This window comes from Triturus cristatus, chromosome 4_1 (assembly GCF_964204655.1).
Source record: "Triturus cristatus chromosome 4_1, aTriCri1.1, whole genome shotgun sequence".
Lineage (NCBI taxonomy): Eukaryota > Metazoa > Chordata > Amphibia > Caudata > Salamandridae > Triturus > Triturus cristatus.
This window is the reverse complement of record NC_140585.1, coordinates 51,469,254-51,613,432: the sequence shown is the minus strand read 5'-3', so window position 1 is coordinate 51,613,432 and position 144,179 is coordinate 51,469,254. Positions and strand designations below refer to the sequence as shown.

The 144,179-nt window shown below is 47.1% G+C and overlaps 1 protein-coding gene across 1 annotated transcript; it reads right to left on the bottom strand.

Annotated features, from left to right (window-relative positions):
• Nucleotides 1–29,708: 29,708 nt before the first annotated feature.
• NDUFV1 (NADH:ubiquinone oxidoreductase core subunit V1) lies at nucleotides 29,709–82,065 on the bottom strand. The gene is made up of 11 exons (XM_085651503.1): nucleotides 81,927–82,065; nucleotides 58,165–58,274; nucleotides 56,498–56,580; nucleotides 55,452–55,622; nucleotides 49,033–49,216; nucleotides 44,734–44,923; nucleotides 39,143–39,355; nucleotides 38,411–38,577; nucleotides 35,329–35,410; nucleotides 33,360–33,505; nucleotides 29,709–30,795 (listed from the first exon to the last, which is right to left on the bottom strand). The coding sequence occupies exons 2-11, from the start codon at nucleotides 58,255–58,257 to the stop codon at nucleotides 30,712–30,714; spliced, it is 1,413 nt and encodes a 470-aa protein (XP_085507629.1). The 5' UTR covers nucleotides 58,258–58,274; nucleotides 81,927–82,065; the 3' UTR covers nucleotides 29,709–30,711.
• Between the last annotated feature and the right edge of the window lie 62,114 nt (nucleotides 82,066–144,179).

The window sequence follows — 144,179 nt, the reverse complement described above, 5'->3', positions numbered from 1 at the left end:
TGTGCAAACTCCTGCCCAATATGTATTCCCAGGTGCATAAAAAGTGCACAGTCACACCAAGTCTGTTTTTCACTTTTAAGCAGGTCCTTGGTAATCCGGACAGACGCAAAGGCCTCCAGTATTTTAAATCTGTCAAATTCCAAAACATAAGTTCCACCCATCACTTGTCTCTCCAAAGTGCTTTTCTATCCCGCAGACAGGTCCCATCCTGCTCCTCATGGGCTCTGTAAACATCAAACAGATACGTTTTCTTGTACTTCTGGGAAAGCTCTCCGTCACCCCCCCTGCAGGACCACATTGCTCCTAGCAGACCCCGCTAGCTCGAGACAGGCTGCTCCTAGTGCCAGCTTCCCACTAATCTGACGGTGCCATGTTTTTTGTGGGGAAGAATAATGATGGTCTGTGCCCTTGCATAGATTATGGCTATTTATAAGGTGCTACATCAGATATCATGATCCTTTACTGCTGGTGAGAGAATTGCTAGTTCAAATACAAGGAGTATCAATCTATATCTCTAAATGGATCATGTAGTTTTTTCCATTACGTGGTTTATTAAGATAATATTGAATAACATCAACAATATGTGAAATTGGTTCTACAGATGTTAAGAGAAAATTAAACCTATTTCAAAACTGAAATGTGCGCTTTTCATATTCAACATGTAGAAAACATTGACACCATTATTTGTCCAAATCCAATGGATCAATTAAGAGTGAAAATGTAGACAGGATGCAACCCAGGAGTGCGAAGAATGCTCAGAATATAATGGCAGTAACGGATCTCCGTGTTGGTAGCTCTGTTGACTGAACGAACATGAAACACATGCTTTTTGCTGGTGGCAGAAATTAGGCAGAAACATTTAAGAGCTTGAAGGGGAATGTTAATGAGCCTGCACTGTAACTTCCAGATCCTTCTATGCTCTTCTTTAGGACACAGGCAGCAAATGTTGACATAGATCTAGTGTTTTCTTGCATTAGAACAGCTTGAGACCGCATGTGAAAGATGTGTGGTGTAACTACAGAGGAAACAACAACTGCAAATACTAAAATACAATTGAATCAAAAAAATACACACCAGCATTCAGCGCTTTTTGTAGATTGTTTAAACCAACAAACAGGTGACATTTTGAAGCACAGAGAAAAGAAAGGAATATGCTACTTACCAGTATGCATCTGTTCTTGGCATGTAGAGCTGCAGAGCTACACACTTAGGATAGATCGCCATCTGGTGTTGGGCTCGGATGGTTGCAGGTTGTTGTTGTCTTCAGAAGAAGTCTTTGGTCACGAGATAGGTGACTCCTCCCTTGGACTACAGTGCGCATGGGCATCCACTCCATCCTCAGATTGTTTTTCGCCATGATGGGAAATGATGGAGTTTGTAAAAATAAAGAAAGGATGTCCATGTGTAATGTAAAAGTAAGACGATGCTGGAACAGATACAGGTCCCGGGGAGGTGGGTGGGCGTGTGTGGCTCTGCAGCTCTACATGCCAAGAACAGATGCATACTGGTAAGTAGCATATTCCGTTCGAGGCATATGAGCTGCAGATCACACACTTAGGATAGACTATATAGCAGTGTCTCCCCTAGCGGTGGTCACCTGTATCAGTTGCAGCAGTTTGGAATAAAGTTTTAAGGACAGCCTGACCCACAGAAGCTTGTTGTTTCGCTTGCACGTCAACACAGTAGTGTTTAGTGAAGGTGTGTGTTGTAGACCATGTGGCTGCCTTACAAATATCTTCTAAGGGAATGTTTCCTAAGAATGCCATGGAAGCCCCTATTTTGCGTGTGGAATGCGCTCTAGGGGGAACTGTTAGAGTGCGTTTAGCCTTGTGGTAACATATTTGGATACATTTAACTATCCACCTGGCTATCCCGGATTTGGAAATGGGGTTGCCTTTATGTGGTGGAGAGCAAGCAACAAACAATTGTTTGGTTTTGCGAAAAGATTTGGTTCTATCAATGTAATAAAGCAGGGCTCTTTCAACGTCTAAGGTATGAAGAGCTCTTTCAGCTACGGAGTCTGGATTTGGGAAGAACACTGGTAGCTCGACTGATTGGTTAAGATGGAACGGAGAAATGGCTTTTGGTAGGAATTTAGGATTTGTTCTAAGAACCACTTTGTTACGGTGTAGCTGTAGGAATGGTTCTTGTATGGTTAAAGCCTGGCTCTCACTTACCCTTCTAAGGGATGTGATAGGAATAAGGAACGCTACTTTCCATGTGAGGAACTGTAGTTCGCATTTATGCAGAGGTTCAAATGGGGGACCCATGAGCCTTGTGAGAACAATATTTAGATTCCACACTGGAGAGGGTGGTAATCTGGGGGGAATAATCCTTTTAAGACCTTCCATGAAGGCTTTGATCGCTGGTACTCTAAATAGTGACAATTGTTGTCGATTTTGTAAGTAGGCTGGTAATGCTGCTAGGTGGAGACGTATGGATGAGTATGCTAAATTACATCTTTGCAAGTGTAGTAAGTAGCAAATTATGTTTTGGATGGATGCATCCAGTGGGCGTATATCATTGTTAGTGCAGTAAATGGCAAATCTTTTCCATTTTGCAGCGTAGCAGGCTCTAGTAGTAGGCCGTCTGGCCTCTTTTATAATATTCATGCAGTCTGGTGGTAGGTTGAGGTAACCAAACTCTAGGACTTCAGGAGCCAGATCGCTAGGTTCAGTTGATGTGGATCTGGGTGTCTGATTTCTCCATGGGTCTGGGTTAATAAGGACGGGGAGAGGCGCAGTTTTTGGTGTGGAACTAGAGTTCCAGCAGTGTTGTGAACCAGGGTTGACATGCCCATGTATGAGCTATTAGTATCAGCTTGAGAGACTGTTGCCTGAGTTTGCGTACCACGAATGGAATGAGTGGGAGAGGTGGAAAAGCGTACGCAAATCTGCCTGACCAGTTCATCCATATTGCATTGCCCTTCAACTGTGGGTGGGAAAACCTGGCGGCGAAGGTTGGGTATTTTGCGTTTTCAGGTGTGGCGGACAGGTCTATGTCTGGTTGGCCCTATTTTTGGAAGAATGGGAGTAAGACTTGTGGGTGTAATTCCCATTCGTGGATCTGTTAAATTTGTCGGCTCAACAGGTCGGCAACCTGATTGTGAACTCCTGGGAGGTGTTCTGCTAGCAGGTATATGTTCTGGGGGATGGCCCATCTCCAAATGTTCTGTGCGAGCTGGGACAGCTGGAGAGAATGTGTGCCTCCTTGTTTTTGTATGTAATACACGGCTATCATGTTGTTCGTCCGGATGAGGACAGTTTTGTTCTGGAGATGTAATTTAAATGATTTTAGTGCTAGGAATACTGCCAGTAGCTCCAGGTAATTGATATGGAGCACTTTCTGTTGAGTGGTCCATGTGCCCGAGTGGTGTGTGTTAGGAGATGGGCTCCCCATCCTGTGAGAGATGCGTCGGTTGTCAGCACTATTTGTGGAAGAGGCTCTAAGAACGGCCGCCCTTTGGACAGGTTTATAGTGTTCCACCATTTTAGAGAGCGATGGGACGGCTGTCCACCAACACCAGATCTGCCAGTTGTCCGTGAGCCTGGTTCCACTGACGTGCTAGACATTCTTGCAAGGGACGTACTTGAAGTCTTGCATAAGGCACAATGAAGATGCATGACGCCATCATGCCTATGAGTTGCATGAACACTCTTGCTGGAAGAGAGTGTTGGGTTTGAAATTTTGCGATCAGAGCTTGTATTTTGGCTATCCTGGCTGGGCTGGGCTGGGCTATGCTAGTGCTTTGGAGGTATTTATGGTGGCTCCCAGATATTGATGTATGTGGGAAGGTTGGAGATGAGATTTGGGATAGTTTATTGTGAATCCCAAGTTGTGTAAGATTTGAATAGTTTGATGAGTGTGTAGGATGCATTTGTTGAATGAATTGACTTTTATGAGCCAATCGTCTAGATATGGGAAGACGTGAATTTGTTGTCTCCTGAGATGCGCTGCTACTACTGCTAGGTATTTGGTGAATACTCTGGGCGCAGTTGTTACCCCAAATGGAAAGACTGTAAACTGATAGTGTTGTCCGTCCACCACAAATCTTAGATACTTCCTGTGAGCAGGATGCATGGGGATGTGAAAATAGGCGTCCTTGAGGTCTAATGTGGCAAGGAAATCGCCTTGTTGTAGTAGGAGGAGTACTTGTTGAAGAGTGATCATATGGAAATGATCTGAGTTTATGTACTGATTTAGGAGTCTGAGGTCCAGGATTGGTCTGAGCTTCTCGTCCTTTTTGGGGATTAGGAAGTACAGTGAGTAGACCCCTGTACCCTGATGTTGTAAGGGAACTGGTTCTATTGCGTGTTTTTGAAGCAATGAGAGAACTTCTTGTTTGAGGAGCGTAAGATGGTCTGGTTACATATAGCGCTGCTTGGATGGAATATGTGGGGGGTTAGTGGTGAGTTCCAGGCAGTAACCATACTGGATAATTTGTCTTACCCATTTGTCTGTTGTGATGGAGTTCCAGACAGGTAAGAACTGTTTGAGTCTTCCCACGACTGGAGTGGAATGGTCTGGCGGGAGTGAAGGATAGTCACTGTTTTGTGGCGGGAGAGGTACGAGTGTTGGTACTGCCTCGACCTCGTCCCTTGGTGTTGTTTCCTCTATATCCTCCTCTAAAATATCCTCTACTGGGGGATGTTTGTGTAGAGGGTTTTAATGTGGAGGAGGTGTCTGCTCCCATGTTTTTGGAGGCTCCTCTGTAGAAGGAGCGTCGAAAGGAGCCGCGTGGTTGTGGAGACTACAATGCTCCCACGCATTTAGCAGTCTCTGTGTCTTTTTTCATTTTTTCAAGTGCAGTGTCTACTGCTGGTCCAAACAGTTGTTCTAGATTAAATGGTTGGCTAAGTATAGTACTTTGTACTTCTGGCTTAAAGCGTGAAATGCGTAGCCATGCATGGCGTCTAAGGAGTACACTTGTGTTTATTGCCCTAGAGGCAGTGTCTGCGGCGTCAAGTGCACATTTAATTGAGGCATTTGAGATAAGTTTTCCCTCTTGTATAAGGTCATTTGCCTGGGCCTTGTATTAGTCTGGTAGGTGTTGTATCAGGTCTTCTAACTGATCATAGTGAGCCCTATCGTAGCGTGCTAATAGGGCTTGGGTGTTGGCAATACGCCAATGATTAGCGGCTTGTGCTGCTACTCTTTTGCCCGATGCCTCAAATAGTTTGGATTCCTTGTCGGGGGCGGTGTATCTCCCGTAGTTTGGGAGTTGGCGTGTTTCCTTGCGTTGGAAACGACCAGAGAATCCAGAGGGAGCGGTCCTTTGATGTAACAAGGATCTTCTGGGGCGGGTCTATATTTTTTCTCAATTCTTGGGTTGAGTACCCTGGCCCGTACGGGGTCTTTAAATACTTCTGTGGCGTGTTTTATGACTTCTTTAATCATGGGTAAAATTTTAACCGACTTTTGAGACTGTTCAAAAGTGTTTAAGAGGAAGTCTTCCTCGGGTGCATCGGAGTGCATGATGACACCATGATAAAGTGCTGCTCTGTGCACTAGTTGTCCAAACCCCAGGTGGTCATCTGGAGGTGATGGTTTGGAGGGATATGGTGTAAGGTCAGGCATATCTGGTAGAGGGTATGCCCAGTCGTCCAATGGTACGGTATCTGGATTTGTGAACGGATCATTAAGATAATCAGGATCACCCGGATTACCCCCTCCCCCTAGGTCATCATCATCCTGTGGGGGTGGTGTATATGATGGAGATGGTAGAGGTAATGGTGGTGTAGGCAGAGGGGGTGGGGTAGGAGGTGGTACAGGCAAGGAAGGAGGAGTTGGTGATGTTGCAGAGTCCTTCTTCTTTATAGGAACTGGGGCAGGTGTTGTGTCCAGTTTTCGTTTCCTACAAGGTACAGCAGTGACATGTCCAGTTTTTGGATTAATATAGATCTTTTTTTGTGTTGGATCTGGGTGGAAAAGTTCTTGGTCTTCAGGAACAGACTTTGGCGCCTATTTTTTCGGTTCCGATCGAGGTTTTGGGTGATCGGCAGAGTCTTTGGCTTTAGGAGGTGTATTATAGTCCTTAGCCGGTGGTATCGGTGCCAATGAAGGTTTCAGTGCCGATGAAGGTTTCGGTGCCGAAGTTAAGTCTTTGAGCTTGGGAGCTTTCGGTGCCGGTTTGTCTATGGGCCTCGATGTCTTCGGTGCCGAAGGCGTCTGAGCCGGTTTCGGTGCCGAGAGGTCTTGTGTCTTCGGTGCCGAAGGCACAATGATATGTCGTTTGCTTGGGCCCGAGCCACCGGACGGCTTGTGTTTCTTCGGAGCCGAGCCTGAAGGCGGGGCTTCTGAAGGGTGTTTTCGGTCTCGACTGGCGCCAGCTGGCGAAGTCTTGACCAATGCCTTTGGTTTTGGAGGGGTTGGGGTAGGGGCAGTGGTACTCACGCGTTGCCCCGGAGTAATGGGGTCGTCTGAGTCGTCTGTTTCTGAGATAATTTGAAGTTCCTCGGAATCTTCTTCCGGGACATCGGGACCCTCATCGAAGATGTTTGCTGGTTCCGTGGCTGGTCTGTGTGCCATGATATGGCGTCGAACTCTTCGATCCCGAATGGTCTTTTTGGATCGAAATGCGGTGCAGGCTGGACAGCTGGACTCGTCGTGTTCCGACAACAGGCACAGGTTAGGATAGGATAGGATAATCACTTATATAGTGCAAAGAATGCTGAAGCGTCTTGGCGCTGGTAAGCAGAGAGAGAAGACACCATCCTCAGCAGCGGTTCTCATCAAAGAGCCATGTTTTTTAACAGTTTTCTGAACGCTTGATGATTATCTGTTGCTTTCAATGAACAAGGAAGCTTGTTCCAGAGACCAGCAGCACGGAAAGAAAAAGCTCTACCGCCCCATCTAGCTTTCCTGATCCGATTTATCTTAAGACTGAGTGGTGGACCTTAGCACCCGACCCGGAGAATAAGGAATGAGAAGCTTCTGAACATCCTTGTCTCCCCCCACAAACACAGCCTTATGTACTAAGCATATAGCCTTAAAATCTATACGCTGCTGAACCGGGAGCCAGTGTAGTGTTTTGATTCCCACAGAGATAAATTGATCTCTGGGGACATCTAGCAGAAGTCTTGCTGCAGCATTCTGAAGAGTCTGCAACCTCTTCATCAAAGTCTTAGTTATCCCTAACAGCAAGGCGTTGCAGTAGTCCAATCTGGACAACACAAGGGCCACTACCACCGTCTTGCGAAGGTCAGGTTCAATAAAAGGAAGGATCTTCCGCAAGGTCCTTATTAAAAAGGAACAGGATGACGCCAGGTTACTCACGTGCGTTGAGAAATTGAGCTGGTTATCAAACAACACGCCCAAATTTCTAACTTTGGGCACGGGACAGGGGCACACCCCACCTCCACCGGCCACCAAGATCCATTCCACAAGGGGCTACCGTGGCCAAACTCTATAATCTCCGTCTTCTCTGTGTTAATTTTCAGGAAGCTATCCCGCTTCCAACTCATAATTTCAGACAGGCAGCTATGGAAATTGAAAGCCATGTCATTCAGTTGTTCAGCAGCCGAAACTATGAGCTGGGAATCATCAGCATAGGAGATTATCGTAAAACCATGTTTCCTAATGAGCTTGGCCAAGGGAGCTACATAGATATTGAATAGCGTCGGTGATAAGGCTGAACCCTGCAGTACACCACATGGCAAATGAAAAATGTTTGATGGCAAACCATCCCATAGCAAGCTCTGCTCCCTACCTTCCAAAAAAGAAGAGAGGAGGGACAGTGCAGTTCCCTGAACACCAATCTCCTGGAGCCTCCGAATCAAAACCGCGTGGTTTACGGTATCGAAGGCAGCTTACAGATCTAACATCACCAAGACTGCCCTACCTCCCCCATCCACTATGCTCCGAATTTTCTCTGCTGCCACCAGAAGTGCTGACTCCGTAGAGTGTTGAGCACGGAAACCGTGCTGAGAGGAGTCAAGCAGATCATGGGAACCAAGATATTCCGTTAAGGATCGGTTTAACTCCCTCTCCAGAATCTTGGCAGCCATAGGCAATGCAGCAATTGGGCGATAGTTCTTTAAAATATGGGGATCCAGAGTGTTTTTTTTAGCAGTGGTCTAATTATTGCCCTCTTCCAACTTGAAGGGTAACTGCCGGATTCAATTACTTGATTAATTAACGGGGACAGCTCCTCTGCAATCAACTCTGCCGCAAGATGCAAAACTGAAGGGGGGCAAGGGTCCAAGGGCGATCCTGATTTTGTTAAAGTAATCGGCCTGCTCGTTTCCTCCTCTAATAGGGGCAAAGTTCCCAAGGCCAATATTGCCCTTGGGGCTAGGTTCCTGCCTCTGGCCGCGACACTCCGAGCTGGAAAGCGATCTCATGAAATCGTTGTGAATTTCATGTACCTTATCCTGGAAGTACACGGCAAGCTTTTGGCATGTTTCTTGGTTAGGCCGATAGGAGTTATCCTGAGGGGGCTTAGAAAGAGCAGATATAGTCTTAAAAAGCTCCTTGGCCGAGTTACCGGCTTCCCTAATCTTAGTCGCAAAAAAGGCACTTTTGGCTACAATTATTGCTTGTCTGTAGGCAGTGAGAGCGCAGTTATAGTGTTCTTTACTGTAGGAGAGTAGGGTCTGCTATCCTATGGTCACCCCAAATTTTTGCTTTTTGCTTCACTGGTTTTTGACATATTGAGGCTGTGGGCCTGCCAATCAGACCCCCAGCCTGCTGTTCTCTCTAACTAAATTGACACTATGCACCCTAGGTGCATAACCAATTGGAAGTGGATCACCCTGTGAGCCCCTGTACCAGTGTACACTAGGTACCCAGGGCATTGGTGTATCTAAGGCCTGCCAAGGGCTGAAGCATGTATTATGCCACCCCAGGCTTGGCCTAACAAATTTGACACAACTGGCTGATCACTCAGCTGGGGTAAGTTGGTGTAACCACCTCTTACTTAGGTGTAGTATACCTATACCTAACCTTAAATGGGACACATGTTAACCTATAAGTCACTCCTATGGCAGGCCTTGACAATCCTGAAGGCAGAGTGCTTGGTTCCATGTGAGATGGTGCTCTGGCAGGAGCTGAGCCTGTCTGCAGTGGTCGGAACAACTTCCTTCTACTGTTTCCAGATATCGTCATACCATATACTCTTAAGTGCATTATGAACCTCGCGGTTAAATGCTATCTTTGGTTTGGCTTTATCAAAACATGTCGAGTAAGGTGTCATACGAATTGGAATACTAACCCCTCGCCAATTCTGGCGACGGGGTTAGCATTCCACCCTTCTAGAGGGACACGACATGTACAGTACCTAAAACCCGGGTAAAATCAGACATAGCCTCAGCTCCACAAAATGGATGCTGCCACCACAGACACAAGTCTGCCCTCCTGCTGCTGGGAGTCCTTCCAGCTTGGGAGGTGTGGACAAAGGGTTTCCTGCCAGGGGAGTTGCGTGCACCACCCCAGACAGGATTTTGTGTATTGGTCAGGTAGGGCTTGAAAGAAACCAGACATGCCTGAGGCTCACAAGGAGCCTCGGTGCATATGCCAGTTCAATCCGGTCCTGGGGCACACCAGCCCCGGACCTGGGGCGAGCTGGACAAAGGATTGGGGGTGTAACCACCCCCCTTCCTGGTCCCACCCTTAGGGAGGGACCTAGCAGGTAGTCCGGCCCCTAGAATCCGCTTAAAGATAGGAGCTGTGTCCTAAGACTTCAGACATCCTGGAATCAACTTAACAAGACGAAGACGGGAACTTCGACGCTCTGCTGCACAGAGGACTGAAGGAAATCTCCCCTATGGTCAGGGAGTGACCATCTTGCTAACGCAAGCACCAACCAGCTATTGAACGTCTGCTTTGCCGCCGCCTCCTGCCGGAGCCCGAGCCCAGAGCCCGACAAGACCTGGACCTCCAGACCTCTCACCGCCCGATCCACAGTCCCTGAGAAGAAGGAACCCGTGGAGGCACCGAGACACGTGGAGCCAGCCATCTTGGAAGACCGACGACAAGCTGCAAGCGCAACGACAGAGGCTCCCTCCAAGTTGTGCTTTGGGTCCTGAGAAGCCCAACCATCGAGCAGCATCTGCACCAAAGGTGAGCCCTCCAGCATCTCCACGATCTGCGTGGGGCCCCTCTGCACTTTGCATCTCGACGCGCCTGCCCGGTCCCTGGCCCGTTGGCTAGTGGTCATTTTGGCGACGAAACCTAAAATCAACGACGCTGGTCTGGTTGCTCCAGACTGGCCCTAGCTGCTCTCCAAAAGAGCAGCCCCTCTGACCTTGCTGGTCAGAACAATCAGCTTTCCTCTCTTTCCACGACTCCTGCCTTTGCCAAGGCTTGTTTGCTTCTTTTGAGTCGCCGACACCGCCGACAGCGAGAGCCTGCGTGGGACAGCTCGTGAACCGACTCCTGGACGTCGTCGACCTTCAGGTACCACGTGGCTGCAGAGACAAGCTACCCTTCACCACCTGTTTGCACCCGACATCGCCTGGTACCTACCTGGTGCCACGCTGGTCACTGGCTAGTGACTGTGAACACTGTCCCCTCTGCTTTCAGGTCTTCTACAACTCCGATCCACTCTTGGATCCACCGCATCTCTTCTGGACCGACCGCCTGCAGCATCTTTGTCATCAGGCTCCATTGAATCGATAGAAGAAACCCGACGCACTTCGAGACCTATGCACCCACTTCCTGTGGGTGAGGTAAAGCTGGCACTTCGGTGCCCAAGTGTAGAGAATCATCTCTAGTATCTGTGTTTCAACTCTTAAGATCGTAGTCCATTCAGAAGACCCTTTCTGCAGTAACTTTGTAACTTTTACGCACCCATTGAAAACCTATGGGAGCCCGTGAGTAACTTTCCTCACTGCACACGCGACCCGTGGACCTCCTGGTCACTAACTGAAGTTAGCTCCTTGTAGGCCCAGCGATTCTAGAGGCCCTAGGCCTTTTCACTTTCCTGTTCGTGGTACTTATACCACTATTTTAGTATATGGTTTGAGTGGCCACCAGGGCCCATCCATATAAAGTGCAACTTCTGTATATTATCGCATTGTCTTGTTTAACTATTTGTGCTCCCGTGCTCATAAAGAGTCTAGGGGATACTTTGAGAAATAAATACAAATATATTTTCAATATATATCTGTGTGGTGTCCTTTCATTGGTATAAAGGAGGGTTGCATTTGGTAAAACAGCCTGCTTAACACGCTTTAACGAGTTTAGCCTCAAAGACTGCTTAGCCTACGCTACCACTAGGGCAGCTAGTCTGAAAAGGTTGACTTACAACCACACCATAAGGGTTGCTTGGCATGGTACAAGGTGGTCACTTTAACTAGTGAACATCATATACCAGGCCAACTTCTCACATTGGTGAGCAGCGGTTGGATTTGAGCTTGCTGTGTTTTACCATTGTAATCTCTTGGTTACCAATTGAAAGATCACATAGGTACCTGTAGGTACATATAAAACAAGATAGATATACTTAAGTTCTACTGAACTTAGTTGTTGTAGAGCAAAGGGAGTAGCACACCCTGACTACAACTACTAGATAGGTTTAGTAGGTAAACCCAAGTGTAGGTAGATTGCAACACATCCACCCACACTTAAGAGCAATGGAGGGGGCAGAGGTACCCATCTCTGTCGAGAGTGACCCCCAGAGGGCACCAACTCTCTTTGCTACCCTAAATCAAAATGAGCTCAGGCAGTTGGCAAATATCAGGGGCCTTAAACAGCCCAAGAACCCTACTTCTGCTGAACTCAGAGAGCTTTTGCAAGCGGATGAAGATCAGAAAGCTCTCAAGAAAGCCTCCCAGTTAGGCCCCTTAGGGACTGGAACAGGAGGCCCCCCTTCTGAAGATGCTACTGAGGAACCCCTTTCCAATAGTCACCCCTTAGATGAGATTCATACTACAGAGGATGAAAGTGAGAAGGGTACTGATACAGAAGGTAGTGAGGATGAAGGGAGAACTAGCCCAGTGCCAAGTGTTATACGTGGCCCAGCTAACCTAAGGCTATTGGGGACTGACAATGGGATCATCCCATTGGATCTCCCCAGTGGACTTAACCAGGGGCTTGGGAGACAAAGGAATCATTCAGGTGAATCTAATGCTTCTCATGCCTCTAGAGGCTCTCAAGGTCACTCCAGGAGAAGGATGACCACCCCTCAGAGGAGGGAACATGAGGCCAGAATGCAGGAAGCTCAGCTGAGAATCAGGAAACAGGAGCTAGAAGTAGCTCTGATGGAAGAGAAACTGAGTAAGGCTAGGCAACCTAAAGAGAGTGGGTCTATACCCACTGGTGGCAGCATTGTCTCTAAGGACAAAGATAGGGTCTTTGATAATAGGAACCTGTCCAAGGTTGTGCCCCCCTACAAAAGTGGGGATGACATCCACAAATGGATGACTGCTCTTGAGAGAGCCTGCAAAGTGCAGCAGGTTCCTGAAGACCAGTGGGCAGCAATCTTATGGCTCTCCTTTGAAGGAAGAGGCAGAGATAGACTCCTCACTGTTAGAGAGGAGGATGTCAGAAACTACAGAGTCCTGAAGAGTGTCCTAGTTGATGGGTTAGGCTTAACCACTGAACAGTACAGGTTAATGTTCAGAGACACCCAGAAGACACAGACTCAGGACTGGTCTGAATACATTAAATGTGCCACTAAGGCTTTGGAGGGTTGGTTGCTGGGAAGTAAGGTATCTGATTATACAGGATTGTACAATTTGATGATGAGAGAACAGATTTTAAATAACTGTCAGAACCAGCAACTGCATCAGCACTTGGTTGACTCAGATCTGACCTCTCCCCAAGAATTGGGAAAGAAGGCAGACAAATGGGTCAGAACCAGGGTTAAGCAAATGAACCAGAACCAGGGCCAAGGGGGTGATCAGAAGAAAACAGACCAAAAGGGTGGAGATCAGAAATCTAAAGACCAGAAGTCTTCAACAGGGCCCCAAACTAGTACTAACGAGGGTGGGTCCCAGCCTAAAGGGAAGAAGAAAGAAGGTCCAAAGAAACCCTGGTGCAAATTTTGCAAGAATACAACTCACTGGACTAGTGATTGTAGGAAGGGTGGAGCCCCCAACACTGTTGCCCCTAAGGCACCTGCTCCCAGTACTACTGTTAGCAGTGTTGGTCCCCAAACAAAGGGTGTAGTGGGAATCACTATGGGAACGGAAGGAGATTCTGACTTAGACAGAACCCTGACACAGGCAGTCTTGATCTGTGATGGGGGCATGGATTTGTCCCCAACTGTGAGCTCCAGTAACCTGGGCAAGTACAGACAGACTCCTTTAATTAATGAAAAAGTGGCTCAAGCCTACAGGGACACATGTGCCAGTGTCACTATGGTGACACCAGGCTTTGTGGATCCTGGACAGTACATACCAGGTGAGAATTACCTGGTGACCAATGCCAGCAATGCCACTACTTCTCCATAGTGTGGCAGTTGTTAACTTCTCATGGGGAGGGGTAACTGGCCTCAAAAGGGTTGTGGTTAGTGCAGACCTCCCAGTAGAATGTTTGTTGGGCAATGACCTAGAGAGTTCTCTATGGTCAGAAGTGGAGTACAGGACACATGCAGAGATGTTAGGTATATCACCACATGTCCTTGCTGTGACCAGGTCACAGGCCAAAAAGTGCCTTACTGAACCACAGGTCTTGGATCCTGGAACAATGGACCAAGCACCTACCAAGGAGAACAGGAAGGTTAAGGCTGTGCCTTCCCCCCTGCCTCAAGGTGATGATCAGCCTTCCCAGGAAGATGATCTAGAGGACCCTGAAGGAACTGTCCCTGAAGAGCTTGAACCTGATCAGGTTGAGTTTCTGGGGACAGGGGGACCTTCCAGGGCTGACTTGGGGCAGGCTCAGTTATCCTGTCCCTCTCTTGAACCCCTCAGACAGCTGGCTGCTGCTGAGGCTGCTGGGAATGCTCAAGGTACCCATAAAGTGTATTGGGATGATGGGCTCCTTTATTCAGAGGCTAGAGACCCAAAACCTGGTGCCACCAGGAGGTTGGTTATACCTCTGCAATTTAGGGGCTTCCTTCTTACCTTGGCCCATGATATTCCTTTAGCAGGACACTTAGGCCAGAATAAGACTTGGGACAGGCTTGTCCCTCAATTTCACTGGCCTCACATGAATGAAGATAACAAGGAGTTTTGTCGCTCCTGTGTGACCTGCCAAGCCAGTGGAAAATCAGGTGGCACAACAAAGGCCCCCCTAATACCACTACCGGTGGTGGGGGTCCCCTTTGAAAGAGTGGGAATAGATATAGTGGGTCCCATGGATCCTCCCACTGCATCTGGGCACAGATTTATACTGGTGGTAGTGGATCATGCCACCAGGTATCCAGAGGCAATTCCCCTTAGGACCACTACAGCTCCTGTTGTGGCCAGGGCCCTGCTGGGAGTATTCTCCGGAGTGGGGTTTCCTAAGGAGGTGGTTTCTGACAGAGGTACTAACTTTATGTCAGGATACTTGACAGCTATGTGGAAGGAATGTGGTGTCAACTACAAGTTCACCACCCCTTATCACCCACAATGCAATGGGCTTGTTGAGAGATTCAACAAGACCCTAAAGGGTATGATCAAAGGATTACCTGAAAAGCTCAGGCGAAGATGGGACATCCTTCTACCCTGCCTTCTGTTTGCTTACAGAGAGGTCCCACAAAAGGGGGTTGGCTACAGCCCCTTTGAATTGTTGTTTGGGCACCCTGTAAGAGGCCCACTGTGTTTAGTGAAGGAAGGATGGGAGTTACCTCTCAAAAAGCCTAAACAAAACATAGTGGACTATGTACTTGGTCTCCGCTCCAGGATGGCTGAGTATATGGAGAAGGCATCCAAAAACCTTGAGGCAAGCCAGGCCTTACAGAAAGCTTGGCATGACCAAAAGGCTGTCTTGGTTGAGTTTCAGCCAGGACAGAAGGTATGGGTGTTGGAGCCAGTGGCCCCAGCAGCACTCCAAGACAAATGGTCTGGACCCCATACAATCCTGGAAAAGAAGGGAGAGGTTACCTACTTGGTGGACCTCGGAACTCCCAGGAGCCCCCACAGGGTACTCCATGTTAACAGGTTAAAAGCATATGTTGACAGGGCAGACATGGGCTTGCTCATGGCTACAGATGAGGGACAGGAGGAAGAGAGTGACCCTCTCCCAGACCTGTTGTCTCAGAACCCTGAGGATGGCTCAGTTGAATGAGTGACCCTTGGAGGCAACCTCACTGATCATCAACAGATTGAATGTAGACAGGTTCTACAATCATTCCAACACATGTTTTCCTTGATACCTAGCCAAACTGACTGGTGTACCCATGTGGTGGACACTGGTGACAGTCTGCCTGTGAAGAACAAGCTTTACAACCTGACCACGTCAGGGATTGTATAAAGGCTGAGGTACACAAAATGCTGGAATTAGGTGTCATTGAATCCTTAGAGAGCCCCTGGGCTAGCCCAGTGGTTCTGGTCCCCAAACCTCACACCAAAGATGGCAAGAGAGAGATGAGGTTCTGTGTGGATTACAGAGGACTCAATGCTGTCACCAGGACAGATGCACATCCTATTCCAAGGGCAGATGAGCTCATAGACAAACTAGCTTCTGCTAAGTTTTTGAGCACATTTGACTTGACAGCTGGCTATTGGCAAATCAGATTAGCTGAGGAGTCTAAGGCCAAAACAGCATTCTCAACCCCAGGTGGGCATTATCAATTTTTGGTGATGCCCTTTGGTCTGAAGAATGCACCTGCCACCTTCCAAAGGTTGGTGAATCAAGTCCTTACTGGGTTGGATGACTTTTGTGCAGCATATCTTGATGACATTGCTGTCTTTAGCTCCACCTGGGAGGATCACCTGGTCCACCTGAAGAAGGTACTTGAGGCTCTGCAAAAGGCAGGCCTCACTATCAAGGCTACTAAGTGCCAGATAGGGCAGAGTAAGGTTGTGTATTAGGGCCACCTTGTAGGTGGAGGCCAAGTTCAACCACTGGAGAGTAAGATACAATCCATCAAGGACTGGTCCCCTCCAACTACCCAGACTCAAATTCGAGCTTTCTTGGGCTTGACTGGGTACTACAGGAAGTTTGTTAAGAACTATGGGTCCATTGTGACTCCTCTTAATGATCTGACATCCAAGAAGATGCCCAAAAAGGTTCAGTGGACAGTAAGCTGTCAAAAGGCATTTGATGACCTGAAGAAGGCCATGTGCTCTGCACCTATCCTGAAAAGTCCTGACTACTCCAAAGAGTTTATTGTCCAAACAGATGCTTCTGAGTTGGGTGTGGGAGCTGTGCTGTCACAACTTAATGTAGATGGTCAAGACCAACTCATTGCTTTTATTAGCAGAAGGTTGACCCCCAGAGAGAAGAATTGGTCAGCTATTGAGAGGGAGGCCTTTGCTGTGGTGTGGGCCCTGAAGAAGCTGAGGCCATACTTGTTTGGCACTCACTTCAAGATTCAGACCGACCATAAGCCCCTCTTGTGGCTAAATCAGATGAAGGGTGAAAACCCCAAACTGCTTAGGTGGTCCATTTCCCTACAGGGTATGGACTTTACAGTGGAGCACCGGCCAGGTACAGACCATGGGAATGCAGATGGTCTCTCCAGGTACTTCCACTTAGGACATGAAGACGAGACTGGTCAAGGCTAGTTTAATGTCCCTGCGTTTTGGGGGGGGGGGTTATGTAGGAGAGTAGGGTCTGCTATCCTATGGTCACCCCAAATTTTTGCTTTTTGCTTCACTGGTTTTTGATATATTGAGGCTGTGGGCCTGCCAATCAGACCCCCAGCCTGCTGTTCTCTCTAACTAAATTGACACTATGCACCCTAGGTGCATGACCAATTGGAAGTGGATCACCCTGTGAGCCCCTGTACCAGTGTACACTAGGTACCCAGGGCATTGGTGTATCTAAGGCCTGCCAAGGGCTGAAGCATGTATTATGCCACCCCAGGCTTGGCCTAACAAATTTGACACAACTGGCTGATCACTCAGCTGGGGTAAGTTGGTGTAACCACCTCTTACTTAGGTGTAGTATACCTATACCTAACCTTAAATGGGACACATGTTAACCTATAAGTCACTCCTATGGCAGGCCTTGACAATCCTGAAGGCAGAGTGTTATGCCCTGCATAGTATTTTCATATCTTGCAGTTTCCCAGTTCTCCTGCTGTTCAGCCGCAGCGTGTGTTTGGAGTAGAATGTTGAGAATGCTGTGATGCGTGGAACGTTGGGAGTCTGACTGGGTGACAGATGACAGTTACAGATGGGCTGAGCAGCAGGCAGGCTGCTCCTGGTGGGGTTAGATACTATCAAGGGGGTTAGATACTACCAAGGGGGTTTGATACTACAAAGCGGTTTGCTGTGGCATAGTACCAAGGACTGACTACTGGGCTAACCTACTTTACCTTATCCTGTTACCTGTACTACCAGTTGGATGTACCTGTAGACCAACTTGCTGTACTACTGGAATAAAGGTACTAAAGAACTTACATGGCTACCAGCGTCTACTTCATGTAAGAGTACAGCATATTTTTGGCGACGAGGATGGGATATATTGCTGTTCAAATGTATGTATCTTACCCGTCCTTTCTTGCTTTAATGGTTCTTGCTCCTGCGATGTTTGATTTAAGTTTGCATCCGTGGGACTTGTACTATTATTCATTTTTCTTCTTGATGCTCCTACGATGTTTGATTTATGTTTGCATCTGTGGGACTTGTACTATTACTGCTCCTGGTGGGGCTGGTACCACACTAGGCTGGCTGGAGTAGAGACAGATGTAACCTGAACTGGAAGATGAATAAAGAAGACTGAAAGTACATACTGGCTCCAGGTGTCTTTCTACAGAGATCATAACATTTATTTTGGCGACGAGGATGGGATCGTCCGGGTTACCAAAAAAAACTAATCTATAAACCTCGAATGGGACCAATACCCATAAACTCACCTTAGAAAAGGCTGCGTGTAACGCACTATGGAAAGGGACTCGTACCCAGACCATGACCATCCCTATAAAATGGGAACTGTGAGTAGAAATCTCACTCACCAACTCGCCTCAATGAACAGGCCGCGTGTACCGCTTAATGTGTAACATGACCACATACCCACCCCAGAGCAGGGGTTCCAATAACTCTAAATGGGAAGGAACTAGAACCAAACCCATACCCATCCCTAAAATAAGGGAACGTGTAAACACAGCCCATTAAAGACACTAAGAGGGCATCCCTTGCGTAAGGGCACTGAACCTGTGGAAATAGAACCACTGAGGACAACACCAACTTTACACTCACTACTAAACCTGGCATACATGTAACTTCAGCCCAATATCAACACTAAATGGGCATCCCTAAACTAAGAGTACTGTAACCATGCAATGAGCGTAAACTGAACACATCCCTGTAAATAGAAATAAACCTGTGATTACCACCCCGACATTACATTAGATGTCCCACACAAATGAAGGGAAACAAAAACTGTGGAATATCACAATCCAAACAATATTACATAAAATTTGCAAATACTTTATATGCACAACATCTTAAAACTGTATGCCACACCGGTGAGCGATCTCTCACCCGAAAACATTTCCACCGTTAGTGTAGTTGAATCACCAGTGCTCCAAATAGTCATACCATAATATTCAGCCCGAATGTTCTGAAGCAGGATCAATCTCTGAATTTTACTCTCTAAATGTCCATGTGAAGCGGGAGCACAAATTCTGCCACCGGATACTTATAGATCTGAAAGAACCAAAAACTTCCACTCACCGCCGGTGTAACAAACGGATCCATCTGTCCACTGATAGATGATCCAAACAGCCCGCTCACAAGAGTTGAAACGACCAACTCGAACATCTTCCTGCTACATAAAACTTTATTGAGGAAACTGGGCTCACAATACGTGGTTGGCGAAATGGCTCGCGTCTCAAATGGCAATTACGTGGTTGGCAGACTAAAAATGTTAAACTCTCAAAATGGCGGCACGTATTTACACGCCGCGTCGAGTGGCTCACGGCACGCTGTGTGTGCCAAGCGTCCAAAAGACTAGAATTTTGAAGGCCACAAAATTCTAGTCGTCGATGGTGACTCATCTATGGTGTTGAGTGACAAGCGCAAAGTCAGGCCTAAGGCACTTTTCACCATAGATGGCAAAGAAATTCACCTAATGGTGGATACAGGCTCAAGGTACACCATTATTCCACATGATCTTTTCCTCCTCAATTGGGGTACTAGGCATCTTTTACCTAAAGACATTTCCCCGGGTGGATATCAGGGCGAGACCATTGATATTTTGGGGTACTTCAATGCATTCATTGTTTTCTCTTACAGGAACATACATGGAAAAGTTTATGTTTCTAGGTCTGGCCCGGCAATTCTGGGTTGGGTTCACCAGTATGACTTGGCAATTATTGTCAACCCCCGTGCTTCACCACAGGTGATGATAATTGAAGATAATGAGTTGGAGAAGATTTTGGGGGATGCTAGTGCTGTATTTAGGGAAAGCTTAGGTCAACTCAGAGGGTATTCTCATCGAATTGTTCTGAGGGAGCATTCCATCCCAGTGCAGCACAAGGTCAGGCGAGTCCCGATCGTTGTTAGACAAGAGGTTAAGAACATGATCGATGAGATGTTAGCTTCTGGAGTGATTGAACCAGTTGAAGCCTCACCCTGGGTTTCTCCCATAGTCGTCACAAAGAAATCGGACGGCAAGCTCCGTTTTTGTGTTGATTTGAGGTCTTTGAATGATTGTGTGGTTGCGGACACCTTTCCCCTTCCCAACATTTCTGAATTGGTCACTACTCTACATGGCGCTAAGGTATTTTCCAAGTTGGATCTCAGAAGTGCTTACCACCAGATTAACTTACATAAGGACTCTAAGCATTTAACTGCCTTCATTACACCTTTTGGCACGTTTCAATTTACCCGCTTGCCTTTTGGGCTCAATTCAGCTGCCAGTGTATTTCAAAGGATGGTCTCCGACCTCCTTGAGGGAGTAGGGAATACTGTCTACTTTCAAGACGACATTTTGATCTATGGGCAATCAGTGGAGCAACATAATGTCACTCTCAAGATAGTGTTAGACAGGCTTTTGGTGGCTGGCTTGACATTGCGCAAAGATAAATGCAAATTTTTGTCTGAGCGTGTAGACTACTTAGGGTACACCATTAGTGCAAGTGGGGTGAGTCCGAAAGAGGATCTGTGTAGAGCGATTCGCTCTGCTCCACAACCTCGGGATAAAGATCAGTTGCGGTCCTTCATGGGGCTTATCGAATATTATGCTAAGTTTGTCAAGAATTTTTCCGACAAGACTTCATGTTTGAGGTCACTGCTGAAGAGAGGTGTTGGCTTTGTGTGGTCTTCTGAGGTACAAGAGTCTTTCGAAGCTATCAAAAGTGAGATTTGTGAGGCAAAGGTTCTTACCCCGTTTGACATTAAGAAGAGTTCCGTGGTGACGGTGGATGCCAGTGCCACCGGTCTTGGGGCTATGCTTTCGCAGATCTCTGGTCAGGATGAGCGTACTGTTGCTTTTGCGTCACGAATTTTAACCGATGCTGAGAAGAATTACTCAGTTATCGAAAGGGAGGCTCTGGCAGCTTCATGGGCAGTCGAACATTTTCGAACTTACCTGTGGGGTTTAAAGTTCGTGCTCAAAACCGACCATAAGCCTCTCATTAAGATTCTCTCTCCGGGTGGGACGGGTAAAGGCTCGGCTAGATTAGCTAGGCTTGCTTCCAAGCTTCAGGAATTCCAATACACTGTCCAATATATTCAGGGATGGAGGAACACTCAGGCTGATTGCCTTTCAAGGTTGTCGCTAGATTGGAAGACTGTAGGAGCTCCGCCCTCATCTGAGGATGATATTGCGGTTGCTTCTATTGAAGATGCTGTGTTTGTCGGGGAAGGCGTTTTTCAAGCTGTTGATTGGGAGCGTGAGATGTCTGCTGATGTTACGTTGCAAGAAGTCATTAAGCTTATCAAGCTTGGTTCTAGGAGGGAGAGTACTGTTTCAGTTTCGGTACGTCCTTTTCTAAAAGTTTTGGAGGATCTTTCTCTTATCACGGATAATTTAATCGTCAAAGGCGAAAGGTTTGTACCTCCCGGTGGTTTGAGAAGGAAATTGTTGGCTCTGGCCCATGAGGGCCATTTGGGCCAAACTCTCACACAACGTCGGTTGAGAGATAATTTCTGGTGGCCGGGTATGGACGCACAGGTGGTGGACTGGGTAGTGAATTGTTCTACTTGTAAGGAGGGCGAAAAGAGACTTAAGGTTGGTCCCAGCTCCTCACAGACTCACATACAAAATCCTGGTTCACCGTGGCACAGTATTTGTTTGGACTTTATTGGTCCAATGGGTGAACTTTATGAGAAGGACAGGTATGCCATTGTGGTGGTTGATGTGTACTCTAAGTGGTTGGTGGTGGAATTCTCTAACAACATTACTACTGAAAGGACTATTGGATTTTTGAGTGGTTTGTTTAGAGATGAGGGTCTGCCGTCGGTGCTCATCACGGACAATGGTACCCAACTCACCTCTTTGGAAATGCAGTCTTTCCTTAAGGGTTGCGGTATTGCTCATCATCGTACCTCCGTGTACAACCCTCAGGGCAATGGGATGTGTGAAAGGGCTAACAGAGTGGTGAAGGGCATTATTCAGATGGCTTCTTCTGAGGGTCTCATTGTTAGGAAGATGGTTGATGAGATGTTGTGGGCCTATCGCACTACATCCTTGGTAGAGGGGCATCAGTCACCTTTCCAACTGATGAGAGGGCGCACGCCTGGTTCCAAACTTGTTCCTGCTTGGATGAAGCGAGTTGTGTCTTTGCAAAAGAACCCCACTTCTGTTGTTTCTTCGTCCACTCGGCGTCCTTTTCGGGTGGGTGATTTAGTTAAGGTCAAGAGTGGTAGAATTGCAAGAGGGTTGTCTAAGTTCAAGGGACCTTTTACTGTGAAGAAGGTCTTGGATCATTGTGTCATCCTGAACAATGGGGAGTGTTGGAACTTTAGACGAGTGGCTCTTTATGAAAGGGGTGTGTCTCTGGCCAGCGGGTGTGAACCTTCTTCGGCGGAAGATAACAGTGGTTATCTTTTGGCGCCCTTGCCACACGAATCTAGCTCGGTGCCTCCTGCTTCCCATGTGGTTGGTGGGTGGGGGGATTCTAGTTCTTCTGCTGTTCACTCTGTTCCAGATTCTATTCCTCTTCCTTTGCCACAGAGTCGAGTTCAAAGGTGAGCGAGAGTTGGAAACGTACTCACTGCCCTGGGAGATGGTATAGTAACAAGAAGAAGAAAGAAGAAGAATTTTCTAACAGCGCAACTAAAGAAGTAACTCAAGATGTCACTAGCAACAGAAGAAAGTCGCACAGCACTCTTCGCTACCCCACCAGTGTCCTGTACATCGGACAGCCCAAGCAACAGAGTGCTGTACAGTGTGGTTGTGTGTACACCCACAAGTTCTGCGCCTAAAAGGAAAGTTAAAGTCTTGGGAAAATTTATCTTCATGTTCTTAGGCGCAGCAAAGATCAAGACAAACATGGACTGTTCTTTAGTGCCTTATTCAGAGGATTTATGCTGTTGGCGCTACTTTGGAGGAGCTTGATGGAGTAGTTACAATTTACAGTGTATTTTGGATCCAGCGCAAGTCAAGTCTGACATCTGGTGGTGTTTTGAAGGCTTTGAAAATACGTTTTTGCCTCATGATTTTACGTCGATTTTAAAAGGATCTGCAGTGTTTTTGATCCATTTATTGGCTGTTTTCCCTCACAACGATGTGATTTAAAAGTTTTGTGGGCCATTCTCAGCGTGGAGAATTCACACCAAGGAAAGTGTGTGAAGTGGAGTTGCAAATTGGGGACGACTACGAGTTACGTGGTGTGGCAGGTGAGACATTTTTGTTTCGTTTTTTTTACATTGATTTTAGTCCGTTTTGAGACCCCTGCTTGCGGTGACTCTCAACCGCCTATTTAAGTTTAAATTTAAACGTTGCACGAGCTGTGCTTGGCACGTGAAAGCCTACCTTCACAAAGACGTTCGCGGCTTCTTGTGTCTTCTATTACGTCAAATGAAGTCTTCATACTGCTGATTGTTAGACGCTGGGCACACAGAGCGTGCCATGAGCCACTCGACGCGGCGTGTAAATACGTGCCGCCATTTTGAGAGGTTAACATTTATTTTTGCCAACCACTTAATTGCCATTGGAGGCGCGTGCCATATCCGCCAACCACGTAATTTTGCCTACCAAGTTTTTTTTTGTTTCTCCACAAGCGCTGTTTCTACGATAAAGTTTCCAGAGGACAGACGGTGTTATTTTATACATCGCCGGTGAGTGGCAGTTTTGATGCTGTTCCTTTCAGTTGCAAAGCATTTCGAGGCAGAGTTTTGATGTCGCTTCATGTGAACTTGGGGAAAGTCAGATTTTCAGAGGTTGTTCTTGATACACGACTTTGGAGCTGTTCATATCTAATTGGAGAGTTGGAGACTGCACAACATGAATGGCGTAAATGTTTTCGGGTGAGAGATCGCTCACCGGTGTGGCATACAGTTTTAAGATGTTTTGCATTTAAAATGTTTGCAAATTTTTATGTAATGTTTTTTTGGAGTGTGATTTTCCACAGTATTTGTTTCCCTTCATATGGGAAGGTCATGTAATGTCGGGGTGGTAATCATAGGTTTATCTCTAATTTCAGGGATGTGTTCAGTTTACGCTCATTGCATAGTTACAGTACCCTTAGTTTAGGGATGCCCTTTTAGTGTTGTTATTGGGCTGAAGCTACATGTATGCCAGGTTTAGTAGTGAGTGTAAAGTTGAGGTGTTGTCCTCAGTGGTTCTAGTTCCACAGGTTTAGTGCCCTTACGCAAGGGATGCTCTAATAGTAGTTGTTAGTGGGCAATATGAGTATGGGTATGGTTTGTCTTATTCCCATTCATAGTCATTGAAACCCCTGCTCTGGGGTGGGTATGTGGTCTTGTTACACATTAAGCGTTACACGCAGCCTTTGAGGCGAGTTGGTGAGTGTGATTTCTACTCACAGTTCCCTTACATGAGGGATGGTCATGGTTTTCTACTCACAGTTCCCTTACATGAGGGATGGTCATGGTTTGGGTACGACCCCTTTTCCATAGTGCGTTACACACAGCCTTTACTAAGGTGAGTTTATGGGTATTGTTCCCATTCAAGGTTTACAGATTAGTTTCTTATGGTAACCCGGACGCGGGTCATGTTTTCTTGGTTTCCACCAGTTAACATAACATTTTACCCTCTCTGGGTTGGTTTAGATTTATGGGTACGGTTCCCCTACACAGGGTGTATCTTTTAGTTATGTGGTCCCATATTCATTGTTATAGTCTTAGACCCTTTCATTAGGGTGGTTTTTAGGGTCATAATCCCGAGTTTTTGTACCTCACAAGAGGAGTGAAGGTTTGCTTTTAGTCGTCTTCACAACGTAGGTGAGTTTCCTTATGCTAGGAACTGTGCTTTTCATTCGTTCTCTTTCTTTAGGGATTGTACTATAGAGTTGGTATGTGTCGGATGGGTCCCTTGCTTTTCAACATCATTCCTACTCAGGATGTGCATGCATGGGAGTTAGACTCAAATACAGTGGCAAGGTGGTTACCTTTTGTCTAACGCAATGACACTTTCTCATTTTTGTTTTTGGGAGAGGATGGGTTGTTGTACTCAATTTTTACAATTGTTGTATTTTATCCGTTCTCTACTTTGAATGGTTCATTATCTCTCGTAATTTTGCTATGTTTGAGACTTGGCGATATGTGCTTTATGCGGGTTTGTTCCCCTTTTGCTATTTGCTACCTATTGTCTCAATCTATTGTATTTATTTAATTACTAGTGTATTTTCTTTTGTGTATGGCTTGCTCATATTGCATGGTTGCATTTCCATAGTACAAATGTCACTTTTGTTTTTCATTTTAAAAGAAGGGGGATATGTTATGCCCTGCATAGTATTTTCATATCTTGCAGTTTCCCAGTTCTCCTGCTGTTCAGCCGCAGCGTGTGTTTGGAGTAGAATGTTGAGAATGCTGTGATGCGTGGAACGTTGGGAGTCTGACTGGGTGAGAGATGACAGTTACAGAGGGGCTGAGCAGCAGGCAGGCTGCTCCTGGTGGGGTTAGATACTATCAAGGGGGTTAGATACTACCAAGGGGGTTTGATACTACAAAGCGGTTTGCTGTGGCATAGTACCAAGGACTGACTACTGGGCTAACCTACTTTACCTTATCCTGTTACCTGTACTACCAGTTGGATGTACCTGTAGACCAACTTGCTGTACTACTGGAATAAAGGTACTAAAGAACTTACATGGCTACCAGCGTCTACTTCATGTAAGAGTACAGCACAGAGTGCTTGGTTCCATGTGAGATGGTGCTCTGGCAGGTGCTGAGCCTGTCTGCAGTGGTCGGAACAACTTCCTTCTACTGTTTCCAGATATCGTCATACCATATACTCTTAAGTGCATTATGAACCTCGCGGTTAAATGCTATCTTTGGTTTGGCTTTATCAAAACATGTCGAGTAAGGTGTCATACGAATTGGAATACTAACCCCTCGCCAATTCTGGCGACGGGGTTAGCATTCCACCCTTCTAGAGGGACACGACATGTTCAGTACCTAAAACCCGGGTAAAATCAGACATAGCCTCAGCTCCACAAAATGGATGCTGCCACCACAGACACAAGTCTGCCCTCCTGCTGCTGGGAGACCTTCCAGCTTGGGAGGTGTGGACAAAGGGTTTCCTGCCAGGGGAGGTGCGTGCACCACCCCAGACAGGATTTTGTGTATTGGTCAGGTAGGGCTTGAAAGAAACCAGACATGCCTGAGGCTCACAAGGAGCCTCGGTGCATATGCCAGTTCAATCCGGTCCTGGGGCACACCAGCCCCGGACCTGGGGCGAGCTGGACAAAGGATTGGGGGTGTAACCACCCCCCTTCCTGGTCCCACCCTTAGGGAGGGACCTAGCAGGTAGTCCGGCCCCTAGAATCCGCTTAAAGGTAGGAGCTGTGTCCTAAGACTTCAGACATCCTGGAATCAACTTAACAACAAGAAGAAGACGGGAACTTCGACGCTCTGCTGCACAGAGGACTGAAGGAAATCTCCCCTATGGTCAGGGAGTGACCATCTTGCTAACGCAAGCACCAACCAGCTATTGAACGTCTGCTTTGCCGCCGCCTCCTGCCGGAGCCCGAGCCCAGAGCCCGACAAGTCCTGGACCTCCAGACCTCTCACCGCCCGATCCACAGTCCCTGAGAAGAAGGAACCCGTGGAGGCACCGAGACACGTGGAGCCAGCCATCTTGGAAGACCGACGACAAGCTGCAAGCGCAACGACAGAGGCTCCCTCCAAGTTGTGCTTTGGGTCCTGAGAAGCCCAACCATCGAGCAGCATCTGCACCAAAGGTGAGCCCTCCAGCATCTCCACGATCTGCGTGGGGCCCCTCTGCACTTTGCATCTCGACGCGCCTGCCCGGTCCCTGGCCCGTTGGCTAGTGGTCATTTTGGCGACGAAACCTAAAATCAACGACGCTGGTCTGGTTGCTCAAGACTGGCCCTAGCTGCTCTCCAAAAGAGCAGCCCCTCTGACCTTGCTGGTCAGAACAATCAGCTTTCCTCTCTTTCCACGACTCCTGCCTTTGCCAAGGCTTGTTTGCTTCTTTTGAGTCGCCGACACCGCCGACAGCGAGAGCCTGCGTGGGACAGCTTGTGAACCGACTCCTGGACGTCGTCGACCTTCAGGGACCACGTGGCTGCGGAGACAAGCTACCCTTCACCACCTGTTTGCACCCGACATCGCCTGGTACCTACCTGGTGCCACGCCGGTCACTGGCTAGTGACTGTGAACACTGTCCCCTCTGCTTTCAGGTCTTCTACAACTCCGATCCACTCTTGGATCCACCGCATCTCTTATGGACCGACCGCCTGCAGCATCTTTGTCATCAGGCTCCATTGAATCGATAGAAGAAACCCGACGCACTTCGAGACCTATGCACCCGCTTCCTGTGGGTGAGGTAAAGCTGGCACTTCGGTGCCCAAGTGTAGAGAATCATCTCTAGTGTCTGTGTTTCAACTCTTAAGATCGTAGTCCATTCAGAAGACCCTTTCTGCAGTAACTTTGTAACTTTTACGCACCTATTGAAAACCTATGGGAGCCCGCGTGTAACTTTCCTCACTGCACACGCGACCCGTGGACCTCCTGGTCACTAACTGAAGTTAGCTCCTTGTAGGCCCAGCGATTCTAGAGGCCCTAGGCCTTTTCACTTTCCTGTTCGTGGTACTTATACCACTATTTTAGTATATGGTTTGAGTGGCCACCAGGGCCCATCCATATAAAGTGCAACTTCTGTATATTATCGCATTGTCTTGTTTAACGATTTGTGCTCCCGTGCTCATAAAGAGTCTAGGGGATACTTTGAGAAATAAATACAAATATATTTTCAATATATATCTGTGTGGTGTCCTTTCATTGGTATAAAGGAGGGTTGCATTTGTTAAAACAGCCTGCTTAACACGCTTGAACGAGTTTAGCCTCAAAGACTGCTTAGCCTACGCTACCACTAGGGCAGCTAGTCCGAAAAGGTTGACTTACAACCACACCATAAGGGTTGCTTGGCATGGTACAAGGTGGTCACTTCAACTAGTGAACATCATATACCAGGCCAACTTCTCACATTTACCCTCAACACTGTAGTCCCTTCTCCACAGACGCTCTGCCCTCCTACAAGTGCCCTTCAGGGCCTTAAGTTTGTTATTGTACCAGGGCGCGGATGGTTTGGTTCTCCTGGAGCCAAGCAGCTTCTCAGGTGCTACCTGATCAGCCGCCGCCGCCAGCCATCCATTAAAGAGCAAAGCCACCTCGGAAATATCTCTGCTGTAGGTGGGACGTGAACCTCCCAGTACAGAGCGAAAATTGTCCGCGGTCACCTGAGACCATGGTCTAATCTTTTGCTTCTCTAACCTGGGACCAGGGGGGAATACTGATACTACAGTCATGATATTAAAATAGACTGCCCTATGATCAGACCAAGGAAGAGTCATAATATTGACAATCTCCAGGTCCATGTTGTTAATAAAAATGCCATCTAAAGTGTGGCCCAGGCTATGAGTAGGGCCCTTAACTACTTGATTAAAACCTAATGCTGCTAAGTTTTCAATCAGCACAGCCACTTCCGGCTGATCCGTGAGTTCATGATGGTAGTTAAAATCGGCCAGAATAATTAAAGGATGGTGATCCATCCGGGATTCTAAAAAATGCATAAGCATGGCAGGAAAAGTGGACTTGGGCCCAGGTGGACGGTGAGCTAATTTATAGGAGTTGCCTACATAGATGGTAAAAGAAAGTACTTCCACGGGAAGATCTAGGTACGTTTCCGCACGAATTCTTAGGTGTGCTAAATGAACAACTGCTATCCCCCCACCTCTTACCTATTCTATCCTGGGAAGTGACAACATACCCACTTGGTAAGGCAATATTCCAATCTGGACCGGATGTATTGTCCGTCCAGGTTTCAGTTAAAAAAATTATATCAGTGGCGCCACTCTCAATCAAATCACAAATTTGATAACTGTTTGTGTAGCGATCGGACATTTACCAAAATACAGCTTAACATTTGGGGCTGTTTAGCTCTAGACGCGGAGTGCGCATTAAGTCCACCCTTATTCGCTACATCTACTATGTGCTTCCTGTCCAACAGATTATTCAGGCCTGCCCCCTCGCGAAGCCCCCTGTTCTGAAGAGCGCATCTAGTGCAGGACCAGAGCTCTGAAACCTCACAGGATAGGTCCCAGTCCTGGGGCCTGCATAGGGTGTTGTCCAGAGCCAGCAACTCACTTCTGCTGTAAAGGTATGTATATGGAGGGGCAGGGGTCCTGGCGCTGGGCGTGGTTCGGGCGCAGACTGGCGCGTGCCCGCTGCGCGGCCGTCCCAGCGCCTCTTTTGAATGCATTAGACCACGCCCCCCCCACTGACGTGTCAGCCCAGGTGCAATGCGGGCCCGCCTACACCGGGTCCGCTTGGGTCGAGCGTCTGGAATACCAGCCGAAAACATAACAGCGAAATACTCCCCCAATATGGCAGCTAAATCACTCGATCAACGATGTGCAAATATGTAATGTGCAAACGATTTAAGCAGCAGGTTTTAAAAGACAAAAGTGCCTGTTTAAAAGTAGCACGATTAGTAATGATTTAAAAAGATGGTGCAATTTGCGTTTAGAATGTCAACATATACAAAATCACGCTTTCAAGTAATGCAAAAGATAGGCTGAGGGAACACCGAAACAGAACAGCGAAGCCCTCTCTGATTGCAGACCTTATGATGGTCATCGTGTGGGAATTTTGCGCCACACTGGGGGCTTTTTTTAAACGGCGTCCTTTCCATGAGCCGTAGGTCCAATCGCCCGGGTAGACGTCCGGAACCGGTCCGATGAATTCGATGTCGAGTGAAGGTGCCTCGATGTAGTTTTGTAAAAGTTTTTCGCTTCGAAAGCTTGTTTTTGAAGTTTTCTACCGGAGTGGAAAAGTTACATCCGAACCCAATGGCGGAAAAAACAATCTGAGGATGGAGTGAATGCCCATGCGCACTGTAGTCCAAGGGAGGAGTCACCTATCTCGTGACCAAAGACTTCTTCCGAAGACAACAACAACCTGCAAGCATCCGAGCCCAACACCAGATGGCGATCTATCCTAAGTGTGTGATCTGCAGCTCATATGCCTCAAACATTTCAATTTGCTAACTTGACAGAATAAAGAAACGCGGAATTGCACTAAAAGTTTAAATTATACTTTTATTATTAAATCCTTATCTACAGCACTCAGAGGCAAGAGTTAGACACTGTACAGTCCCACCACATTTCTGCTTCCCAGTTGGTCACCATCGCTCCGCCAGTTTCTTCTTCCAGAAAGATCTTGTTCCGCAAACACAAAATGACCGTTACAATTTCACTTTTTGGGCATAGTTGAAACAGATTGTCAGATTTCCGTTTTAAAAGTCTTAGAACTTTGATCTTACTTTGTAATAAATGCCCTTAAACACAACCCATTGAAGTCATACTCATCAAGTATTTTTCAAAACTCCTGGAACTCAACACTGACGCTACCTCTGCTGTAGAGTTCACACTACTGGATTGGACAGAGGTCCTAGAAACGTTGCACACTTGGGGCTAAAGATCTCAGGAGTGCCTGGAGGAGGAACTAACCCAAAGAACACGATTAAACAGGTTCTTAGAGCAGTCCCCCCAGCAGGGATTAACCCAAAGAACATAATGAAATAGGATCCCTAAAGAAAGGAAAACTGGGTTTGTGGAGATGGCTTCCTTTTGTCATCCCGCAGTTGTGTGGCACGCATTTAGCTCTCCTGAAAAGTGCCCTCTGTTTTCATCGTTCACAACTCTTAAGCTGCCTTGCTACTGGTGATCAGATGTACATTCATTGTATGTCTGGAGCGATGGATCAGCCACAATACAGTCCCTAAAGAGAGCAGAAAAGCGGAAACCCCAAGAAATGGAAAAGTGCCCATGCACAGCCAGGAAGAGCCAAAAGTCCAACCATGAAATAAATTCACACCTAACTCTGATGCAAGTCAAAAGGCAAACTTGCCCAAGTAGAAAAGGCATATACCTTGAAAAAGATAAATAAAAGAAGCACAACAAATAATTATTTGATGACAATAGCAGCTCTTCGATGATCAACTGAGGATTGGGGGGGGAATCAGAAAGTGGCAAAGTGGGCATTGTCTCAACATCTTCTGCCTCATGTTGGCATCTCTGCCTCATGCCCGAGCTTGCTGGGTCTTCGTCATCTCGTACTGATTCATCCTGTCCTCTAGCACAGGGCGGAAGTGTCGGATCAACCCCTGTGAAAGAAATGAAGCGTTTCGCATTAGAAATGTAAGAGGAAGAAATCTAACTTGCCAGTGATTGCACCACTATAACTTTAAAAAGACAAATGCCAGAGATCGAGCTCTAAAAACGTATGAAATGTTCTGTAAAGTTGAAGTTAAGGCAATAAAGAGTTCCTGCAGCAAATTCTGCACATGCAACACTAACAACAAGAATGAGGTTTCATGGCTAACACAGCCATTGAGGTTTACGGTCCTTACGTAAACTTTTAAGTTCTGCCTTTTGGGGGCGTACCAAACGTATAGTATACTGTTTTAAATTAAACAAATACGCTTTTATTCAAATATCAGTTTTGGTACCAACAGGAAACCTTTCATGTTAGATGTTGCTGTTCGAAATCTGATGTGGCAGACCATAGTGAGACAACTGATAGTGATAATAAACACTGCTTGAGGAAGTTTCACAAGTGCTGCGCAGAGGGTATTGGAATCTTTTTGTAAATGAGTACAGATTACTACAAAGAGTAACCAAGGCAGCATCATGTTGGGTTGAATTGAATTAGTTTAACGCTTTAATAACGCGCTGAAACAACCAAGCGATTCTACAGAGAGAGAGCGCCTGGAGTAGGGTCATTGAGTAGTAAATGCTTGGAGGAACAGGAGGTCTTCAGTGGCTTTCCAAAGGAGCCGACGTTGGGTTCACTGCATGGGTGCCATGGGAGAGAGGTCCAGAAGGATGAGCCTCGGAGGGGTAGAAATCTTCCGCCAAACCTCTTCTTTGTAGACGGGTGCAGGTTGAGGTGGTTTTATGGAGGCCGACCTTGGCACGTGGGGGGCTCTAAGAAGGGACCAATCTGAAGCTGCAGCCCAGGGCTGCACCGTGGAAAGATTGGTGGACCAGGCACAGTGTTTTGAAAACAATCCTTCAATCAATGTGCAGTGGGGGCATGAGATTCAATCATTTTGGGTCACAGATGATCTATGTGCACCTTGTAACTTACTTATTGACTTGCAAGAAGTCCCCCTCATAGCCACCAGTGAAGGAGTTGAAGACACTACTGCCACGGCTGGGCGATTCGAGCTTGAGGTCAAGTAAAGGGAGTATTTCACAGGGGTGACAGAGGAGGAAAAACAAAAGCATTTTCTTGATTATGGAATTAATCTGGAAAAATGATGTATCTGTTGAAGATTTTACACTAATTTAGCAGGGGCTGATGAAGTGCTGAGCAAAGGAAGCCAGATCATGGCCAAGTATCTTTGGTTAACCAGGGCCAATGATCTGAATCGCACATTCATGCAGAGCCAGTTCTCATTCTGTTTTTGGAAGTACTAGAGACAATCGTGCACATGCATTTTTATGCTTCGGTTCTTTCTGGAGTATAATATACATCAGAATTTTGCCATAGTATAAATAACTGGTTAGTGATCATTGCAACGGTTGTCACAAAGGAGTTTAAGGGTCTGCCAAATGGACGATGTTTAAGGCTCACCACAGGTCAAATGATTCTAGATAGGCAAGGTCTGAGCTTTAGCAGATGGCTCAGTTTACTTCGAAGCTGGGGAACAGGGTAGGGAGTCTCAGCTGTGACGCTCAACATCCTGTGATTCTGTGCAAATCAGTTAATCTCCTGTGCCCAAAAAATTAATGTGTCTGTAAAGCAACTGGTGCTCATGTAAAGCACTCTGATACCTTCGGGTTGAGTACGCGCAATATTAAAGTCCACCACACAAAAAAACACCACTGGATTACGACTCATTCAAGCCCAAATGTAGCCTCCAGCTGGCAAAGAAGAAGTTTGTGGCCATCAGAATTCACAGCAGCAAGCAGGTCTAGCGAAATCAAAACGCAGCTTTGAGCACTGTCCTGGCTGAGAAGTTCTGTCATAATGTTTAGGTGTCTCTTAGTGGGGGAAGCACAACTGGAAGTCACAGAGAAGGTTGCTGGCTTCCTAAAAGGAGTTGAGTTGGATAGACAATACTGCTTCGAAGATGTTGGCGACAGGAGAGAGGGCCGGGAAGTTTGTCAGAGTGCTTCAGTCAGCAGTAGATTTCTTGCACGTGGTGTGATGGCAGATTCTTTAAGTTGTGGGCAGCAAGTCCAGCCAGCAGGAAGTGTTGACGAATCTGGCGATGATGGCCCGAGGCATCTTTTCTTTACTCTGAGCTCCTTAGGGAGTGAAACACTACACTCAGCTGCCACCAGGGATCGCCATTCACCACTCAGAACTACCGTCTGCTGCTCACTATAGAAACCTTGGCATTATCTGGTACCAACATGGCAGATACCAAGTCTTGAACCTGTGTAAAATATGCCCCTTCTGGAGGAACTTGAGAATAAGCAATCCACATAGAACTGAAGCAGCAGCGCCACTCTGACTGCACTCAAGCGCCATTCACTCCACTGCGCAAACTTTCCTACACAAACACTCTCCAATCTTCCTACACCCACATCAGCTGCGCTGGCTGTTCACCTATAAAACCCAATGAAGCCCTTGCCCCTGGCATTCCAAGACTATGAGAACTCAATGCCTCATGACCACTGCAAAAATTTGGCAATCAGCTGGAAGGCGCATGATTACCTGTACTGGCCAGGCGGCACCATCTCCCAGCGCACAGATGGTGTGTCCTTCAATCTGTTTGCTGATTTCCCATAGCATGTCTATCTCATCCGTGCGTGCATTGCCCTTGACAAAGCGCCACATGACCTTGTTCATCCAGTCCACACCTGTAAGGAAGAGGATGGTTGCAACCATCAATGAAATAAAGGGTGAATACTAGAGAAAGTGAGGGGAAGAGACAGGGAGAATGAGAAACAACAAAAACAGTCAAATTATATATAGAAAGTAGAAGGGAAGGAAGCAGTGGCATGGCCAGTAGACGTGGTCTTTGTACGTATATATGTATATTCCATTTCTATAGCGTAAAACAAGCCAAAACGCAGCGGAGCGCTGTAGAGGGTCACAGACCAGCAGCAAGTCAGCAAGTGATAGGAGAGGAAGGTGGGTCGTGGACGGTTGCTGCATTGTGAGGCAGTGTAATAATCCATGAACTGTCGAGGTGCAAAAGGAGTTGATTAGATCAGTCTTTTAGGAGGTCTCATTTGACAAACACACATCTAAAGAAGTAAACCATGGAGAAAGGGGAGAGGGGATCACATATTGTGAGTTGGGGTTTTGATGTATGCAGTGGGCACTGTAATCGTCGGAAAGGGAATTGCAGATCAGGAAGGAGTAAAGAACAGAAGCAGGATAAGACTGCATTTGTTATCAGCTCCTAGAGAGTTCGAGAGAAGACGTAAACCTTGTGCATGGCTTAGACTAACACAGAATGAGTTTCATAACTCGGAACAAGGTCTTATTCTTCACTTTTGTATGTACAGTCCTATATATCCCACAGAACCCAATAGCAGCCCTGGGCGGCAATGAAAGCAAGAGAGAGAGAGAGATGGAGACAGGGCAGGATGAGTGGATCATGGTCGATGGGTAGAAGGCAGACAGCAGGAGGAAAAGGTCTGCTGGAACTGAGCAAGACCAAGGGAGTTCAACAGCCCTAGGGTTGGAGTGAGGGGAAGGAGTTGGACGAGTAACCGCAGAGAGGGAATGGGGAGGTCACAGAGGCAGTGGGTTAGATGGTAGCTATCCTCGCAGCACCGAGTGCACTGCCCACAATTCTCATGCTTGTATCTCAAGACCTGCATCAATGCCCCCAGGAGAGACCATCGGTAACCTACCCTCGGGGCACGGAGTGCACTGCCCACAGCTCTCATGCTTGTATCTCAAGACCTGCATCAATGCCCCCAGGAGAGACCATCGGTAACCTACCCTCGCGGCACGGAGTGCACTGCCCACAGCTCTCATGCTTGTATCTCAAGACCTGCATCAATGCCCCCAGGAGAGACCATCGGTAACCTACCCTCGCGGCACGGAGTGCACTGCCCACAGCTCTCATGCTTGTATCTCAAGACCTGCATCAATGCCCCTAGGAGAGACCATCGGTAACCTACCCTCGGGGCACGGAGTGCACTGCCCACAGCTCTCATGCTTGTATCTCAAGACATGCATCAATGCCCCAGGAGAGACCATCGGTAACGTACCCTCGCGGCACGGAGTGCACTTCCCACAGCTCTCATGCTTGTATCTCAAGATATGCATCAATGCCCCCAGGAGAGACCATCGGTATCCTACCCTCGCAGCACGGAGTGCACTGCCCACAGCTCTCATGCTTGCATCTCAAGACATGCATCAATGCCCCCAGGAGAGACCATCGGTAACCTACCCTCGCAGCACGGAGTGCACTGCCCACAGCTCTCATGCTTGTATCCCAAGACATGCATCAATGCCCCCAGGAGAGACCATCGGTAACCTAGCCTCGCGGCACGGAGTGCACTGCCCACAGCTCTCATGCTTGTATCTCAAGATATGCATCAATTCCCCCAGGAGAGACCATCAGTAACCCACCCTCGCGGCACAGAGTGAACTGCCCACAGCTCTCATTCTTGTATCTCAAGATATGCATCAATGCCCCCAGGAGAGACCTTCGGTAACCTACCCTCGCGGCACGGAGTGCACTGCCCACAGCTCTCATGCTTGTAGAACTCGATCAGGCGAGCAATGGCTTTGACAATGTCAGTCTGTGGAAGGAAGGGAGACGGACCCATAAAATAAGGATATTGTACATAAAATACAGCTGATAGCAGGATGTATGAAAACAGAAGTACAATGAAGAAAACGCAAAATGTAAAACATCAGCAACTTCTACAGGTAGTGCTCCAGGCAGGCACAAAGAAAAGTTATTTACCTGTAACAGAAGCTATGCAGCATGAACCCATTTCTGGATTCACACGCTCCGCATATATTCTACCATCTAGGAGTTGGGTCCAGAACTGTGTTTCTCTGTTCTCTCTCTTGTTAGTAAGTACATTCTCTGTGCAATGCAAGATGTGTGTCCTGGAGATTCCAGTGCATGGTCGCCATCTTAAGATTCTTTCTTCTCTCATTGCGTCTGAAAGCAAGATGGAGGAGCTCAGAAGAATTCTAAGAAACCACTGAAAACAGAGGTTTATCCACCTAGAACACGGAGGGCTACAAAAGGTCCAAGAGCAGAGGTGGGGAACCTTCTCAAACCCATGGGTGGAACTGGACGATGAACACCACGGGGTTGGATAAGGCAGAGGAGGGAGGCAGTGAGGGGACATGGAGGACACCCCATTTAAATTCTGCCCCAACTGCCATCACAAGTCGCACAGAGAGATCAGCACAACTGTTGCCTCTCAAAGACCAAGATGACTGAAAGGCCTGCACATAATTTTTCCCAAAGAGTTGAAAGCGAGACTCAAATAGGTCCTACCACACCACGCCACAGCAGATACTCTGTGGACACAGGAGTCCCTGAAGGACCCGGGCTTCTCCAGCAAAGAGGAAGAGGAGAACGCTGAGAAGTCAAGCCAGAAGAAGAAGGAGAGGCGGACATTGAGGCAAGAGTCATTGATGCAGAGAAGTTGAAGGTTGCAAGAAGGGCGGTGAGAGATGCCGAAAAGAAGAAGAAAAAAGTAACTAAGACCACGAAAGGCACGGGACTCCAAGTTCTCAAAGACTGCCTCAACGTCAAAACTCTAAATGGGCGGAGGATAGCACAAACAAAAAGAGCTGCCCGGGTGTGGACCAAAGGACACTAATGAGGGAGGCCTTCTAACCAACCCTCAACGCTGGGAGGTACACGGAAGGTGTGAAGGACAAGGAGCCGAAGGTGAAAGAGCTGCCTACTTTGAAAAGTCAAAATATCGACACTCCCAAAAGGGAAGGAGGAGTTCAGTGACCCTTTAAAAGAGTTTCACATCCCACCAAAACCCTTAGAGCAGAGGGAAACAGAGCGCAATCAACTGGACAGCAAAGTACCCTAATCAACGGAGCCACATGAAGAGGAACAGGAGGTATTCTTCGATCACAATGAAGACGAATCCACTGTACTCTAGTGTCTGGGCCACCATGAAGACATGTGGCAGGATCTCAACGCCGAATGCCCTGAGGAAGATGTCATGAAATACTCAAGGCCCTCACCCCTAGACGGCTGGTCCATGTACAATGGACTTATGAACAGGGCAGCAGCAACAATGGAGTCCAACTCTCTGCACACTTGATATGCTTTGCTAAATATTAAAATATTACAAAAAAGCAAGCAAATTTGCTTTGTATTTCTGTGATTACTCAGGCCTTAGGCGGTGCTTTATAGAGGACAGTGAACACTGAATGACACCGCTTTGCTCTCATAAATACTTCTGTGATCCCACCGAAAACATTAGGGGACCCATAGAAAATATACCATCTTCTTATAATAATCCAGCCGCAGTGTTTACGTGCACAGATAACTTTTCATTTTAGTATTCCCTTTCAGAAGTAGGGGCGACCAATCGCTGTAGGGCCAGGAGAACTGGCATGCGATCTCATCTGCCCAAGGCAGCATTGTGTGCCCTTGTGCAGCAAAGATTATTACCTGTAACATGTTCTCTTATCTGATAATAGTAGGGTGATGATTCACTGAGATACTTGCACTGTTCAAACACATTTACAGATGAAGAGAGAAGAGGGACACACAACAATACAGAGGGATGGGAGGGACCATTTAGCAACACAGGGTGGATGGGAGAGAGAGAGTGTGCAAGTAGCAATAATGAGGGACGGAAGGGTGCAAACAGCAGTATCATCAGAGTAACGAGGAGTGCTACATCTAAAATAAAATAAAAAAGTACCTCCAAAAGCACACAACCAATGGAAGGACACTGGGCGAACACAGGAAGTAGTACTTGGTCCATGCTCCAGGGAAAGGACAAACACGCGAAAAGAAAGTAACTGGTATCCGAGGACTAATGAAAAGCAAGGATTGAGTGATCAATGGTAAGCAATGGGCAGTTTAAAGATCCCTTTAATCTAATACCAAATTTCTCACAAGTGACAGTACATGTGCTGTCTCAGGAGACCTGAAATGGATGTAACCAACTTACCGATCACAATTAATTATTCGCTCCACCAAGTCTTGAGATGAGGGTGAGTGCAGTAAGAGTTGGAACTGATTTCCACTAAAACCCTGAGCAAGCAAAGTCAGTCAGAGTGGAACACTGGTGACTTCTCAGTCGTTCAAGCAGCTCAGCATCAGCAGTGCAAGAATGCCCTATTGGGGGGCGTCCCAATATCCCACAGTCTGCATTCCAAATGCCCAGAGTCAGGGAGCTCACAAGGGGCAATCAAGTGTTGGGTCCCTCACCAGCTCATATCCACCCCAGCGCTGAGCTACAAGCCGCACTAAGTGCTGTCCTCTCGTCTGCCTGATGCTACGGGGCTCCCTTCTGCCGGTATCACCAAACTTCACTGCACCCCTCACCTGGCCCCTCCGCTGCTGCCACGAGAATTGGTGGACGCGTCCCCAAAAGGCTGGGAGATCCTGGTGCTAAGCGGGGTAGCAGAGAGTCTCCTATTAAATATTTGGAGTTAACAGAGCAACAACAACAGGAGTAGCAGCTAGGACCAGTGAGAGGTTGTGCGAGACTGTTACACAAGCACACTTGGCAGATTTTTACTGTGCAACTAGTGTATGAGGAGAGATTAACATTAAACAATATGACTAGTTCAGTCCTTACCGATTTATCCATAACAATGAGAGCTGCTGTTCCGAGGCCTGTCTGAGCCTGTACCAGTGCATCGAAGTCCATCATCACCGTCTCACAAACAGACTTGGGAATAAGAGGTGTGGATGAGCCCCCAGGGATGACTGCTAGAAGGTTATCCCAGCCTCCGGTCACCCCCCCTGGATGGAGAAAGAATCAAAGCCACATTACAAAGGGAATCTTATCAAATCTAGATACGTGCGACTAGTGAAGACAGCAAAAAAGATACGTCAGATAAGGCCGAAGGTGCATGGACATTGAGGGTGTGGGTTCCTCTAGTGAAAGAGCAGAGGTGATGCACACGTCAGATGTGAGGCGTTGTGAGTAAAAGTGAGTGAGTCACAGTACTGGAACTGCGAGGTGCTTTAGGTAAGTATAGCACTGCCTTGGTACAGCGGTGTGGGCACCCTTAGAGGAGAAGATCTCAGCAGTGAGCTTAAGTCACACCAGAGGTTCAGATGTGGGTTTTAGTACAGGAATAGTCAGGATGTGATAGCCAGCACTGAGGTGCAATGACAGAACTTTGTTAAGAGTCTGTACTAGAAAATCAGGGGGGTTCTGCAAATTGGGGACAAGGAGCCATGTATGCGTTTTGGCAAATAGAACAGTTCAGTCTGATGTGTGTCCCAAATGGCGTACACTGCAAGAGCTGCAGGTTCTCCGGTATAGACAGACGTTCAGTCGTGAAGCTGTAAGTGCCCTCACCAGCATGCCTCTCGATCAGCTCCTTCAGTGGGATAGACATCTCTTCTTCCACAGTGCATGGCTTGTTGACATGTCCAGAGATGTTAAATAGTTTGGTGCCAGAGTTCCTTTCCCGACCAAAGCCTGCAAACCATGCCCCGCCACGCCGGCAGATAGTGGGAGCGACGGCAACAGTCTCCACATTGGCCACAGTGGTGGGGCAGCCAAAGACACCTACGCAAAGAGAGAAGGTGAATACATGGGATTTCATGTTGCTTGTAAAACTACTTACAGGAGAATGACAAACAGTTACTTGGAATTGAAAGAACTCATTATTTGAGACGGCAGAAAAACAAACATATAACATCATCAACTGGTCCAACTCAAAATTTAAAATAACTTGACCACGGGTTAGTGGCTCCTGAGCCTCACTTTGGCAGGACACAATGCATGTGCTGCTTAAAATAAAATAAATGCACAAAAGCAAAATAAAAGTACCCTTTTTTTATTTCAAATTAAATGCATAGGCAACTTTGAGAACCTACAACATTGCTTCTTTCTTCCATAACGAAAGAAATAATTACAGGGATGTAGAAGGAGCACTAAACAAGCACTGGCAAGGCCAATAGTGTTGGTTTTTCGCAGCTGCGCTAGAATCGCTCTACTTTGGCCCACAGACACTGTGCACACTGCTCCTGGCATTGTAGGATTAGTGCTCAACCTCAAAGCTCTGCGGGTTCCAAAGTAATGAAGCAATGGTCGAGATCCTACTTCTCATGGGATGCCTTGGCCTGGCGTAATAAATACTTCATTTTCCAAGTTCTTTACTTATGGTTCAGACACACTTTCCCTTCAAAGGGAATCTGCTTCCTCTTAATTTACCAGATGGAGGGAAAATGCACCACATTTGACAATCGCTTGATGTGGTCAGCTGATGTCTGGCAAGGCATGTTTTCTTGCAGAGTGGAAAAAGGTAAAACGTTAAGGAGACGTTGATAAAAGACGTATTATAGTATCTGAACTTGCATGGACAAATGTGGTTGTGCCTACACCCAAAACTGATTTACATCAAACATTAAAATAGATCATGTATTAAAATAGAATTTTTCTCAGGGTGCTAAGTGGGTTTGAAAGGATTAACACTTTTGTATATAGCTGCTGTTTAACGTCATGATTCATTGATTTGTAATCCTGTCAATCACATGTGACTGTGGCTAGATGGAGACTGGCCTTGGCTTTGCGGCTAACCCCTGCTGTGCAAGGCCAAAAATAAGTGCAGCGGGGAGATGGCTGTCCATGGCGGGTTGGAAGCTAGTCTGGTCACAGGCTAAAGGAGGTTGGTTTGGCACACATGTATTATATAAATACACTGAAAAAATAGTTAAAAATACTTACGGTTTTCACATAAATGCGTAAAACCACTAACATTCACAGTTCTGTTTCACGGTGCACCAAACGTGAATCATAAGTAACATCCCACTCGCGTTCAAAAAATAATTTGTCAAAGGCACAGGTAAAAAAGTCGGCTAGCAAAAGTAAACGTGTACTGTGTATACCATGAACTGGTGCACTTCAGTGGCATCACATTGTTTTTAAGCCTGAACCATAACTCCGTTTTAGACTGTGGTTTGTTCAGTGACTATTTAGGACTTTAATACTGTGACTGAAGGGAGAGGCTCTCCTGCAGAAGTAAATGGATTTGAGTTACAAGTAACTCTCCCAGGGGCGTGAAGTAACCGGTCATCTCGCTCTTTACATGAGCCGCTGCTCTTACGGTTACTAGGCAGCCTCAACTGCATGGCGGCCTCTTGGGGAGCAGGAGCTGGGGGAAGGAGTAACCAGCACACACAGATGATGCAGGAAGAGACAGTGGAAAGGTTTAAAGTTGGACAAGTAGAACAGGCGCCTAAAGGGAAAGAGTAAAATATGGGTGAACAGAAGAGGTGAAGGAGGGATGGGTGGCAACAAATGGAATTGAACACGAAGCGAGAGACGAGAAAAACAAGAAAAACTGAAGTGAGAAGAAGAGAGTGTGAGCGAGAAGGGAAGAGAGTGGAATGATGGGAGCAGTAAGTAAGGAGAGAAAAATCGCAAACGGAAAAACAGGATAAAAAGAGCAAGCAGGCGATATAGATTTGTAGAATAACTGTACAGAAAAAAGTCGCAGGGGAGAACACACAGCATCACAATCAGCAGACAGGCAAAGGAGGCCAAATTAGCACTGCTTTTGAGTCATAACATCACCAACAGGCTCCAGTGCAGGTTTTATGTAAACAGAAGGTAGGTGTGAGCACCTGGCACTGGTGAACAGGAGGACAAGCGGACAATGATGGGCAGCGTGAGGAGCTGGCACTAGTGAGCGGGAGGACAAGCTGACAATGATGGGCAGCGTGAGGAGCTGGCACTGGTGAACAGGAGGACAAGCGGACAATGATGGGCAGCGTGAGGAGCTGGCACTAGTGAGCGGGAGGACAAGCTGACAATGATGGGCAGCGTGAGGAGCTGGCACTGGTGAGCGGGAGGACAAGCTGACTATGATGGGCAGCGTGAGGAGCTGGCACTGGAGAGCAGGAGGACAAGCTGACAATGATGGGCAGCGTGAGGAGCTGGCACTGGAGAGCAGGAGGACAAGCTGACAATGATGGGCAGCGTGAGGAGCTGGCACTGGAGAGCAGGAGGACAAGCTGACAATGATGGGCAGCGTGAGGAGCTGGCACTGGTGAACAGGAGGACAAGCGGACAATGATGGGCAGCGTGAGGAGCTGGCACTGGTGAACAGGAGGACAAGCGGACAATGATGGGCAGCGTGAGGAGCTGGCACTGGTGAGCGGGAGGACAAGCTGACAATGATGGGCAGCGTGAGGAGCTGGGACTGGTGGGCAGGACAAGCTGACAATGATGGGCAGCGTGAGGAGCTGGGACTGGTGGGCAGGACAAGCTGACAATGATGGGCAGCGTGAGGAGCTGGCACTGGTGAGCAGAAGGACAAGCTGACAATGATGGGCAGCGTGATGAGCTGGCACAGGCGAGCGGGAGGACAACCTGGCAATGATGGGCAGCGTGAGGAGCTGGGACTGGTGAGCGGGAGGACAAGCTGACAATGATGGGCAGCGTGAGGAGCTGGGACTGGTGGGCAGGACAAGCTGACAATGATGGGCAGCGTGAGGAGCTGGCACTGGTGAGCAGAAGGACAAGCTGACAATGATGGGCAGCGTGAGGAGCTGGGACTGGTGGGCAGGAGGACAAGCTGACAATGATGGGCAGCGTGAGGAGCTGGCACTGGTGAGCGGAAGGACAAGCGGACAATGATGGGCAGCGTGAGGAGCTGGCACTGGTGAGCGGAAGGACAAGCGGACAATGATGGGCAGCGTGATGAGCTGGCACAGGCGAGCGGGAGGACAACCTGGCAATGATGGGCAGCGTGAGGAGCTGCCATTATTGAGCGTGAGGACAAGCTGACAATGATGGGCAGCGTGAGGAGCTGGCACTGGTGGGCGGAAGGACAAGCTGACAATGATGGGCAGTGTGAGGAGCTGGCATTATTGAGCGTGAGGACAAGCTGACAATGATGGGCAGCGTGAGGACAAGCTGACAATGATGGGCAGCGTGAGGAGCTACCACTGGTGAGCGGAAGGACAAGCTGACAATGATGGGCAGCGTGAGGAGCTGCCACTGGTGGGCGGAAGGACAAGCTGACAAAATGATGGGCAGTGTGAGGAGCTGGCATTATTGAGCGTGAGGACAAGCTGACAATGATGGGCAGTGTGAGGAGCTGGCATTATTGAGCGTGAGGACAAGCTGACAATGATGGGCAGCGTGAGGACAAGCTGACAATGATGGGCAGCGTGAGGAGCTGGCACTGGTGAGAGGAAGGACAAGCTGACAATGATGGGCAGCGTGAGGAGCTGGCACTGGTGAGAGGAAGGACAAGCTGACAATGATGGGCAGCGTGAGGAGCTGGGACTGGTGAGCGGGAGGACAAGCTGACAATGATGGGCAGCGTGAGGAGCTGGCACAGGCGAGCGGGAGGACAAGCGGACAATGATGGGCAGCGTGAGGAGCTGGCAATGGTGAGCGGGAGGACAAGCTGACAATGATGGGCAGCGTGAGGAGCTGGCACTGGTGAGCAGAAGGACAAGCTGACAATGATGGGCAGCGTGAGGAGCTGGCAATGGTGAGCGGGAGGACAAGCTGACAATGATGGGCAGTGTGAGGAGCTGGCACTGGTGAGCAAAGGACAAGCTGACAATGATGGGCAGCGTGAGGAGCTGGCACTATTGAGCGGGAGGACAAGCTGACAATGATGGGCAGCGTGATGAGCTGGCACAGGCGAGCGGGAGGACAACCTGGCAATGATGGGCAGCGTGAGGAGCTGGCAATGGTGAGCGGAAGGACAAGCTGACAATGATGGGCAGTGTGAGGAGCTGGCACTGGTGGGCAGGACAAGCCGACAATGATGGGCAGCGTGAGGAGCTGGGACTGGTGGGCGGGAGGACAAGCTGACAATGATGGGCAGTGTGAGGAGCTGGCACTGGTGGGCAGGACAAGCTGACAATGATGGGCAGCGTGAGGAGCTGGGACTGGTGGGCAGGACAAGCGGACAATGATGGGCAGCGTGAGGAGCTGGGACTGGTGGGCAGGACAAGCTGACAATGATGGGCAGCGTGAGGAGCTGGCACTGGTGAGCAGAAGGACAAGCTGACAATGATGGGCAGCGTGAGGAGCTGGGACTGGTGGGCGGGAGGACAAGCTGACAATGATGGGCAGTGTGAGGAGCTGGCACTGGTGGGCAGGACAAGCTGACAATGATGGGCAGCGTGAGGAGCTGGGACTGGTGAGCAGTGTGAGGATATTCTTTTATAAGGATGTCACGCTGGCATAGGTGGTCAGCCTTTCATTAGTGAACATTGTGAGGAGCTGGCACTAGTGTGCTGGGTGGGAAACTAGGACTGGCAGGCATAATAATGAGTGGGCAGCGTGAAGAACTGGCACATGTGAGTAGTGTAAGAAACAAGCACTGGGGCTCACCATGAGGATCTGGCACTGGCTGGCAGTGTGTAGGGCTGGCAGTGTGTAGAGCTGGCACGGCGAACAGTAGGAAAAGGCTCTACTGGCAGACAGCATAAGAAGCTAGCATTGCATGGCAGCGTGCATTTGGCATTGATGGGCAGTGTGTAGAGTTCTCACTTGTGTAAAGACATCAGATCCTAATGCAGTCAAAATGGTAGTTTACACAAGTGCCAAACTGACTCCCAATGTTCACAAAAACAATGCATTACACGACATACTTCAATCTACCTGAACTGTGCAAATACAATATATTCTCAGGAGATTTTCCATTCGGTCTTGAACGTGGACCACATCTGCTCCAGGTTCCATTTGTTGAATATTTCCAGCCAGAGGCAAAACTCAAGCTACAGTCCCCACTCCTCCAACCCCTTCCCTGCTCCACCACCACTGGCCTTTATTTTCCTACATATTGATTTGCATATTTTCTGTCCGATGTATTGGTCTCTGCACCCCCTTTGCCCACGTTAAGTGCCTGTAAAATTGAACTATAAACAAGCAAAATACCAGAACAACAAGGAAAAGAAGTTAAATGTGGGACGTACCAACATCAGCAGGGAATGGGGGCTTTAAGCGTGGCTTGCCCTGCTTCCCCTCAAGCGACTCTATAAGTGCCGTCTCCTCACCGCAGATGTAGGCGCCTGCCCCGCGCATAACGAAGACGTCAAAGTCATAGCCAGAACCACAGGCGTTCTTTCCAATGAGGCCAGCTTGATAGGCCTCACGGATTGCTACCTACAGGAGGGAGAAAGAACAGAAGAAGAACAAACATGGTACAGGAAGAGAAAAAACAAAAGGAGTCCAAATCTCAGATGGGGAAGAAAAAGGAAATTACATGGAGACTTATGACAAAAAATAAATACAATAAAAGCAGGGTGGCGAGCATACAGATTTGAGGGGATGCAGATGGAAATTTAGAAAACGGGAGTACCAAAGACTGACCAAGCAGAAAACAGTGAAATTTTGTGAAGGTGTAAAAAACAAAAGAAGGAAACAAAGAGACAATATATAAAAAAAGAAAGAAGCAAGGTAGTATATAAAGGGTATGTAGTTTGGTGGGCATTACATTTAAACTGAAATGGAGGGAGGAAAGTGGGACATAGAACACGAGACACAGAGCAAAGTTGCAACACAAAGAGAAACAGAACAAACAAAATTCACAAAGAACCAATTACAGTAATGTTTAAGGAATACAACATACTCAGAGTAAGACAAGTGAGAGATGGTGGCTGTAAAAGACATACTTAATGAACTGTACTAATAGTTCAGCAATTAAAATGGTGTTAAAATAAACACACACATGGGATCTCAGAAAATATTTGGTAAAATGTACGTCAACTTTTTCATTACATTAAGGTCTTTAGAAGAGATGCTTTTTGTTAAACTGCTTTGGAAGTGAAAAGCTACAAAACCTGGTGGTAGGCAATGCAAAGAGGAACATCAAAGCCTCAACATGGTGACAATTCAAACTTAGTATGAAACTGAAAAGAACATCTGCTCTATTCCATTCTCGCCTCCTGTTTTTCAGCAAACATCAACTCCACTGTCAAGAGAACAAATTGCAAACTAAACATGTGCCAGTCCTGGGGTTTCACCTGCTTAACCACCAACATGGATGGGCAAGAGCACCAATCAAGACACAGCTGGGTACATTCTACAGAAGGGCTTCCCTGAAGCACAAATCCAAAGCCATGGAAAGGAAACAACCATCGGGCATCTCCAATATAATTCAGTTGGTAAAGACAAGGGCTGTTGCTCTGAATTTCTGCCATTTCCTCCCAGTAGAGTAGAGTAAAGTTAAACAGACGGTGCTGTGTAGTCTCACTGGAGTGAGGGTCCAGGTAAACTATTGAAGTTCCACCTCGCCAAATCTCTATCAGATGTGTCAACTCAAACGTCACCCTACCCAATCTACAGAGTAGAATTCAGATGTAAGGAGGCGGGTTTATCATACAAAGGTGACGGACGCTAGAAAATCCTGGACGAGTTTTGGAGAGATCACCCAGGCTAACTTCAGAAGATATGAAAACCACCCTCTTCCGAGACATGCAAGCGCCACCAGGTCCCCTTCCCCGGGCACACTCCATTTGTGTAACGACTGTCTCCTACTGCCGAGAAAGCAACGCCATACCTGTTTTTCATAGTAAAGGCCCGTTAGGCAAGCCATTCTTTCTCACGAGGATCGCATATGCCAGCTCTGTTTACTATGGTTTTTTAATCTCCATAACGACCAAATTCCAACTCAAAGAAGGAATAATGGGGCTGCCAGAAGATTACATTGCCGGGATACCTTCTCAATGCTGGGATTTTATTTAATACATCAGTGCATTCTAGACCTTGTGGCCTTGGATTTATTCCATTTTTCCAACATAACAGAAAATAATGATTTGTAAAAAGCAAGGCTGCAACTGCAAAAGTATATCCCAACATACTCCAATGACCCCTATGGCAGAGCGGCTGTAAATCTACACTACCAGTCTTGGCAGAATTGCAATTTGCATTCACAACACTGGCTACATCTGATGGAACACTTGCAACAGCATCATGCATGTTACCATAGAATTAAAGTATTACATATCTACATCACGCAACATCTGAAGTAGTTTATGTAACACCTCACTAATGTTTAAGTTTGCAGGTCGTTGGTGGACGCTGCCAGTGTCACCTCCACGCTTCAAGGGTCTTCCTGAATCTTGTCTTTGTAATCAATTCCCAGCAATCAACAATAACCCTCAAATAGTTTGAGAGAAGGAGCTGTATTTGAGAAGCTGAAGGCCTACTCTTCGTCTGGACACCTCGTTTTGTAGCTCTTAGCTCTACCAAGCGCTCACAGGCCCTTTGTTGGCACGAAGCCAAGATCATCACCAGAGACAGTGAAGGCGACTGCGACAGCATCAGCACTACTGCTCTAGGACTTGGAGGTCGTTACCACAATGGCTTTGGTCTCAAATAATCTTAATTTTGAACTGGAATCCATATTTACTGTTCCTGTAAAGTGTTTTCTTTTCAGCATTTCTCTGCTCTTTCCTAAACGATGGCCTCTATCCTGGAAGATGATTCAAGTATTGAGTAATGATCTCATCAACAAAGGATGCGAGTACTCTGATGTCTTGCTTAACTTGGAGTGATATTTTTGGCAAGGTTCATGGTTTTCACCGTTTATTCTTTACAGGGCTCACTCTTGAAGATACTGCAATATGCTTATGGACAGTATGTGCACTCATGAGGATCAGAGTTCACTTTTGCCCAATTACATGTCATAACTAAGCCTAGTTAGAACCAAAAGATGGTAATTCAAATAGGAATGATAGGAAAAGGAAGCTAAATAAGGAGACAGTAGATACAAAAAAACTGAATTTAACACAAATGCAAACATTTTTTTTTTTTTAAAGCATGTCAGTAGAATAATGATAGATCGCCAAAGCACTTGAGAAACAAGGGTGCAATATGAACAGGACTTAAGTTTAGGGCGTGGTTCAAGAGTGACATAGCAGCATGAAAAACCTTAGTGAGTGGTCGTAGTTGATGTTCCTTAGAACCTTGATATCAAAATGTGCCAAACTGGCTGCCACATAATGACATCGATAGGCTACACAATGATCGGCCGTTCCCACGCTTGAAACTTTGCTTTTTTTATCCAGACATTGAACATAACATGAAGGGAAAGGTGACAAACACCAGGAATCTGGGCAGAGAGTTCATGAAGTAGAATTCCAGATGCAGCAAATGACGTTCATGCCACTACTCCAACTTCCCTCCTTTCTAGCTTAATGAACTTAGTTAATCTCTTTTTGATCAGCCAAATGAGGAAAAATGCACGGCGATGGGAACCTCTTTGAATTGTGGACATGTTTACAATTGCAATTATTCTGGTCGTTGCCATGTGTGAATCACAGTGGCAAACTACTGCATCAGTCTTTTCTACCCAACTTAAATCCCAAACAAAGATACTTCTGTTTTAACGACAGCCTTTAAACTTCTACAGTGTGTGCGAAAGATTTATAAAGCATGTATCAAATGTCAGAGTAGCAAACCAGTCAGTCGAGGTGTGCATGTTTCAAGTTTATTCACATAATATTCTCAAGAGATTTATTGTCTATGGAGCCGATCTATAATGCGTATTATAGATTCTTCAGAGACTAATGGACTTGAGTCAGAGGCAAAAACACAAAGAGGCTAGAGTAAAATAATTGCGGTCCAATGCCAGGGCACATTAATCCAGCAGTACAGTGACCATTGCCTACTAGCGTCCTCCACCTTCAAGGTCAGTCGTTTTTTTTTAGATTCAGCACAGGGTCTGCACCACGCATGTGCATTCAAAGCGACTGAACATGTTCACAACTCCAATTATTCTGCTAACTGCATTAGTCTGTTTCAGCGTATAAAATATGTATTTTGCATCCTAAGAAAGATCTGCAGCTCATGATCCTCTTTGTGCTTGGCACGTAGGAAGTCATCTTTTAAGAGTCCGCTCAGAATGTCTTTTATTCAGTCGTGATTCAGATAGTGATAGCACATATTTTAGCACCACAAGTAACAGGAGATAGAACATATCCTCAAATCACTGTACAAGGAGCTTCGCCAGAGAAAAAAACATAACCAAAGAGATACGCCCACAGAAATAACAGCCACTTAATAAGCAGACTTACAAGGTTCATTCTGTTGCAACCAATTCTGTCTCTTTCCACCCACCTCCTTTCAGCCCTGGTTTACCAGTTTAGTTAGCCTTTCTCTTCCACAACAGTATAAACTTGTAGGCTGGACGTCTCTTTGATATCTTGTCTAGCATCCACTAACCTCTTCAACCCTTTTCTTTTGCAACATTCAATGCTCAAACCTCTCACCTGTAGGTTGGAAGCCTCATTGTAGAACTCGCCACGGATGTAGATGTAAGCTGCACGTGCACCCATGGCCTTCCCGGCAACCAGGCAGCCTTCAATCAGTTTGTGAGGATCATGACGCATGATCTCTCGGTCTTTGCAGGTCCCCGGCTCACCCTCATCTGCGTTTACCACCAAGTATTTGGGCCTGAAGAAGAGATGTCAAAGTGGAGCCGTATATGCAAAAGAATATGTAAGAGGCACTCCGAAGCAGAGTAAGTTACAATGAGATGAAGAGACTGGCAGGAAAGATGCACACAGAGAGAAGAGTTTTTTGACAAGACAATCATATGAGAAACAAAAAGTGTGGGAAAAAGTAAATTGATGAGTAACCTCAAGAAGAGAAAGGTGAAAACTATTGAAGTGTAAATAGCATAATTAATCACTAATCACGTTGAGCATGTTGACAATCAAACCCCAGAGGAACATCCACAATCACCTCAACACCAAGTAAAGCGCCTTCATTCAAGTGACCAACAAGGGTCTTCCCTATACAACTCCGACAGCCCTTCCAATTCTACCTACGAAGGCACCCAACTAGCCTACAACAAGCAGGCACTCGTACATACCCAGGGTCTCACCCACTGTAACATTAAAGGTCTCCCTGGTCTCAACTTGGCCACAGGGGCGGCTCCTCCACTACCATGCATTTTTTGACCCCTAAAAGCTCCACAATCTTCTTGTGTGCGCACCATTTGGAAGAGCCTGCACTTTACTTGCTCATGACATGTGGGGTTTACAGACTTATTTTTACCTACACTGCAGCGCTGGTCCCTATACACTGGGACTGGCACAGAGACATTATTGGCCACAGACAAACACATGGACTTTTTGTTGGTAATCTACATGAGGCTGGAGGTGTTTTCTAGCAGTGTCTGGATTAATTTGAACATGTCTCAAGAGGTATTTGGGGGCGAACAGCGGCGGTGTCAACCAGCGTTGCCATCCGGACGTGTGTTCCAGAAGAGAGAAGCAAGTGGTAGTGTCAGTGTGTGGACAGCACTGAGTTTTACACGGAGTACATGTTGCACTATCTTTGGTATGGTGCCTGCCTGCAGTCTATTTATGGTAGTTTACTTTAATTCGTGCCAGCAGATTTGTCTATCAAAGGAACTGTCAAGGATATTAAGTCTGCCATTTCTGTCTCTTTGTGAGAACACCATTGTGGGGCATTTTTCTTCCGCTGCGGTTGCAGATTTAGTCAGGAACACATGGGGGCCAAGTGAGGTAAGACACAATTTGTCTTTGTTTGCTGGGCTATGCTGAGACTTCATTGGCTTCAGCGCTACCCAACCTCCGTTTTCGGTTTAAAATAAAAAAAAATTAAAAAAAGAACTTCGCGGGAGGGAAGTGTTGCACGCACTTACCTCAGTCCAGTTCTTTGTCGCATGCAGTCTCCTTTGCCTGTGGCCTGCATCATCTACAGAGTCTTTACTGGGACACATACTTCAGCTCTGTTACAGCACACTATTGCCGTGAGCCACCCGGCAAGGCGTGACACAGCGTGCTGCCATCTTGGGGCTGTAACAAGCAGGCAGGTTTGAAATGTAGCGAGCAGCGGCTGCCAATCACGTTCTATTATGGGCAATAAAGTAATTTTTGAAATGTTGAAGTTCAGCGTGTACGTCGCGCTGGGAAGATCAGCTGGTGTTGTGGCGCTTTGAAATTACAGGTGCTTTCTTTTTTCCACCACTTTTGCGTGTCAATAACTGAGAACTGTGTTCAGTCTCAAGTTCTAAATTTTCTTTTTGGACTTACATTTGAATGGAAAGTGTTTACATGAACATTTACCACTGGATGGAACGTGTTTACAGGAACATTTACTTCTGGATCGTTTTGGCTAACCTGTAGTTGTGTTTATAGTGACTGTGGAAGGAACCGGTTTACTTTTTTGCAGTCTATATTTGCTAGGTCTACAAATTATTTGGTTTCCACACTACGGGTTACAGTTGGGAGAGCTTAAGTTAATTGTGTGTCCAGTATCTTGCCACTCATGCTATTCGGGTGAGAGATCGCTCACCAGCATGGTTAAATTTGACTGATTAACAATAGAATGTGAACAGTTGTTTAGAATGTGTACACTTTACAGTATCTTTATCGTTTATTTGTTACATTGCTGCCACAGGCTATCCTATTTTGTGGAAAGTATTTACATTTTTATACCCTTACTGGAGGGTTGTTGTCTTTTGTCTTTTCAATTTTGTATTCCTTACATTAGGATAGGATGGAGTTTATTTTCATATTCACATTTTGTAGTACGGTACCCTTACGTAAGGGGGGGCGCTAAGGGTTGTTTTTCCCCTTTTGACTTGTTGCAAGGAGACGTGCGCAAGACACCTTATGCCGCACGTTATTTGGTTGTTGCAGGGGTGGGTTCCCTGTGTGCGTAAGACACCATGTGCCGCACGATATGTTTTGGTTACAGGATTTTGTTCCTTGTTTGAACATACGCTTTGGTTCCAGGGTTTTGGTTCCTGGGTGCGTAAGACACCTTGTGCCACACAATCAATTTTGTTGAAGGGGTGGGTTCCCTGCGTGCGTAAGATACCTTGTGCTGCATGTTTTGTTTGTGCAAGGTTTAGACCTTGTATGCCTCCTTACATGGAGAGCACATACGTTTGTTTTCCAGGTTGTCCCTTGTAGATGGTGGGGGCAGGACATTGGGTTTTTAGTCCTTCTAGTCCACATGACATTATTCTCCTCACGGAAAGCACATACGGTTGTCCCTTGTTGATGGTGGGGCAGGACATTGGGTTTTAAGTCCCATTAGTTCTCACAACTTGTCCCTCTACATGGAGAGCACGTACTTTACATTGTTGTCCCTTGGTTATGTTGGGGGCAGGATATTGTGTTTCAGTCCCCATGACATTTTGACTTGTATTCATTTTCCGTATTTGAGGAGAGGGATGGGTATTGTATTCTGTATCCATCTTTCCTTCATGTTTTTGGTTCCTTTCCCTCTCGTGGTGCGGTGTTCCCGTCATCCCTGGGTCTGGGTTTTTGACTATGTTTTATATAGTTAATTTCCACTTTATGGTGTGGGCATTGCTTCCTTCATCTTTGGGTTGTGGACTAGTTATTATTTCTGTATTATTTTTATAGTTTATTTATTAGTTTTGTTCATTCTTCTGTTCAAAAGGGAAGAGATATGTAGTATTCTTACATGATGTTTTATTGCCTATGTTTCTCTGCTCTGGCTGCTCAGCCTGTGTGTGTGTCTTCGGCATGGATTGTTGGTGAGTGGACCTTGAGTGGAATGCCTGGGTGACTGGATGAGGAGGGACAGTTGGTGAGAGGGGCTGAGCAGCTAGCAGGCTGCTCCTGGTGGGGCTGTTGATTATCACCTACAGACTTCCTATAGTACTTCTATACTTGTTAATGATGACCTATCTGTTGATAAGAATCAACCTGTGAATAAACCTACTTGGATTACAAGTTACAGCGCGTCATCATTACTACACACTGCTTTCAAGCAGTGAGAGAAGCAGAAATATCAAATGGTAATAACTTCCTGTTATTACCATTTTATGTTTAGTTGCGGGCGGGCGGGCGGGGCTGCTCTGCGAGCAAGGAGGAGTGGTGTGCCCACTCCTGAGGAAGCAATGACTGTTTGGTCTGCCCTCTGGGAACACCCAAACTAGTCATATGCACTCTGCCCTTTCTCCATACAGGCTGCCAGGCAGCCTGCATGGAGATAATGGCCCCCCGTAAGCCCCTGGCTGGGCGGCATCCCCACCAATCACAACGCTGCCATTGCAGCATTGCGATTGGCTTAGGGGAGGGGAGGGAGGCTTCCTGTTCCTGCCGGAGTCAAGAGAGCAGGAGGAGGAGCAGAGAAGACGTGGGACCCGGCCGGCAGAAAGGTAAATTTTTTTCTCCCATTTATTATTGAATTAGACCCCCCCACCCCCACCAAGCGACTCCCCATCCGCGAGGTATGCCGGCCGGAACTGCTTGGCCTAAACAGTGTACTAATCTCCCTAGTCCTAATGACTGTGCCAAGCAACCACCCAACCTATTCTGTAGGCACAGGACTTTCCTGAATATTTTTCTGAGATTACTAAATGTCGGTTAGAACAACAAAAAAACAAAAACAAAATCACAGTAATCCAAAATCCTGCTGCCAGTATTTAAGCGAACGCGCCATTAAAATTTCATATGAGCATCATCATAAGCATACGCCACTGGCTCCTAGTAGAGTGGCTCCCCAATCTAGTCCGGTGGCTCCACGCTGCTAAACTTTGGGGGCCTAAGAAGCTGTGCTGACCTAAAGGTCACCAAACTCAGCACCGGAAGATCTAACAGACCTAACGGAGTCTTGTTACACCAGGTAAAAGAACAGCAATATTCAACATCCGTCTTTTAATTATTTATACAATTAACCTCAATCCAATATTAATTCTTCATGCTGTATAAAAAGGCTCTGTTCTCCATATATATCTTCTATATATTGCTAAGAGAAAAATGTATGTTTCTGTTCCTGGCAACAGGACAGACTCATCAACATATTCTGACTCTTCGGGGCCAACTCTGGATACCAGATAACCTTGGACAAATCCCTAATTTTTAACCTCTGGGGTGAACTCCCACCACGCACAACTGACTGCGCGGCCTTGACGCAGCATAAGTTTAAATATCTAGGCACATGGATCAGCCGCCGAACTCCTAAACTTAAATAGAAGTTCCCAACTGGTGAGTTTGCGCAGAGATGAAGCACACTGGTGAGGACTGCCAATAGCCCTCATGGGCAGAGCTGAGCTGTTTAAAATGATGCCCCTAACACGCCTACTCTATGCCCTGAAGATCAACCCACACAAGAAACCAGACACCTTCTTCAGGGCCATTGAGGGGGAACAACGCAACCTTCTGTGGGAGATTGGCAAACCATGCATAGCACTTCGCAAACTCCAACGGGGGGTATATGAGGGCAGACTAGCGGTATTAGACTACCGGAGCTACTACCTAGTGGCCCAACTCATTAATGTCAATGGCTAAGTCTTTGTGTCCCAATCTGAGCCGGCATACCGGGTAGATAGGTATACAATGGGGAACGGAGGGCTTTCTGCGGCCCTGTATCGCGGAAGCAGGGAGAAGTCTTTACCCGTCCTCAAGCGATGGTACGTGCGTGACTGGTAGTCACTAGGCTACTAGGATGGGGCTGCAGACTGACTCAGCAAACACCATTATAAGCAAGTGATGCACTGGGGGACATGGAACGCCTGCAGGGATTCCGTAGATGGAGCCTCACTGGCATAGACATAGCTGGATATATATGACGGAGTGGGAACATGATCACCATAAAGGAACTCTAGACAGAATACCAAATGACTGACAAAGAACAGTTCCATTACTTACAACTGAAACATGCCCTACAACGGTACGTGCCAGAATGGGAATCATTGCCAGACTACTCCCCGCTGGAGGATCGACTGCTACTCTACCCCATGATAGACAAAGCAACCTCTCTCACATACCGGAAGATAATGAATAATCTCCCCGACCCTCTTGGCACGTTGAGTGCAGCCTGGGAATCAGACTTGGGACTGTTGGAAGAAGATAACTGTCGGGAAGCGATTCAGAACCCCAGGGAGGTTGCCATATGGGCAAGGTTTAGATGAATCCAACTTGGAGTCCTGCACAGATGGTACGCCCCCCGAACACTCCAACAGAAATTAGGTAGATCAGACTCAGATCACTGTGCTATGGGGTGTGGGGAGACATGTACCATTTTTCACATTATCTGGGATTGTCCCCAAATCCAACGCTAGTGAACTGGGGTGGCCGGGTTGATGTTTAAAGTGCTGAGATTACATATACACCTAGATACACGCCAACAATTACTGGGAATCATGGGGGTCGAACACGAAAATCTGGCCTATGCTAGCCTCAGGGGTGGCAAAGCGAAACATAGCAAGGCTGTGGGGGGCACAGGAACTATCAAAGCAAGACCTGGACTGGTGTCGATTGGCAGAGAAAGCTGTATATCAAAGTAAAGGCTGCCCCCAAAAAATGGGAGAAAACGTGGACCCATGGGAGAAATACAGGACATAGCTGGGGTGGGGGGCGGGAACAAAAGAGAAGGGGATATTGTGAAATAAATGTATTATACTACATGTGCTATGTCGGTGATCCTTGCCAAATGTATGCAATATTGCACCTTCTGTTCTGGATGTTCCCAAATACGCTGATTTATTGATCTCAGACTGTAAAGGTGGATCGATTACTTGTTTAATAAATCGATTGTAGAAACAAGAGTGCACATCAGCTTTACATTTTACACTTGCCCAAATTATGAGATATTTAGCAAATCACTTCATGTTCTTCTGCCTTGATTACTTTATCTACCAAACCATGAGCCTTAAGTGGACATGATGGGGTTGTACCTGCCATCGGACGGCTTGTTCATGAAGCTCCACTTGAGTCCAGTGGGGAAGCCGGCACCTCCTCTGCCGCGCAGCCCAGAGGCCTTCACCTCGCCCAGGATCCAGTCGACACCCTTCAGAAGGATCTCTTTTGTCTTGTACCAGTCTCCACGGCTTTGGGCCCCTTTTAACCTGAAAGATTAAGTTCATCATAGTGAAACTGTGGAATAGTGACACCTCCACTAACACTTACCACAACCCTTTAAGAATGATACGTTATTGATGAAACGGACACGAACACTGAGCTCCTCCTTGCAAAGGAAGGTATATGATAGTCGGAAGAGGGGGTTCTTTGATGCTTCGCCCACCATTACATCAGAGGTCACAACTTCTAAGCCATCACCGCGGACTGACATTTCTAAAAACGGTTTGCCTAACATTGGAAATTATCATTACTTTATACTTTACGCATCACCACAAGGCATTAAAATGTTGGCTACTTCAGCCCCTTCTATGCTACGCTGACCCTAACAATTTTGACATATTCTAAATAATAACAATTTAATTAAATAAAATTAAGGAAACACAACTAATGTTATGTTTTATTGTATTACTGGTGATGTGATTCCATGAAGAAGCTACCCCTCTTACCAATATTAAATACTTAATTATAACATAAATGGCTTTGACCATAACACATGAAATAATGACAAGAAAGAGCCAAGGAGGCTTATGAAACAAACTCCACACTGATCAGTGGACATGATTCTTGTAACGAGGGACAATGAGTGAATGTGCCGACACTTAAACCTCCTTCCCCCGGAGCATGAAACCCCTTCCTAGGCAGATGCCAAGTATTGAACGGACATGGGTCCTGGGGTTTATTTTCCTACACAGATGAGTACTCAGGCACAGGTGGCCAAAGACACAGAATATCTCCTCCAAAAGGAAGAGTTGTAGAAAAGCAGCTAGCCAGGAGATATATATATATATATATATATATATATATTCCCAGAAAAGAGATACTCTGCTAGAAGAACATTCCCTCCAAGTATGACCACTCTTACCCCCAGTCATGCCGTCCGTAAAGGTTTGTGAAGATGCGATCCTCATCTTTCAAAGGTCCAAACTTGGTCTTCTTCGGAGCAGCCTGTGTGTGAAAGATCAGGAATTAGAGTCAACATAAGAGAGAGAGACAGAGAGCAACGGAAGAACAGAAAGAGACAGACAAAAATCAAGTTGTAGAGGCAACTAAGAGAAAGAACACAAGGTGACAAGGGAAAGAGAGAGAGGGGAACAGAAGACAAAGGAGATGGTGTAAGAAAATCATTTCAAGGAAAGACAACAGTAACAACAAATATGTTTGCACTCGACTCAGCCTTCATTTAAGTGTGTATCCTGCTAGACCTTCTTGTGTTCTATACTTGAAAATGCACCAAAAGGAAAGCTAAGATGTTGGTGCACCCTTCCTTTGTGGACTTTACATCTAGATGCACTTACATTGCTTACATTGTGTTAACTGTTACAATCAGCGTTGTTACGTAACAGGGCATTTCACAGACCCTTCGAGCTCCATTTTCAACATCCATTCTTTTCAGGACACTATGTGGAGAGTTTCATGGGGTTGTGGCAATGAGCATAATCTGAAAGTGTAGTAGAACACCCCCCCCCCCCAACCCGAAAAGGATCAGCGTATGGTTTTCATTCAGGCCCTTCCTGGAATTCAACTGGTTCAGTTTTGAAACTGAGTTATTCTATCCAATGAAGACACAACTGACCGATTTACTTACTCCAGACACAGACAGTAATGAAAAAACTTCCATAACTGCAGCAAACAGGGCAGAGCAAGGACCTGAGGAAGGGAAGTTTATAGAATAGCAACCAACTGTGCATGAAAGTACCCTCAGATTTGAAGTGGATATTGAGGCAGAGTTTCAAATACGTGAAGCATGAATTAAAAAACAACTGCGTTTGACATTAATCGAGCTTGTCAGCTGATCAACAACTCATCTTCTCCATATTACACAAAGCTTTCATTTTGAAAATATTCGAGCTAACAGAATGAAATGTTTTGAGGGTCTAGAAAGCATATTTGAAGGAGACTAACTGACCAGCAACATAAAGGCATGCAAGGAGTAGACATGTGCATACCTCCTCTGTTCCATGACAAATGCACAGTGAAATTAAGTACCATCTGTCGGACAGGAATGCATGCATGTATTACAATATTTCAGACATGTAAACTTCTTGCACCAACAAACAAGTTTTGCCCCCTCTTTGCACATAATAGCTCCCAACTGCATTACTGGCCTGGGAATTAATGGGGCGATCGGTGTCCATACCATCATGGTTGTTGACATTGCTAGGTCTGCTATAAAGCAGATATCGGTTTGTGTTTCTACTGGAATCAGGCCCACACAGAATAGTTCCTATGTTAATCTTGGGGCAGTTAGACTTTATCCAGGACACAATGCTGCCAGAGCACCTGGTCACTAGATGTGCAATCAGATTCCAGTGAGCTCTGAAGAGAAGATTACCCTTTGGAAGATGCACCAACCCAGAGTTGGAGCCAGGAAATCACTGTCTAACAGATCTCAGCCTCACATGGTGAATATATGCATTTGAGTAATTAAAGAACCTGGCAAAAGTTAGCTCTCTGCTGCAGTATAGCAAGGAAATCACACTCAAGATTAGGCAATAAGAAGATGCAGGCCCACATGGGGTTTAGACTCACCTGCTCTGGGGTGGAAGAGGTGAAGCGTACTTGAGAGAGGACAGCACTCTGTGTTGGGAGGGGCCCTCGGAGGGCCTGTCTCAGTGCAAACATCCTGAGGAGGCAAAGATCTGCAGGGAAGAGACAACACAAATCTTAGAACAGAAAGGAACCATGGGTCCATAGTGCAAAGGAGGGAATACAAGCTAAGGCAAGCACAGGACACTATTTGCTGGGGAGCAGAGAAGAAAAACCCTTGAGATCCTGAAGGTAAGAGAATGGTCCTAAATAAAGAGTAATCAGAGAACTATTGACACAAAGAGCAGTGAAGAGAGCCAACATTACTGGCAGAGGAAGTAAAGAAGAGGACATGAATACGGAGAACTGGCAGTAGAAGTAAAGAAGAAGACATGAGTTCTGAGTACTGGCAGAGGAAGTAAAGAAGAGGACAAAAGTACTGGCAGAGGAAGTAAAGAAGAGAACACAAGTACTGAGTACTGGCAGTGGAAGTAAAGAAGAGAACACAAGTACTGAGTACTGGCAGAGGAAGTAAAGAAGGGGACATGAATACTGAAAGAAGAACAGAGATGAGATCGCCAATATTGAGTAGGTAGAGGAGCAAACCTTAGAAAACGAAAACCAACTAATGGAGAAACTTCAAACATGAACAGTAGAGCTGAGCAAGGAACTCCAAACCAGAAAGAAAACCCACTGCTATGGGTGAGGAGTGAAAGTACATCAAATACTGATAGCTAGAGTCAGATGCTAAAGCAGGAACTGCCAAGACAGTACCAATATTGACAGGAGAACACAGCGGGGAACTTCAATGCGGAGAGGGGAAAAAGAGAGAAGAAAACCCCCACTATAAACAACAGATATAAAAGAGAAACCAATACAACAGGAAATTAGATGAAACCTCCACACCTCAAAACCGGGGAGACACAGAAAGGAACCAATATAGCACATACAGGGGACCAAAGATGGACACCCATATCCTGTTACAAGACCCGAGAACGCAAATGGAATATTGAGAGGCCAAAAAGGAAACCCCTTAAATATGACAAAACAACATGAACCACGATACTGGAAGGAGAGTAGAGATAACTACTTCGTTGCTGTCCATCGATCAGGAACTGCAAGCTGTGACTTTTCTCCAACCAGAGCGGAACTGCAAGTTGTGACCTTTCTCCCACCAGAGCAGAATCAATCATTAATCAAGTATGATGTATGGCCACAACAATGCAAATGTTCCCACCGTATTCCCTTCAGGAATGAACTCACTTAGAATCAACTACCCTCCTGACCTATCCAAAAACAAGCAAAACAATGCTAACATAATATACTAAGACACAGCCCTGAAACTCTCATATCAGACTGGCAGAATGCATTTTACTCACTCAAGGCCGTCAACTCAACACCGAACAACCCCCATGGTCGCAAACTCTCAATAACACCCTCCCCCTCAAAGTGAATGCTAACATCTCACTTTATAAAAATGACAACAGCTTCATACAAGCAACTGAAAATGGCTTGCAAACATTCGACTCATTCTTTAGTGACCTGAAAAGGGAAGTAGCAGTCCCAACAAAAGCACCTAGCCACCTGACTCAGACCCTAAGCCACCTGACTCAGACCCCAACACCTAACCATGAACCTAATCCCAATGGCACCGCCCAAATCTACACCCATCAGCAACAACAGTTCCACCGACTACTAGTTCTTCAGAATCTCCATCCAGACCTGAAAAGGTAAGCAGCCACCCCAGCAAAACATCATAGAAGCCCACCTCATATCCCCTGGCCCTAATCTTAAACCCACTTTTGCCGCCCAAAATACTACGCTCATCAGCAATTGCAGCCCCACAATCCACATAACTCCTCAGAGTCTTCAACTAGACCCTACAAACAGTCAACTACTCCTCTACAGGGAGTGCAACAGTCCCTAAGAACATCCTACTGACATAGAGCAGTTTATGGAAATATGGACATAATAATGCCTCATAGTCACAAAACGTTGCAAACATCCACACAGAATGATAATGGCATCTGTCAGTGCCATCCCATAAACTCCCCGTAACCCAAATCAATGACAACCTGCAACTGCTTAGGGAGGACATGATATGGGTCAAGATGAAAGTCATCGCTCTCCTTCACACCCTAGAAAATGTGCACACTGTAGGAAAGTGCCTCTTCTGGATATGGTTAGCCCACTTTTTGTCTGAAAAATGATGTAATTTCGAATGCAAGTGCACAGGGTCCCTACCAACTAGGTATTCTGTGCCAGAAGCTCTTTCCCTAAACTGTACCCTTTGTTTCCCATTTGGCACAACTACAATGCACCTTGTAAGTTCCTGGTAAATGGTACCCGTGGTACCTAGGGCATTGGCACTGAAGAGGGACCCCAAGGGTTGCAGCACGAATTGTGCCACCCTGGGGTCCACTCACCGAGGCCATGCACCTTCCCATCACATACTGCGTGCCTTTGTACAGACAAAACCAAAGATTCGACATGGCACACATCCCTGTGTGCCATGCCCACAAACATTCCATGGAATATAGGTAGGACACCCCTCTGGCAGGCCGTATAGCCCTGAGGCAGGGTGCACTATATCCCCTGAGAGGACATATTTGCCTGAGCATATATGCCCCTTAAATATCCATGTCAATCCTTGGATACTGTAAGTGAACAAGGAAGCCATGAAGAGTACATGGCTGGACACTCGTCATTACAGGTTCCTCAGCTCTGTGATGGCTTTACTGTACTATGTGATGTTTGGTACCAAACATCTCATCTTAATAAGCCTGTGCTGATTCCAGTGTCGGATGTATTAATAATTGCACACAGAGGACCATTTTGAGGGGTCACCTGTAACCCATCAATCCTTAATGAGGTCACCAACTGGTTTAAGCCAGCCTGTCACCACCAGACAGTGTTCTGACCTCATGGTGTGAGTGCCAGCACGCTCAGAGGTCCAGAACAAAGTCTGCCCTGGCCGGAGGTGTTCACACCTTCCCCAAGTTAGGAAGAGCCATCTGTGGTGGGAAGCTCCAAAGGCCTTGGCGCATTTGAAACGCGAACCGCAGCCTCCCCAGATAGAGTTAGGCCCCCTCCTGTCCTCATTCCCTTTTGGCGGGAAAACTTAGATATAATATAAGGTGTGCCCTCCCTCTGCCAACTTCACCCCTCAGGTGTTGGAGGTGAGGTTAAGCACATTTTGCAGTGCCCACCATCTTAAAGATGGTGGGACCTCTCCAATAAGGGCTAGGGCTATGGCCTCCTCCCACAGAAGGTGGGCATAATATAGGGTCAACAGCCAGGGTAAGGGGTCCATTGGCCACTACCTGTCACTCCCTTGTAAATGTATCTAAATTTAGAATTTAGGTGGCATCCCCAGACCATGAACTCTGATTTCACGGACACAAGAAGAAGAGGAACTAAGACCTTGTGGTGGACTTTGGGCACAAACTCCTGCCAGCCACCATAAAACTTGACTATTGGCATCCTCCAGCTTATCTCGTTGCTGTGTGGCCTCCACAAACCCTGGAGTGTCACCACCACTTTGCAAATCGCCAAAGGACCCCTTGCTGCAATAACCTACAAAGCAGAGTCCAGGCAGACTCCTCAACTTTACAGCCAGCACCCGACAAAAGACTTCAGAACTCCAGCTACCCACCTTAGCAGTTGCACAACAGCTCCAGAATTGTCGCTCTTTGCGCGCCATTGCCCAGCCGCACATCTTCACTGCACCATGCCTGCCCCTTCCGGGGCATCTTCAATCCAGCTGTGCTCCTGCTGCTCCAGTACCCTTGCGACCCCTACTCTCCCTTGAGAGCTTTCGGACTTGCCTGCATGACCCCCTTTGCTTTTGCAGTTGGTCCCTTGTCTTTGTAGCTCCCCAGCTACAGAGACCCCTTTTGCCTAGTTTCCCAAGCAATCCGGAAAGCTCCTGCAAACTTGGCCATGGCACTTTGGTCCTGGGCCTGAACCTTCCGATTTCTAAAAGAGTAACCACAACAATAAGTGTATTGCATTGCTCTTCCACGTGCCTTTTTCCTTCCATAGGAAATGTATTGTGCGTAATTGTGCACAACTGTGATTACAAACACAATGTCCTCCACAGTAACGCACAAAACAATCACAAACCTGAAATGCATGCTTCACAACTACAGATCAGCTGCAAAACATGCAACTGATATAACAGATGTAATCCTAGCTCATGATCTAGACATTCTCTTCCCACTGAAACCTGGTTCAACCCTACAGCAGCTCCAATAATGGACCTTCTCATTCCCCCGGATTTTGCCATACTTCGTCTTGACCACACAGTGAAGCAGGGTGGAGGGCTTGCTGCAATCTACAGACGCTCCCTAAGCAGCTAGAAAAGCCATCATCATTCAAACTCTTGGGAGCATAAATCAAACTTGAGCAGAAACACTCCTCTAATACCATACACTGGGCAACAATATCTTCCTAGAACAACTTATGGAGATGATCACAATCAATGCTTCTACACTCCCTAGTACTATATTATTATATTGTTATTAGGAGATATCAACCAGAATTGGAACAATGCCAATGACCTTACAACGGCTGCACTCAGTTACCTGCTCCAGGATCTCAACATGACTCAAACTTGCAAGAAAAGACACAAAAGGTGCCACCCTCGAACTCATCATTGCTAAACCAGGTTCAATAAATATGCTAGACATCACCTGGTAGACTGGTTAAACCACCGTCAAATTCTTTTCCAAATATGCACACAAGAAACCAAAATTAAGGGTCAAAAGAGAAGGGAAAAAAACATGGGTGAGGGATTTAAGCAACGTAAACAGATCAGAACTGGGGGACATGTGCCAATCCGCTTTAGCGCCCCAGTCTGACCAAACATTGGTTCATGATTGAACGCAATTCTACAACAGCAATATGACAGGCAGTTCAGAAAGCTGCTCGACTAAAACTAAAAAGGATAAAGTAAAAACCATCAGTACCTTTGTTCAACCAAAACATTAACAATGAAAGAAGACAACCGAGACAGCGGGAACGATTGTTGAGGAAGGACCCGGAATAAACTTGATAAAACGGAGAACCGGCCTAAAAAACTCTGACATTATAAAGCAGCAATCTGGAAAACCTGCAGAACCCACAACGGCTAGCAACTCGACGGACATTTGCAACGCCTTCGAACTTTCTCTAAAGACAAAATTGCAACCATAAGTAACTCTATTCCCAGCTTAGCAAGTACCCAACTTAGAATCCACCAACCCTATTCTCACATTATATATACACTGACCTACACTCTCCAGATATCCGAAGGGAAAACAGAGCTTTCTGGAACAGTTCCAGGTCCAAGTTGAGAGGGAAATGCAGAAAACCACACAATCAATTAACCTACCACACAGTTTGAAGATCTCATATCCTCACTCCTACTGATAAAGATCCAACCATCCGTCACCTCCCTATGGATCAAAATTATGAACGCATCTCTCCAAGGATCCCTCCCAGATTGCCTGAAGATGGGCCCAGTATCTCCCCTACGAAACAAGACAAGCTCTGATCGGAAAGACTTGAACAACTTCCGACCGGTATCTAGCGGGGCTCGAAAAATCATAAAAATGTTACTAGACCTGCAGTAACATTTCACCATAACTGTAATAGACTTGACCCATAAACTGGTGTCAAATTGTGTGATCCTAAGCAAATATTTTGTCTTTTTCTTCATTTTTAGATAAGAGAGCACCTTCAAATATGCGAGTTCACAACTTCTGCTGTCCAAAAAAACTCTTTATTTACCAAACTTAACATTTACTCCATGTATAAGAATCAAGCCTACATCTGGGCAGGAATATTTTCCAGTTCATGTTTAAAAAGCCACTTTTCCTAAAATATATTACTAAATCATGATGAGGTAGTGCACTCTCGTTTACAGATAGCACATTTTCCATTGAAAAGGCCACAAACCTTTCGCACTAACATACAGTTTTACAGATAAATCTATATAACACATACAAGTTTGGAAACTGGGTTGCCGCAAAAATAGTTAAAATGTGCACATCATCAAGCAAAGTGTTCTGATTTGTTTTGATCCTATAAAATATTTTTTTCACCATAGAATTACAAAAATGTGTTCATAACTAGTGAAATATATTTTAAATGTTTTAACAATTCAGTTATTAGCTATTACAAGACTGTGTTAGAAAAAAGCCTGAAATCTTATAGCCTTTCATTTCACATGCTTTGCACAGCGCAATACACAGTTCACTTAACAAAATCCTCTAACTTCAGTCACAGAAAGAAAAGTAAATGTAAGAAAACAAACTGACTTTTGACCTCTGTCTCTTAAAGCTGAGCAAACGTGAAAAGATAACAAGATTTAAAGGAATGTTTTTGCTCATTTACTTAGTAGATAAGCACAACACCTGTTGTCAGTTCCCCCGAATGGGTAAGTAGGCCCTAAAAATAGCTCCTCTTGAATAAATCTGGCTCGCAATAGCGAGTAGATTTTTTGAGCCCTTTCTAGTCTGCCTCTCCTGGCGAAATTAATAGAAAAATGCACCCACTATCGACTACGTGAACACAGTGCCCTATTAGACAATCACCAATCTGTGTTTAGACCGGGACACAACACTGAGGTCGCCATGCTGAACATTCCATGTGACATACAGACTTCACTAGACCAGAATGAATCTGGTCTCCTGATACTTCGGGATTTATCTTCGGCGTTCAATATGGTCATCCACGAATGCCTCAGAGAAACTCTTGAAATAAGAATGGGCCAATCGGGAGCCATCCTTCATTGCGTCACCTCCTTCTTGTAGAACAGACAACAAAGAGTCGAAATCAACAACACCCTATCTGATGTAAAAGACAGGAGTGTTCCACAAGGATCTACAATCTCACCAACGCTCTACAACTGATACATGGAACCACTCACTGAGATCTTGGTACAATCAAAAATCTTGTACTACATGTATGCTGACGATACTGAACTCTACATCAAACTCTCCTCTCAAGAGGATAACCAGAGACTAGACGACACCCCGAGGAAAACCCAAGTTCGGATGGCATATAACCACCAAAAAAGAAATCAGTAAAAAACGGAATTTATTCACCTCTCCCCACATCTCAGACCCCAGCTACCTCAACTATGGTCTCAAAACCTCAACTCGCCAAACTACACCTCAACCATCTGCGAATCTGTAAAATCACTAGGCATCCCACTAGATTCAAAGCTACACATACGAGTTCACATACAAGCTGCATCCAGGAGTGCCAACCAACATCTGCACATTCTAAGTCACTGTAAACCCTTCATACCGCTTGATGACTTTAAAATGGCAGTTCAGTCTCTAGTGCTCTTTAGACCGGACTTTAAGAATGACACATAGGTCTACCGAAAGCCAGCTTTGCAAGAATGAAAGTGACAATAAATTCAGCAGAAAGGCTGTTAACAGGCACAGGCCGTTATGATCGCATTTCACCATCACTCAGAGCCCTCAACTGGCTCCCAGTCGAAGTTAGGATTCAACTGAAAATTGCATGCCTAATACCCAAAGCTTTACACAATTCTCATCCAAAATATGTGGCAAACAGAATCAAGCTTTCAGTTTATGGAAGAGAATCTAGAACTGATAAATCCCTCCTACTAGAACCAGCCAGTTTTTTAAATGGAAAACTCATTACCAGATATGCTCCTGAAGTATAGTGCTCTCTTCCGTCCTTATCAAGAACAATTACCTCATTCAGACTGTTCAGGAAGGAAGTTAAAACTCAACTTCTAGAAAAACACATGGTCCAATAGAACTACTCTGAAACGGACATTCACCCGATTTGTTATTTTGGACTTTGTTTTATACCTTACTCTTCGATCTTTATATGTGATAACTTGCTTGCAACTATTATTCTCCATATTAGTTATTGAACACAATTGTTAGAGAACTTACTCTAGGAACCCTATGTATATACAGCGTATAAATGACTGGGATCCTGACTGTAATGTAACCCTCTTCAGATCTCCCTAACTACAGCGCCCTGATGCCTTGATGTTCATGTAGGTGCTTCATAAAACACACAAAATTATAAAATAAATAAATGACCCTAATACTGGGGAGGCAGTGAAAGGAAATGTTACCACTGATGAGAAGAGGTGGCATAGCCTCATGCAAGGCAAACAAATAAAAGATTCCCAGACATTGACAGGAGAGCAGAGAAAGTAACCCCAATCCTGAAAGGGGAGTGGAGAAGAAAGCACTGAGAAAGGGCAACAGAAGGGGGCCGATCCCCAATATGGCGACAGCTGAACAGAAAGAACACACATAGGTATCAGGAGGAAAGGTTCCCTATTACGGAGAACGGAAATGGAAGAGGGCCAGAGCTGGCATGATATCAACCACAAATACTGACAGGATTGCAAAGAAGGCAGCCCAGATACTGAGCAAGGCAGGAAAGAAACCAACAACCTTATTAAAGGCTCAGCGATTGTACCCCAATACAGACAGGGCAAATTGAGACATTAAATCCAATTAGGACGTTGAAGAGAACCCCAATATTGAAAAAAAGGAGCAGGCGTAGAAGCCTCAAATCGTGGCAGAAGCATGGACAAGGGACATCATACACAAAGAAGGCTAGCAACAAATGAACCGAAACTTGAGACACAATAGCCACAGTGAACGGAGAAAAAGATTCCAATATGTATGAAGAACAACATTAACCCCCAAGCAGAGGGACACAAAACAAAACACCTTGATATTTTCCGTCTGATACACAGAATCCTGAAGTATATGATTTTGTACTTACTCACCCCCAAGTAATCCTCTTCCTTTGTACAAGCAGAAGTGCAGGGCTGTCACCCCATGATTAGAGAAAGAGATTCTAGCGGTCAAGAATGATTTGCATGTGGCTGGGTCTTCAGGCCTTTCAGCCATCACTTTTTTGTGTACTTCAAAAGCAAATCAGCAGCACTGCGTGTTTTAACTAATTAGCCAATGCTCAATAGCAATCTACTGTGCATACATTTTGTTCTGAAGATGGAAAATCCTTTCAATGCTTTTCCACAGCTGGGAACGTTTCAGGGTAGTAGATATTTTAATTGCTCGCTGTATGGCAAAAATAGTATTGGGAAAGTACTATTTACACACTAATCGAAACTTTTGGATTGGTCAATGGATGGCACTATTTTAAAGGGTCAGAAAATAGCTAAATGTTACTCAAACCTGCATAAAATATATTCTAGGATAGAACCGATCTCACAAATGAGCTACTCACACTTCATTTGTTGAAGAGATCATGCGGTACAGGATTGCCAAATTTCTAGTAATTAATGATGTGTGCATCTGATACTTTTTCTCGATTTCTATGTAACACAGAGTTCGCTTTTCTACACGCCCTGCCACTGAAGACTTAAAGTACCAACCCAACACAGAAAACTAGTTGGACCGCAGCTACCACACAACCCACTAAGCAATATTTGCAAGAGATAAGTTACAGGTAAGATCACTCCCCGTGAGACATTACAGAGATAGTGGAACCTCAAGCCATCTTTCATTAAGGAAGAACTCAAGAACACTAGGAAACAATCAAGCCATTATAAAGATTTATTTTAAAAGGAAATGCCTATCATAGTGCACAATATATGAATTGTAACTACAATAAAAACAAACAGAATGGTAGCTGAAACATTTGTTAAAATTGTAATTAAGACAAACTTCGACATATCTGATGTATGATTTTCCAACAACCCTACTGTCTTTTCTTTTTTTCTGTTACCTTCACTAATTTTACCATGTAAGAGAATAGAAAGCCTAGGTTGCATAGATGTTCACAGCTGCATACCTGTCTGAATAGGCCTTATGTTTAATATAATAGTAAATCTTGCTATTTTTGTCGTGTGGGGCCAACTGCACCTATACGCTCAACAAGCGATGGCTCAATACATGTCTCGTTGTCAAATGGCATGAAGTTTTCTCTCTTCCCTTTAACACCCCGAGTCCAGCTTTTATACATTATTCAGTCGTCGTGGAATCTCACCACACACAATCGACAGAAAACCACTGATGCCATTTTACATATTTTACTCTCAAAAAAGATGTTCTTCAAATAATGATAACAAACAAGTTACGCAGTTATCAGCTTTCTTTGCTCATAACACAATTATTTAGAACAAAAAAACAGAACTATCAGCAAAGATAAATAATATAATCAAATCCATGCAGACTTGATTATCGCGATGCAAGAAAAGATAACAAACCAAATGTACCCTCTATATTATTAGCACGCCTAACTCAAAGAGGGAAATAACTAGAAGAGAAAAGTCACACTAATCATGACACAAGTCTGTTATTAGCTGTGAAATGCTAGAGAAGCGAGCACAAAGCCTATATCCCAGCAAAGGTATCAGCAACTGGTGAAGTTAATCATTATAAATATGCCAATCTAGATTTCTTCACAATCTTTTGTAATGAGCTATATAGCAACAGTGGGCGACAGCCAGGACAGCCGACAGCCAAGAAAACTAGAGATGGCAGTACAGGCTTACCAGGTTAAAGGTCAAAGTATACCAGGTAACTAGGTATGGTTCTTTCAATTAAAACCAGAGAGGAAGCTACCAGTAATAACATATCTTCAGGCAAAAAAATAGCAAGCGAGGATGGCATTGCCAATAAATCAGGGCTTCATTTGTAAAAATAAAAGAAGTGCTTGGGCTCTGGTCAGGAAGCCACTGCAGCTTGCACCACACACTGCCCCTGCCATGCTGCCAATGATAGTAACAACACAACTACTAACCATCACACCCTACAAGTGTGACAGTGCAGACTGTTCCAGGCCACCAAAGCTTTTGGGCTGCAGGCAATACTAGCTTTTTACTGTATAATTAATAATTAACTGTTGTTGTGGGCATCTCTAAATTAGTCAGACAGCGCCACACGGTAGAAGACTGTCACAAGCACCAGTGTTAACAATTGAGTGTCGTTGCCGAACACCGGAAACCACCGGCTCAAATAAAGCACTGCAACAAATGCAATCAAAAACGATGTACAAAGAAGATAAAATACCATTCCGAGGAAATAAAATCATATTTGAAAAATATATACATACTTATAGTTCACCCCCCCACCTATAAACACAATCTAACTGTATTCCCCAATAACTGTCAGTGAAGTCGAAGCTGCCCTTGGGTCCCTCCCAGTTGGGAAGACAGTAGGTGAAGACTGCTTATCTCTTAAAATTTATAACGTACCAAGAAAAATCTTCTTGCCACTATTGCATTCGCTAATAGTAAACATTTAGCGGAGAGGGAAATCCCAGTCCTAGAGTCCAGCGAATGTGGATTTTTTTTTATTTAAGATTGGTAAAACTTGCTGATACCAGATCATACTGACCAATATTCCTATTAAATAGTGATGCCAAAATATATTCTAAAATCTTTTCCTCTACTGCTGGGACTAAAAGGGATTCTTGTTCATCTATCTTGACAGTAAAGAGATTCTATTGCTACATATTTAGAACAGTTATACCCATTTAATGGTTTCAAAACGTAGTTCTAGTTTGTGAATAAGCAATCATCTGGACTGAAGAGTTAAATGAGTTAAGGGCCTGTATCTCAGGAAACAAGCATTTGCAATGCAATAGGTCTCGCATTATTCTGATGTTTGTCATCAGTCAAAAGGAAGAAAGGTTTCCCACATTTACTAGGGTTATCGGAGGCCTGCTCGGTTTGAGCCCCTCAAACAAAGCCACAAAATCAAGAAATAAGTGTGAATTTTTGAGGACAAAAGTAAACATGACAGGATGCAGCAGTGGATCCGAACAACTCCGACTTTCATCCCCAAGTGGAGTTTGCCATTTCAGCCATGATCTTGTGTTTGTGCGTGTTTGCTTGTATGACTTTGCTGTCAGTGGATGTCAGTCTATGTTTGTGTCTACCTTTGTTTGCATTTGTGTGTTCCTGAATGAATGGTCAGACTGATCATTCTTCGACTCTTCAGTTTCCCCTGTATGCTACAGGCTAGGACCCCTTTTCAGAGGGGTGCGTACTGCCGTCACCCAACCATGAAAGCCCCAAGACCCCATTCTAGTCACGTCTTCCAGAAGTGCCGCCTGGATCGAGCATTTTAAACTAAGGCTGGATATGATTTGCAGTGCCCGTATGCGTGGATAATTGTGTCCATGTTTCTGTTTACTTTTTTGTGCGTGTTCCCTGAAAATGTGTGTGTTTACATGTTTGTGTGTGCAGAAGCGCGAGTGTGACTGCGCTTATGGGCCTGTTGTCTGTGTTGTATGTTCGTGTTTCTGTCAGTACGAGACTTGGATATGCATTTGGGTGTACTTGCCGCTGCTTGTAAAATTGTAGGAGCTGCAATTGTACACATATTTACAGCGACTCAGCCGACGGCCCTGACCTCTGGTTCAGATACATTGAGCCTCGACAGGAGAGTTCACTTGACCCCCGGCTCACATGGCCGGTATGCCACACTCGATCCACTCTCTTGTGTTCAACAAGCCGCCTGTGAAATCCAATCGGAAAGCTTCCACGGCCAGGCACTGACACCACTCCGGGCCTGTTCATGAAATATTCACAGCCGCCTAAGCGTTGAGCCCGCGCAGATAACGAATGTGAAACTGGTTCTCTCGCACATGCGGCGCAGACAAGCGACTTTACACCTTGGACGGCTCTGGCCCCACAGGCGAGGGACGCAGGAGCGGGTAAGTCCCTGTCAGGGCTCTGCACAGAGCAACCAGACACCCCAAATCCGATACAGACAAGGCTTTTGAACACATTCCTCTAGCGGTAATACGATATCTTTCAAATTCAAGTCAGCGCTACAATATGAAAATGCTGAACTCTTCAGGCTCTTTGGAGAACAAAACAAGTAAAGCGATCGCGAAACTGAAAGCAATCGCTTTTGGAATCATAGAAAGCCGCGAGTGGTGCACGCGCGCCACAGCGAGCCATATTTCAGTTATCACGCCCGTGTCTGGGCACGATAATTGAAACCATATGGCAGCAATGCGCGTAATAGACACCAATAGGCCATGGGCGAAGCAATGCGCCCGCCTTTAACCTATTGCGTGCTATCTTAAAAACAAACACGCAGGCAAAGGCCAATAGCAGGACACAAAAGTAAAAACACAATTCCAGGCTCCGTTTCGGAACCCCGGACAAAAGGACTCTTGCTGCGCGAGCAGTGCTATGCACTGCATCGCTAGGCGTGAGACCTAAATATGTGTAAACTTCGGCTGCAACTTGGTGTTCAGAGTAAAGATAAATTCCTGAAATACAAACAAAATGAGCGGATTGATTGGACTACACCCACCACTTCAAAGTCGTGTACCACTTACTGCTGGAATTCCGGAAAACAATTGACAAAATACTCAACCCATTTACCAGGAAGATAATAAACAGAGATGCAAATTTTCAAGGAAAACCCACTGCTACATTTCACACATCAAAGCTGTAGGAAAATGCCTCTTTTTGCTCTTATATCGGATGGAAGCTGCTTATTTTTTTTTACTCTGAACTGGGACCTACTCTGAGCACTAAAACATGTTGAAATTTACTAGACTACTACTAATACGCATCTTTAGTTTGCCTACAAGTCACTAGTTGTTGAAATGTGGGTTATTAGTAGCGGTAAATGTGCATCTACCACTGGCAATAAAGATACTAACACAGTCTACGTCTCAGTATAGGTCTGAATAAATTCTTACCATACTCAACCCTGGGTAGCTTGGCTGCAAGCAGGCAGGCTTAACTTAGGAGACAGGTATGTAAAGCATTTCAAATACACCAATTCAGTAAATAATTATAAAAACACAATAAAAAAATCCAACACCTACTTGTAAACAAGCGCGCGCCTCAGGCAAGTACGGGGGGGGGGGGGGAGGGAGTACGAGAGCAGGCAGCTTTTCCCTTGCGGGAGCGAGCGGCGCCAGGAGAGATAATTGATAACACATGGCGAAAAAGCTCGCTCCCGCAAGGGAATCGCCACACGTGCACGCGTTGCCACTGGAAGCAATGCAACGCGTGCACGTTTTTGGCCGCAAAACTGTGCCGATGACTAAAGGTCTTTTGCTGCGTAGGCGAGACCTAATAAAAATAGGAAATATTGTTATCTTTAAAATGACACAAAAATAAAAACTCCAATGTATGGTCCAGAGATACAAATTTTCAAAGATTTAGCACTATATAGCAGATAGAATACTACAGCGCCCATTGGGACATCTGGTCGCGAAAGCGCCAAGACATAGTCAAAGGTTCAGGCCAACCAAGATGGAGCCCTGCGTAGTAGGCCTCAGTCAAAGTTTTTTCCTTCTGGCTTAGAAATTTTCCCTGAGCTTTTTCTGCTGAGATCCCCCAGTGCTCCCCACCAGTACGGGTTTGCCAGCTTGCCTTTCGACGAGGTCCCGGTAAAACTATGGAAGCTGGACCATCAGAGGTCTCCAGGAGGACAAAGCAGGGATCCAGGCTGGCTCGCGGTTGAAGGTGGGCAGCTTGACTCTCGCAGATGGAGCCGGTTTGGAATTAGAAACTTTTACGGAGCTTTTCCTCCCCGGGGACCCTCGATGCTCTTCACCAGTCTGGGTTCGGTGAGGGTTAGCCATCCTGACTTTCAATGAGCAACAGATCAAACTCTGGAAGTACGACCTATGGTGCTTTTCAGCTGGACGAACTTGGAGGACAGGCCGATTCATGGTTGAGGTTCGCCCGCTTGGCTGGCCAGGTTGAGTCAGTTCATTTATGGAGCTTTTTTTCAAAAGTTGCTCCAAACTTCTCGAACTTCATCCTGAACTTCCATTTGGGGTCCCAAAGTGTCCAAAACACAATTCAAGGGTCTGGAATCTCCAAGATGGTTCTTGAAAGTTTGGGACTTCAGTTCCCACAATCCACTGTAAACACTCCAGGCTGGATGTCCTTGGTGGTGATGGTCCAGGTGAGCTCTGTTAACCTGTAGCTTGAAGGGAGACCACTCTTTATTCCTCTTGAAGCAAGTTAGGTCCATATGGCTGTAGTCCTAGATTGTGCAGCAGGTGCAGTCAGTCAGAGTGCAGGGCCAGGTTGGTGCAAATCAAACTTTCAGCTTAGACCCTTCTTCTCTTGTTTCATGCAGCAGATCTGAGAGACTCTGCCACTTTCAGATACTTATTCAGTGTTCTTTAGGGTCAAGCAGGAGGGCATCCCTGTCCAATGAGGTGCAGGGCAACACCCCAAAATATGACCATTTCCTCCAAAGTGTGGCACAATGGTCTCTCAGAAAGCACTATTCTTCCCAAATGCAATATGGCTGAGGTCTCGGGAGAAAAGCAAAAGCTAGCAAAACCAACCTTCGGGATGGCTCATTTCCCTAGCTCCCCTCCCTCTGACATCCGCAAATTCCTTCCTTAAGTCTGCCATCTGGCTGGGTTCAGAGTGGAAGGGAGTAGATGGACCTGGCTGTCCCCTTCTACCTTTGAAGTTGACGCTTTACAACCCCCCGTTGCTCTGGCATTCCTATGGAGCAGGGTTCTCTTACAAGAAATAGACTCTCTCCCTGGGTGCAACTTATCACTTCATCAAAGCAGCCTGGCTAATCCACTTAACTCTGACCAATCGGGGCAGACCACAGGAAGGCTGAATTTTGGCTCACAGACAAGAAAGTCTTATAACTTATTTTCTGTACATTTTAGGATAAATTTAACAACAGCATATAATTGGATTTATAAATACCATTCTCCCAAGTCATTGGATGATATTTTTTGTTAGTCCCTTACGGTAGTTATGAATTCATAAACTATTGTTATGTTAACCCATGTAGATGGGGCTCTACACAGGGAAAAATTATGTCTAATTTCTCCAACACCAAGGCCTATAAAACTGCATTTATAAGGACCTTGCTTGTAGCTACAAGACACCTGCCTCACCCCACCTCTGCTTAACCTAGTGTAGAATTTAGGGGTCCCCGACTATACAAAAATAACGTAGATCCTCACTCCACAGTGCTCCTAGCACAAAAGTCAATTTTAGAAAGCACTCTACGACAATGGGGGAAGTGAAATGTGCAATTTCCCTATACCCAGGCTCCATAAAACCTATTTTCTAAGGGTCCTCCCTAGAAGCACCTGCCCTCCCCCAACCTCTGGGACACCTAGTTGAGACCCTGGGTGTACCCAATATACCACAATATTGTAATTTGTTAATTTTTAAGTGCCCCTAACACCAAAGTCGAGTTTGGGCACCATTTACAAGCAGTTCTGCGACACAGTGCCATGCCCCATTATATACTAGGCACTTAAAGGTAGTTTTAATCCCCCTGCCCTATTATGTACTAGGGCCTTATAGGGAAGGTCATACCAATCATAGGAGTACCCTAACCCATAGTGTACCCTAGTGTGTGTAGGTGTTTTCACAGTATCCTAAGTGTTTTCAGCATAGCACTGGCCCTGGTTAGGCAGAACCCAAGGACAGTCAGTCAGTTACCACCAGTACCAGTCAACAAACAAATGGGGGTGCCCAGGGCACTGGATGACTTTAGATGACTTTGCAACACTAGTACATAGTACCAAGTGTACCCAGGGTCTGTAAGTGAAATGCCACCTGTGGAATATGACACCCACAACAATGGCAGTGCAAACATGGCTACATGCCTACCATTGTAGTCTAACAGGGCAGATGATTTAAAACTGCAATTTGGACCAGTCAAAATAAGACCTTCTGACAGGCCTACAACTTCCTTTTAGATATTAAATAAGTCACCCCTACCGAGGCCTTACTGACCATAAGGCAGGGTACACAGTTAATGTTTGCAGTGATAATGACTCAAAAGCTATTTTTAATGTAGCCAGTTTAGCAGAGTCATAGGAAAACATTGGGATTCATTATTAAATGTAATAAATGTTATCTCCTTCTCCAGCTAGGACACAACTACAATTTTCATTCTTGGATGGTAAAATATTTAGGACAACCCCCAATTCACTGGTAAAGTAGGATTTCTAATAAATAGCTTGGAAACAGTAGGTTTTAAAAATTATCTTTTCCCTGCCTACAGCCTATGGAGTCCCATTTACTTGAGCTGCAACTGTCACACAAACTGAACAGCCACCTTGATGAGGTGAGAATTTGCATCCGTAGCTGAGACAAAAGCCTTGGATGTGGGAGGTGTTCTGTTCCTCTAAAGGGATAACCATCTGGGCTTTGTGCAGTAACTACACTACCTTCAAAGAGGTATACCCTGTCACAATCAAATATTAGCAGACATCAGAGCAGGGCCCTTCTTTGTTTCCCCAGTCAGGCAGGGCCAATCCCAGGGGAGAGGAGGTGCCCCCTGAACTGGTTTAAAGTGACCACAGCGGAGGGGTTGTTCATTTCCATGGCCACACCTCGATGGTGGGTATACAGGATCTGTATAAGGAGAGAAGGGCTTCACCAGCTTTGCACTGTGGAACTGTTTGCAGTAGGGCACACAAGAACTGCAGCTAAAGGGGGTAGGGCTACCCCTGAGACCTTTTTAGGTCTCGCCTGGCGTAAGACTGCACAGTCTCGCTGGCGAGATTTAATGTTTTGGTTAGATTTCTCTAGTGGGCTTTAAGCCCCGCCCCTCCTTTCCATTGGCTGGCGTCACCGTTTATGCTAAACGGTGGCCAGCCATTGGAAAGGAGCGTCTCGTGACGTACACTTTTCGCTTATAGAGCCGTCCCAGTTGGACTGGCTGCCCCGACTTCCTGCTGGCGTAAAAGGTTTTCTTATCTTTATGGGGCCAAACACATGGCCCCATAAAGATAAGAAACCAGTCATGCGAGTCAGTCCAACTGGGACGGATCGCGAGCCAGTCCAACTGGGACGGCTCTAAAAGAGAAAAAGACTATCCCTTCATTTATCTCCTGCACACACATAGCCAATTCACTCTCTTCCTACATACACCATACCCCTCCAAGATCCATACCTTGCTCTTGGCGCAGGTCACGCTCCGCAGGGCTCCGTAGAAGATGGGCAGCAGCGCCATGATCATCAGGCTCCCGTAGGCTAGCACCGCCCCTCGGGGGCGGCCGGCAGCCGGGCAGATGCGTTGGAAGCTGTGGGGTCCAAGTCGTTGATCAGCGACGGGGGAGGCTCTACCTCTGCCATGGCTGGAGGTTCGGGGAGCTGCAGGTTTCAGAGAGGGAGGTGGGACGGGAAGGTGCAGCACCGAGGCTGCGTGGAGCTCTGTAGGAGGGCTCCGGACAGGGAAGAGACTGCTCTTTCAAGCTCCGCTGCTTTTTGGTACCGGTAAGGCCACGTTCTTTTTTTTAAATATTTTATATAGCGCAAACTCGACCCGAAGGTATTGGAGCGCTTTACATAGCACCGTATTTACATTACACATTCAGGCACGGGGAGATTAAGTGATTTGCCCAGAATCACATGAAGTGGACGCGACCTCGAGGCTCGAACCCTGGTTTCCTGTACCAGAGTCGGCAGCGCAGAGTGACGTCCCTCCCGAATGAAGCACTGAGCAAGCTCCACTTTGTCCTTAGCAAATCCGGTAAACGTGCTTAACCTCAATGATAGACTGTACAGGTAAACCTTCATTTATTTCAGAGACCACAAGAAGTTTCGAAATTGAGACTGCATTTGTGAAACAGGGCAGGCAGCAGAGAACACTGGGCGCCAACAACCACTCGGCTTCTTTGTTGTTCTTGGGAGCACACGCCAAAAAAGGGGCCGGAAAGATGCCACCCGCAACCGATATCTAAATGAACATCTGAGCGACATCTGCACAGCGCTCAGTTTCATTTGACAAAACGGGCTGGGGTGAGAGGTCACTTCTAAATCTCATTCAAGCAGGAGCGGAAATATTTTAAGTCACAGCAAAAGGCAAAATCGTCTGTCTGCCATCTATTTCTAGCATTAAATAGATTGCCAAACTTACTCCATAGTCAGCAATGTCGGTAGGGGCGGGATTCCCAGTAGAGCGCGCGCACTGGTACAGAGCAGCTGGAACAAGGACGGGCTTGCAGAACGGAAGAGGGGTCGTCGAGTAATGGTTTAATCTCCGCACTGTGCCACTCCACCCGTGGTCATGAGTGATGGCCGGTGCTACCAAAGTGTACTCAACACTGTCAGCAAATCATGCGACCAAAAAGAAACAGACAAGATTCCAGATCACACGTAGGAGATGGACGCCGTTATACCGTGTGTACCTTAGCCCTCAGGTCGGCTTGGAGGCACTGCTTAATTTGTATTAAAACAAGCATTGAAAATGCAATAGGCCTCGCCTTTTATTAAGTTAAAGCTATTTGCTTTGCTATATAATACTATTAGCAAAGGAAATAGCTTTATCTTAATAAAAGGTGAGGCCTATTGCATTTTCAATGCTTGTTCACTATTGGTTAGGGAGGGCCAGTAGCCATCCCCACCCTCAGACAAGTGCCAGGCATAAGCGTGGCACCTTCTTCACAACACTACTCAACCTGTGGAAGATAGATGAAGGACTGCACCTGCTGTTGATACTTGTGAGAAGACTTGAAGCGCTGGACCTGATCCCAGTACAAAGAAGTGGACTCCAAGGGTCATTTTCAGAGATGATCTGAAGGCCGTCTGGTCCGGGTGCCTGCAGCTCCTTAACTAATCGTCTTGTACTAACAACTTAATGGGCGACGACGTGAGCATCACTTTCAACTTCTGAGCTCTTCCCGCTGTCAGCGCTTACGAAGTTTGATGTTTAATTGTTAATGGCCAGTTGCTTTTCTCAGCGTCGGCTTTGCTGGGTTTGTTACGATGCAGCAGCGCAAAGACAGCATGTGAAAATTACTGTGTGCAATTTGCAAGCACAGCGTTATTCCTTCTGCACCGATTAATCTTGCTCAGCACCCTTGCAGATGCCCTCCTTGGAAGAGAGAGTTTTTTTTTTTTTTTTTACTTTGTGTGGTGTGTGTACATGTCGAGGAAATGTGTGTACTGTGCCATTGTTGTGGCCGTGATTGATTTTATGTGGTTTCTTGCCTGAAATGGATGGGGTAGAACGCACATCACCGTGTTTATGGTACTCTTTAGCATGCAATAACCCTGACAGGCGTCAGGACCAATGTATTCTCAGTGAATTCCTTCTCCTCTTTCACCATCACTCTTCTTGGCTTGCAAGCCTGAGAGGAAACGTTCCACGCTTCCCTCTGATATCTCCACTGCTCATCTATCACTGTTCTTCAGAGCCAAGATGATGTATCTGCTTTTGCTTATCCTCCTGCCTTTCACAAATTCCTAAAGGAGTCACTTAAAGGTTTTTTGAAGACGGTAGTGATGACCATGTGGTTTGTGGTCAAGTACTCCAGTCAAGGTACAAGATCTAGAGCTGGTTAGCTTTATAGTCCAGTTTGCAGTCAAATAAGAGAAATGTGGCTGTCAGAATTAGTCGGGATCGGTACCTCTGTGGAGTGACAGCTTACAAAATAACTCGATCTCATTTAAATATCTGCTCTCCTCCCTCTGTAGATGAGGGATACCAGTCAAAAAGGCAGTATATTTTACGTTAATGTGAACTCAAAGGCCCTCCGACGTCTCTAATCACACCCCACTCCTTTGAGAAGCCTGTGCCTTCAGAATGCAAAGGACAAGACACATAGGCTAAAAATAAAATCAAACATTTATTTCTCATGCCTTCACAATCGGCACTGTGATGTTTATATATTGGTGCAGTTTTCTGTAGCATAGCTCAAGAACGTTGCATATACCACAAATATATTACAGAAACTACAGTTGACAAACATTTTTATAATGCAGTTTCAAGGAGAGCAATTACAAGCATTGGCAGACTACATCATGTGAAATCCCAAACAAGCATTTGCAATGCAATAGGTTTCGCATTTGCGAGAGTTTAAGCTATTGGCATTGTAAATGACAATGCCTTTTATTTATGTTTTAAAAACCAACACGTAAATAAAAGGCATTGCCATTTACAATGCCAATAGCTCAAACTCTCACAATTGCGAGACCTATTGCATTGCAAATGCTTGTTCCTATTGAACCCAGCTGAACCCGTCCAACTGGACCATGTTGGTAGTTTCTGTTGGAGTAAGTCTTGACTCTCAAGTGCTGTTCCATAGGTTCTGGGATGCTTGGGAGAGTCAATGGGTACTACTACGGTCATCCTGAAAAACCTGGGACTTAGAAATACTGTTGGCTCCAAAGACCTCCGGAGGGCTGGGACAAACCTGCCAATCGGACGAAAGTGCATTGCCATTGTGCTCCGCCCTAGCTTTTCTTCTGCGTAAAACTCATTTTTAGAGGAGTGTTGCAAAGAAGGCATCCAGTCTCTCGTAAAGCCATGTTTGGTTACAGCTTGCAGGCTTGCCCCATTGGAGGAATTGGAGCTCCAAAAAAGTGACTACGTCCAAATGTAGAAATCTCCAGTGGACGAAAGAGCAAAAAGTATCCAGCCAGCGAGGGACATTTGTTGGGTGCAAATTTTCTCATTCTCCCATTCTGAGCTATCCCGCCAGAAGTCTGCGACTTTATCGGGACCTCGCCCGACTGCTATCCAGCCTTGTGGGACCCTCCTTGGCCACAGCCTGCTGCCTTTTCTCGCTAAGCGTTTCCGACTTCCACTTCAGAGAGTAATTCTTAAGGTAAAACTTCTGACTGAGGTGAACCTGTTTTTTGTGTCCGAACTACGCTCCATCACAGTTGGCCTTAAATGGCGCCTATAAGTCAATCGTAATCAGATGAATGTGGTTTGAGATGAACACTTTTTGGCACTATTTTGTAACTTTATACATCCTTGTATCTGGTTCCCCTTTTTGGTTTTTTGTTGTGTCATTATGTTCATTAAATTATTTTCTATTTTAATAAATTGCTGTGGGATTTTTATTTAATGTGGGGTTTGACATTCTTGGTACATCTAAATGCTTTGCATGTCTTCTTAATTTAAGTCCATCTGCTCTGTGCCTCGGATACTCAGGTTTAAATCAATGAAACCTTTACTGGACCTAAAAAGGACAGTGACATATTACTTGTGGTGGGCTACCTTCCACCCTAACAATCCATTTTATTAAAATAAGAATATAAAAGGGGGAAAACAAAATAAAAAGCAGACTAACAAACCAAATCCTAATATGAGACACATCCTTACCAACACAATTGTCAAACATGAGCATACAACCCACAAAACATCAAAAAAAAAATCAAGATACCAGTATACAACCAAATTGTGTAAATGTAAGATTAATCCAGCCGAAAACCTATCAAGGTACTGTTTCAGACAACATACACAAAACAAACTGGCTGTATTGATAAACCATGGTAGGCACTCAGACAGGAGGTTAACATACGCTGCTAGACCATCAGCCACAGAAAGAAAGGTTAGCATAGGATTAAATCAGTCATGTCAGTCTTACATCTGATGCAAGAGTGGGGACCAGAGTCAGCCACGTCCCATTCTATCTCATATCTAACTGTCTTAGGCCCAGCTCTCCTGTATTATTATTGTGTTATAGAAAGTCTTCATAATAGAATTTCTTTGGTCCTGCTTTGCAAGACATTGTTCTTAAATACAGCACAGTATAACACACAATATTGTAATGTTTTCGGGGCTTTACTCCTCTTACCACATTTGCATTTTAATGTCATACTTTTAAAATGCTGGTAGAATAAATGCAACAAAGCGAACCAAATGTTTTAAAATGCATTTCCCTTTCACACACCGTTCAGACAATCAGAATGAATGTTCACAATAGAAAATAATAGTTCTCTCTTAACTTCATCATAATGACAACCGTACAGAGCGTCGACATTCAAGGATCGAGCAAAACAGAAGGAACTGCAATCAGGACCCATTGTTAGCTTAACACTGCAGGCAAAGCGTCAAACATCCTGTATAAGGCACTGCTTCAAGTATCTCATTTTCAATATTTACATCATTTACTCCTATGCTCTCCCACTTTCCTAGGATTGCAAGGTTATTGCTCCACTGGTGCACCGCACAAATCGTTTTAGATAATATTCATCCACAATATATGTATCCAGCCATTTACAATATCCCGTCCCTCAGCTGACCAGCTAGCCACGCTGTAGCCGAGCAGCAGACAAGACTGTTCGAAGGGCTCCAGGGCCTATCAAAAGTACTATAGCACTGTATGCCCTTGCACATCCTAATGCTGCTAATCCTGTTTGGGCTTCAAACGTAGTGTTTTTTTATATTTTTCTACAATTGATTTTATAATCTTGATCTTTGTTTCATGTTGCACATACACAGGTTGCCAGTTTCGATAGAACAGGTACCCTTGTTTTTACCAACAATAAACACTAACCACGGGTTCCCCAAGCGACGCGCTGCCCAGTTATCATCACATATGGATTAGTAAGCGCTGTATAAACTCAATCACAATGACATCCCTTCCAACCCCCTCATCGACCACTGCTCTTCGTGGCAGTTATTTCAGAGTACAGACTGGCCCCTCTCCCTACCACTAGCCAGCTTTCCACTGTTGTTTAAAGCCAGATCTTGTACAGAGCACCGGTTACACAACTACTGGGCACTGGTTACACAGCTACTGGGTCTCCTGGGGCCTCTTGAGTTGGACAACACTAGGTCTTTGCTCGCTGGTCCATTCTGTGCTAGACAGAGGCACACAATATTAGTTGCCCAAATCACGATTCTAACCCGCCTCACCACTGACCAAAGCACGAGAGCAGTGACATAACGGGCTACTACACTGGTGACACCAGGGCAAGACTAAGAGATGCAACGAATCCCTCCCTGCCCTAACCGCGCCGTGATATGTGAGGCAACTAGTGACGTCATGCAGCAACACGAAGCCAACTGCCCCCGTCCCGCACTCACCGCGGCCCCTCCGGTGTCACCTTCACCACTCGGCTCCTGCCACTACAGACCGGAGGCGCGGCGCGTCCTGAAGACGTCAGCGCGCCAGGGGTGAACGGCCGCCGTCTTGTAAGGGGCACGCTTCTGTTTTCCACAATAGTGATGGGCGAGGACGCGCAATTGCTGATTCCCTTTAAGAGCCCAAACTTACACGGGGTCCAGTTGCCACAGAAAAGTGTGACTCGGCTCATGGGGGCCGATCGAATAGCTGGTCTAGTGGCCTAGCGCGCTACACTGTCGAACCGCTATGTTCATGCATACAGAATGAGCCCGTTCCGAAATGGCGACTCGTGCATCTACAAAGTTACACTCGAAGTCCTTCTTCTATGTTCTTAAACGTACCTTCATCAAACAGTCATCAAAGTCAGCATTAAAGTGCTGCGGAGTTTTACCATTCACTTTTCTATTCAGCTGTTCAATCTCGTCGATATTCCCATTCAACTCTCATCCGCATAACTTTCTTCAGCACCCTCACACAGACCATCCCTCTTGCCAATCAAAATCATCAATCCAATAAACCAAAACCAAAAACTCTTGTCCTCACTATCATCAACACGGTCTTCTAAAAATGTAGGAAATCTGCTCATGTAACCACACCTTACCACCATTCAATCTTGCAGAGTTTGTGAAGATTTCTTCCACCCTACATGGTTTGAAGAATTTGCTTTGCCCTTCACCAACTCTAAAGGGCAACTTTACTCTTACCAAATACCCTTTTTGACCTAGCACTCTCCAGAGCCCTTCCTTTTATCCTGATACACCTTGTATTTACTTTGAGCCTTCACAATATTATTTTTTACCTTTTCTGGAGACCATTGTAGTAATCTAGACTTCACCAGCCAACCTTGGTTAGCCTTCATAAAAGGCACTTTACCTCTCATCAGTGCTTTAAGTGGGAAAAAAAAACTGGGGGTGCTCTAAACGGGGCGTGGTTAATGTCTTGAAGGGGCGTGGCCTATCCGAGTAGGGGCGTGGTCTAAATCAAAATAACTAGCACTGTGTGCTTAAGAAAATCATGAAGTCGCATCCAGCAAAGGATAATAAAATAGGCAAAAAGGTATATTTATTAAGTATAACCCATAAAAATACCAAACACTTTAAAAAACATGTAAAGAATATTTATATTACTTAGAAATCTATTGCAGGATTCCCCAAAACCCTCGAAGATATTCAGTGTGTTTGTTTTGCTGGGGTTTCTCACAACAATTTTCTTCAGCAGACCTTCTACCTTTTGCAAGCCAACTCTTTACATACAGCTTTGGGTCAAATGTTTCAAATGGAGGACCATTGAGTTTTATCCATAGGCATGAAGATTTTTCCATTTTCTTTCACACACGGCCAGATGACATAAATTGAGGATTTCTTAACTGTGACCTTTATCTGTCACATCGCTGTAGTCCATAATTATATACTTTAACTCCTGTCAATATTTTAGTAGGAGGACACACACAATTTTCTTTTGTTAAATTCAATTCATGCTAGATGTGACATTCATTTTTGTAAAATTACAGTTTATGAATCTTATCCTTTTTCAGCTCAGTCCAAATGGACTTCAGTACCACCGCCATCGAATCGGGGAATGGGACCGCTGGCCTTCAAGGTGGAGGCCCCACGATAGGCATTACAATGCGACTGCCACTACGGTGTTCGCAGTGCCTATCTTTTACATTGCAGCAGGTGCTGCTGGCTGCATCATCCGCAGCAAAGTAAAAAAAAAAGGAACATGTTAAATATATCGGTGCCTGCCACATGGTTCAGTAATATGTTGTGGGGCATTATAGATGCCCCTGTGGAAATTTAGCTTGCAAACTGAACATTATCTGCGCCATCTTGCCTCTCCCCAGCGCCACGCACAGCGAATGCACGGCCGCCCTTTTAGGCACCCCACTCTCTCCCCGCTCACTCTCGACCGCCAGCGCTTTCCCCTGGCGCTGCGAGCATCCCCCGCGCGCCGGCCACCCCCGCTCTCTCATACAGGCCATAAACCCTCTCCTTCTGCGCGACCCTGCTACGGAACCACATCCGACCGACATCCCATACATGGTCATGCCTCTCCTTTGATAACCCCCTTCCTCTGCGCCCCATTGTCCGAACTGGTCCCAGGCCATCACCTAGCCCTGCGGATGCAGTTTATTGCCCCTACTGTAAGGGAAACACCCCGCATCAAAGGGATTACAGTAGATCAAAAGCCCCTACTCCCTGAGACCGGACCGGTCGCACACACCCCCAGGAATTGGCGGAATACCCTGCTGCGCAATAGCCATCTCCTACTGTGGGTGGGGTGGGAACTTCTACTGTATCTATGTGTGGGAACGGATCTGAACCGGGGCTTCAGGGGATATTCCCCCGCACATCAAGGGAATCTCAAGAATGTACTATGTGTAATAAAGCAATAAACCAGTGTATAAGAGACGAGGTCTCAGAGATGCAGTTAGAGCACCTCGTGACGATACCTTGCTGTCTGATCTGATGTGTTCTGCTCCGACGGAATAAAACTTTGTTTCCTGCCTTCCAGTCTCCGGCGCCTGCCTCTTTTATTGGTAAATTATCGAGTGGTATGAGAGGCGATTACCGCCGGGCAATTACTTGAAAGGATACCGACTGAAACTGCCGCTACCATTTAACAATTGGCGTCCCAAACGTGGGGCCCATCAGCGACACGTGGATCCAGTGGGAGAGGTCCCGACGACAGAGTGAACGACTGCAACGATCGGGAGAGCTCCTGCCCAATAGACCCTCGTCTGGCAGCCGATCATCCGAACTTCACTGGTTCCGAGCAGACCTCTCTCGAGTGATCTACGGTCCTGACTGGGAACCATCAGGAGTGCCGCGGCAAATACGGAGAGTAGAGGACGATCGGGCGCTGGAGGCGGAAGACGAGAAACTGTCCACGCGGTCCGGGTAAGGTCGTGATACACGACAAATTGAGAAATAATTGATTGATTGTTTGAAGCTTTGGAAATTCTAGTATTGCTCATTGATTGCTCTTTTTTGAGATATTCGCTGTCTACAAACGGGAAGGAGTAGAAATACTCTCTCTCTCTCTCCCTTTGCAGATAGTGAAGGGTAGGTAACGCAGACTTTTGTCCCCGTTGAAACCCGTCGTGCCTATCTTTATCTCCCCATTGATTGATTGTCCGAACATTGATTGTTTTGAAGAATAGTGCTTTTTGAGATATTCTCTGTTTGCAAATAACGTAGAATAGGAATATTCTGTCTAGTCTTTACAAATAGTGAAGGGTAGGTAACGCAGACTTTTGTCCCCGTTGAAACCCGTCGTGCCTATCTTTATCTCCCCATTGATTGATTGATTGATTGTCCGAACACTAGTTGTTCGATATTGGTTCTTTGGAGGTATTCTCTGCTTACAAATAACGAAGAATAGAGATATTCTGTCTAGTCTTTGCAAGCAGTGAAAAGATAGGTAGTGCTGACTTTTGTCCCCGTTGAAACCCGTCATGCCTATCTTCTCCCCACTGATTGGTAGTTGGTTCTGCCCGGACCGCTTATTAGAGGTGAACCACCCGGCTCCACTGGAAGGCACCCCTAATAAGGACATGTTCACTAAATATGGACTAGTCGCCGTAGCCTATAGCAAGCTGTGGCATAAATATACCAAGAAGGACCCCGAAAGTCAGTGGCCACTGATGGGATCCTTCGACGACCGCAAGATAGAAGCGCTAGAAGTAGCTCTGCGTAGCAATAAGACGACGCCTACTATGCTTGACAGTATTGGCATGTGGCGCAAAGAAGCGACGCAACGGAAAAAGAGGGAAGAAGTAAAAGCAGAAAAGGAATTACGAAAGGCAGCTCACCTTGCCGCTAGAAAGTTAGAAGAAGACATAAAGGAGAGAAGGGAAACTAAACTAAGACAGGAGCCCGAAACCTCAGGCCAGTACGCTGTTAGGACCCCTTCTCTGCTCTACCCTGAGTTGTCCTCCAAGCAGCGAACGAATGACGAATTACTGTTAGGTCCCCCGATCATTTACATGCCCCCTCCGTATGCACCCTCCCAATCAATAGTGCAACACCTACAACCCCCGAACACAAGCGAAAGCAGTACAGGGGCCTCGGCCCTCACGGCCTCCGCGCCGGCTGAGCCTCTTGTGCCGAACCCAACGTCGACTACAACGCTAGACGACCATGAGATAGGAAAGAAAGAGTCCACCAGAATGAATCGATTAACTAAGGATGAACGAGCAGGAATTGACAAGATAGTAGGGACGCTGGTGGAGCGAAAAGAAAGTGAGGAGTATATAACAGACGTGTATAAATCGTATGCCGACAGCCGCAGACGACACTTCGTCGTACGGCTCTGTTATCACGCCCTGAATGCATATGAGGATAGGTACCACGATAAAGGTCCCGAAGGCTTAGCGGCCCTATATAGGAAGGTAGACATTGGGGAAGAAAGAGAGGGCGATGTAGCGAACCTCTTCACTCGTACACTCGAGGTCTACCGACACCTTAAAGAACATGGACAGACCACCAAAACAGAAACCCCCATAGCAACTAAGCCCCAGGGAGGAAGGGCCGATGCCATGATGCCCATTAAAGAAGCTGCCCCCTACTGGGTCCCCCCACGGGGTCAGGGAACACACGACGACATCAACAACCCAGATGCGAAGGGAAGGGTTGTATATAACTGGGTCTATCAGCCATGGGACCGGCAAGATATTTTGACTTTTAGAAAGACTCTACCCGACTTAAGAAAGAACCCGACTGCCTTCTACACGGAATTGGGTACAGCCTTAGGCTCAACGATAATGACGTTAGCAGATATCGACTTGTTCTTTGGGCTATGCCTGCCGGCTGATGTGTGGAAACAAATCCGGAAAGTTGACCACGCTGAGCCGTTCGGATATACCTGGGTACAACTCGATACCATAGATAAACAGCGAGAACCAGGACAGAAACCCCCGAAAGCCATCTTAGAGCTCCCAGACAAGATTGTACAAAAGCTGAAGACTCTAATCCCAGAAAGAAAGGTAGACTGGTCGATAGTGACGGCTTGCCGTCAGAAACCCCAGGAAGATGTGTCTGAATACTTCTCCCGATTCGAGACTGTGTTTTCCGATTACAGTGGCCAAGACATGACCACCGCAACCGGACACCACCTCTTTGTCCAGAATTATGTAAAGGGTCTGTCTCAAGAAGTTTCCCAGAAGCTACAGACCAGCGAGAGCAGTTGGGCAGCCTCCAAACCCGCAGCAATTCTCCAGATGGCCCAATACTACGAAAACCAGAAGAACGAGAACGATAGGGCGTCAGAGAAGAAGAAAAAGGAATTAAAGGAGAGGGTGATGATAGCACAGTTGCAAGGGGTGACCATAGGAAGGGAACCCCCAAAAGAGAATTACCAACCAACCGCCCCAAGAAAACTACCCCCTAGAGACCATACACCTACACCCTACAACGGACGGATAGACTTAGATGGGAATCAATGTGCGTTCTGTAGAGGGTTCGGACACTGGAAATCCCAGTGCCCGGTCCTTTTGGAACTGAACAAAAATAGGGACCCCAATAGACACAACCGGAAGTTTGTTGATACCCACCATCAACGTCACCACACTTGATTAGGATCACGTGCAATCGAGCAACGCCATTTTTTTCCGAATACGCTAACCAGATCGCTGATACGTACAACGCTCGAGCAAAATAGTATGGTCAAACATTTTTAATAAATTATAAGTATAACAACATTCCGGCAAACTGAACAGGTTAGAACATGTTTTAAACAACTATTTTACATGACAGTCTGCTGCGACCTGCATCCCAAAGCATTTACGTCCACGTGACACCGTCCTCGCCTCTCCTTCCTTGAAGTTGCAACATTGGCCTGTTTTGGGCGGTCCTTTTTAGTTGATTTTGGGCTATAAAAGCCATGCAAAAATCCCTTGACATCAGTGGCGGGCGATTGTGCGAATAGGCCGGAGGCTATACGAAGCGCCGGAGGGCTGGTGCCCTGGCGGGGGGAGGCGACGCGGACGGACCTCCCCCACCTCCCCAGGTGGAGGCTTGCCAGGCACCCCAACCGCCTTTGACTCGCCGGCCAGCTAAGCTGCACCCAACCGTCTTTGACTCGCCGGCCAGCTAAGCTGCACCCAACCGTCTTTAATTCGCCGGCCAGCTAAGCTGCACCCAGCCATCTTTTTCATCGGCCTGCTGAATTTCACCCTGGCACGCCGTGCGGATCTTCCCATTTACTTCTTCCTTCAATAATGGAGGGTGCCCTGGCGGGGGGAGGCGACGCGGACGGGCCTCCCCCACCTCCCCAGGTGGAGGCTCGCCAGCAGACGAGGGCACCCCAACCGCATCTTTCACACGTCAGCCAGCTGAGTTGCGTCCTGCCACTTCATTCGCCGTTCGGCTGAGCCGGCACCCCTGCACGCGACCGCCAGGCAACCACCCAGGCACAGGGTTCACCAAGACTGCCGCTAGCACCCGACGCGGGGAGTGGGCCCCCGCAGCCAAGTAAGTAGGGGCCCACTCCGATGGTGATACCATCCGAACTGCTGTTGTCGCTGCTACTGGAACCACTCCGGTGGCAATACCATCTGAACTGCCGCTGTAGCTGCTGTTGGCCCCTCTCCGATAGCCGTACCGAAGAGCTGCTGCTACTGCTGCCATTGAACTCCGGCGGTTGACCCCTCCGGTTCCAGGCCTGGCCCACCGTGAGACAATTCTGGACTCGAAAGCTTGTTTTCTAGGGCATGGGCCCCACCCTTGACAGAACGCTCCCCTCAGCCTTGCAGGATTGGTTGGAGTCATTTGACATTCGACTCCTGCGGACTTCCGGTAAGGACAAAACCACCGCCATTGCTCTTTTGCCCCCCGGGCGGCAGCCGCCTTGCCTCCGCTTGGTGCAGTGAGAAAGTAGAGCGTCGGCGGAAGAACCCGCCTGCTGCCCCGCCCTAAGAACGAACCATGGCATTGCTACAAGGTTGCAGTGACGCCATGCTGACGCAAAGTTGACGCTAACGAAAGTTCTCGAACTACCGAAAGGAATTCTGGTTCAACAGCTAATTCATGGAAAGACTTAGACTGTGCACTGACCCGACCCCGCCCCAAGATGGCGCTGATGTAGGAGTGGCCTACAACTCCTTGTGGCGTTCCAGTCACGTGACATTTGTGTTAAAAAAGAGATATATATATGTATGCGATGCTTTCACACATGATGGTGGGAAAAAGGGGGGAACCGATTTTTATGTTAATCCAGTGTTGCTCATGTTGCTCGACGCCTCTCACACCGTGGCCGGTCTATGGCGGCTGTAGGCCCGTACTTCCATACTGACATTGTTTTAAATAAAGGGCTTCTTAAAAAGGAATTACGAAATCAGTGTCATGACTAATCATCTAGGTTGTTGAAGGTTTTTCTTTTAAATAAATGATTGTTACTCCTAAGCGAAAGCATACAGATAATACAGACACAATTTGCCTAAAAATCTTTTGTTTAACGGAATTTGTACCCATCACGCCTGCCCTTTTTCCAAGAATTGTCAAATCAATAATGAACTATAACTTAAGGTATATGTCGCACGCAAGGTATGGTATCCTGCACCATAATACACGACCAATTGAGAAATACATGCACGACCAGGGAACGCGAATTTAGGAGATGAATGAACTAGAGCATCTTTGCCTCGAACTAAAGAATAATAGGTCCGTGGTATTACCCACCCCTGCGGCTAGCCTGGTACATGGTAGGTAGAACCTTTCGTGTCTGCGCGCGCTGGGGTATTTTGAATACTGCACCTCCCCTCCCCTCTTATTTTCCCCTCTATAGGTCACGACGAAGTTCCGACTGAAAAGTGGAGTGGACACGGACCGCACCAAGTTCAATATCAGGGAAAACATAGACAAATGTTGCGAGATAGTGCGAAAAATTACAGACCATCATTGGGAACATGAAAAACTGTATGATATGATTGTGCGTGTGTACTACGATTATACGATATGAATGTGTATGCATTTCATGTTTGGGTCACTTGAAGAGAGCGTCATTGTATGATTGAAGTGCTCGTCCACCGATCAAAGGGAGGAGAATAAAGGGTCAGACAACCCATAAGATAAACTACAAAATACTAAAGGTACGCAGCATTGCATAGGAATAGAGGACAGGAAAGGAGAGGTCCCCGTGCTCAACGCAGCCCTGAGTCCCCGTCTTGATGCATGTACTGTCACACCCTATCCGGCATTTGTGTGTGCGTGACCACCGAATTTATGTCTTTTCCCCGCTTGTGTTTTCTTACATGGAACAGACCCATGCTACTCCATGTTGTATGTGCACCAAGTGGCCTATTATCTTACCCATCTCTCTCTCTCTCTCTCTCTCTCTCTCTCTCTCTCTCTCTCTCTCTCTCTCTCACTCTCTCCCCCCCCTCCCTCGCAAAAGGCTCTTTCTTGTCCTCTTTCTTCTTGAATAAATTAACGACATACACCTCTTTGGTAAGTGTATAATTGGCCCGAACACGGTGGTGTTCGAACAAAATTGACAGAAACAAAAACGACCATACTTTACCACGTTACTACCTCTCCTTTCTGCGAACGTTAAGCCTAATCGGCTGAGAAGGAAAGGACAGGTAAGACGACTGATGTCTCCCAATCTGACCCTCAACACGGGGACTATATGTCAGTGGTTTTTGTTCTTAAAGGACACCATCTCCACCACCCAGAATTACCCCTGACCAATTAGCCCGAAATAGAATGTCTAAAGCACCCTGTTCTCCCAGAGATAACTCCAGCCCTATACTAGCCGTCTCAGAGTATCCCGAACGAAACAGCTGATGGCCCTGTTTTAAACTGATAAAGGGTCACCTACTGTATGAAAAGGATACTCATGAACGCATGACAGTAGCACCTCGCACTTACGGGTATTACCAAACCTTGTATTATAAGGCGCAGAAACCGACACCTAGAAGGCCAGACGATGGACAGGGACACCCACAGAACCCTGCACCACAGCAGTAATTAATAGATTAGTAACACGCACATTAACATCAGAGTTAATAGGCACCAATCATGTAGTAACAGATAAGAGCATTTCCGCAACTACTCAGTGGTTGGGAGAGAGAATGAAGTATGTAAATGTCTTCCCTGCCAAGATCTCTAAGACTTTTGTTTCTTATAACCTATTCAAGGATAACCTGCAGCCATCGGAAGAGAGGGGTCGGACGTGACGCACAGTCTGGCTGCGGATCATAAAGCATCTATGACATCGACCAAGGGGGAAGCGACGAAGCAACAAGGGTGTGAGACGAGACACCATTATCAGAACAATGAGCGCGAAGGGCTACATCGAGGCCCCTGCTCACTGACCAGCGTACCTGAAGTCTCAACCCGTCGGGCCCGATTGATGGGCTCAGTGCTGAAAAGATTCTGCTCTCCTTGGTCCGCATTTTTGATCCGATCCCATGCCACCCCATTCTCTCTTCCTCTTTCATTTGGACTATGACTTTGACCTACTACCGAGGAACAAAAGGCCGGCACCCTGTCTCAAAAGTACCTGTGGTGAACTGTGTTAAGGAACAGGACTGTGATCAAAGAACAGTGAGTGGTCACACCCTGCCACGTGAAGAAATCGGATTTGAGCTGGACCTTAGTTCCACCGCCGGTGCTCAACAGTGCCAACGAAAGAAGAACAACAATGAGAGCTTACCAGTGATAGCTCTTTATAAAACAAGGACACTGGAAAGAAGAACCCATGTCAAAGTTGAAAATCCTCTCCCAACCACCTTATTATATTAACTATCTTCTTATCAAGTTTTCATGATGTTGCATCAATCACTTCCGACTGTACACTGAGAAGTTAAGAAAATGTAACTTTGTATAGTAACATTCATACAACACCAGCCATGTACACGACTATACTGCAACTTTGAATGCACTTCCTCCTCGCCTACTTTATCAAACTGTATGAGACAATGTACAAATGTGTCAGATTACTCCTGCCTACCCTAACGACTCTGTATCTTTAAAATGTGTGACGAACATTGACGATACTGTAACTGAAAGGCTAACAAAGGTGAATATTGGCCGGACAAGCTGGCGAGATATGTTAAAAGGGAGGACTGTGGAAATTTAGCTTGCAAACTGAACATTATCTGCGCCATCTTGCCTCTCCCCAGCGCCACGCACAGCGAATGCACGGCCGCCATTTTAGGCACCCCACTCTCTCCCCGCTCACTCTCGACCGCCAGCGCTTTCCCCTGGCGCTGCGAGCATCCCCCGCGCGCCGGCCACCCCCGCTCTCTCATACAGGCCATAAACCCTCTCCTTCTGCGCGACCCTGCTACGGAACCACATCCGACCGACATCCCATACATGGTCATGCCTCTCCTTTGATAACCCCCTTCCTCTGCGCCCCATTGTCCGAACTGGTCCCAGGCCATCACCTAGCCCTGCGGATGCAGTTTATTGCCCCTACTGTAAGGGAAACACCCCGCATCAAAGGGATTACAGTAGATCAAAAGCCCCTACTCCCTGAGACCGGACCGGTCGCACACACCCCCAGGAATTGGCGGAATACCCTGCTGCGCAATAGCCATCTCCTACTGTGGGTGGGGTGGGAACTTCTACTGTATCTATGTGTGGGAACGGATCTGAACCGGGGCTTCAGGGGATATTCCCCCGCACATCAAGGGAATCTCAAGAATGTACTATGTGTAATAAAGCAATAAACCAGTGTATAAGAGACGAGGTCTCAGAGATGCAGTTAGAGCACCTCGTGACGATACCTTGCTGTCTGATCTGATGTGTTCTGCTCCGACGGAATAAAACTTTGTTTCCTGCCTTCCAGTCTCCGGCGCCTGCCTCTTTTATTGGTAAATTATCGAGTGGTATGAGAGGCGATTACCGCCGGGCAATTACTTGAAAGGATACCGACTGAAACTGCCGCTACCATTTAACACCCCCCAGGACCCATGTCTGAGGGCCAGGGGTAAAGGGGCCTGCTACGGGCCCCCAATGTCCCTTTCGCCAGCATTTCCATGGCAGGTGAACCGCCATTGATAAGCTGGCGGCTAAGGGACATCGTAATCCCTGCTGCAGTGCATGGTAGGCACCACCAGCATTGTAGGAACCACGTGCCCCTCCACCACACCGGCGGGCTCAAGAAGCCCGTCGGGTGCGTGGTGGTTGGTCTGTCCGACCGCCAGGTAACCACCCGCCATTGTAATATGGCGGGCTGTGACGCAGTCACCAATGGCGGTGGGACCGCCACCGACGGGGTGACGTGGTGGTCCCACAGCCATTATAATCACCCCCTAAGTTTGGTGTGCATGCAAATCCTACATTGCCAACCCCTGGCAAGTTGCACTGCTAGTGCTGGAAAAAGGCCAATGGAGGTACCAATGGGTGAGGTGGACTGGCCTCAAGGGTCTTGTGACCTCAGTGACAGATTCACTGTCGATCTAGGATGTGCTTCTTCATATGCCTGCCCGTAAGACTGGAAGTGAACTGCAGTATGGATTGTGGTGGACAGGTCCACCTGCGGGTGCTAAGACACCTGGGCTTCTAAGGTCTATCGGGCCTTCTAAGGTGTAGCATCGGAATAAGCTCTGTCAGGAGTGTGGTATGGTGAACTGGTCATGAAGGTCTGAACATGGTTCTCCAGTTCCAAATTCAGCAGCTCTGGCCAGAGTGCCACATTCTCTCCCACACTGAACACCATACTGCCCCACTGAGAGAAACTCGCACTGCCTTCAGCACAACTCAATTGTGCTGCGACTAAATTCAAATTATGCACTAAGCAACAGTAAAATGCTGCCTGAAAAAAAAGGAATAACACCCTGGAAAAAGCAAACACTCATAGGGAATGCATGAATAAGCAAAGCATGCGAACTGTAATCAGAAAAAAACATGGTTACATTAACGGTTTTAAACTCATTATTCAGAAATCAGTAAGTGATTTTGCCTGAAAAGTTCAAGACATGGCTACTGGACCAGGAAGGGACCCCTTTCAATGTCCATTGCTTATATCCTTTCAAAATGTATGCAGTTTGGTTTAAAAAAGACCACGCCCCCAAACACAGAGCCGCATTTTATAAGCTAAAATAATTAAAAAGTTGGAAACGATCATATTAAACGTTTCCACTCTACCCATCAACCAGGTATTGCAGTCCCTTTAGGAATGGCGCACTTACCCACCCTGGGAAAACAATGTTGTTCAAAGAAAGAAGATAAAAAGAAACTAGCGCTTTCACTGGCAAACTCTGTAATGTGGCGCTAATGTGTGTGGGTGTAAATAACAGTCTGGCCTGTCTGCTGTCCACTCTGTATTGCTTTATTTAGGTATTTAACTATTTTTTCTCTCCATTCCGAGGTTTTTCTTTTCAATCGAAAACGGTCAGAAAATGAGGACATTTACAGCCAAAGTGTTCAGCCTTTTTTGGAACAATTTCACAGGGGAACAAATAAAGAAAAGGAGAGGCAAGAGAGAGTACCTTAAGAGCTGCCTCTTGAAATCAGCACGTAAGCAGGAGCGAAACAGAGACAGAAAGAGATGGAGGAATAAAGAGAGGAGGGCAGCCGCCAGAGGCAGGTCAGGAGTAGTGGACACGGTCCTTGCCATGAAGGAAAAGAGACAGCGTTTATTTTTTCTCCGTTCTCTGCCCTTCCCAGAACGGCTGAGCCTTCCTGCAGCATAACAAAAGGCAGAGGGCGGGTGGCCTCTGACTCCAGGCAGGTCAAGTGCAGGGCCATTAGGTAGCGCTTTCACGTGCTAATGGCCCTGTGATAACAGAAGGGAGAGGGGAAATTCCTTTGTCCCCTCGTCCCCCCCACCCTTGTCCCCCGTGTCCTCCCACTCCAAAATCTGGGGGGGATATATCCCCCGTGTCCCCCACACTTCCTACGCCCATGAGTGCAGCAACAGTGGGCAGAGTTTGAGCACCGGCAGTTTTTTTTTGGGCCCTCAAAACGGGTCCGAAAAAAAAAAAAATAAAGAACGGACTACCTTTAGTAGCCACGAAAATAGAGCCCGATAGAGACCCGTTTCGAGGGCCCCCAAAAAAAACTGCCAGTGCTCAGACCCGGACAGACCCGGCCCACTTAAAGCCCTGCCTCTCATAATGGTGAATGGGCTCAAACCGGTAACAGTGGGGGTAGTGCGATACATCCACACTGTCTTTCTGATGCTCACCTTCCAATCCAAGCTCTTACTCCTAGCAGTCTGCAAGGCGCCCTTTACAACTCTGTTAATTCTTTCAACTTTGCTGTTACCTCTGGGATGATAGAGAGAGGTGAAACTGTGCTCTACCCCATTGTGCATCATGAACTCCTTCAAAACCTCTCACCTGAACTGCAGCCCATTATCAGTTATAACTCTCTTCAGAAGACCCTCTCTTTGAAAAACACTATCCAAGAATGCCACCACAGAATCAGCATTGGAACTACAACCAAACTCAAACTCTGGCCACTTGGAAAAGTAGTGTATAGCCATGAGTACATAAGAATTACTACCCTCCTATTCACTCGCAGGGCCCATTATGGTTACCGCTATGGTTTTCCAAGCCATATCAGGGCAAGGCACAGGGCGGAGACAAGGCTTCATTGTCATCTGTGGCTTATCCACTCCTTCAAACAGGTCACACTCCCTAACCACACTCTCCACTTCTGCGTCCATACCCAACCCCCAGTAAGATTCTTCACCTTTCTTTTTACTCTTCACTATGCCTAAATGTCCCTTCTGACACAATTTCACTATGGTGGTCCATAAAGACATGGGAGGAATTATCCTGTCTCCCCTTAAGGCATTGTCAAACATCACAGTCAGTTCATTACGCACCTCCCAATATGACTTGCACTCTTCCCTCAAGGCACCTTTGTCTGGCCAACCTTCCACCACATACCTCCTTAATTCGACCAATGCAGTATCCTCCTTAAAGGTTTTCTTCCATTCCATCATGTTGCTGGCATCCAGTTTTTCTGCACAGGTGGTGCAGATCAGAGCTTCCAAATCCCCTCTACTTCCACGGACGGAGTGATCTCGCATTCACACACGCACACACACATCACACGCTGGTGGGGCCCATTACACCAACATTCATCCTACCACTCTTATCCGTGCCTTGTATAAGGGAAACACACCTTTAGATACCTATCCGATCTGCCTGTACTTTGAGGTCAATGCGACCAGCTTAGTTGCTTGTAAATCTAGCGAAGAACATTTCATAGAATACACAAATAAATTCAATAAACATGACAAGAAATAACCACCCGAGACAGAAATTCAAACAATTTGTTCATTTATCAAAAATTTCAGGAAAAGCCAATTAAATGCAAATTCATTTTCTCATATTTACCTATTCTGTCTAAATGTCAGATCCTAATTCAGAACCGGTCTTCTGTAGAAAAATTAGAGTTTTCTGCCGTCATGTAGAGTCCTCGTCCTCTCCGTCAGCATAGGGACCTCGCATCATCAGCTCGGGAAGAAGTGGCGCTAGACCTCTCTAGTCTACTATTATTTATACTAAAATTTACATTCTATAAAGTTACATTTCTTTATTCAGAACGGATGAATGGCGGAAATAATGTCATCTTGGTACTTTTTCGATATTATGCGAGATTTTCTCATCCATAGATTGTCCCAACTAATGAATAGCAGAATTGAATGTTCATGACCAATTTGATACTTTCACGGATGTCTCTATTAGGTGAATTTGTTTCAATAGTGAGTTCATAACAAGTTCGTATCAACTTTTCCGTCTTCCAGGGGCTCTTGGCAGATGTCCCGGACTTGTCATCATGCTTATGGCTTTTCAGTTCATCAGGGAAGCAAGGTCACAGGCAGAGCGAAGCCTTTTTGTGAATTTCCATCTACTCGAGTGCAGGCTGCGGGTGGTGGCCATTTTGTAGTAGGCCACATCAGTCAACTTAAGCAAAAATAAACATAAAACAGAATTACTGCACGGAAATGATTATACAGTGTTATTCCCCTGCTAATACCCTTATGTGTGTGTATTTATCTAGCCATTTGCGACATCAAAAGCCATTATTGCATATTAATTTAAGCGCAAAACACAATAACATCACATAAGCAACATCGTTTTTCTGTTAGTTTGCTCACCAACTTAGTTCACTTATTATTTAGCCATGCAATAGCATTCCCACGTGTAATTCTCTTGTTAATAAGGTTGATTAGACAACATTCGACAAACTTTTAATAATTAATAATTAATCAGTAGTACTTTTAGTTATAACATGCGAAATTGAAACAGGTATTTGGTTTAAAATTAAAAACCCTGCTCCATCAATCCCCCCTTTGGTGATATCTGATCACCACAAAAATCAAAAACCCCAAAAATCAATTTAGTTTCCCTTTTTGGAAAGATTCGAAATATCTTCTTGTTCTTGTTCATGTTTTTAAACCCTAGTTTCCATCTCATCTTCCTTTTTAGTTTCTATATACATGCTTTCTCTTAGCTCTTCTAACTCTATTTCTTGTGGATCTCTTTCTGGTTTCTTTTGTCTTCTTTTAACAATTTCTTTTGTATTTTTCTTTTTATTTCTTCTATATCTACAACACATACATCCTAATCTAAGGATCAATAGTGCAACGATTACACAGGTTAATGGAAATAATATCTTACCAAATATGGTACTACCTATCTTGGCTACAAAATTCTTAATAGCAATCTCATCTTATTAGCCATTTTAGTCCAGATACTTTCAGCTTCCAGTGGTACTAATTCTTCATGCAAATCAGTAATATTTTTGATATAGACTTTTAGATCTTTACTTTCGTCAGGAATGTAAGTGCAACAATGTTGAACTTTCAGCATTCCACAGACTCCACCCTCTTTTGCCAAAAGAATATCAAGGGCAAGTCGATTTTGCATTGCCATAGCGCCCAAAGCAACCATTTCTGTATTAACCAAAAGAAAGCCTCCAGCGGTGCTTGTTGACAAACGATCCACCACTGTTGACAGCTACGGAATGCCAAATGCATTCAAAGAAATTCCCACTGCTGGAATTAAAGCTCCAAAAATATCTCCTACAATTTCTGTCCATGTTTCTCTTCTATAGCGTGTTAATGTGTTAGAATGTTCAGCATCATCTACTCTATCCATGTGAAAAATCTTTGGAAAGACCAGGCCAACATAACATGTACCAAACCAATGATCAGGCAAACGGTAATAAGCCTTGTTCCCACAAATATAATACACTCCCGGGAAAACTGGATCTTCTCCTCCTCTAAATCCCCATCCGGTTGCAATAAAGTATGTATCATGGCACTCACTTGTCCCTATGAAATAATAATCATACTGGGATCTCTTCCTGGTAATGCACAGTTTTCCTTTCTGTGGGGCATCTATAGCCATAGTTGGACTGGCTCCATTTTTCAGCTTCTTTTCTTTCTCAATATCCCACATCGTGTCACTCATTTTATGCCCTTCTGCTTTCTTGTGCATGTTCAACCTTCTTCTCTCAATCATGTCTAGAAAATTCTTCTCTTCTCCCTTCAAACTGCAAGTTAAATTGTTTCTAAAAACATATTCTAAGGTTAATTCTTTCGTTTCTAAAAAAATCTCACCTAAAGTGTTAGCTTCTTTTGCAGGATTCAGTGCTTTATTCATAGGCAACTGTCCAAGAATATTATCTATATTAGACATATTATGATCTAATTTCCCTAACTGGTAAAATATACTAATCAACACACTACAGGAAATTCCATACGTAGCCGGAAGATGATGATAAGTCACTCCTTCCGAAACAGAGGCAGGTAATTGCATGCAGACGTAGCAATCCTTTACTTCCATTGTCTTTACGTACTCATACAACAATTTTGAAAAAACATTGCTAGAAAAATCGTTAATTGACCTATCTTTATGTATATGCACATTACTAGTTCTAGTTGGTACTACCTTTAATGGACTCTTCCCTATATTAGTCTTGTTCTCAGTATGACCTTCTAAAGTGTCTATAGTGACTTTAAATGAAATCAATAGAGCAAGCACGCTCCAAAGCAGCATTAATAAACCTGTACAGCAGCAGCACATCTTGCACCATCTTTTCAGAAAGGTACATCTACTTTTATTCTCAGTGTTAGCCATTTTGTTAATTTGACCGTGTCTTTTGACTTAGCCTCTTCTACTCCTCTACTGAACTTTTAAGGGCTGCAAGTACCCAACTGATTATTACAATCTACTAATTTTAGTATTTCTTTTTCTTCTCTTCTCCAAGTGATTCTCCTTGGATTTACTCAATTTGGATTTTCATCACTTTTCACTGTCTCTTCATCATCATCAAACTGTATCAGGTCCTGAACATCCGTCTCTTCTCCAATATCGGACAAGATAACTCTCAGGATTCCCACAGCTTCTTCTTCAGAAACCTCTTTCAGTAAAGCCTCCTCTGGACTTCCTTGGCTGTCCGCCTCTTCTCCTTCTTCAGGCAGTGCCACATACGTCCATTCCGGTGACTTGTACCTCTGGTTTGGTTTTCTTACTCTTTTAGTTCTCTCAGGTATCTCTGTTTCCTCTTCTTTGGTAGGATTTTGACTTGACACTTCGTTCACTTGTTCAGCTCTCGAAGAGTTAACTCGTGTCAGTCTATACCTCAGCCTCTTTATCTTATTTGGCCAAAGATCTCCTTTAGCATTTCTCTTTTGTTTTCCTTCTTTATTGTTTCTTTCTCCAAGCCAAGTTCTCTTTCTCAGAACTCGTCCTCCATGTATTTCATTGTCACTTTCATCAGACTCTGTTTCGATTACCTCTTGTACATCAACAGCTTTCTTTTCTCCAACAACTTCCTTTTCTCCAACAGTCTCTTTTTCCACCAATTGAGATTTCCCTACTTCTGTCCCTCCTCGGGTCTCCGACACGCAATCTTCTTGCTGTCTACTTGTCCCTTCACCTAGCTTGTTGTAGATGTTCCCTACACCTCCTCGGGGTTTTTCCGCAATCTGTCCCTCACTGTCTTTGTCTACCCCTTTTCCTTCAATATTTATCTCAGGTGGAACTTGTCCAATTTCCTAATGTGATTCAGGTATCTCTTCTGTTGGAATGTTCTTTTCTTTTCTTTCTTTCTTTTTGTGTTGTTCACTGTCAATTGGAACCTCAGGCAATTCCTCTGAGTCTGAACTTGCTTCTGCAGTTTGCACTGTTTTCTTCAGAACCTCTTCTGGTGGGATGAAAATTTCTCTTGACTCACTTTCCCCACTTTCAGGATTCTTTTTCCTTCTTACTGCCTCGCTGTCTGCATCATCACTGGAATCTGATTCTTCAAAGTATTCTTTTCCAGTGCCGTCTCTTGGATTTGGAACTCTCAGTGTGTGGCTTGCATGTATCCAATTTTTCACACCAGCGCACTTCACAGCAGTCGTTGTGGTCAAAATGACTTGTCTTGGCCTTCCCCACCTTGGAACCAGGCAATTCCTTCTTCTGTGGACTTTTATTCTTACCCAGTCCCCTGGGCTCAGATCATGGGCTGGTTTCTTTTTAAGTGTGGTGGCGTCTTCTCCAACCTGGTGAAACACAGAATGAACTGCGTCAGCCAGGCCTTTGCAGTAATCCAAAATCATGTCATCAGTTATAGTCATCAGCTTGTTCACTGGTACATATGCATGCCTCATAGCACGTCCCATGATAATTTCATGTGGACTCAAACCTTTTGTTCTGTCTGGAGTAGACCTAATGGTCATCAGGACTAGAGGAAAGACATCGGGCCATTTCATTCCTGTGGCTAAGCACATTTTGCCAATTCTGTTTTTGATGGTACCATTCATCTGCTCAACTACGCCAGAAGCCTCTGGTCTGTAAGCACAATGCAGCTTCTGCTGTACACTCAATGCTTCACAAATTAGACCCATGATTTCATTATAAAAATGTCCTCCTCTGTCTGATTCAATGGTTACTGGGAACCCATACCTTGGGATGAACTCTCTTAACAGTAATTTAGCCACTGTTATCCCATCATTTCTTCTTGTTGGGTATGCCTCTACCCACCTTGAGAACAAACAGACCACCACCAGGACATACCTCAATCTGTTGACTGGGGGCATTTCAATGAAGTCTATCTGCATTCTTGTGAAGGGTCCTCCCTCCCTGCCTATTGTTCCTAGGCTCACCACTGTTTTCTTTCCAGGATTGAATTGTTGACATATCAGACATCTCTGGCAGAGACTTTCTGCTATCAGTCTGAACTTTGGACTGTACCAGGTTTGCTTAAAGGCTCTTATCATAGCATCCCTCCCCAGATGTCCTTGGCCATGATACATCCTTGCCATTGTTGATAGCATGCTGTTTGGCATGACTGGTCTTCCATCCCTGTAGACCCACACATGATCCTTCTCTCTAGGTGCACAACCTGCTTTCACCCAATCTCTCATTTCTTCATCTCCTGCCTCATCCTGCTGCTGTTTTACTTCCTCCCATGTCCCCACTTCATCAGTAAACATTAATGAACAAGAAGACATTTCCCGTTCTTTACTCCTATTAATTGAGTGATTGTTCCTTGCACAATATTGTGCAATGTCATTGGCGAACTTGTTACCCACTGTTACAAAATCATCACCATGACCATGAGCAGCACATTTTACTACTGCTAGTTCTTTAGGCAGCTGTATCGCCTCTAGCAGTTTTCCAACCACTTCAGCATTTTTTATGGGAGTTCCACTTGAGGTCAGGAAACCTCTTTGTAGCCATAGCTGGCCAAAATCATGGACAACCCCGAAGCCATACTGGCTGTCAGTCATCACAGTCACTCTCACACTTCTCCCAATATTGCATGCTTTTGTCAGTGCCACCAATTCTGCCACCTGAGCGGATTTAACTCCTTTCAAGGGTGATGCTTCCACAACTTCTGAGACTTTACACACAGCATATGCAGCACTCAACACTCCTTTATCTGTTCTCAGACAAGATCCATCCACAAACAACACATGATCACTTTCAGGCAGTGGCAGATCTCTTATGTCTGGCCTTGGCTTTGTACAGTAATCAAGTACATCCAGGCAATCATGATCAACATCATTTCTCACACCCACACATTCAGCATCAGGCAACAGTGTCGCTGGATTCACATTCACACATCTCTCCAGACTTACATTAGTTGCACCAAGAATGACTTTCTCATATTTAGTCAGCCGACTATGAGACATGAACTGTGTCCGGCTCCTTGTTAAAAGGATAGCCACATCATGAGGTACGAATACCCTTACAGGATATCCCATTATGATTCCTTCACTTTGTTCCAGACTTTTGCAGGTAGCAGCTACTGCTTTCAGGCAACCTGGCAAACCCACAGCTACTGGGTCAAGAGTTGCTGAGAAATAGGCAATTGGCTTCCTCAGACGTCCATGTTTCTGGATTAACACTGAAAGTGCACATCCATTTCTCTCACTACAGTACAGCTCAAATTCCTTCTCATAATCAGGCATTCCTAGGGCAGGAGCCTCACAAAGTCTGTCCTTTAGCTCTCTGAATGCAGCCATTTCCTCTGGGTTTAGCTCTAATGGGTCTTTCACCTCACTTTTGGTCAATTTAATCAATGGTTTGGCAATCAGGGAAAAATTACTTATCCACTGACGACAGTAACCCACCATTCCCAGGAACATTCTCACCTCTCTTTGTGTCATTGGGGCTCTCATTCCCCTAATGATTTTGATTCTGTCAATAGTCACTTTTCTCAGGCCTTTCTCAATGTTATGTCCTAAATACTGGACTTCTTTCTTGCAGAATTGCAATTTGGCTGGAGATACTTTTAATCCTCCATCTGCCAAGTGATTCAGTAAAGTAATAGTGTCTACTTCACAGGCTTCACGTGTTTTTGATGCCACCAGTAGGTCATCAATATACTGGACCAAAACTGAATTTTCAGGCATTGTCAGACTTTCCAGAGATTTCTTTAGCAATTGATTAAATATTGAAGGGCTCTCTGTATACCCCTGTGGGATTCGGCACCATGCCAAAATCCGTTCTCCAAATCTAAAAATAAATATTGGCTGGCTGTCATGATGCAATGGGATAGAAAAGAAAGCATGACACAAATCAATTACCTTATACCATTCTGCATCATGGGGAATCTGATACAAAATCACTGATGGATTTGGCACAATAGGACAACATGGCACAACAATCTTGTTAATTTTTCTCAAAGCCTGTACTATTCAGAACTTTCCATTAGGTTTCTTCAGTCCCATTATCGGTGAATTACATGGGCTGCTCAATATTTCTCTCAACACCCCTTGCTGGATCATCTTTTCAATTAAGGGTGTTACTCCTTCAATTATTTCAGGTGTCAGTCTGTATTGTGGTATGTTTGGGTAAACCACTCCCTCTTTCACAGTAATCTTTACTGGATCTACATTTCTCATCAGACCCACATCTTCTCCAGTAAAATCCCAAACTGCTGCTTTCACTGTCTGTTTCAATTCTGGGGGTAATGCATCTGGATTAAATATTGCATATGTTCCCAAAGCCTCACATTCTCTATTGTCCATGGTCATTCTGTATAGAACATCCTCATCAGGTGTTTCAAAAGTTATTCCATCTGGAGTACAGAAAATAGTGCAATTCATCTTGCACAGCAGATCCCTGCCTAGCAAGTTTACAGGACTTGTGTCACACACCACGAATCGGTGCATATCTGAAAATTTCCCTATTCTAACCCTTACTGGTTCAGTAAGTAGAGTCTTAATCTGTGTGTTGGACACACCAACCACTTGGATTGCTTCATCCGAGAGAGGAAGATTCTTTATATCAGCTGACCTGACAGTTGATCTTGTGGCCCCAGTGTCAACTAGGAACGTGATACTTTCACCATTGATTTTCCCATCTACAAAAGGCCCTGCCTGGTCTATTTCTAGAGTTGCGCCAAGTACGCACTCCTCCTCCTCTCTTCGGCACCGTCAGAAGTCTCCCTCAGAGTCACATCCCTCATTTTTCAACCAGTACTGTGAAACTGCGCTTGCGCGTTTTGGTTTGATTACCTGCTCTTCATCGTAGAACCCCGATTCCTGGCTGTACTTCTGGGACCCTTTTCTCTGCGGCAAGGGTGGTTTTGGCACCTGATTCTGCTGCTTATCAGCTTTCTGCTGTTGCCGATGCTGACCACACCCCTCACTCTGCACCTGTGAATTCAATGATGAATTATCGTCATTAGTAGACGGTGGATTCTTACACTCGGATTTCCAGTGCCCTAATTTTCCACAGTTGTGACACGGGAACTTCTTTTTGGCCTCTTCTATGTTCCCTTTCCCTTTTCCTGGAACAAACTTGGGTTTATTTCCTGGGTTATTTGCTTGTTCAATCAATTGAGCTTCCTGTCTTTCTGCGACTTTCACCTGTGCCCACATTGCCTTTTCTTTTAACTTCCTCTGGTTTGCCTCAATCTCATCATTGAAGTATTTTGCATGTCTCAGAATCTCATCAATTTTCTTACTCTGCCAGTCTACGGTGTGCTGCCTTATCATGTCACTGATTTCCGGCCGCAAACCGTACACAAATCTATATACAAAATGGCTCAGATCCTTGTCTCCCAAATGTTCATCTCCACTGAACTGCTTAAAAGCTAGTATCAGTCCTTCATAGTAAGCATGAACTGATTCTTTCAATTCCTGGTGTGTTCGATCTATTTTAACCCAGTCTGTTTCCTTGGGGGGTACTTTATTTTTCAAGAAGGCCATAACCTGCTCGTACTTCTTCATGACCTCCGGGTCTGGAGCTCCTGTTTTTGGATCTCTCGTGTATTCCTTAGTGGGCCAGTCTATGACTATTTTACGTTCTGCCCACAGGTCTGCTGGTACAATTATATCAAACAGACTATTCAGGTCAATCCACAGTACTTTTGACAGCTTTACAAATCTGTCAACCTGTCTGTACCACTCAACAGGCTTCTCCCTTAGTCGAGGGAAATCATTCGTAAATGATAAAATATCCTGTCTGGTCCATGGGACATGTACGTACCCACCTCCTGGAATCTCTCTCATGGGGTAAGCTGTCACTGCCTTCTCTTTTTCTTTCAAGGGGAATGCTGAGTAAGTTCTATCTGCCCCATCCTCTCGCTTCCGGTACCATCTGTCTTTCCATTTCTCTACATCTCCCCATTTCTTCAGTAAAGCAATCATTTCCTTAATCTGTCCTGTTCGGCCTGCATTGTTTAGATTCTCTATATCTTTGTCTGAAAAATCCACTCGGTAAGGCTTTTGTAAAGCTTTCTGTCAAGAATTCCTGTCATACAAGGGAAACACGCCCTTATGTAAACAGGAGAGCTGTTACATAACTCAAGGAAAACACGCCCTTATGTAAACAGGAGAGCTGTTACATAACTCAAGGGAAACACGCCCTTATGTAAACAGGAGAGCTGTTACATAACTCAAGGAAACACGCCCTTATGTAAACAGGAGAGCTGTTACATAACTCAAGGAAAACACGCCCTATAAAGGGAGGAACCGGGAGGTACAACGCTGTCGGATATTGTGTTCACACCGACGTACCTGCTTCGTGAAGAGCAGTGTCCGGAGTGGTGCTCCAGTAAGGCAAGAACGGAGGTAGGTCGAGTCGTTACTCCCTGGGCCGTGTCTTGCCCCATCGTCACCTGTGAAGGACCCGGAAGCTCTACCGGTCAACCATTGAGCTTCACTTTTTGACTCGGCTGAGTCCAAGCGCAGTGGTGCTTTTGCTGGTTGGAGTCGTAACTCCCAGCCCGACCAGAGACACAGGGACTGCCAGCTGTAACGCACACCAGGAGGTGTTTGCCGCGTTACAGACTCGGAAGTCCACAGGATCGATCGAGCGGCTGCTCTCGGTTCAGTCTTCTTGCTTGTGATTGGGGTATCGGTGACGCATCACCAGGAGGTGACTCCGCGTCCCGGTGCAGTCTGAGGAAGAGGTTGAGCGGCTGCTCCCTTCAGGTAGAGACCCCGGCTGGGTGTTCCCCTGACTCCTCGATTCTCCCCAACACTCTTCGTGCCCCTCACAGCCTACCGATTGGCATTGTCGGCCATTTCATTTCTGCCCTCTGTTGGCATACGCCGGGACCGGCGTATATGCAGAGGACGGTTAGGACCATCCGTGCTGTGGGCTGGTAACGTACTTAGCCTGGAGGATTCCAGTGACTATAACTTTTGTTTATTCTTTGTATTATATTTGCCTTCATTAAAACAACTAACCCTTCACTAGTGGTTGCGTCCTCATTGTCGTGTCTGTTAAACGATCCTGAGACGTTCAGGGCGTTACAAAATATCCGACCTTAATAACACTAACTGTCTCCCGGTCGATAACAGACATGGCAACACTTGATGATGTGCTGGCTGCTTTAGCGGCCATGCAAGTTGAAGTGGCTGCCTCTAGGCAAGAAACAGCCGATGTAAAAGCCAGACTGGATGCTATCCAATTGGACCCGCTCACGCCCAGCACCTCCCTCACGAATCAGACCCCTGCGGTAGTAGTGGAAATGCCGGTAGCCATCCCCTTGGCGACACCAGAGAGGTACAGTGGGGATCCTAACACAGTGCAGGTATTCCTCACACAAGTGGCGCTACATTTATCGTGCAAACCAAAGGCGTTCCCCACGAGTCAGGCTCGTGTGGCTTTCCTTATATCCTATTTGGCTGGAAACGCGGCACAATGGGCCGTACCTCTGGTGAGCAGGGACGACCCCCTCTTATGTGATTGGGGTGCTTTTCGCGAGGAATTCCTGAAGGTATTCGACAGAAGGGCTGACTCGTACACGGCGGACCGTGAAATGCTTGAGTTGAGACAGGGATCCAACGACCTGGTGCAGTATCTCAACGCGTTCCGAAGGCTGGTTGCGGAAACCAAGTGGCCTGTTGCTAAACAGACGGCGCTCTTCCATCAAGGGCTGTGCGATGAGCTCAAGGACGCCGTGGCTCATATTGACCCTCAACCCAAGACATGTGAGGGCCTTATCAACCTGGTATTACGGCTGGAACATAGGCTAAGTGAAAGAAAGGGGGATCATGGGAGAAAAGGAAAATCCCTTCCATCCTATGTGACGGTGGGAAGTCCTGAAACTTCCACCGCATCCAAGGGAGAACCCATGAACATCGGCGCAATACGAGCGAGCCTCACAGCCACGGAGAAAGAGTCACGCCGTAAACAAGGATTGTGCCTATATTGTGGCAAAAAAGGCCACTACGTACGTGAATGCCCTGCCAAACCGAAGACGTCACGTTATCGGGCCAATCGGTCGGTAACAGCCGTGGTGGACATACCGGCGGAAAACTAGAGGACTCCAAGACCAGAGAAGGGGCATCTCGGAGTCACTCATCCATCCCTTCACTTTCCAACTCGGTCACTAAGGGACAACGACACCTGTTTATCACGGTGCACGTGGGAGTGCATGACCAGTGGATACCCGTTGTGGCCATGGTGGATTCAGGGGCCACTGGCATGTTTATGGACCACAACGAGGCATGCAGGCTAGGGCTAGTGCTTCTTCCCAAAGCTGTACCCGAAGACGTCTATGCTGTAGACGGAAGGCGATTGGTGACGGGGCCCATCGGGCAGCACACGGGGGTCCTTCCGATGAGATATGGGTGGAACCATTTGGAACAAATCGATTTTAACATCATCCGAGCGCCCCAATATGGCGTCATATTGGGATTGCCGTGGCTACAGAAACACAACCCCTTTGTGGATTGGCCAACACATCGCATCGAAATGACGTCACCGTATTGCATCCTGCATTGTGGAATAAGAACGGAATCCCTTGACGCAGATGAGAGCGGAAGTCAGACGGTGGCTACAGCGGCAGAAAAAGATGTGGCTCTCCCCCAGGCTTATCACAGTTTTGAGGATGTATTTGATGAGGTGAAGGCGGAAGTGCTACCACCACATAGACAGTTTGACTGCCAGATCGACCTGGTGCCAGGGGCCAGCGTTCCCAGCGGCAGGCTGTATGCCCTGACGGAGCCTGAAAACGTGCATCTCCGGGGGTACCTGGATAAACTCCTCAAGCTAGGATTCATCCGCCCGTCCAAGTCTCCGGCCGCCTCGCCACTCTTCTTCATCCCGAAGGCTAATGGGGAGCTGAGAGCCTGTGTGGACTTTAGGGCATTGAATGCGATAACCATAAAAAATCGGTACCCCTTGCCTCTCATCAGTGTACTTCTGGAACAGGTCAAGAAAGCTCGTATCTACACCAAGTTGGATTTGAAAGGGGCATACCATCTGGTGCGCATGAGGGACGGAGACGAGTGGAAGACCGCCTTTAAGACCAGGTTCGGCCTTTTTGAGTACCTCGTCATGCCGTTCGGTCTGTGCAACGCCCCGGCAGCCTTTCAGTACTTTTTGAATGAGGTATTCAGAGAGGAGTTGGATATCTACGTGGTCGTATATATCGACGACATCCTCATCTATTCGTCCAGTGAGGAGGAGCACGTACACCACGTCAAAGCTGTGCTCCAAAAGCTGAGGGAAAACATGCTGTTTTGTAAACTCAGCAAGTGTGACTTCCACGTCACATCCGTGGAATTCCTCGGAGTGATGCTGAGTCCAGAGGGACAGGAGATGGCAGAACGAAAGATCAAGGCGGTGAAAGAATGGCCGGTGCCCCAAAGCGTGAAGGACGTCCAAAGTTTCATTGGCTTCGCCAACTTTTACAGGCGGTTCATAGATGGATTTTCAGGAGTGGTGGCCCCAATCACACAGCTACTGAGGAAGTCCAAGGAGTTTGTCTGGTCCCCTGAAGCGAACAAAGCCTTTGAGGCCCTGAAAAGCGCCTTTGGTAAGGCGCCGGTGTTGGCTCACCCCGATCCGGATCTCCCCTACGTGGTGGAAGCGGACGCGTCGGATGTGGCGCTGGGGGCTATCTTGTCCCAACGCAACCACGACACAGGGGTGCTTCATCCCGTTGCGTACATGTCCCGCAAACTCAACGACGCCGAACGCAACTACCATATTGCGGAGAAGGAGCTTCTCGCAATCAAGGACGCCTTCACCGAATGGAGGCATTGGTTGATGGGGGCAAGACATGTGGTATCGGTGTACACGGACCATCGGAACCTACAGTTCATGACGGCCACTAGACACCTTTCTCCCAGGCAGCTGCGGTGGATGATCTTCTTTGCGGGGTTCAACTTCCGCATCACATATCGGCCGGGGACGGAAAACCGAAAGGCGGACGCCCTGTCCCGTCAATCTGCAGTTAAGGAACCATTGCCTGCGACCGAGCGTTCCATCATTTCCCCGAGGATGGTATTGGGGGTTATCCAACCGGATACTTTCCTGAGGGGAATAAAGAGAGGGATCAGGTCATTCGCATGGCGGAGGTGGCTCCTCAGTCACAGAGAATGGCAGCTGAAGGACGGGATACCCCTGAAGGGCAGGTGCCTATTGATACCCACGCCTAGGCTAAGGAAACAAGCATTCATCTGGTGCCATGACTCTCCATGCGCAGGTCATTTGGGCTTTGAAAAAACGGTGGCTAGCATGGGACGGCATTTCTGGTGGCCAACCATGAGAGTGGATGTCAGGAGGTGGGGACAGGAGTGTCCTACGTGTGCTACCATGAAGGCCGACCATGGCCGAACCCGAGGGCTCTTACATCCACTTCCAACCCCGGATAGACCATGGGATAGCATATCACTGGACTTCGTGGTGGGCCTACCGGTAGACCAGGGGATGACGGCAATACTGGTGGTGGTGGATTACTTGACGAAAATGGGGCACTTCATCCCCTGCAAGAGAGTCCCTACGGCCGGGGAATTGGCGTCACTACTCCTAAAGAATGTGGTACGACTGCATGGATTACCTGGGGTGATCGTGTCGGACCGGGGGTCGCAGTTTACTGCGCAATTCTGGAAGACTTGGTGCACTGCGCTGCATGTTAAGACCGCCCTGTCCACCAGCTACCACCCTCAAACGGACGGCCAAACCGAGCGCCTGAACCAAACGCTCAAACAGTATCTGCGATGTTTTGTGGACCAGGGAAGGGAAGAATGGGTCGACTTGCTATGGGTCGCAGAGATAGCCTATAACAACGCCACTCACAGCTCCACACAGTCATCTCCGTTCTATAGCAACTATGGCCAACATCCCAGGTTCTTGCCATTTCTACATCCGTTCAGAGAGGACAGGATTCCCGCCACAGCGGACAGGGTGGCACACATAAAAGACACATTGATGCGCTCAAGGGCTGTCCTAATAGAGGCCAAGAGAAGATACAAGGCTGCGGCAGATAGGAAGAGAAGGCCCGGGCCACTGTACCGCACTGGAGACTACATCTGGATATCCACAAGAAACATGAGGTTTCGAAAGAACAGTGTGTTCCATCCCAAGTACATGGGCCCCTATCGAATTACCAAGTGTATGGGTCCCGTGAACGTGAAGGTGTGCGTGCCCCAGTCATTGCGGATACACCCTGTCTTTCATGTATCATTGCTCAAACCAGCACCCTCCAAGCCGTCTGGGACACCTCTGCCGGTATGCGTGGAGTCGGAGGTGGAGTATGAAGTGTCGGGCATACGGGCGTCCAAATGGCGCAGGGGGAAGCTGTGGTACCTGGTTGCGTGGAAAGGCTATGGCCCGGAGGAGCATTCATGGGAACCGGCTGAAGGGGTTCATGCTCCGCGCTTGGTCTCCTTGTTTCATCGGCGTTTTCCTGCCAGCGCTGGACCCGTGGGGAGCCGCTGAGAGGGAGGATGTACTGTCAAGAATTCCTGTCATACAAGGGAAACACGCCCTTATGTAAACAGGAGAGCTGTTACATAACTCAAGGAAAACACGCCCTTATGTAAACAGGAGAGCTGTTACATAACTCAAGGGAAACACGCCCTTATGTAAACAGGAGAGCTGTTACATAACTCAAGGAAACACGCCCTTATGTAAACAGGAGAGCTGTTACATAACTCAAGGAAAACACGCCCTATAAAGGGAGGAACCGGGAGGTACAACGCTGTCGGATATTGTGTTCACACCGACGTACCTGCTTCGTGAAGAGCAGTGTCCGGAGTGGTGCTCCAGTAAGGCAAGAACGGAGGTAGGTCGAGTCGTTACTCCCTGGGCCGTGTCTTGCCCCATCGTCACCTGTGAAGGACCCGGAAGCTCTACCGGTCAACCATTGAGCTTCACTTTTTGACTCGGCTGAGTCCAAGCGCAGTGGTGCTTTTGCTGGTTGGAGTCGTAACTCCCAGCCCGACCAGAGACACAGGGACTGCCAGCTGTAACGCACACCAGGAGGTGTTTGCCGCGTTACAGACTCGGAAGTCCACAGGATCGATCGAGCGGCTGCTCTCGGTTCAGTCTTCTTGCTTGTGATTGGGGTATCGGTGACGCATCACCAGGAGGTGACTCCGCGTCCCGGTGCAGTCTGAGGAAGAGGTTGAGCGGCTGCTCCCTTCAGGTAGAGACCCCGGCTGGGTGTTTCCCTGACTCCTCGATTCTCCCCAACACTCTTCGTGCCCCTCACAGCCTACCGATTGGCATTGTCGGCCATTTCATTTCTGCCCTCTGTTGGCATACGCCGGGACCGGCGTATATGCAGAGGACGGTTAGGACCATCCGTGCTGTGGGCTGGTAACGTACTTAGCCTGGAGGATTCCAGTGACTATAACTTTTGTTTATTCTTTGTATTATATTTGCCTTCATTAAAACAACTAACCCTTCACTAGTGGTTGCGTCCTCATTGTCGTGTCTGTTAAACGATCCTGAGACGTTCAGGGCGTTACACTTTCACCTTGTTCATGTCAATTCCCAATTCACTGGCTATTCCTTTCAACCTGTCATGTATGTTCTTTGCTCTCCATGTGACACTCTTGCAAAGGAAGAGGATCTCCCCTTCCTGATAATTCTTCAGCGTTTCTGTAGGGAGTGTACCTACAATCATCTCTTCCATTTCCATACGTAGCCTAGCTACATCAATTCCCTGTGATTCTCTTTCTTTCTTCTGCAAGGTCTTCAGCCAATCATTCAAATCTTCAGCAGTTATCACAGATTTTTCTGCACCCCCTGGTTCTGTCACTCTTTGTGGTTCTAAAATTGATCCTCTGTTCCCTTCCACACAACCAGAATTCAAACTTGAGTTAGTCTGCATACTCATTTCCCCTATGGTATGTCTCCACTGACTTTCTCCTGTTCTCCATTGTGTTTCTCCCGTTCTCATTTCTGCCTGCTCCGGAGATACAACTAATCTATTGCCCACATATGGCACCGTCAAACCACTTTCGCCCGTCCTCTGTTTGTCAAAAATCAGCATAACTGGGCCTATTGTCACAGGCACTGTAACAGCCTCAAGATTCTTAGTCAGTTCCCTGATTTTCTCTGTCAGTTCAAAGGTAGTTCTTGCTAGTTCTCTGGTCTTTTCTTCCTCAAGTTCATTCTCCCTTTCTATTTCTCTTTCTCTCTCTCTCTCTCTCTCTCTCTCTCTCTCTCTTTCTCTCTCTCTTTCTCTCTCTCTCTCTTTCTCTCTCTCTCTCTCTCTTTCTCTATCTCTCTCTCTCTCTCTATCTCTCTCTCTTTCTTTTTCCGCCAGAGAACAACTGCTTTTCAACTCAGGGGCTGTAGCCTCTCTCTTTATAATCCACAGGGTGTTTCTCATTGGGGTAACTGCTGTTCCTACCTCTGGGTCTCGTCTATACGGGGGTGGTCTTTTGTAGAGCATGTCCTCTAAGACATCATCATCAGACTCATTTGCCCCATATCTCCTGGTCTCTACATTATGTTCTTTCTCTGTACACTTTCTCCCTCCTGATTCCTCTGCCGTCCTTACAGGATATAATCCCTCGGTCATACTGGCATCACGCCACCTTCTCATCCGGTCATGATGGGTTTCGCGATCAGACTTCCGCCCAAACATGTACCTGTAACTACCTCCACTCCTCTGCTTTTCTCGTTCATGCATTTCATCTTCCCATTCAGTCAACGCCTCAAATTGCGTCGGCCTAGGCCGAGGCTCTAGATTCATCATCTGTTCCCGTAAGTTCCTCAATATGGCCAGATTAAATGAACCATGTTCTGGGAACGCTAACACTCCATCATCTTTAGTGTACTTTACCCAGTTATCTAACCAAATACAGGTATGATACCCATATTTTGCAACCATGAAGGATGCCGGGGTTCTTATCGGGGGCAATAACTGTCCTTCCCTTGTCACTATGTCTTTATCCTTGTCAAACCAATTCTTCACTTTACTAAGCAAGGATTTTTTCTTCTTTTCCTCAGCGTGATAATACATCTTTCTTATTTTCCACTAGCTGTTTACTCTTCCTACAACTGTACGATCTCTTGTCCAATTGCAGCGCGACTCACACTAACGCACCAATCCTGGAGCGCCTACGTCACTGACTCAGTCCGCGAATCCCAGCGCGACTCACACCAACGCACCAATCCTGGAGCGTCTACGTCACCCTGTATGTCTCTCAATCCTAGCGCGGCGTACACTAGCACACCAATCTCTGTGCTTCCACCGTTCTAACCCACTGTCCAATCACAGCGCGGTCTCCCTGACGTCAGCAGTCGCTGCAGTCGCTTCTGCTCCGATCTCCTGTCTCTCTCGTCTACCCCTCCTTTACAAGACTACTTGGTAGACTTTGTTTCAACTTCTACGAGTCTGTTAGTTACAACATACAAACATCTCCATTGTCTGCTTAGCTAGCTATAGAACAGCAAAAGACCTTTCCCACGAGAATTCTGCCTTTCCCGAGAACAGCGCTTACCTCTGCCCTACTACAGAATCGTTACTTCCGTTGATAAAGTAGCACATCCCTCTACTTTACCCTTCTAACAAGCATCAATTAACTGTTTCCCTCCGGAATGCTCCTAAGAGTTTCACAATTAACCAGAATGCCTTCTCATACACGTACTTTCATACCAGAAAAATGTAGTACATTCACACAGAATTCTGTCTTTCCCGAGAACAGCGAACAGTCTGCTCTACTACAGAATTATATTACTCATTAACAAAGCAGCGCTTACCTCTGCTCTGTCCTTCTAACAAGCTCAGAGAATACCTATTATCTTCCTAGTGATAAGCTTTAACGGAATACCATACGGATCCCTGGGACTCAAAACCAGAACTTCACAGTCAACCTTCGCTACCATATACACTTCTTTCACACAGAAAAATACGTTTCTAATGGCAACACACGGCGATGCTACCTCATCGAACCCAGACAATGCGACGCGCAACTTCAATTGTCACACGTTTTCCCTGCCTGCATACAGGGCCAACAATCCCGCCTTTTCCGAGAGCAACACTCCCTCTGCTCTACTACGGAACTGTCATCGACTCCCTACGTCCCAGAAGCCGTTCACAATACATAAACTCAACACGACTTCAACATATAGTGTTAGTACAAATATCAATCAATAATCAACAAGCCTATATACACGCAATTTCGCCAGATCAAGACAATAGCTAACCATCATTCTGCTACCAAGAAACTGGTGCAGATCAGAGCTTCCAAATCCCCTCTACTTCCACGGACGGAGTGATCTCCCAGTCACACACGCACACACACATCACACGCTGGTGGGGCCCATTACACCAACATTCATCCTACCACTCTTATCCGTGCCTTGTATAAGGGAAACACACCTTTAGATACCTATCCGATCTGCCTGTACTTTGAGGTCAATGCGACCAGCTTAGTTGCTTGTAAATCTAGCGAAGAACATTTCATAGAATACACAAATAAATTCAATAAACATGACAAGAAATAACCACCCGAGACAGAAATTCAAACAATTTGTTCATTTATCTAAAATTTCAGGAAAAGCCAATTAAATACAAATTTATTTTCTCATATTTACCTATTCTGTCTAAATGTCAGATCCTAAGTCAGAACCGGTCTTCTGTAGAAAAATTAGAGTTTTCTGCCGTCATGTAGAGTCATCGTCCTCTCCGTCAGCATAGGGACCTCGCATCATCAGCTCGGGAAGAAGTGGCGCTAGACCTCTCTAGTCTACTATTATTTATACTAAAATTTACATTCTATAAAGTTACATTTCTTTATTCAGAACGGATGAATGGCGGAAATAATGTCATCTTGGTACTTTTTCGATATTATGCGAGATTTTCTCATGCATAGATTGTCCCAACTAATGAATAGCGGAATTGAATGTTCATGACCAATTTGATACTTTCACGGATGTCTCTATTAGGTGAATTTGTTTCAATAGTGAGTTTATTACAAGTTCGTATCAACTTTTCCGTCTTCCAGGGGCTCTTGGCAGATGTCCCGGACTTGTCATCATGCTTATGGCTTTTCAGTTCATCAGGGGTGCAAGGTCACAGGCAGAGCAAAGCCTTTTTGTGAATTTCCATCTACTCGAGTGCAGGCTGCGGGTGGTGGCCATTTTGTAGTAGGCCACATCAGTCAACTTAAGCAAAAATAAACATAAAACAGAATTACTGCACGGAAATGATTATACAGTGTTATTCCCCTGCTAATACCCTTATGTGTGTGTATTTATCTAGCCATTTGCGACATCAAAAGCCATTATTGCATATTAATTTAAGCGCAAAACACAATAACATCACATAAGCAACATCGTTTTTCTGTTAGTTTGCTCACCAACTTAGTTCACTTATTATTTAGCCATGCAATAGCATTCCCACGTGTAATTCTCTTGTTAATAAGGTTGATTAGACAACATTCGACAAACTTTTTATAATTAATAATTAATCAGTAGTACTTTTAGTTATAACATGCGAAATTGAAACAGGTATTTGGTTTAAAAGTAAAAACCCTGCTCCATCACAGGCCCATTGAAATGTTCGCCACCATCTCTGGAAACCTCCACTAAGGGCAACTGTAGTCTGCTCAGACAATCAGCCACTGTATTCTTCACACCTGGCTAGCAGTACTGCTTATACCAATAATCCATCAATCTCACCTACATCCTAGCGATCCTGGAAGTGACATCCAACAATCACTCAGGAGCTAACACCTTCAATAAGTGTTTGTGATCACTTCTAATCTCTGCCTCATAACCCCAAAATAAATTCCTAAAGTGTTCCAATCCCCATATACTTGCTAAAGTTTCCTTTTCCATAACTGAATAACGTTCCTCTGAAGTCGATAGTGCCTTTGACGTAAAGGCCTCATTAAACTCCTTTCCTTTATCATCCCTCTGGCTAAATACCGCACCAATGCCTTTCATGCTTATATCCATGATGAGAATGCACTTTGAATCAAACCCATGCAGATTTTCAGACTTACAAATGCACTTCGTGATACATTCAAGATCATCCTGTAACCGACGAATCAAAACAAATTTTAGATCATTCTTTAATAGTTGCCATAAATTCTAAGTCTTTTCTGAAAAATTATACACACATTTGGCATACAATTAGGCCAATCCAAGGAATGAAATTAACTCGTTTTTACAGGTGAGTATAGGAGCTTCCGTCAATTCAAACATTTCACTTTGAATTTGCATTTGAAAAATTCTGCGGTCAACCTATTCTCTTGTAAAATGTTGAGTACTTTCTGTACTCTTGCATCATGTATTTCCTCACTTTACCCCATGATTAAAATGTCATCTTGGAAAAAATAGTGCCACTCTGATCCCTCAACAGTCATACATTAACTTCTGAAATACGGCTGCCGCCGATGCTACCTCAAATGGCATACTCGCATATCTATAGCATCCAGAAGGAGCTGTGAATGCTGTCAAATCCTTACTTTACTCATGCAATTTTATTTGGTGTTACGCCGATGACAACTCTATTGATGTAAAAAACTTCATCCCTTTAGTCTGTGCCAACATTTCACTTATTTTAGGTAGATGAAATCTCTCATCCACAATGTTGTTTAGGTTCCTCAGGTCAACACACAACCGGATTTTGCCGTTGGATCATCTGTCTACCACAATCGGAGCAATCCACTCAGCCGCATCTGTCATTTCAATAATCCCTAGTATTCTCTCAATGGAAGGAAGGGGAGGGGGCAGTAAGTGACCAGGCTGTTTGCAGGCTCAGAGTGCAGGAATGAATGGAGGGGGACATGTCAGTAAGAAACCAGGCTCAATTCAGGCTCAGAGAGCAACAATGGATGGAGGAGGACAGGGAAATAAGAAAACATGTAGCATGCAGGCTAACAGGGCAGGAGTAAATAGAAGGGGACAAAGCAGTGAGACACCAGGCTTCATAGAGGCGCAGAGAGCAGGAATACATGGAAGGTAACAGAACAGTAAGATTTCAGGCTGCATGCAGGCTCAGAGAGCAGAAATTCCTGGAAGGGGGTGGGGTAGTAAGAGACCAGGCTGCATGCTGGCTCGGAGGAAAGGAATGGATAGAAGAGGGATGGGGCAGTAAGAGACCAGGCTGCATGCAGACTCAGAGGACAGGGATGGAAGGAGGGGTACGGGGCAGTAAGAGACCTTGCTGCATGCAGGCTCAGAGGGCAGGGATGGAAGTAGGGGGGCGGGGCAGTAAAAGTCGGCTGCATGCAGACTAAGAGAGCAGGAATGGATGGAAGGGGGATGGACAGTAAGAGTCCAGGCTGCATACAGGCTCAGAGAGCCAAACTGGATGGAGGGGGTGGACAGTAAGAAACCAGGCTGCATGCAGCCTCAGAGGCGAGAATAGTTGGAAGGGGACAGGCAGTAGGAGACCAGGCTGCATGCACGCTTAGAGGGCAGGAATGGCTGGAGGGGGACAAGGCAGCAGGAAACCATGCTGCATGCAGGCTCATAAATCAGTACTGGATGAAAGAGAGATGAGCAGTAAGAGTGCAGGCTGCATGCAGGCTCGGAGAGCAGGAGTGGGTGGAGTGGACATGGACAGTAAGAGTGCAGGCTGCATGCAGGCTCAGAGAGCAGGAATGGATGAGGGGGAAAGGGCAGTAAGAGACACAGCTGCATACAGGCTCAGAGAGCAGGAATAGATGGAGGGGACAGGGCAGTAAGAGTCCAGGCTGCATGCAGGCTCAGAGGGCAGGGATCAAAGGAGGGGGGCAGGGCAGTAAAAGCAGGCTGCATACAGGCTCAGAGAGCAGGAATGGTTGGAAGGGGATGGAACTGTACAAGACTAGGCTGCATGCAGGATCAGAGAGCAGGAATGGGTGGAGGGCGCTGGGCAGTAAGAGACAAGGCTGCATGCAGGCTCAGAGAGCAGGAGTAAATAGAAGGGGACAAAGCAGTGAGAGACCAGGCTTCATAGAGGCTCAGAGAGCAGGAATAGATGGAGGGTAATAGGGCAGTCAGATTTCACGCTGCATGCAGGCTCAGAGAGCAGGAATGGATGGAGGGGGACAGGGCAGCAAGAGACAAGCCTGCATGCAGCCTTAGAGAACAGGAATGGATGGAGGGGTGCCAGGCAGTAAGAGACAAGGCTGCATGCAGGCTCATAGAGCAGGAGTAAATAGAAGGGGACAAAGCAGTGAGAGACCAGGCTGCATACAGGCTCAGAGAGCAGGAATGGATGGAGGGGGACAGGGCAGCAAGAGACAAGCCTGCATGCAGCCTTAGAGAACAGGAATGGGTGGAGGGGTGCCAGGCAGTAAGAGGCCAGGCTGCATACAGGCTCAAGGAGCAGGAATGGATGGAGGGGTGCCGGGCAGTAAGAGGCCAGGCTGCATACAGGCTCAAGGAGCAGGAATGGATTGAGGGGGACAGGGCAGCAAGAGACCAGGCTGCATGCAGACTCAGAAGAAAGGGATGGAAGGAGCGGTACGGGGCACTATGAGAACAGGCTGCATGAAGGATTAGAGGGCAGTGATGGAAGGAGGGGGACCGGGCAGTTAAAGCAGACTGCATAGAAGCTCAGAGAGCGGGAATGGTGAGGCGGGGATGGAACAGTACAAGGTAAGGCTCCATAGAGGCCCAGAGATCAGGAATGGGTGGATAGCTCTGGGTAGTAAGAGACCAGGCTTCATACAGTCTCAGAGAGTAGGAATGGATGGAAGGTGACAGACAGTAAGAGTGCAGGCTGCATGCAGGCTCGGAGAGCAGGAGTGGGTGAAGTGGACATGGACAGTAAGAGTGCAGGCTGCATGCAGGCTCAGAGGGCATTGTGAGCAGTTGGCCTGGTATATGCTGTCCACTAGTTCTAGTGGGCACCTTGCACCAGTACAAACAACCCCTTATTGGTTATAGGTTAAAGACAACCTTTATTGAAAGCTATCCTAGTGGTAGCTATGGAGAGCAGCCTTCTGGCTAAGTCTTGAGGAATGTAAAGCAGCTTGTTTTACCAGTCTATAATCTCTTTAGTGCCTACATGAAAGACAACCACACCAGGTATATATATAAAAAATATATGTATTTTTTACTAAACATACCCTCCTATACTCTTTATGAGTCTAGAGGTCAAAGCATATAAGTTACACTTCAAATATTACAGTAAAATAGCACAAATACCCGTCAGGCCCTAGGGGCGAGCCAAATCATATACTAAAATAGTGGTATAAGAATCACGACTTAACTAGACACAAGGCCTAGAGCCTGTAGAATCACTGGGACCCCAAGGAACCACCCAAGGTAGTGACACAGGGGACCCACGGGCGCCGTGTGTAGTGTGTGAACACCGCCGCGAGCTCCCGTTAGCTTCAATTGAGAAAGTCGCGGTTAGATTTTTAAAGATTAGGGACACTTAGAATTGAGTCAGGACCAAACTCTTTGGGACTTAGGAAGTTCTAGGGTCAACACCCACGAGAGCACCAGAGTACTCGAGTTACCTCACCCAGGGAAGCCGGGTGCATAGGTGTCAAATGGTGTCGGGTTGCGTCGTCGATTTCAATGGGAGCTGGCGAAGAAGTGCTGCTGCCGGGAAGATGCGAAGTGTCCGAAGAGATCCAAGCCTGGATAGAAGATGAGAAGAACCTGAAAGCAGAGGGGACAGAGTCTGGATCACTAGCCAGTGACCAGGAAGGCGATAGGCAGATGCCCACCGATGTTGGGTGATTTCAGGTGAAGAAGATGAAGCTTGACTCTTCAGCCACGAGGACCATGAGGCATCGAGGATGACCAGGAGCTGGATTCGAGCTGTCCCATGAAGGATGTCAAGTGCTGCAGCGTCGGTGCCCAGATTGCACACAACAAGTCTTGGCAACAGCAACCCACGCAGAAACGAAAAAGATGCTTCGGTGCAGACCAGCAAGGTCTGTGGGACTCACTACCTGGTAGGGAGTCAGGGCACGTCTGGAGCAACCAGGGAAGCTCAAGGAAATTCCAAGTTACCCCCTCAGGGACACACCAGTCGACGGACCAGGGATCGCGAAGGGACCTCGAGATAAAACACAAAATGGCGGCCCACAGGTCACTCAGGGTGACTAGGCTGACAATCTTCTGTGGATTCTCTGCTCGAGGTGGGGGCTACAAGTCAGCCAAAGCACAACTTCAAGAGACGTCAAGAAGTCAATGCACTTGCAAAAGTGCACGGTGACCAGGAGTTCCGGTTCCACGCTACTCACGAGGGCTGCAGGTCTCAGCTTTCCTGGGGACTCGGGTCGGCCTCTGAGATGTCTGGAAATCCTCTTTCTGGGCTGCAAATACTTCGGAGGCCTGCGGGAGCTTCGGAGATGCAGACCGGCAAAATGCTTTGTTGGTGCCTGCCAAGCAGGGGAGTACTTGACCCCAAGGGAGATTTCTTCAGTCCTCTAGTCGTTAGTAGAGCGTTGAAGTTCCAGGATTCAGCTTCAGAGTCTTGTCCAGGGATATCTAAAGTTCTGGTTACAGAAATTCCTTACTTATACCTAAGGAAGGGGTTGGACTAACTCTGGGAACCCACCTATGGGAGGGTTTAGAAAGAGGGGTGGCTACACCCATTTGCTTTGTCCAGTTTCGTGCCAGAGCAGGGGTTGGAAGCCCCTGAACCGGCTTGAGCTGGACTGTGCACAGGGACACCAAATGTGCCCCCAGTACAGGACTTCAAAGCACTCATAGAGTGCTCCCAACCAGCCCCAATACACATAAGCCTGTCTGGGAGGTGGTTACACATGCAGACTCTGAGGGCAGGGATCAAAGGAGGGGACAGGGCAGTAAAAGCAGGCTGCATACAGGCTCAGAGAGAAGGAATTGTCGGAAGGGGATGGAACTGTACAAGACTAGACTACATGCAGGATCAGAGAGCAGGAATGGGTGGAGGGTAACAGGGCAGTCAGATTTCACGCTGCATGCAGGTTCAAAGAGCAGGAATGATGGAGGGTAACAGGGCAGTCAGATTTCATGCTGCATGCAGGTTCAAAGAGCAGGGATGGATGGAGGGGGACAGGGCAGACAGGGCAACAAGAGACAAGGCTGCATGCAGCCTTAGAGGACAGGAATGGATGGAGGGATTCTGAGCAGTAAGAGACAAGGCTGCATACAGGCTCAGAGAGCAGGAAGCAAAGGAGGGAACAGGCAGTAAGAGACCAGGCTGCATGCAGATTTGGAGGGCAGGGATGGAAGAAGGGTAAGAGGGCAGTAAGAGACGTGGCTACAGGCAGGCTGAGAGGGCAGGACTGGATGGATAGGGGTGTGGCAGTAAGACAGCAGGCTGCATGCAGGCTCAAAGGGCAGAGATGGAAGGAGGGGGGTGGGCACTAACAGACCAGGCTGCATGCAGGCTCAGAGAGCAAGAATGGATGGAGGTTGACAGGGCAGTAAGAGAACATGTTGCATGCAATCTCAGAGGGCAGGAATGGATTGAGGAGGGTGGAGAGTAAGAGACAAGCACCATGCAGGCTCGCACAACAGGAATAGTTGGTAGGGCAGTAAGAGACCAGGCTACATGTAGGCTCAGACAGCAGGGATGGATGGAGAGGCATGGGTAGTAAGAGACCAGGCTGCATGCAGGCTCAGTGAGCAGGAGTGGGAAGAAATTCCCGAAAGAGGACCTCATATTTTTGAGGAGACCACCAGGAAAGAAGTGCATTGATTTGTTTGATGCCACCAAGGAAGGCCTGTTTTGATTTTGGAGAAGACGTCCTTGATTTATTCAAAGCCCTCTTATTGTAGAAAAGCATCTATGAACCACAGGCAGGGCTTACAGGCAATGAGTGTACCCCACAATTTCAGCATGGACAGTGGGTATGAGGATGACTACTACTATAGGGACAACATGAGCTACAACCCTCAAGAGATTGATACTGACAGTGAGTACAATCATTGGACGCCCACTCACATACTCATGCCCATCATCTACATCCTCGGCTTCCTCCTGGGCATCTCAGGCAACGGCCTTGTGCTTTGGACCATCTACCGCAACCCTGAGAAGAGGCGCTCAGCGGACACCTTCACCGCCACCGCCAGCCTGGCCCTGGCCGACCTAGCCTTCGTGGTCATGCTGCCCCTCTGGGCATCTACACTGCCCTGAACTACCACTGGCCCTTTGCCTCCTTGGCATGCAAGCTCGGCAGCTACCTGATCTCCCTGAACATGTATGCCAGCGTCATCTGCCTCACCTGCCTCAGCCTCGACCGCTACCTGACCATTGTGCACTCCTTGAACAATGGGCAACCTTGCTCGCGCATCAGAATTATGTGGCAAAATCATACCAAATTCTGCAGCAGGGTTGAATAAATTACGAAGCAAGCACATTATAAGGCAAGAAAGGGAAACTGAATAATTTTGTCTCTACGTAGTTTTGTCTTGCAGGGAAGATGGAAATACCACTTTCTTAGCACTGGCCTTTCTACCAGAGTAGAACAGCTTGTGAACAACACGTGCTGTGTTTCACTCAGCAGAAAACAAGCCTGTTCAATCAACCATTTAGTAATAAATAAAATATTCTCTTTTTATTCAGCACATCTCTCTCCTGTTCTAAGACTTGTGTTCAGTTTTGAGTTTCCTCCTTGCTCAGAGCGCGTGGCCTCTTAGCGCCTCTTTCCATTAATAAACATCTCTGCAGAGCTGTGTTTGTTACTTATGCACATCACGGGGAGGGAAGTCAGGCGTCAACATATGGGACTGTAAAGAGATGTAACATGTCTCGGATTCTTCAAAAGTCTGAGGTCCTGTTGGAATAAACTGAAGCTTTGAGTTTCTGTGACATGGATTTGTGCTCATGATAACCAAAGAAACTTTCTTTCAGCCCTCTTTCAGTTACACTGAAGTTTTTCATATGTTTGTTTTCTACAGTACACAGGGACTTTGTAAGGCATAGACAAAGTGAGCCCTAGGCCAGGACCCCAGCCTTTGAGGGGGCCCCTGATAGAGCCAGCTCTGTTCTGCGGACAGCCCTGATCAGATGTGCTTGAATAATTCTTAAACAAATTATTTTAAATAACCTTTTTTCTTTAATTTATTAGGTCTCGCACCTAGCGTTGCAGTGCGTAGCCCTGCTCGCGCAGCGCGAGACCTTATATAGGGGGTTCTGAAAGCTGACAACATGCTAGTGCGTGTGGTCAGGCTTTCGCAGGCTGCATTTGGCTTTAGCGTATTTTTTTTTTTTAAATAAGGCACGCAATTGGGCAAAGGCGGGCACATGTCCTGCCTTTGCTCCGCCCATTCCCATCGGTGTCTATTATGTGCAGCAGCGCACGTTCGCATCGCTGCCGCGCTCCCTCGCTTCCGCTCCTCTGTGGTGCATGCGCACCACTGGTTTCAATTCCTGCCCCCGCTCCTCTGTGGTGCGCGCGCACCACTGGTTCATCTACTACCAAAGGAGAACGTTGAAGAGTGCAGTGGGAATCAGAGCTAGCAGCACTCCTCAGCGTTTCATGTCTTATCATCTCACTCCACCGTGTGTTCACACTTCACCAAGGGTTCCCAGCGTATGTACAGTACTGCCAGGAAATCCATATGCACATCTCTCGCTATGCATGTTCGATGGAAATAACAAAGAGGTAATCTCCTTTAATTATTACACTAAACAGCGTATGTTGCCTCTGGTCACACAACCAAATTGTACCTCTTTCAACGAAGCACTTCTGCTAATAAAAACACTACAGAAGAAAACTAACAAGTAAATGTAAAGTTTGCATGCTTATTATTAAAAGGTGACACAGGCGAGCCTATAAAGAGCATGATAATTGCCCGCACCTCAGTGCCACTGAAATCTCATTGTGGGCGGGGTTATCAACAAGTCACTGTAAACCACACATAAAAACTAACCTGTGAGATAGGACTTCCCCCCCCCTCCCCGCAGCCCTTTCTTCATTTCAAACTCCTCATAGATCTGACTCTTTAACACTACGCCGCCGCCCAAAGCCCCCAATAAAAGGTTTGCGAAAGTGTGCACCAAAGCCTTCCTTCCCCACCTCTGTAAACTGCTCTGCAGCGTCCTTGCACTCGCAGATCATGTTGCAACAACAGTCGATTTGAAAGGTGCCCCTCACTATCCTAGTGTAATCTTAAGTGCCCATAGGCACCATGTTATAAGGGCCTCTGGGGCTTTAGTACCACCAATAACTAATGGCAAAAGCTACTCAAGTTATTTAAATTATTTTGATAGAGATTTATGTATATATACACACCCGCCTCTGGTCCAGTAGTACTTACAATGTGAAAATATAAGTATGATTTGAAATTGGTATAATAACTTGTCAATGTTTTTTTTACAAGCCCATTTGCCATATATGTATTTGTTTTGCAGTGCTCACAGTATGGACTCTACGGAGAACTAATAAAAACAAATTGCAAACATTTGATATCCCCCACTTTACCCATGAGAATGTACGCTGTAAGTCACAGATTTATAGGTGCATGCAACATATATTGCAAAGTTTGTACTGCAAATATGACTGTGAAGGAGGGTGTGGTAGGGTTGTGACCGGCCTTCGTACAATAACGGCAGGCAGGTCACTCCCCTCACCGCCACGCAGCCCCTGCACCTGGGTGTGCCCTGATCCACGCCGCTACTGTTGTCCGATTTGCCTCACCCCTTGTGCCTTTTATTTTCTGTACCCCTGTGCCACTCACCGCTACTGTTGTCCGATTGCCTTAACCCTTGTGTCTTTTTCTTTCTGTCCTCGCCGCTACTGTTGTCCGATTTGCCTTAACCCTTGTACCTTTTATTTTCTGTATCCCTGTGCCACTCTCTGTCTGTTCCCCTGCTCGCTCTTGGTCTCCCCATTGTTGTTGTTCCGCTGTTTTGCCCCGGTTCCCGCCGCTTTCCCTTCCCGCCGCTGCGTCCCTGCGGCCCCGCCCCCTCTCTTTCCATTGGCCACCCTGCTCCCACCTCCCAGCTGCTCCTCCCTCCCTCTACCCTCATATGGAGGCCGCGCAGCGGTACAGAGAGCGACCCTTGACCATGTCACCCGGCAGCAGGTCGCTCCCCTCACCGCCATGCAGCCCCTGCGCCTGGGTGAGCCCTGATCCACGCCGCTACTGTTGTCCGATTTGCCTCACCCCTTGTGCCTTTTATTTTCTGTACCCCTGTGCCACTCACCGCTACTGTTGTCCAATTGCCTTAACCCTTGTGCCTTTTTCTTTCTGTCCTCGCCGCTACTGTTGTCCAATTTGCCTTAACCCTTGTACCTTTTATTTTCTGTATCCCTGTGCCACTCTCTGTCTGTTCCCCGGCTCGCTCTTGGTCTCCCCATTGTTGTTGTTCCGCTGTTTTGCCCCGGTTCCCGCCGCTTTCCCTTCCCGCCGCTGCGTCCCTGCGGCCCCGCCCCCTCTCTTTCCATTGGCCACCCCGCTCCCACCTCCCAGCTGCTCCTCCCTCCCACTACCCTCATACGGAGGCCGCGCAGTGGTAGAGAGCGACCCTTGACCCTGTCACCCGGCAGGCAGGTCGCTCCCCTCACCGCCATGCAGCCCCTGCGCCTGGGTGTGCCCTGATCCACGCCGCTACTGTTGTCCGATTTGCCTCACCCCTTGTGCCTTTTATTTTCTGTACCCCTGTGCCACTCACCGCTACTGTTGTCTGATTGCCTTAACCCTTGTGCCTTTTTCTTTCTGTCCTCGCCGCTACTGTTGTCCGATTTGCCTTAACCATTGTACCTTTTATTTTCTGTATCCCTGTGCCACTCTCTGTCTGTTCCCCTGCTCGCTCTTGGTCTCCCCATTGTTGTTGTTCCGCTGTTTTGCCCCGGTTCCCGCCGCTTTCCCTTCCCGCCGCTGCGTCCCTGTGGCCCCGCCCCCTCTCTTTCCATTGGCCACCCCGCTCCCACCTCCCAGCTGCTCCTCCCTCCCACTACCCTCATACGGAGGCCGCGCATTGGTAGAGAGCGACCCTTGACCCTGTCACCCGGCAGGCAGGTCGCTCCCCTCACCGCCACGCAGCCCCTGCGCCTGGGTGTGCCCTGATCCACGCCGCTACTGTTGTCCGATTTGCCTCACCCCTTGTGCCTTTTATTTTCTGTACCCCTGTGCCACTCACCGCTACTGTTGTCCGATTGCCTTAACCCTTGTGCCTTTTTCTTTCTGTCCTCGCCGCTACTGTTGTCCGATTTGCCTTAACCATTGTACCTTTTATTTTCTGTATCCCTGTGCCACTCTCTGTCTGTTCCCCTGCTCGCTCTTGGTCTCCCCATTGTTGTTGTTCCGCTGTTTTGCCCCGGTTCCCGCCGCTTTCCCTTCCCGCCGCTGCAACCCTGTGGCCCCGCCCCCTCTCTTTCCATTGGCCACCCTGCTCCCACCTCCCAGCTGCTCCTCCCTCCCTCTACCCTCATATGGAGGCCGCGCAGCGGTAGAGAGAGCGACCCTTGACCCTGTCACCCGGCAGGCAGGTCGCTCCCCTCACCGCCACGCAGCCCCTGCGCCTGGGTGAGCCCTGATCCACGCTGCTACTGTTGTCCGATTTGCCTCACCCCTTGTGCCTTTTATTTTCTGTACCCCTGTGCCACTCACCGCTACTGTTGTCCGATTGCCTTAACCCTTGTGCCTTTTCCTTTCTGTCCTCGCCGCTACTGTTGTCCGATTTGCCTTAACCCTTGTACCTTTTATTTTCTGTATCCCTGTGCCACTCTCTGTCTGTTCCCCCGAATCGCTCTTGGTCTCCCCATTGTTGTTGTTCCGCCGTTTTGCCCCGGTTCCCGCCGCTTTCCCTTCCCGCCGCTGCGTCCCTGCGGCCCCGCCCCCTCTCTTTCCATTGGCCACCCGCTCCCACCTCCCAGCTGCTCCTCTGTCCCTCTACCCTCATATGGAGGCCACGCAGCGGCCACGCAGCAGACGCGTGCAGCGGGCGCGCCGCTGGCGCGCCAAAGGCAAGCCCGTCTGCGCCCGTCCGCGCCTGGACCGCGCCCAGCACCAGGACCCCTGGTCCCCGACGATGCCAGCCCACACGACGGACTTACGACGCCGCCACCCTCAACGCACTCAACGCCGGCCGGAACCTCGCCTGCTTCCAAGCCACCCCAAAACACACCCACGGACACTTCACCTGCCAAACCTGCAAGTTCACCTGCCTCCGGACCTGCACCGCACCCGCCAAGCCAAACACCAGCAACAACCACCTCAAGTGCATCCTGCTCAACACCCGCTCCGTCCACAGACATGCCGTCGAACTCTGGAACCTCCTCGACACAACATCGCCAGACGTCGCCTTCCTCACAGAAACCTGGATGAACGCCTCTTCAGCGCCCGACATCGCCACAGCCATCCCGGACGGATACAAGATCACCCGGAGGGACCGCGTCAACCAGACTGGAGGAGGCATCGCCATTGTACACAAGAACACCATCCGCATCACGACCAACTCCGACGACACCTTCACCGCCGCCGAACACCTCCACTTCCAGATACACTCCGACCCCAAGACGACCCTCAGAGGCACCCTCATCTACAGACACCCGGGACCACGCACACAATTCAGCGAAGACATCGCAGACTTCATCAGCCCGCACGCCCTCCCCTCCGCTGACTACATCCTCCTAGGGGACCTCAACTTCCACCTGGAGAACAACAAGGACTGCAACACCACCACCCTGCTGGATAACCTCGCCAACCTCGGCCTCAAGCAACTGGTGAACACCCCCACCCACTACGCCGGCCACACGCTTGACCCCGTCTTCTCATCCAGCAAGCACATCTCCTTCAGCCACTCCACCAGACTTCATTGGACTGACCACAGCTGCGTCCACTTCAGCTTCAGAAGAACCACGACCCACCACCACCCGCAACAGGTTCCTCGCCGGAGCTGGAGCAAGATCACTGCCGAGCAGCTCACCACCTCCCTCAGCCGGAACCCTCCCGCCAGCACAACGGACCCCAACGAAGCAGCCAGCAACCTCAAACAGTGGCTGACCACCTGCGCCGACGACCTCGCACCACTGAAGAACCCTCCCAGCAGACCCGGCAGCAAGAAAGCCCCCTGGTTCACCGACGAACTCAAGGACTCCAAGAAGAACTGCCGCACCCTCGAGAAAGCCTGGCGCCACGACCAGACCACAGACAACATGACCGCCCTCAAGCACGCCACCCGCAGGCACCACCAGTTGGTCCGCACCACCAAGAAGACGGCATTCAAGGAAAGACTGGACAACAACGCCCACAACAGCAAGGAACTCTTCAGCATCGTCAAAGAGCTCTCCAACCCCAGCGCTGTAAACAACGACATCACTCCTTCACAAGACCTCTGCGACTCACTCGCCTCGTTCTTCCACCGCAAGATCGCCGACATACACAACAGCTTCGGCGCACCAACCACGCACCCAACCGCCGAACCAACGCCCCCACCACCACCATCTGCGCCTGGACCCCGGTCAGCACCGAAGACACCACCCGTGCGATGAACACCATCCACTCCGGATCACCAACCGACCCCTGCCCCCACCACGTCTTCAACAAGGCCGACTCCATCATCGCACCCCAACTCCGGAACATCATCAACACCTCCTTCCACACCGCCACCTTCCCGGAGAGCTGGAAGCACGCCGAGCTCAGCACCCTCCTGAAGAAACCAACAGCGGACCCCACCGACCTCAAGAACTTCCGCCCCATCTCGCTCCTCCCTTTTCCTGCCAAAGTCATCGAGAAGACCGTCAACAGACAGCTCGCCGCCTTCCTCGAGACGAACGGATCCCTCGACCCCTCACAGTCCAGTTTTCGAGCCAACCACAGCACCGAGACCGCACTGATCGCAGCCACCGATGACATCAGATCCCTGCTCGACAACGGGGAAACAGCGGCCCTCATGCTCCTGGACCTCTCTGCAGCGTTCGACACTGTCTGCCACCGCAGTACAGCGCCTCAGCAACATCGGGATCCAAGAGAAGGCACTGAAGTGGATCATCTCTTTCCTCGCTGGAAGAACTCAGAGAGTCCGCCTCCCCCCGTTCAGATCCGAGGCCACCGAAGTCATCTGCGGCGTACCACAAGGATCATCCCTCAGCCCAACCCTCTTCAATGTCTACATGAGCCCCCTCGCAGCCATCACACGCCAACACAACCTCAACATCATCTCCTACGCCGACGACACCCAGCTGATCCTCTCCCTCACCAACGACCCCGCCACTGCCAGAACCAGCCTCCAGGATGGGATGAAAGACGTCGCCGAATGGATGAAGAACAGCCGCCTGAAACTGAACTCAGACAAGACGGAAGTCCTCATCCTGGGATCATCGCCCTCCGCCTGGGACGACTCCTGGTGGCCCCCTGCCCTGGGCACCACTCCCAAACCAACGGACCACGCGCGCAACCTGGGCTTCATCCTGGACTCCTCCCTCTCGATGACCAGACAAGTCAACGCCGTCTCATCATCATGCTTCAACACCCTGCGCATGCTCCGTAAGATCTTCCGATGGATCCCCACCGAAACCAGGAAGACGGTCACCCAGGCACTCGTCACCAGCCGACTGGACTACGGGAACACCCTCTATGCCGGAACCACAGCCAAACTTCAGAAAAGACTCCAACGCATCCAGAACGCCTCCGCACGACTCGTCCTGGACATCCCCCGACACAGCCACATCTCCGGCCACCTGAGAGACCTGCACTGGCTCCCCGTCAGCAAGAGGATCACGTTCATGCTCCTCACCCACGCACACAAGGCTCTCCACAACCTGGGCCCCAAGTACCTCAACAACCGCCTGACCTTCTACACGCCCACCCGCCACCTACGATCGACCAGCCTCGCCCTCGCCACCGTACCACGCATCCGCAGAGCCACCGCCGGAGGAAGATCCTTCTCCTACCTGGCAGCCAAGACTTGGAACTCCCTCCCCATCCACTTTCGGCTGACCCAGGGCCATCTCTCCTTCAGGAAGCAACTCAAGACCTGGCTCTTCGAGCAGTAACGGACCCCACTCCCCCAGCGCCTTGAGACCCTTCCGGGTGAGTAGCGCGCTATACAAATGCTATGATTGATTGATTGACATTGTTGTGCATTCTTTGTGCTAATCTCCCACCTACTTGGTTTTTTAATTGTTCCTTGCATCTGTGGTTCAAGGAAAGGCACCTTTTCTTGTCCAGCGCTGGTTGAAGTGCCTTAGTCAGGGGACATTTGTGCATTTTGGGGTCATTCCCACAGACCATAGGGTGTATGTGTCAGGGCAATCAATGGGACACGCTAGGCAGCTCAGCTTGATGGATCCGCTCCTATCACCTGGGCTCCACCAACAGTCATTGTGAACCTGGCTCCCAAGGAAGTGCAATACAATAAAGTAAGCAGAAGACACTGTCCACAGGACAGGCCTGTTACTGGCCATTCCCTTGGTTAAATCACACACGAAGACACAGAAAACAAGACGCTCTATCCTTGAAATACCTCAGCAGCAGCAGCTCCAGTCACCACAGCCCCACCACCAAGACTAAAGCCACAGTACTGCAAACCAAGACCGCGAGACCACAACGAAGGTTCAAAGCGCAATGTCCAATCTCTGCTATGGCTGCAATGCACTGCTGTCAAAGTCCTGTTTTGAAGAGTTACTAACGAAATACATTTCATTTTTCACTGTGGAATCAATTTCAAAAGCAAGGGTGTGAGGTGGAATATGAAACATGAATAGTACTTTTAATAACGACTGCCTATTAATGTTCATTCACATCAGTTAGCAGGCTTGCCTTGCCCAACTTTTAAACAATGTACACATTATTTCTGCAAATTCCCTTCCTGCAGGTTTAATTTGATGCATGTGCCTAGAGAAATCCCAAAATCAGAGCGCCTAGATGGCAATTATAATTTCAAGTGGAAACCAAGGTAAACAACATTTTTAAAAAATGCAAATAGGTTGACAGCAAACAGTTTCAGAGACAGTAGCTGCCGGTCACATCTGGGTTAAGCCTGGCTGTAAACACGTTTACCACATAAAGAACGAGCAACTAGGAAGAAAAACATGTATACCGCGCAATCGAGATTTATTTTTATAAAAACAGAAGAAATACCAATCCATATAATGTATTATCACCGCAGTAGAACACAATGCAGGACAAATTCAAGCCACAATGCCAACTAACATTTTATCGGTCATGTTTTGTGAACATTCCTACTGTAACGGTCATAGTTTGGCTGAAAATGTAACATAGTAACAATTACTCGAACTTGTTGAAAGAGACTCAAACGCAAGACAGACACCCTTGATCACATTTCTACATCTCAAATAACAACAAGCATTTGCAATGCAATAGGTCTTGCATTACTGAAAGTTTGAGCTATTGGCTTTGCAAATAATAATGCAACAACAATAACTCAAACTTTCAGTAATGCGAGACCTATTGCATTGCAAATGCTTGTTTTTAGTCTGGTAATGTATGGAAGTTTATAAGAGACATTTTGTAGAGAAATGTTTATGTTTTTCAATATCATGAAACATTCATAAAAAAAGTTTCTTTTAGATCAAACACGACCTCACATATGAAAAATGGCCGAGGGTCACAAAGATTATTTGCAATGACATCTGTGAGGGACAGCTGTGTTATAATGTTGAAAGCACACGTCACTATCCTTGAAAGTTAGATGTAAACACATTTAGAGTTTGGGCGAGTGTGCCTGTGCGCTGATCAGTGACGTAACGAATGTTCAAGGGGCCCCCCTGCAGTATACACGGAGGGGCCCCCGCTCCGGATTTATTCTGGAGCGCTCAGGCATAAGTACTGTGCCGAGGGGGCCCCCTTCAGCTCAGAGCCCCCCCGCACCACGGGGATGCGGGGGCCTGTGTTAAGTCCCTATGCGCTGTCAGTGACCTGGGCAAAGAGAGCATGAAAGGGCTGCAACTGGATCATAAAATCAAAGTTGTTGCGAACAGGGGGCCCACATTACTTCTGGACCAGGGCCCCCAAAATCCATAAAATGTCTCTGACTGCGCGTAAGCCCGCTCCGAATTTATTAAATGTGATGTTCATTGTAGTCCTGTCATGTAGTTCCTATGAACCTATATAAGATCTGCGTATTTAGACAACATATACTGTAGGATTGGAGTCAGAGTGATTCTGAACACCCCCACCGGGTATGTTGGCCTATATACCAGCTAGCTCACAGTGCCACTAGAATCTCCTCTTACCAAGGAGAGATTATTTCTTGGCAACTATCGAACATGACAATCCTGATCCCTCAGAATTGTGGAAAAAGTGTACTACTTTTCACTCAGTCACTCATGCTCGCTTCCTCTCAGAGAGATGATCAGAATAAACGGTAGGGACCTTTTTCAATAAGCTTTTATTGAGCCATTGTAATTCTAGTGTAAAATAGGTGTGCTGAAACAACCATAGACAATAACAGATATAAATGCCTATAAGCAACAACAGAGTAAAAGGATGGTAGATTTCTACCATTGTGCTAAAACAATGACTACGGGCAAGTATATAAAGTCCATGACACTAAAATGAGTACTCCTACGAAGCGTCCCTAACTAGATGTACCTGAATGTACCTAGCATGTATGTGGGTGTAAAGCCAAGAATCTCTCTAGGATAAAGTCGAGCCGGTCTTGGTCTCAAGATGGCCCCCCCGCAAGGGATGTCAGACCGCTGCAAGCTGGAGTGTCTGCGTGCCGGAGCCTCAGCGTCTCGTGTCAGTGTGTCGGCATGGAAGTCCTTTTCTCTTCTGACTATCTCAGCAAGAGATGATGTATATATACCCAAAGTGGTACCCCTTGGGGATATACCTTGCTGTGTCATGTCGGAATAGGATGATGGAAGGAAAGACCCTTATACATAGTTATTATGCAGGAGATGGTAAGCCTGCTGTCCTGCTGTGATTCCAAGAATCCTCATGCATAATGAATGAGGCTTAAGCTTTTCGGAGAAAACCCCATGTCATCTCTGGACATTACTGTAACTATGTAAAAGGTCAGTACTAAGAACCATTATGCAGTGTAATGGTGGCGAGAATATAGATGAAGGGTTAGGTGACTACCTAAGCCTATATTAGGGTAGCTATATGGAACATAACAGTCCAACAAAATACAGCCACCTATTTAAATACCTAATTCACAACCACTCTTGCCAGTAGCATTCTCTACCTTACTATGGGCCTTATTTACAAGCCCTTGAACCGCAGCTGCATCCCTTTTAAAATGGGAAAAAGTGACATAATGGTGGTGCAAGGGGCTTGTAAATAAGCCCCTACATGTTTTAATTTTGGTGTTCCGTAGAGCGGTAAATGTCACATTTGTGGCACTTCGCAGCACTAGCCCAACAAGCAGCCTCAAACAGGTTGAATGACACAGTTTTCACTGATATGGAGGCCAGTCCTTCTCGGTGGAGAAAATGACCTCTGGTAAGGAGGGGAGGGGGGCAGTGTTTCACTTTTCCGTTTACCACAGCTGGTATTGCTCATGAGCTGGCTGCGTCGCTACTTTTGAGTGTTCTGACAAACTAAGGGGCATGCTTACAAGCCCCTTGTGCCGCCCGTACATCACTTTTTGTGACGCACCAGCGACTCATTTTGCTGCCCCATTTTTACAAGGACATGTAAAGCCACCCTGCATGGCTTTTCGTGTCCTTTTCACGCAGCACTTTGCATGAGAGGCGTGCCATGGGTGTTGCTGTGGGTGTTCCCACGCAACACCCATGGCTTCAGCCGCATTCCCAGATTTAGAACCTTTCATAAACCTGGGAATGAGTTGAGGAGAAATGTTTTCATTACTCCTTGTTTTTCCCTTTTTCTATGTGTGATGCATTCTGCAGCACACATGAAAAGAAGAAATTACCCCTCGAGATGGTTTTTGTGCAGGAAGGTATCCCTTCCAGCACAAAAACAATCTCCCCTTAAACGCAAAGACCCTTGCACCATGGTTGCACCATGGTGCAATGGGGCCTGCGTTGGCACATGGTTGCCAATTGTGCACCAGCACAGGGGAAAGCGCAGGGATGCGACATATTATTATAAATATGTTTCATCCCTGTGCTCTGAAAGTACGGCACAGCCAAATGGCTTGCGGTGCCGCGCTGAGTCACTTTCTTGTAGCTAAGGCTCTATCTACAAGATTTTTTATGTAACTTTTTTCAATGTATGGAAAAAAGTGACATAAAAAATCATGTAAATACACCCCTAAACATTGTCCTGCTTTCCACCAACACACACAAGAGGTGTCAGCCCTTTCCTTCCCAAGTCCTGCACCTGCCTGCTTTGATGAGTAGCATGGAATCTGAACTGGGCTGAGATCCTGACTATGGGTAAAAATGCCTACAATACAGCCCCCTCCATCTTGTAGCCAAAGAATGCACAGGAGCGTCCAGGTGCTGTCCCAAGGTAAATATAGGGGATGTATAGACTGATACACACAGACAACACACACACATGCACACACACAGCCGATTCAGCATTTTTCATGAGTGGGGAGGTAAGCCAGTCAACCAATGTATATCTTTCCTGAGCCTGTTGAAATGCCCGAAGAGAGATAAAAAGGACATTGTCTCCCACCTTCGACTCTTCTGGCCAGTACCAGTGAAGTTAAGGAAAGATCCTCTCAATGCACAAGTACAGGGTTTCAGCAAACAGCCCCCCCCCACCTCCCCTGGCCTTGCCAAAGTGGCGGAGGGTGTGTGGTTTACTGCTGGACTCATTTTAGTGTCCCAGCATGCACCAGTGTACTGGCCACCCCCCTTGAAGGCTGGCCTTTAACTCACTCCCCACACCGATCCAACACAGGTGTGATGCGTGATGTCAGCCTGATAATAAAAGGGGCCAGACTCACTTGCCCCAGCCTAGATATGTGCACCGTGTAATCGTGTGTCAGTGTCGTCCTTTATGCTGCATACGTGCCTAGGGCCCGCAGCACCCCAGTAACAATGAGTGCGTCTGACCCCACATGTGAGATGAGAGTACATCCTTATGTCGGGAAGGAAAGATACATGGATTGAAGCCCCTCGGCCTTGTATTGGGCTGGCATGTCACCGAGACACAGACTACGTGACATGCTGTGATCATTCGAAGAAAGAGCATACTGCGCCAGCTAGCCGCCAGCCGTCTGCTATGAACACGGCACAAGACTGCTGGGCAAGCAAGAAGGAGGTGTAAGCCCCGCAAACCATCCTGCTGTGCTGCCCTTTTTTAAAAGAGATAGGGCGCATTCCTGCCCTCCTGCTGTCCTCTGCCACAGCACTGGCGCATCATGGTGCAAGGGTGTCTGCGTTGCAGGGGTGGTTGTTTTTGTGCAGGAAGGAACGCCCTCCTGCACAAAAACAATCAATGTAAGCAACCTCCTCTTTCTATGTGTGCGCACTCAGCAGCACACGTAGAAAGAGGAAAACATGAGAAGAAATATTGTTATTTCTCCTTGTTGCGTCTCCCCTACGCCACACCTGGGGAGGTGCAGGCTTTTGACACATTCCCAGGTTTACAACTTGTTGTAAGACTGGGAATGTGTCAAATGTCATGGATGTTATGTGGGAACGCCTACCATAACGCCTATCGCACGCCTCCCCATCAGTGTGAGGTACGGCAGCGACTTGGGCTGTGTTGACTCACTCCATATGTACAAGTCCATGAAAAGCCTAGCTGGGTGGTTTGACCTGGCCTAGATATGGCTAAGCCCTGCGTGCCACCAGGATGTTACATAAAGTGATGTTCTGGCAGCGCACGGGCCTTATAAATAAGCCCCTAAGAGTGTGCAGGCAGGGCTAATGTTGGAGGTGAGAAGGAGCCGGGGCGTAACACAGGCCCCCGCAGCCCCCGCAGTGCGGGGGCCCCAAGCTCCAAGGGGCCCACTCGGCACTGCACTCTGGCCGGAGAGCTCCTGATTGAGCCCGGAGGGGGCCCCTCTACGTACCGTGCAGGGAGGCCCCCTCACGTTTCGTTTCACCAGTGAGAAGGAGTGGCACCAGGCAGAACCTGCGGTGCAGCGAGAGAAGTCCCGGTGTGGAGACAGCACCGAACAAGGCCCCAGCCAGACGGAGGAAATAGCTGCATGTTAGCTCCGCCGCCCCTGAACAGGCTGGAGAACCGGCAATAACGGAGCCTGACACTCAGTCACAGTGACCAGGACCGGGCTCACAAACCCCTCCTGAGTGCAAAGAGCGCGGTGTGCCCCCTGTCGGCCACTCGACATCCCCACAGGCACGGGAGAGACCCATACCTGGGACAGAGGGCAGGACCGATGAACTCGGCACTGACTGCTGCCTGCAGGGATGAAGATGCGGTGATGCTCCACAATACTGCAGCCTCAAAGACAAGCAGACGGATGCCAGCGAGGAGAGAAGGCGCGGTGGCAGTGAGAGGGCCCGGCACAGCTGTGGGCCAGAGGCAACGAGGACAGCGGCTAGATGCACCCGCAATGCCAGCAAAGGCCACTAGAGGACAGCAGAGTCCTACTGTTCCTTCAGTAACCCTCCAACGTCTGCGAGGCCCTGCTCAAAAGCCCAGCACTGTTAAACAAGCACTGGCATAGCCAATAGGTCTCGCCTTCGGGACCTTGTGTGTTTAGCCAGAACTTTTGGTTATGTTGTAGAGCATTGTGGCTGCTGTGCATCATGTTGAAAAGTTATAATAAAAAGTATTCAGCATTTTTGTTACCTTTATAGAAACCAAGACGACATTATGTGCAACTGAACAACCTGATTCAAAAAAGATTTTAGCATAAAAATGTCTTCTAGTTTTTTTGTACTTGCACTGCTGGCAACTTCTTCCTGCCTGTTCTCATGCTTGTTTGTTATAATTGTTTTTGTTATGGGGGAGCGGGACATAACAGGGGAGTGGAGGTTGGAAAACAGTCATTTAATTAGAAAACGAGCAGCGGACGGACACTAGGGGAGAATCAACAGATGCCAGATTCTGAGGGCAGACTGACGTGCTGCTTAGGTGATGTTTAGGTGATGCTTAGGTGGTGCGCTGATGCAAAATGGTGGTGGTGAATGATGTTTGGTACTCAGGTGGTGCCACTATATGGTGTGGATTGGAGGTATGTTGTGGATTGTGGAGTTGTGGAGTTGAAATATGTTGTTTGGTGTGTAAATATGTTGTGTGTATTGGAAATGTGTGGAGATGAATTGTGTGGCCTGGAACTGTGGTGTGGAGTGAAATTATACTTAGTAAAATTGTGTCATGATATGGAGTGTATTTATGTTGATTGGTGGTATGTGGCATAGAGTGCATTTATGTGGAGTGTATTTATGTTGCATTGAGTTGAGTGCAATTATGTGGCATGTAATTATGTGGCACTGAGTGGTATTACGTGGAGTGTATTTATGTTGCATTGAGTAGAGTGTAATTTTGTGGCGTGTAATTATGTGGCACTGAGTGGTGTTATGTGGAATGTATTTATGTTGCATTGAGTAGAGTGTAATTATTTGGCTTGTAATTATGTGGTTCTGGGTGGTATGTGGGGTGTATTTATGTTGCATCGAGTAGAGTGTAATTATGTAGCGTGTAACTATGTCACACTAAGTGATATTATGTGGGGTGTATTTATGTTGCATTGAGTAGAGTGTAATTATGTGGCGTGTAATTATGTGGCATAGTGTTATTATGTGGAGAGCTCTATAAAATATTGAAGGAGTTTACCACTCCTCACATCGACCAACATATCCACACCCCCACACTGTCCTCCTTCTTTGAAGAAAAGGTCAAAGCCATACATAGGTCTTTCCCCCATCATGACATTAATAATGTAGACTCTCATCTAGCTATTAAGAGGCATTCCACCGCGCCTTTATTATCGGAATTTAAAGCAGTAACTCGAGAAGAAGTCTCTGTAGCCCTAGCCAAGATCAAATCAGGTTCCCCATCAGACCCTCTCCCACCCCGTTCCTGCACAAATATAGCTTCTCTTCTCACAACTAAACTTACAGAGATATTTAACATGTCACTAGATCTGGCCACGGTCCCTACTAGATGAAAAGCAGCACAAGTTAAGCCAATTCTAAAGAAGCCCGTATCAGACCCAACGCTACCAGGCAACTACCGTCCAATCTCACTGCTGCCATATTTTGGAAAGGTACTTGAGTCCTTAGTGAATAAACGGCTTACCGCCCATTTGGAAAACCATGGACTTCTAGACCCATCGCAATCAGGGTTTATGGCGGCACACAGTACCGAAATAGCAGTGGTAGAGGTAGTCGAGAACATCAGGCTGGCCCTCGACAACAGGGAATCAGCCATGCTAGTTCTTTTGGATCTGTCCGCCGCTTTTGACACCATCTCCCATAGCATTTTAGAACAACAGCTTTGGGAGGTGAACTGGTTCAAGAACTATCTAACAAACCGTACAACCACAGTGCAAATAGGTACCCTGGCCTCATGTGGTAGGTCTGTAAGCATAGGAGTTCCTCAAGGCTCAATCCTGAGAACTATGGTATGTGGAGTGTATGTTGCATTGAGTGCAGTGTAATTATGTAGCATATCATTATGTGGCACTGAGTGGTATTTTGTGGAGTGTATTTATGTTGCATTGAGTAGAGTGTAATTATGTGGTGTGTAATTATGTGGCACAGTGGTATTATGTGGTATTATGTGGAGTGTATTTATGTTGCATTGAATAGAGTGTAATTATGTGACGTGTAATTATGTGGTACTGAGTGGTATTATGTTGAGTGGATTTATGTTGCATTGGTATTATGTGAAAATGCCATAAGAGGCTGGGGAATAAGAGCTATGCACGTGCCTCCTTGCCTAGCATGCTGCCTCCGTTGAACGCCTCATGGCTGAGCTTTAACAACATGTGACTGTGAAAGTTAATCCTCAGGAAACATAAAAGTAATATGTGAAGAACCACCGCACAACCTACTGTGCTCACATGCAAGTGTATTAATGTTACATTGACTAGAGTGTAATTGTGACGTGTGATTATGTGGTACTGAGTGGTATTATGTTGCATTGAGTAGAGTGTAATTACGTGGTGTGTTATTACGTGGCACTGAGTGGTATTATGTGGAATGCATTTAAGTTGCATTTACTAGAGCGTAATTATGTGGTGTTTAATTATGTGGCACTGATTGGTATTATGTGGAGTGCATGTTGCATTGAGTGCAGTGTAATTATGTGGCATATAATTATGTGGCACTGAGTGGCATTATGTGGGGTGTATTTATTTTGCATTGAGTAGAGTGTAATTATGTGACGTGTAATTATGTGGCACTGAGTGGTATTATGTGGAGTGTTTTTATGTTGCATTGAGTAGAGGTAATTATGTGGAGTGTTTTTATGTTGCATTGATTAGAGTGTAATTATGTGGCACTGACTGGCATCATGTGGAGCATTTTGTTTTGCACTGAGTAGAGTGTAATGATGTGGTGCGTAATTATGTGGCACTGAGTGGTATCATGTGGAGTGTTTTTATGTTGCATTGAGTTGACTGTAAATGTGGCGTGTAATTGTGTGGCACTGAGTGGTATTATGTGAAAACGCCATAAGAGGCTAGGAAATAAGAGCTATGCACGTGCCTCCTTGCCTCGCATGCTGCCTGCGTTTAACGCCTCATGGCTGAGCTTTAACAACATGTGACTGTGCAAGTTACTCCTCAGGAAACATAAAAGTAATATGTGAAGAACCACTGCACAACCTACCGTGCTCACATGCAACTCAAATTATAAGGACCTCTGGAAAATTAAAACACGTTTTTCCTCACCTGGTTTGCATCAAGTGGTGGCAGAAAGTAAAAACAAACACAAAACAAGCGCAGATGTGAAAGTGAAAGCGACCACGCTATAAATCAGTAAACTGATCCACGACCAGCTGCCAGCCTGCGCGCCGCTGCTCGCTCCGAGACCCAAAGGCCATGGGAGGGAACGTTTTGAGGAAAGGTGGGACATGCACCTGTCTTTGGCCATTTGCGTGCTTTCATTATTGAAAGCCACACGCAAAGGCCAATGGAATGTGTGGGAGGAGTCCGACCCACACGGAGAAGGCTCGACCTAAAAAGTACCGCCTTCGTTATTTTGAGGCCTTACACATAGTGGGCACAAGAGATTTGCAGCTGAGCGCTGATACTCAGTGAACACCACCAATGAACAGAGAACCGGAAAAGACACTGATATTTGGGCATATAGCGCCTAGTTTGGAGAAATCTGGCAGATTAAGCACTGGAGGAGTAAACGAATCAGAATTATTGAGGCACTGTTAAGGTAGGGCGCACACAGCCTTATTGTCAGGGTCAGACGCGCAACTAGAGCCAAATTTCGGGGGGGGGGAGCTACTAAAAATTTCAGAGGGGGTTAATTCTTCCACAATAGGCAGAGTGGAGATGAAGGGGTGAAAAAACAGCACAGCCTCAGTAACACGTCAATGGTCTTTGAAATACTCGGTGCGGCTGTGTGTGTGCCCAGGAAGCTGTCTCAGCCCGGGCTGACACACACAAGGGGGGGGGGGGCAAAGCGCTTTGAGCCCAATGGGCGTTGAGCGCCTGGTCAGGGTCATAGCAGAGCGAGTTTTATTGTCTGAACTGAATGGATCCTGTCCAGGAACGGGACCTCTCCACCGTAGTGCACTGCAACCCCTAAAGAGTTGGGGCCCAGGGCCCCCATACAGTAGTAAGGAACACACAGACACAGTGTTAGGTATCTGGAACTGGCCCAGGGCATGTGTGCCCGGCCCCTTTGATTGGCAGGGTCATATATCCCGTGACACCTGTGATGGATGGGTATGGTGTCGTAATATAAGTCAGCCCTCGGGGAGTGGCTGGTACCAACCGACAATTAGGAACACTAGAATGGTGACCAGCCGGTCACTACATCCCTCCCAAACTTTATTAAAAATGGAACAGCAAGTGCAACCTGCGGGAGAGAACAAAACAGCGACAGAAAACTCCACAGCATCTATCGGGCTGCTTTCTGGACAGGATGAGTGGACAAGTGCAGCTGTGATCACCAGTTCTAATTGGCACAGCTCATCGGTGCACTGTGAATCCTGTCCTCCCTGGAGTCGAAGCGTGGAAGTCTATAACCACTGTCTATATACACAGGTTGCTGTGAGGGTGCATGTGGAGCGATAGTGAAGTCTGTGGGTGTTATTGTTTCAAAAGACGTCCTGGCTCCATGAACATCAAGCCTCCTACGACAGATGACATCCTGGTTATTGTTGCCGAGTCTTCCTCAGATGCAGCTGTGCTTCCAGCTGCAGCATGGTGGAGTCATTTCCAACATCCTTCTCTCACCTGGATTCTCCTCTCATGGGATTCCCCTCAGGTCCTCTTCACCAGGCTTCCACGGGACTTTGTGGACTTTGCCGTGTCGCGCCAACCCCATACATTAGGCCCCTGGAGGAATCGCTACGAGTCCCACCTTCAATTTACTCGTTCCCCCTTGAGGATAGTTGTTTCCAGATCGGAATACTCCTGCCATCCAGACCCTGGTGCCCTGGCATCCACGGGTAATCTTTGGGGTAACCAGCTTCCGACAAGAGATCTTCAGGCTTCCTGGGACCGGCGGGGGAGCTGCTGCAGATGCATCTCTCATGTCGGGATTCTGCTCTCCCCGTGATCCCTCGGGATTCTGCTCTCCCCGTGATCCCTCGAGATTCTGCTCTCCCCGGTGATCCCTCGGGATTCTGCTCTCCCCGTGATCCCTCGGGATTCTGCTCTCCCCGTGATCCCTCGGGATTCTGCTCTCCCCGGTGATCCCTCGGGCCCCTGCCTCTGGATCACCACGGTTTGGTGTGGATTAATCCGATCCTCTTCTAGACCCCACGACCGACATCACTTAGGACGTCCGAGCAGGACCACACTCCACTCTCACGAGCGACCCCAAAGGTGGATGGTACACATGGTCCAGCTTGCTCTCTTCTGCAGGCGTCAGGTTTGCTTGGGGTAACTGAAGACTTCTGGGCAGCCAGCCTCTCATGGTGCCACAGATGCTTCACTGGTCTCTGGGTATTACATAGGTACTGCACTTCACTCACGAGGTCCAAAACATTTAAGATGTTCTTGCACTCAGTCATATTCTGTACCTTGCGGAGAGTAGGATCTGCTTCACATGTTTACCCCCACTTTTTTGCTGGTGTTTCACTGTTTTTCGACTTTAGTCTGACTGGGACCCTGCTATTCAGGGCCCCAGCCTAGCTGCTTCCTCTCTAAATTGATTGGATGTACTTTAGGTACACTCTAGATTGGATTCTGGGGTACCCTAGTATATGATATACTATGTATCCAGTGCCTAGGTACCCCAGAGGCCTACCAGGGGCTGAAGCATGTATTGTGCCACCCCTGGAAAGCCATTTAAAATGACACAACAAGTCTGCCACAGCAGCCTGGGTAAGGTGGTGCATGCACCCCTAACTGAGGGATAGGCTCACTATACCTCACCTACCACTGCACATAGTAACCTATCAGTCAACCCTATGGCAGGCCTTATCAATCCTGAAGGCAGGGTGCTTGATTATATGTGAGAGGGTGCTCAGGCATGAGCTGAGCCCCTCTGCAGCCTTAGGAATCTCTTCTCCGGGGTGGTCAGTAGTGCAGCCTGACCATATACTCTTAAGTGCATTATATCTTAAACGGTTAATGCTAACTTTGGACTGGATGCATGGAAACATGTCATGTTTGGTGTCAAACACCTTGGAATCATGACCCCACATCAGTTCTTGATGTGAGGATGTGATCCCACGCTTCTAGAGGGAGAGACATGACAGTACTGGTATTCCCGGTAGAAATCTAATAGAGCCCTGGCATCACAAAATGGATGCTGCAGCCACAGACACGGGTCTGGCCTCTTGCTGCTGACCGAAACTCCAGCAGGGGAGGAATGGACAATAGGTTTCCTGTCACAGGGAGGTGTAACCACCTCCCAGAGAGGCTTATGTGTATTGGGGCTGGGTGGGAGCACTCTATGAGTGCTTTGAAGTCCTGCACTGGGGGCACATTTGGTGTCCCTGTGCACAGTCCAGCTCAAACCGGTTCAGGGGCTTCCAGCCCCTGCTCTGGTGTGAAACTGGACAAAGGAAACGGGTGTAGCCACCCCTCTTTCCAAACCCTCCCATAGGTGGGTCCCCAGAGCTAGTCCAACCACTTCCTTAGGTATAAGTAAGGAACCCCTGGCAACAGGATTTAGATATCCCTGGATGAAACTCTGAAGCTGAAACCTGTAACTTCGACGCTCTACTGACGACCAGTGGACTGAAGAAATCTTCCTTGGGGTCAAGGAGTGACTCCCCTGCTTGCAGGCACCAATGAAGCAATTTGCCGGTCTGCATTTCCGAAGCTCCCGCCGGACTCCGAAGTATTTTCACCCCATGAAGAGGATTTCCAGACATCTCAGAGGGCGACCCGAGTCCCCAGCAAAGCTGAGGCCCACAGCCCTCATGAGTAGCGTGGAACCGGAACTCCTGGTGACCGTGCACTTTTGCAAGTCCATTGACTTCTCGACGTCTCTTGAAGTCGTGCTTGGGGTTACATGTAGCCCCCATCTCGAGCAGAAGATCCACCGAAGATTGTCAGCCTAGTCACCCCGAGTGACCCTTGGGCCGCCATTTTGTGTTTCCTCTCGAGGACCCTTCTCAATCCCTGGTGTGTCGACTGGTGGGTCCCTGAGGGGGTAACTTTGATTTTCCTAGGGCTTCCCTGGTTGCTCCAGATGTGGCCTGACTTCCTTTCAAGTAGTGAATCTCTCAGACCTTGCTGGTCTGCACCAAAGCATCTTTCTCCTTTCTGCATGGATTGCTGTTGCCAAGGCTTGTTGTGTCCAATCTGGGCACCGATGCTGCAGCCCTCGACATCCTTTGTGGGACAGCTTGAATCCAGCTCCTGGTTGTCCTCAATGCCTCCTGGTCCTCGTGGCTGAAGAGTCAAGCTTCACTTTCTTCACCTGAAATCACCCAACATCGGTGGGCATCTGCCTATCGCCTTCCTGGTCACTGGCTATTGACCCAGACTCTGTCTCCTCTGCTTTCAGGTTCTTCTTAACTTTGATCCAGGCTTGGATCTCTTCGGAAACTTCGCATCTTCCCGGCAGCAGCACTTCTTTGCCAGCTCCCACTGAAATCAACGACGTGACCCAACACCATTTGACAACTATGCACCCGGCTTCCCTGGGTGAGGTAACACGAGTACTCCAGTGCTCCTGTGGGTGTTGGCCCTAGAACTTCCTAAGTCCCAAAGGGTTTGGTCCTGACTCAATTTTAAGTGTCCCTAATCTTTAAA

Excerpts from the sequence above, each read along its gene's own strand:
- NDUFV1 (XM_085651503.1), bottom strand. The coding sequence starts at position 58,257 with ATGTTTGCACTGAGACAGGCCCTCCGAGGGCCCCTCCCAACACAGAGT. Across the intron at positions 56,581-58,164 it reads CCTCTTCCACCCCAGAGCAG|GCTGCTCCGAAGAAGACCAA; the intron begins GTGAGTCTAAAC and ends TTTCACACACAG. Across the intron at positions 55,623-56,497 it reads TACGGACGGCATGACTGGGG|GTTAAAAGGGGCCCAAAGCC; the intron begins GTAAGAGTGGTC and ends TTAATCTTTCAG.